This window comes from Diadema antillarum, unplaced genomic scaffold (assembly GCF_040938485.1).
Source record: "Diadema antillarum isolate AM-2024a unplaced genomic scaffold, OU_Dant_1.0 seq00001089_RagTag, whole genome shotgun sequence".
In the NCBI taxonomy this organism is placed as follows: Eukaryota; Metazoa; Echinodermata; class Echinoidea; order Diadematoida; family Diadematidae; genus Diadema; species Diadema antillarum.
In genome coordinates this window covers 360,264-477,896 of record NW_027271908.1, presented here as the reverse complement: position 1 = coordinate 477,896, position 117,633 = coordinate 360,264, and the positions used below count along the sequence as shown (strand labels likewise).

The 117,633-nt window shown below is 36.6% G+C and overlaps 2 protein-coding genes across 2 annotated transcripts; one reads left to right on the top strand and one right to left on the bottom strand.

The window, feature by feature from the left end:
- Positions 1 to 8,383: 8,383 nt before the first annotated feature.
- On the top strand, positions 8,384 to 78,353 carry LOC139743502 (uncharacterized). The gene is made up of 27 exons (XM_071653983.1): positions 8,384 to 8,480; positions 21,086 to 21,400; positions 24,602 to 24,889; positions 27,205 to 27,342; positions 33,038 to 33,190; positions 35,209 to 35,346; positions 36,677 to 36,712; positions 37,923 to 38,219; positions 38,665 to 38,979; positions 40,370 to 40,443; positions 41,378 to 41,621; positions 45,515 to 45,597; positions 46,859 to 46,946; positions 51,536 to 51,612; positions 52,934 to 52,970; positions 54,398 to 54,495; positions 57,599 to 57,724; positions 63,576 to 63,748; positions 65,361 to 65,496; positions 66,170 to 66,337; positions 67,127 to 67,238; positions 67,903 to 67,973; positions 71,479 to 71,613; positions 72,681 to 72,812; positions 75,451 to 75,599; positions 76,725 to 76,860; positions 78,276 to 78,353. The coding sequence occupies exons 1-27, from the start codon at positions 8,384 to 8,386 to the stop codon at positions 78,351 to 78,353; spliced, it is 3,894 nt and encodes a 1,297-aa protein (XP_071510084.1).
- Positions 78,354 to 101,562: 23,209 nt separating this feature from the next.
- LOC139743501 (tyrosine kinase receptor Cad96Ca-like) lies at positions 101,563 to 114,743 on the bottom strand. Its single transcript, XM_071653982.1, has 9 exons — positions 114,709 to 114,743; positions 113,995 to 114,165; positions 113,744 to 113,839; positions 109,315 to 109,496; positions 106,025 to 106,129; positions 105,275 to 105,380; positions 103,613 to 103,709; positions 102,859 to 102,958; positions 101,563 to 101,628 (listed from the first exon to the last, which is right to left on the bottom strand). The coding sequence occupies exons 1-9, from the start codon at positions 114,728 to 114,730 to the stop codon at positions 101,563 to 101,565; spliced, it is 945 nt and encodes a 314-aa protein (XP_071510083.1). The 5' UTR covers positions 114,731 to 114,743.
- Between the last annotated feature and the right edge of the window lie 2,890 nt (positions 114,744 to 117,633).

Below are 117,633 nucleotides of genomic sequence, written 5' to 3'. Positions count from 1 at the left end.
CTATTAAGGAGAATCATGCATTATGGCGGAGGCATAACAGTCGCCTTAGCGACATTTCTAGTTAGCTTTTGAACCGGTTATTCGACAGGTGTGAAAATAATTGTGATTATTTTTTGTCATCTTCAAGTGATTTATTTACAATTAAATAAATGAAACAGTGATTTCATAAAGAAAATGGCATTTTCCTATTGGAAACTCATTTTTGCTGCAGTGTTCATGTTAACGTGTGACTTTATGTATGAGATTGTCATATCGATATGTTAATCTATATTTATTATGCTTTTTATGTTTATGTGGAAAATATGTGATGAAGAAGAGAAGCTTGTTCCGCTAATGGAGAGTTACTTTATAGTCGACTCAGAATTAATGTAGGCCCTACATATTTTGTTGCTTCAGTTGTCAATTGTGTATTGATAGGTTGACATTGTATATCTGCGATATACTTTAATATGTTTGTTGCCATATTCGTTCTGCAGGTTTTTCACCTGTATACATTTAAAATTCTTTATCCCAAAATGCGCCTAAACTGAGTGAACGCATGACATGTTAGACATTTACAGGCGATGGCTAGTAACTGATCAGTGGGAATCAGTGGGAATACTGGTGGATGATTGTTGCTATCCTTGTGGAATTCATTTAAGAGTACTTTATATATCTATTGTTGTGTGGAAATTATTTGCTTCAGATTGGTCTCATATTCACGTAATGTGCAGTTCAATGTTTCCAGGTTAGCATGACTGTACAGTGTCGGGCCGTCAACGATTCAATGCATAATACATAAGGGCTACAGCTTGAAGGGATGGTACACTATTGGTGGAGATGAGAATTGGGCTTTTAACTTTTGCGAGATACCAAGAAAACACTTATGATATAGTACAAAGCATACCATTTTAAGAGAAATACAAAGTTTATTTGATGCAAATCGGTTTTGGAATGACTGAAACATAAAAAACAAAGTAAAACAAAGCAACCGCTCTTTTTTTGATATCTCATCAATTTCAAAACCAATTTTTATCAAATAAATGTTGAATTCCTTTCAAATTTTCATATTTCATAGCAGGTTTCCCATTATCTCTCACACACACACACACACACACACAAATGTTGGAAACCTGAAATTAGGTCTCAACCAAAACTATACGATCAAGCATTGCTTGATTTGCATGCAACCCTCGTACATAATACGTAGCATATAGGAAAATAGGAGGGAGGGGTGACTTGCATAGAGATAGGATAGGAGAAGGGAGGAAGGAGGGGAGAGGTCTGTCTGCTTTCGGTAAAGGTCTACACAAAGTTAGATCACCTGGATCACTCAATAGTAAAGCATGGCAAAGTATTTTCTCACCGAGGTACAGGTGAACAGTTACAGATCATTGTCGGTTACATAACACTACGCAATAAATTCAGAACGGCGATATTTTTAGGAGGGAATTTCATATACAATACAATTACAATGAAATTATAAGATCACTGATATCCAGAGAGCACCACTGTCTTTACAGCTTTCTTTTAAAGAGTACCGGTACAAAGACTTTAAAGTTGGAATGTCAGAAGGAAGAGAGTTCCAAATATCGGGTCCAGTGTGTCTGACAGATTTCAGAGCCATCACTGTTTTAGGATTTTGTAAATGAAATTTATCAGATTGCCTTGTGGGATAAGAATGTATGTCCTTGTTTGACTGAAAAAAAAAATGTGAAAAAGAAGATGGCAACTGACCGTTATACAAACGAAACATAAAGAGTGAATTTTGCCCCCCCCCCAAAAAAAAAAAAAAAATCATTTACCTTAAGTGTTTTTAATTCAAGAAACAAAGGATATGAATGGTCCCGATAACCTGAATTGGTGCATAATACGTATAGCTTTCTTTTGTAGAAGCATAATACTGTCAAAGTGACTTTTTGCAGTGGCCCAAACAATGTCACAATATGAGATGTTCGATAATATCAACGAATTATAAATCATAAATAAAATATAACTGCACAATTGATTCGTGTCATCTATGAATCGATGAGATTATTTAAGGCTGTACAAGTAATACAGATTCTGCAAAACGGATTCATGTTTAAGTATACGAATATCAAAGCTGTTTTTGTGTACACTATTATGCTGCTTCTTCATTGCAGAAATTTCAGAATAACCGGATGAAACATCCACTGTGTTATGAATAAAATGTCTGGTGGCTTTATAGGGGAAAATCTATATGCAACATGATGAACACTTGTATCAGTAAAGAAAAAAAAATCAAACGTAAGCCTAATGCTCATCGGAAATAAAGGTTTGGACTGATATAGATCCTTCCCCCGATTAGACTGCAATGTGTACAACTATCACGTGTGTACAAACTCTGACCATGGTCCGAGTGCCTGGATACAGCCACTTCAACATGCAATATCCACTGTACAGTAACATTGCGATTCCCCTTCCAACAGAGCTTCTGGAAACTCGTTTGGGCAATCTTGTCCACCCTGTTTGTCAGGGCGGGCTGTTGCTCCACGCCAAATATTTTCAAGACGTTGTCACGGTAACCTTTGCCAAAGTCGTTCCTATAGGCCCATACCCTCAGGGTATTTACTCCGATATTGCCACAACAACATCCGGACATGCCGTGATACGGGCATTTCATTTTGGTGTTACTGAATATTTGGCAGGAAACTTAGTTTGGCGTTCTTTTCAAGTAATGGCAGCCCTGCAGGTATAGGTTCCTGCACTAGAACAAATATTTTCAGTTAATCAAAGGTAAATGTATTTGTTCTTCTTTTCAAATCAAATACAGATAGGCCTACATACATACGTACATGCATACATACATACATCCATACATTATTCATCACCAACAATTTTACAAGCGGTACATTAGGGACTGGAAATCAATATCACTGGAACCAAAAAAAAAATCTATAAAAAAGTGTTATTTCCTCAATATCCACTCACGAAAGGTTATAAAGATTTATGCAATACAAGTGCATGTCAACTTGTGTTGATAAAATGCATTATTTACCAATTGCAGATTAAACAAAAACCCAGCTTTAGTGCTGCAAACTAGTTCTTAAATGTGAGAAACAACCAACGTAAAAAATTATATCTGTATAGCCCATATCAAGTATTGTTAAATATGCAAAATGTGAACAAACGTTATAAATTAATGTTTCTAGAATAAACCGTCTACAGTTATGGTTTACTGAGAAAAATAATGATACCTCCTTATATTTTAGGCTTCATTGCAAAATGTTTATATGTGAGATATTTTTTGATCTAACTAACCTACACATAAGCATCAGTGCTCCCAATGGTAAACAATACTTTTTACATGGTACACGGTGTACATTGATCATCACCTACTTGGCAAACAGAACATATAAATATGTTCCATATTTAGAATATTTTTTTTTGCTATTTTCTGCACACACACACACACACACACACACACAGAAATCAAACAAAGATTTTATAGATGACAGTGTCAAGCACTCCTTGTTTCTATTGTGTCTTTGTTAATCGCTTTGGTAACATATGGATACAGGCAAGTTATGCTCAATTTAAAGGTTTGTGCATTCCATAATCTTTTGTAAATCAAATTAGTAATGTAGCACTTATTGAGAAATTATGTATACGAAAGAATCTCGGTTTGGATTTTTTTTTTTTGTGGGCGCATCCTTGTGCTCTAAAGATAGAAGCTGAAACATTATTATACAATCTGTGGGGTATATATTTTCTCTGTGCCACAGAAGTGACGATCAGGGAACTATGGATCAACACAGTTGAATTTAATATGCATCGCACAAGTCCTTTAACTGAAAGTTGATAACATGCATCCTTCTCATCAAGTGTTTTTTCCCCTGAAAACACTTTAAAAGGATATTGTATTCCTCCAAGCAAAATTACTATTTACTTCCAGTTAGGTATCTACAAAACAAAAATATTCCACGCTTAAATGAAGCTATACATCAAAATATTAAAGCAAAAGTTAGTCATCGTTGTGAAATAATAAGGGGAATAGCATCATAAAATATCAATGAAAAGATCCAAAATCAAGTCTAACCTTGTCTTATACATGAACAACAACTTTAATAGCGGTAAAACAGGGGATGGAAATCAAGAAAGTATTTTCATTGTCGGTAAAAAAAAAACATCTGAAAAGTGTAATTTCCTCAATAGTATCAAATCACGGAAAGTTAACAGAGCGTTATCATCTAAATGCTTTCCTGATACATGTTAAAAGGTTATTGTCCTTCTCTATGATGGGCAAAATATCAATGAAAAGATAAAAATGAAATCAAGCCTTGTCGTCATGATCAACAACTCCACCTATAGCAGTAAAACACGGGCAAGAAATCAAGAAAGTGTATTCACTGGAAAAATCTATGAAAAATGTCATTTCCTTAATAGTATCCAATCACGGAAAATTTACAAAGCCTAAGCAGCTAAAGTTGTTTGTCCTGAAAACGGAAGAACGAAGTACTATTTCTATTTCTCGATTCAGCATTGTCATCTATTTCCAGTTATATCAACTATATGTTTTACAAGAAAAAAAAAACCAAAAGTAAATAAAGCTAAAGATAATCGTGAAGTTATGAGGGATATAGCAACGTGAAATATCAGCGCAGAAGAGATGCAAAATCAATTTCAGATACGAGATAAATATATATATACGCAACATCACAGGCAGTACAATAGGAGCTGGATATCAGACCATCTTTTACTGGAAAAAAATAATGAATATATGAAAAGTGTCAAAAAAGAGGGAAAGCAACGTATCAAAGAAATCAATTCCCATCCTTTAGCTATTCATCATTCTAAAAAAAAAAAAACGGTATCTTGTTCACATCAAACATTATTAAACAAAAGTGATTACATGTGATAAGATGGCAATTTGAGAATGGTTCTGCATGCCGAATCATATCAAGCCCCTAGGTACACATGAAGTACTCTGAGCCAAGTTACAAAGAGTCTAGGTTTTACTCGAAATAATGCCGAGACTCGTATCTAAAAATGAAAATACATAAAAACAAAGTTATGATCATGATTCATTTCGGTACAATATACTAGTAGTTATGGTGCCATTACAGAGAGAATAACAAAGTGATATATCAATCAAAATATTCAAAATCAACTTCAATTTGATAGTGTCGAACTTGTGGGCGAATTTGTGGACCCGATGGTTCGTATACGAACCATTGGATGCACGCCATGAGTTCCATACCCACGAGTTACAAAGCCCATGACCTCGACAATAGGCAAATAGGGCCCATGAGTCAGACACTAGGCAAACAAGGCCCACAAGTTCGACACTATTAAATTAAACAAAAAGACCCACGAGACCGACACATTAAGCCCAGTGATGTAGGCTAAAAACTGTAGACATTCTTGATAACATGCAAATGTATAAAACTGAAACGTTCTGAGGAAAAAAAGAGAAAATACCGGAAGTTAAATTTGTGCGCCAATTACTGTACAGTGTTAGTAAATTGTTCATGAAACTGTAGCGTACTATAAACGTCAATCTTGCACTCATTTGATTTTTTTTTTGCATGGGGGGGGGGGGGGTGATATAGAGACAAATTTTGTAGTAAATGTTTATTGTTTTCTCATAATAGAAATCTCGACATTTGGATTGCGCACGAGAATAACCATACTGTTTGACAAAATAAGGAGGCTAGTCACATAATTGCTATCAATATTTTATTGAATCTGACGGCGAAAATCTAATGCGGGTTTTTGAGACTAATATTGCAATATAAACAAAAGTATTATGATGAAAAAGACTGATGTCTGTCCCTGTCTCACTTTCGAACAAGAGACCTACGCCTCTTACGCTTACTTGGATGAGCAGAGCACTTGCATGACGCTCCAGTTGAGACAAGTCAATGAAAAAATCAAAGAACTAAACAAAACAAAACATCTTGAAACAATGGAATTCCTGCATGCGGCCCCCTGCAGAAATATACTCTCTCACTTTTTGGATATTTGGAGCCCACCCTACCAGTCCCTATGGACACCATTACTGTTTGTATATATTATTTTAGAATTCCCATCTCTCCCTCCCATATTTACGATTTCTTTTAGGTGGGCAAAATCCAGCCACTAGTTTTCGAGAAGAGAAATTTTAAAATTCATGAAAACAAACAAAGTCTGCATAATAAGATCCAAGGTTATACAGCAAACCAACTGTTAATTCGCTTCTTCAATTGATGACTGCTGCGAATTTTGGTTAGTGGCATCAGTTCAGGAAAATAAATTTGGTGTGAAAATGATTTCTTCCTCCGCAAAGTATTTGACTATTAACATTGATTAAAGTCACTCTTGAATTGTACAGACATGTAAAATAAGCAAGTCAGACATTAAAAAAGGGAATCTTGCTTTCTAGCCTTCCGAACCAATAGGGAGCTGTATATTTTCGCGACGGGGAAGTTCGGAGGAAAAAAAAATGTTCTGAGCATGCGCAAAATCGCTTATCAAACTTAATCGATTTATTGCTTGCGTCGTCTCAGTTTTCGCTACGCGTTCTGGGTTATTTTTACGTCCATTCAATCTTGAACCTATTATACATGGACTGTTCACTGCAGCAGTCTTTCTTTGATGTAATGATCGTCGCCGGCACCTGATTATGTGCATCTTAATGAGTGCATTCAGGTGTCTGGACAATAACGATTTTGTGATCACGTATCGTCACTAACAAAAGAATCTTTTCCCTCATTTCAGTCTTGTTTCGCCGATGTGCCTTTTTTCAGACGGAAATGTCTTTGAACAAATACAGATGATGAGGAGCAGCAACCTGAGATCATTACAAATTTTGTGTCAAAAGATGGGTAACTGCTGATTCGCACATTTTCGCACACATGTAAGACCTTGCCTAATGGCAAGATATATCTGTTCTCTACAATTACTTTCCCGTTTTGCTCTGGAATAAGCTGCATGGAGAGAAGTGAAATATTGAGATTACAAATGACAATCATTCTGCCGAGATGTTAGCTTTCTTTTTAAAACTGCCTGCTTCTCATAAGCGAAATTGTTTGAGGAATGATTTCCTAACATACACCACAATTGCACATTCACTATAAATATTCATCGCGATCTAATTATAACAAAGATTTCAACAACAAGGACTAATTATTGTAAGCGAATGATTTCTTATAGAGGGAGCTTTCACTTTAATGTGATTCCTTTTAATGTAAAAAAGGCAATAACTTTTAATACATTCCAAAGGCATATTAAAGAGCACATTCATTCGTCAATGGGTCTTACTGGCTAATCGATTTGAATTGTGTTATATTTATTACATTATATATGTTACAGAGTAAAAAGGTAACAGAGTATAAAGTACACGGCGTATAAAAGGTGACAGATTATAGACAGGTAACAGATTATAGACAGGTATAATGCTATATGCAGTGTTTGAGCTTGATTAAAGTTGATTATGCAGGGGCTTTTATATTAGGATAGGGGGGGGGGGGGGCGTTTTTGATTTGTTCGTGTGTAATAAGTAGTTTTATGCAGTAAATGATTTATAAATGTAACTGGACCCTCCTGAAAAACAGAAAGCCATGATGGCAATATTTACTGAGTGAGGCTTATCCAGCCGCTTTCAACATTGTTTTATTTTGATATTTGTATATGTTTGACTAATTGTGACGGGAATAAATAAACAACAAACAACACTTTACTTGATTTTTGTAAGTTATTTTCTTCTGTGCATATAGTTTTAGATTTCTCGAATCTCCGTCTTGTTCTTCTCTCGGCTTGCTGGCGGTGACGATCATGGGATCAAAGCAGTGAAGCATGCTAAAATGTCCATGTGTATTAGGTCCGTGGTTCAGTTCACGACGCAGAGAGCTACTTTTGATGCACCGATCATGGCGGCGCCATTTTATTTTTTATTGGTTGCGACCTAGCGTAATCTAAAGTTACTTTTCAGTAAGACGCAGGGAAAGAGGAGAGCGTCCAGCGCAAATCTAAAGCTCCATGATGATGTGAGGTTGACGAGTCATGTGACTCTTTTTTTTTTCGCTTCCTCATCTTTTGGCGGGAAAAAAAAGTAAAGGAAGAAATTAATGTTACATTCTATAAGTTTGCGCGTAGCGTGATATGTATAGTTCCTGTTGATTTGTTCATCATTGATTCTGAGTGAGAGTGCCATACCAAAGCTTCGGACGTCAGACAAAGTTGTCAGAGTCTATTTGCAAATGCGCATTCTTTATTCACGCTGAAATATTTGTACTTTATTGCCGTACCTCTTGGTAAAATTATATCAGTATGATGTCCACTTATAGGAGAACAGGATTTTAAGACAAAAGACATTAGATTTCTGATGCACCACTGGCACTGTGACAAAAACCCTCGTCAGACTGGAAGAACTTCAAATTCTTGCTTCAAAATTTGCACAGCAATGTCGCATCGAAACATCCCAGACTTCACTGCCAAGGCTTTGGCATCACACGCGATAGTTGCGACGCTTACAGTCTTGTGTGTATCTTTGGTACAAGGTAAGAAGATCAACCCTATTTGTGTTGCTCAAATTTGTGGTCAATTCTTATGGTGCTATAACACTGAAGTGTGCGTGGTTGCTCTGGCATAGACGTGGTGAAAGACCAATGATGGTGATGACGATGGTGAAAGAATAAACGACATGATTATGGATTATTGTTTGGTGATCGAATGATTTTGATGTTGCTAAAGAAAGATTGTAATGATGACAATGACAATATGAATGAAAGAAATGATCGAAGATAATCATTGTAATAATTAACAAATCATAGTAGGGGAATTAGTTGTCTTGATGAACATAAAATCATGGTGATGTCGCTTTTAATAAAAAAAAGTAATGATACTAATTGTGATAAATGATGAGTGCTGATGATAAACGTTATTGGTGATTGCGATCTTCTTCTTTGCATGTCACAATATACCTGGCATTAAATCATTAGATCTGGCAATACAATTAATAATACGATCGCTTACATGATAACAGTCAGATCAGGAAGGTGAAACTTGTGGGATCCAGGACAACTCGCCCTCGAGACAGGTCGCCCCGGAGACAGCTCACCCTCGATTTTCGAGGGCGAGTTGTCTCAAGTGGCGAAGGAATATACCCCGAATGTTTGATTTAATTTCAGACAAAATAAAAGCTGCTTAAAAATGTTTTTGCATTTATCTGCCTAAATTAAATTTCAGAATGCACACAGTTTCTTTTTTCTCTGATTAAAATCATTTTTAAAATGAAAATTATGGCATTTTGTTATCGCATTTTCCCAGCCCTGAGATCGCTAGAATTGCCGAATCGTCCATGCCAAGTTTGTGCTCGCCCCCTGATTCTTCTCGGCAAACTGCAGTAAATTTTTAGACTTTAAATGCACCTCTTAGACTTCATTTATGATTCAGGTTTGTATTATTGATTAATGATGCTAGATAGTAGGTTAATATTTCACTGTCTTCGTTTATTCAGCAAAAGAAGAAGAAGATACGATCTCGCCCTCGCCTCTTTTTCTCCCGCTGGCGCGGCATGCATTGTAGCCTGCATTGTGTTTCTGTTAACTTACACCCATAATTTTCATTTTAAAAATGATTTTAATCGGAGAAAATTAAAACTGTGTGTATTCTGATATTTAACTTAGGCAGATAAATGCAAAATTATTTTGAAGCAGCTTTTATTTTGTCTGGGATTAAATCAATCATTCGGGGTATATTCCTTCGCCACTTAAGACAACTCGCCCTCGGACCCAAGACATCTCGCCCTCGAAAAACGAGGGCGAGTTGTCTGGCCCCCAAACTTGTTCGTTGGGGCACTGATCCCTTATAATCCCATGTTGAGTGATAGGGAAAATCCTCAGGGCTGAGTGCCCACTCCTTTTCCTCTCACCTCCCTGGTCAGATGCAGTAACCGCATGTTCTATGTCATCTCGTTCATTGGGTTCATGTGAAGTGCTGTACTGTTTGTACAAACGTATTTCTGTCCAATGAAGACTGGATATGTAGCAAATGCATTTTCGGGGAATTACCTTTCATGAATGCACATGATCTTACCAATTTTGATGTTTACCAATCAAATAATCAACATGTGATGACGCCAGAAATAGTGGTAACCTTCCAATGTCCTACACAAATTTTAATGATGCATGTAAATTACTCTCGAGCCAATCTGGAATTTCATGTTACTCACCTAAATGTATAAATGCATTGATGAGATAAGATACATATTCCCGAAATCACCACTTCACATTATTTCTTTCAGTGAAAGTATGCTAAACGAAAGTATCCCAGACGTAGCTGTAGAAATTGATGGTTATATTACAATAAGAAAAGACAGGAATAAGAATGGCGGATGAATATTGTTTTATGTTAAAAGGGTATTTGTTGTGAAGTCAGGCATGACTTGATGGATGGCGATTTGGAACTGCTTGTTATACAAATTGATAGAATCAAGCAGAAGCATTTTCTGATGTGTCTTTGGTATAGACCACCAAATTCTAAAATATCTTTGTTTGGAAAGTTAGATAATATATTCCAAAAAATCGAAATATTAGGTTTTGATGTTATGTTGTTGGGTGATCTGATCTGTAATGCTCTAACTCAGCGTAAAAGTTCGTCCACCCAGCGATTATTGACATTTGCTTAGGATTATCATTTAACACAATTGATTGATAAGCCAACAAGAATTACCCCCTCCTCCTCGACAGTTATTGATCTCATGTTGACGTCTGCCCCTGAGAAAGTTACTCAATGCGATGTTATACCAATGTGTCTCAGTGATCACTACATGGTGACAGCAACTTGGGGTCGAGTTAAACATAAAACTCAACACCATAAGTATGTAATGATACGTGCATTTGAGAGAATGAATGTTGACAATTTTTAAAGAGATTTGTCTAATGAATTGTGGGAGGATGTCACAGAAGAAAAAGATGTTGAGGAGGCTTACCTGAAGTGGATAACGAAGTATAAAAAAGTCATTGATAAACATGCACCACTTAGGAAAAGAAGAGTAAAACAAAATAAATGTACCCTGGATAACCGCTGAAGTAAAAGATATGATGCATAAGAGAGATAGAGCTGAAAAGAAAGCTAGAAAGACTATTAAATAGTAGTAGAGATTGGAATCATTATAGAAAGTTGAAAAATGAAGTAACATTGATTATGAGAAAATTGAAGCAGAATTATGCACTAAATGGTATTAATGAAAATCAAAGAAATAGTAAAAAGGTGTGGAAAGTTATACGAAAGGTATTACCCACTAAAGCTAAAAATAGAGATGTGTGTTATGTTGAAATAGATAATAGGGAAATTACTGATTCTTTGGAATTGGCAAATGTGTTAAACAATTATTTTTCGAACATAGTACATCAGATAAAACAAGATACAATGTTTCAATGAGATTTTGGACAGTATATGAAGATGGAGTCTGATTCAACTTTTGTATTTACTAAAGTGACTGAAAGTGATGTTCGTAATGTATTTGATAATATGTCTTTAGATAAAGCTACAGGTTTGGACGGAATACCTGCGAGATTCGTTAAACTGTCAACGCCATGTATTCTTTTGCCACTTACTCACATAGTTAATTTATCCCTTTTCAGCGGGGTCATCCCGCGTGAATGGAAATGTGCTAAAGTCGTTCCTTTATTCACAGGCGGCAAGGAAACAGAGTTAGCAAACTATCGACCTATTTCCATTCTACCGGTTTTGTCTAAGGTCATTGAAAGAATTGTTAATTCTCAAGTCACCAAATACCTATCTGAATACTCTATTTTGTCTACTAATCAGTCAGGGTTTCGACACGGTCACTCCACTACCACAGCTTTATTGAAATAATGTTACCGAAAATTTACTGTCCAGTATGGATAAAGGTCTGGTTTCTGGGCTTGTAACATTAGATTTGAAAAAGGCCTTTGATATGGTCGACCACACAATAATGGTTGAAAAGTTAAGACTATATGGGTTTGACCACACCAGCCTGTTGTGGTTTATGAATTATTCAAACGGAAGAATGCAAAGAACAGAAGTGAATGGTGCCATGTCTACCCTGCTCCTGTTGTGTATGGGGTGCCACAAGGCTCGATACTGGGGCCGGTATTATTTTTACTTTTTATAACCGATATTACTCATACGGTCAAACATTGTGATTTATCTCTTTACGCAGATAAATACATACATGATGTATGTATTTTTCCTCCAATAATCCTGTTGAAATGACAAGATGTATAAATCAAGATTTGAAAGAGATTTCTACGTGGTTGATGGCTAATAACCTGGTTTTGAATGCTGATAAATCAGAATATATGATTTGGGGTTCCAGGAAGAAGTTGAAGTATTTTCATGATTCTGGTATTATTCTTCAAATAAATGGTATACGATTGAAAGAAGTATATAAATGCAAAATTTTAGGAGTTGTATTTGATCCAAACCTTACATGGAAACTTCACGTGGATTACATAAGAGGGAAAATTTTGAGAAATTTGTTCTTACTGAGGAAATCCGGTTTTGTGTGAATTTTAAAGTTGCAAAAATGTTGTATTTTTCTATTATTCAATCTCATCTGGATTATTGCTCACCAGTATGGAGTAATGCTGCAAAGTCCACTTTGAATAGGCTGTTTGTTTTACAGAAAAGAGCTTTACGTATTGTTTTAAAGGTAGATAATTTAGAAAGAACCTCGATATTGTTTAGTAAATCAGGTAATTATTCAATATATGTTCGTTGGAAAAGAGTAAATGTGATTTTGTTGCATAAATGTTTGTACGGTTTTGCACCACAACATCTTTCGTCAAGAATACATTTCAAAGAACACAGTTATAAACTCCGTAATTCTCAGGTTCAAATTTGGTTACCCAAACCTAAAACAAATTTTATAAAAAGAAGTTTTTTATATACGCAAGTTCAGGTTTATTCAATTCATTGTCATTGGTCACCCGAAACACAAAAGATATACATTGTTTTTGTAAGAAGATGAAAAATGAGATCCAGACTTCTTAAGGTGTAATGTGATATATTTATATTCATATTCTCAATATTTTTTTCTTATCAAGTATTGCTTTATTTATCATTTGGTCACCGGTTCCAAGCTTCCGGTTTTAGATATCCCCTTCTTCATAATGTATACACACATACACTCAAATACATTTTTGTTGTCGTTGATTAGTATTTTGGTTATGTATTTAGTTGTGTTAAGTTTAGTTCTCTGAGTATATCTCTCTTGTTTTTGTCCGGCTATTTCTATTACTGCCATTATTTTAATATGTGATATTAAGATGTCGACTGTGAGTCATTTTGTGTATAATTTGTTTCTATTTGCTACTGAAATAATTTTGATGAATTTATTAATTTGTCGACTGTAAGTCATCTTTTTAATTCTTTTAACAATGATTTCATACCCATGTTGTACAAGTTTAAATGTGTATTCATCGCTGTTTTTTATATGAATGTTATATGTAAGTCAAGTGGACCCCTTTGAAAATCAGCTGTGCTGAAAGGGCTATCCACCCTACTGCTGGAAATAAATGAATATGAAATAAATAAATAAATAAATAAATGAATAAATAAATAAATAAATGAATAAATGAATAAATAAATTTCACAAAGGCTGGATGTCCGAAATATGATACTTGATGCACACCTGAATGATTCTCGATATGCTGATGATTAATTATCGATGGACAGATGAATAATCCACTCAATGTGCACAGGTAATCCAACATATGTCAAGCGAGTAGAGTTGACCAGATCTTCAACATGTTCAATGTAGCACTGTCCTTAAGCGCGTACATAAAAATGGAGTAATGTACACAAAATGTAAGCGGTTCAACTCTCCACAGGGGCAGTATGTCTTCCAGGCCTTATCTCCACAAAATGTATAACAGGTCAGCAGGAAATGTAGGACTGACTACCAGGTACCATCTTATTTGTGAACTTTTTAACTGGCGATATTCAGGTGAGCGTTAGACACCGCGGGAAAGGTTGTCTAAGTTTGAACAGAAATACTGTCCAGACCAAATCACCTTTGCCAAGTTTTTCAGACATATTGTGATCGCGTCTGAAGCCAGATAGGCTTACCGCTTGTCCGCTACCGGCGGTTTCACGCTGTTGCGATTTCCAGGCAGACTGACTTTCAAAGTGATGTGCTTCTGTGTTTATGTGACGCAGCGAATCGGCTTGACACTTGGATAGTTTGCCTGTTTGATGTCTACATTTTGATGAAAGTTTGGACCTTTTGTTGAGCGCGTTTTTGTTTCGAATGATAATGACCTTCTCATCGAGGCAGAGATTGCACAGGCCACTCTTTCTTAGGGTTAAGTTGACTATTTTTTGATGTCTCACGTTAACGTGAAATTTGCATGTTTATCTTTCAGGCTGCAGATGCACTTTGAGAGCTGGGTTTCATTTTTTCTTTTTCGTGCTTGATTAAACATAATTTAACATGTTTCCTCGTCTGACGGTTGCTTTTTACACAAAAGCCGTTTTTATGCATCTTTCTCTCAGCGGGCATTGATCTTTTTGATTTTTTGGGGGTCTTTTTCCGTGTTCCTATAATATATCATATATATATGTATACACTGTACATATATATATATATATATACACACACACACACACACATATATATATATATATATATATATATATATGTATATATATCATATATATATATATATATATATATATAGATATAGATATAGATATATGAGTATCTGAATGTAAGAACGACCCAAGTCCATGGAAGGTCGTTTCGAGTAAACTTAAAAAAATTTCATATCTTTTTTATTTGGCCAATATTATTCTATTCAATTGTGATGGGAAGGTAACATTGTATAAATAAATGGGCACATAAATTATTGTCACAAGTAAAATTTACATTAATTGTGGAGAGGCAATTTTGTGTGATGGACTTGGGTCGTTCTTTGAATCATGGAAATGGACTTGGGTCGTTCTTTGAATCACATACAGGATAGGCTGCTATATTAATTGTATGGTAAAAGCAATAGAGAAGACAGGTTTGATACTTTTTCCAGCTTTTAGTACGTATGGCAAATGGCCTACAAATATGTTGTTGTCCACCATAGTATAATGTCCCTCATCACTAATTCATCATGTGTGTGTATCTGTGTATGTGCACGTCTGTGTGTATACATGGAGCTTCCATGTGCATGTATGTAAATGCGTGGAAATGTTTTCCATCTGTCTCTTATAAGCAATAATATGTGGACGATATAACTAAGGAACTGCTAGAGGTACCCAGCTGAAACTTTGCACATGCATAAATAAGTGGATAAAGCTGTTGCATCAACTCATGCTTGCACATACAGTTGTACCTAAGGTCAAGGGTCAAAGGTTATTGGCCAAGCTTAAATTGCAAAATGTCACAGTTTTCCCCGTTTCTCTGCAGCATATACGGGAAAGTATATATTCATAAACTTATACACATTATATTATACTAGACATCAATTCTCTGAATCTGTTTGGCCATTTGTTCAAAGGTAAGGTAAAAATGCTGTCATTTCACTACTCTCTCCATCTTCTAAATTGGTTTGATTGCTTGATTTCTACCAAATTTCTCCACATGATTTCCCAATAATATTGTGCTATTCAAATGACAGGAACTTGGTTCTTTGGCAATTTTTGTGCCTTTCCCGCACTGCTCTAAAGACTTTTGCTCATATTTTGCGTCCATTCCTTCGTTTTTTCCCAACCTTACTCCTCACGACTGTCTAGCAAGTCATGTTCATTTTGTGGTACATACATGAATAGGCCTGCACATCAACAAGGAGAGACGAGAGAGGGCGCTTTATTATGAATGCAAAAATTACCCAAGTCTGAACTTGGGTCATTCTTACATTCATATAAAATTCCACTCATTCATTTAAGGCACTTCCGGGGTGATTAGGGTCTATCATTTATACACAAGATGAGTCCATGCATTAGCTACAATTTCCCATGTCAAACTGAATTTGGCCAAAAATTGGACTTGGGTCGTTCTTATATTCAGGTCTTCATATATATAAGTGAGCTACAGCTGCATGAAAAACATGGATGTAGTCATGAAATCCCACAACCAAAGAGTTATCTGTCAATTCAAGTTACATGACAAGGAACCAAAGCCCAAATGAAACCAAAAAGACCAATGCTCGCTGAGAGGAAGATGCATGGAAACGGCTCTTTTGTGTATAGGGCAACCGCCATACATTTGTATACGCAGGACTTATGTACATTTACGTTTAAGCATGAATTACATACATTGTACTTTTTTTTTCTATAAAAAGAAGCACATGACAGAAGTGTGCATTTGATTGACTTTATTATCATTTTTATTATCATCATTATTATTATTACAATTATTTTTTTTCTACAAAGGACTACATAACATTTGTAGTGCGAAATATCTCAGCCACATGGCCGAAGGATTGATTTAGGATTCCGTTCATAATGCACAATTCAAAATGTCACGCTCATACATGTGTCACATGGTATGATGGCCAAAAAAAATAAAATCATGCATTATATAGGTCAACGATCCTTTGGGTAATATCAATCACGTTTGTTTTGAGTTCTTTATTTCACATGACATTATATTTCTATTCTCGTAAGAATTTCTCTCATACATACATAATTTACTGATATTTTGTATGACATGATTTTGTACAACTGTTTTATTCTTGAGTACTATTGTTCATAATTGATCATCATCATCAGCTCAATCGACAATGTTTACAGGGCCATTTTTAAAAACAATAACCAGAATCAATAGTGTAAATCGTCAAATAGACGGTGACATAGTACACTCTCAGATCACAGAGATGTAACTGAAATGGATAATCAGTATGGGCAGAAGTCTTTCAAGTTAATTTTCCCATGGTTGTGAAAGTAGATTTAGCCTTGCTTTCATAATTGTATATCACATTTAGTTTGCTTTTTCTTCAATGGCATTGTGCATTGCCTCACAAAAGCAAGATGATGGCAGAATAATTTTTAGAATAGCCTCCCCCACAGGAAATGGCCTACATCTTCTGCATCTCATTTAGCACTTGTGTGTGTGTGTGTGTGTGTGTGTGTGTGTGTGTGTGTGTGTGTGTGTATCTGTCTGTCTCATGCTACTTGACATGCGCTATGTGTTTTAATACCTATTTCTGACTATTCCGAAACCAATTTGGTATGTCGGAGAAATGTGTTGTTTTCTCTATCTCAACACCAGAAAGCGATGATGAGTATTATTTCAACCAATGTGATCGTTGGCCAGAAGAGAATTTGCTGTTGAACTGAGTACCTAGATTTTGTTTTCAGATGTGGATGGTAAACCTAGCGTCGCACCTTTTCTTTCTTTTTTCTTTCTTTTTTTCTCTGATATCCATTGTTTCTTGATATTTTTGAAATACATTCGCTTCCATTTCGTGCGACCTTACGTTGCACTTTTGGTGAGGGTTTGCAAGAAGAAACTGAAACTGTGAAAATTGGGCCCCAATCTGGCTACCCCCCTCCATTGGGGTAATCCGATGAGACCGACACCTACGAGTCATACGGTCCACGAGACCGACATCAAAAATAGGTCCATGAGTCATACAGCCCATGAGTTATACGGCTCACGAGTCATACAGCCCATGAGTTCGACACTACACACAAAAGGCTCACGAGACCGACACTAAGCAAAGAAAGCCCACGAGACCGACACTACACAATAAGGGCTCACGAGACCGACAGTACGCAAAAGAGGTTAACGAGACCAACACTAGGCAAGAAAGCCCACGAGACCGACACTAGGCAAAGAAGGCTCACGAGACCAACACTAGGCAAAGAAAGCTCACGAGACCGACGCTTGGCAAAGAAGGCTCACAAGACCAACACTAGGCAAAGAAAGCTCACGAGACCGACGCTTGGCAAAGAAGGCTCACAAGACCGACAGGATGAACAGCGCCATATACATGTCAATTACAAATATGTACCTGTACAGGGTGTTCCATTAAAGGGAAAATTACATACTGGCGGGTGCAATTTCGTCACGCTATCGAGCGAGAGATTGTAACTAATTGAACAGCACCATCTACATATCAACGACATTAAGTATGTATTTCTATACACGTGTGGCTTTTAGGGGGCAGTTCTGTCACTCTACTGGGAGCGACATTGTTACCAATAATCTTTTTTTTTCTTTTTAATAATATTGTCCTCTTCATGGGACCCCCCTCAAAAATAGTATGAAAAAATGATAAAGGACAAGAACGATGTATGGTTTAATCTTAGATGCCATCGTGCTATTCTTAATAGGCTTTCCTAATTTCTAGCTAGACGGTGGACAGGATCTAAGATTTTTCGCCCTCTTCTTTCTCGCTTTACAAGTTAAGTAGCCCATATAAGATATCCTATCCGCCTGCTTATGTCCGCCTGCTTAGAGTAATACAGTTGTGATTTCTCTGTAACTATAATGTATGAAATTCAAAGGATGAAACGTTTTATATTGCGGCGATTTGTGGCTTGTCTTTGTAAAAAATATTCTCAAAACGATACCTTTTTCGTGAAATAGAATATTTGTTCTCAGGGATACATTTTCTTTTTCCGAATTCTTAACGCTACCATAATAGACGATTACATTATTTTCTGTGAATTTATACTATTAAAATCAACACCTTCGCAGATGACTACCCCCCGCTCATATCATGTAAAGCAGGTGTTCACTGCAACATTGACCATTTTGTGAATAATTTTCTTGTAGTGAACTTCATTTCATTCCTGGGTATTTTTCTAGTTGGTTGATCTGAATGTCCACATCATTTTACTATTATTATTAATGATTTTTTTAGTAGGTGTATACCGGTATGGGCTTTGCGGAAAGGGAAACGAAGGTGTTTTGGCATTTTCGAAATCAATGTTGAAACATCTTATGCACTTTTAATGAATTTTGTTCATTTTTCTTCACAAACACTCACATACGCAAACACAATCAAAGATTTTGAACCGTCCAGGGGGTGAAGGAGGTCATTTGGGGGTCATCCCACGAGACCGACACCCACGAGTCATACGGTCCACGAGACCGACATCAAAAATAGGTCCATGAGTCATACAGCCCATGAGTTATACGGCTCAAGAGTAATACAGCCCATGAGTTATACGGCTCACGAGTCTTACAGCCCATGAGTTCGACACTACGCACAAAAGGCTCACGAGACCGACACTAAGCAAAGAAAGTCCACGAGACCGACACTACACAATAAAGGATCACGAGACCGACAGTACGCAAAAGAGGCTAACGAGACCGACACTGGGCAAAGAAGGGTCACGAGACCGACACTAGGCAAAGAAGGCTCACGAGACCGACAGGATGAACAGCGCTACCTACATGTCAATAACCTGTACAAGGTGTTCCATGAAGGGGAAAATTACATAATGGCGGGTGCAATTTCGTCACGCTATCGAGCGAGAGATTGTAACTATTTGAACAGCACCATCTACATATCAACGACATTAAGTAACTATAATTATATGTATTTCTACACGTGTGGCTTTTAGAGGGCAGTTCTTTCACGCTGCGGGGAGCGACATTGTTACCAATAATCTTTTTTTTTCTTTTTAATAATATTGTCCTCTTCATGGGACCCCCCTCAAAAATAGTATGAAAAAATAATAAAGGACAAGAACGATGTATGGTTTAATCTTAGATGCCATCGTGCTATTCTTAATAGGCTTTCCTAATTTCTAGCTAGACGGTGGACAGGATGTAGGTTTTTTTTTTTCTAGATATCCTATATCCTCCTGCTTCTGATGACCCGCTTGTTTAGAGTTCAGTTTGTATTTTTTTTTTCTGTAACTATATTATACAGGAACATGACATTTCAAAGGATGAAAACGTTTTTTATTGCAGCGATTCACCTCGATTTGTGGCTTGTATTTGTAAAATTATTCTCCTCAAAATGGTACATTTTTCATGAAATAGAATAGCCGTTTTCATGGATGCATCTTCTTTTTCCGAATCCTTAAAGCTACCCTAATAGACGATTATACCATTTTCTGTAAATTTGTACTTTTAAAATCAGCACCTTTGCAGATGACTACTCCCCTTCCATATCATGTAAAGCAAGTATGCACTGCAACATTGACCATTTTGTGAAATATTTTCTTGTGAACCTCATTTCACACCTGGGTATTATCCAGTTGGTTGACATGAATGTCCACATCATTTTATTTATTTTTTCCTAAGCAGGTGTATACCGGTATGTATTTCGCGGAAAGGGAAACGAGGGTGTTTTGGCATTTGCGAAATTAATTTTGAAACATCTCATGCACTTTTACTGATTTTTTTTTTTCACAAACGCTCAAATGCGCAAACACAATTAAAAATCTTGAACAGTTCAGGGGGTGAGGGAGGGCAGTTGACGGGGTAATCCCCTAGCAACTCTCCTTTTCCATCTCTCATATCTTCCTTCTGCCATTATATGGACACCCTATACAATTAATTGGTCTATAGGTGGCGCTGTTCATCCTGTTGGTCTCGTGGGCCTTCTTTGCCTAGTGTCGGTCTCGTGAGCCTGTTTTGCCTAGTGTCGGTCTCGTGAGCCTTTTAAGCGTAGTGCCGGTCTTGTGAGCTTTGTTTGCATAGTGTGGGTCTCGTGAGCCTTTTGTGCGCAGTGTCGAAATCGTGGGCTGTATGACTCGGGGGCTGTATGACTTTTGGGCTGTATGACTCGTGGGTGTCGGTCTCGTGACGTGCACCCCTTCCATTCCCCCAATTTAGCACTAAGGATGACACCCCGGATCTGCCATGAACAAACTTGAAACGTCGCTAATCAATGTTCTTATTTACAGCTGTATAATCATGCAGTACTAGAGAAGGTTTTCAAAGATTCCTTATAATTAGGTGGATCGAGGGGGTGCCGTGTACCAATTTGAACAAAATGAAATCTTATTTCCCCTGGGGACGTTACCTGCCAGGTTTAGAGAAAATCCGTCAAGGTGTTGTTAAGAAGAAACTGAAATTATGAAATGCTTATGCATGACGTGCGACGCACGATGACGGACGCCGGACAATGAATAATTGCAAACGCCTACTTGAGCCTTTGGTTCAGGTGAACTAAAAACCTAAACCCGAACTGATTTGAGTGTATTTTCCCCCATACAGCTCAGTCACCTTTCATATCAACAACCAGCCGATCCTTCACGAGTGCAGAGAGTGGAAATTCGTTCTTTGCCTGTTTTCGAAGTGCACCAGACCTTGATGCCACCGTTGCCACTGGTCGCTATGTCTACACGATGAATGGTCTACAGAGTAACCCCGATCCTCCTGCTGCACGTTCTGTTAATGACCCTACGACAGAGTATTATAACACACTACTCTCAGATACCACTAATCACAGGGCATATGGTGCATTTTATTGTTCAGCCACCAAAGATGGACAGTCCACGGTGGTGCCGACAATATTTCTGAGGTCTAATGGTAAGTGTAAAGAAGTCATCATATTCTCTCACATTGACAAAGGATTCAGCTGATATTACAATACATACAACAATAAACAACAACTTTGTGAAGCGGACTGTACTCATATTTTACAGACAGGTATGGCTGTTAGTATTCGTTTAAGACGGGCAAGATTTATTGTATAAAAATCAAGGAAAAAAAAAACAACAGCCCGAAACATGATTGAGAAGAAAATGCAATCCATCAACATTAGTTGACGTCACAGTCAGATAAATGAAATATATTTTATATCTTCACCCGGAAAGTATAATAAAGAGTTGGGAAAGAGAGAGAGAGAGAGAGAGAGAGAGAGAGAGAGGGAGAGAGAATCGATGTTTTCATTTGCTATCTAGCATTGCTACAGCTCATATGTCATGATTACTTCAACTTGCTTGATACTTCGTAGGTTTTTGTTACCACGTAAGTACAGGAATGATCAAGGGAAAACTTCAGATTTTCAGACTTTTGCATTTGAAAATCCATAATCAGTTACGCTGGGTACACGGTTACAGAATTTATAGCGATTGGGATAAGTAATGACAATAATTTCAAAATTTGTAACAAATCACAGTGAACAAGGATGATGACATAGCAGCTTCATTTTAGGAATGTAGGATTGGGTGCTCAAGAAAGCAGAACAAAAGAAGAAAGCATACATGAAGTCTACACAGGATGATAGGTGAAGTTGTTAAGCAAGTGGTATTGTAATGGAATCACATTGCTAAATTACTGGAATATGTGAGTCTTCTACAGACCAATTCGGTTTGGGTACTGGTTTCATGGTAATTCATAACTCGGGGGCTTCAAGTATGCCTAACAAAAGATAATTTATGCACTGACATTTATGCATAACCAACTGACAGTGCTTTCGTTCTTCTTTGGAAGCCTCCCAGTTATGGCCGACATAAGTTACAGTGCTCTGAAATCGGATTCATCTATAGTATGTCCTCATCCTTGTTCAGTGTGAGGGTAATTTGTTTTCGGTTTTTCAGAGTATTGGTTTATCTGCCCAAGGACCACAATAACTTTCACAAATCTATGCACAGCAATATTGATTTATGTACTTCATGATATGAAGTATATCGGCTGGAATTCCCCTTTAAGGAAAGATGTTGCATCCAGTTGACATTCTGTCTTGTTTACCTAGGTCTTTATTATCACAATTCAGTGGAATTATATATATATATATATATATATATATATATATATATATACATATATATGTATGTATATATATATATATATATATATATATATATATATATATAATACAATATATAGTAGGATGGAAGGCGTTGCTTTATTAGTGACATAGCTGGACAGTCTGTTTCGGCCGAACCCTCGTCAGCAACTAAATCAGTTTCTTGTTAAAGTACAGTGTAAGACATATGTCTTACACTGTCAGCACTGTCAGCCATATTGCAGTTCACACTCTACGTACGAATATATATATATATATATATATATATATATATATATATATATATAACTTATATATACATATATGTATATATACATACAAATGAGTACCTGAATATAAGAACGACCCAAGTCCATTAGAGAAAATTTAGGAAAAATAGAAATGAATAAATAACTTCTTACTGCTTTTAGTGTTTTCAGTTATTGGGATGTTATTCATACAAATTTGAATCTAAAACAGTCACTTGAATGATTATCTGTATTTGCATGACTTCGTAAATGGTTTACAAAGACGATAGCCAAATTTGGACTTGGGTCGTTCTTATATTCAGGTACTCAAATATCAGTTTTGAGAAAATTCCTCTCAGCCACAACCAGTCAGAGTGGAAGGTTAACAAAATTTGGCTAAAAATTGCATTTCAGTTTCAACTCCAATTATCAGTAACTTTAGCTAACAAGAATCTACATGTGTCGCTTTTTAGTAAATCGCCCCATCTCCATCCCTTAGATTATTCTGCACTAAATGTTTTACTCTTTCAATTCTTACCTATAGTACAGTGTACCCTTCTTTTTGGTAGTACTTATGGCAGTATGTATGTTTGGATCTCTTTCCTTTCATTCATGTTGTATGTATGTGCTATTGATTATGTTTGAAATGGAGTAAAAGTAAACGAACTTTCGCTTTAACGTAAATTGCATGGGAATCTATAATACAATTAGAAGGGAAGAGTGAATATAGATAGGTAGACAAGAAATTAATTGCAGGTCGTTTGAACGGATAGAATCAAAACTATGATTTGCATAAACATGTTTATCGTCCTAGACATAGTTCATCGTTGATGGTCTCTGTACAATGGTTAAAATTCAGTGTTCACCCCAAAGTTACGATATATAGAAATGGGCCTATGGTTATACAGTGACTTACTACATAACTTATGGACATTTCTATCGTAAGTATATATAGAAATAAATGCACTAGACACCTAAATATGGCAAGGATGTTAATGGTCAAGGCCAAAGGTCATCCAGCCGAATACTCTTATTCGTTGAAATGGATACAAATAAATCCATGCAGTTCCTTTGTACAGAGAGGTTAACAGTTTAACCGTTAACGTCAATGGTCAACTGAAGTTAAATGAACTTAATCAAAGTATTGTTAATGAAAGGCCTTTTACAACCATGAGGAAATTGAATTGATATTACCTGTCCTCCTTAGACTCTATCTGTTACTCTTTCCACGCAGATTATTCTCTTTTCTTTGTCTCTCTCTTTCTGCTTTTTAAGAGAGCTGCCTCGTGTTTGTTTGTTTGTATGTATTTTGTGTGTGTGTGTACGTTCTTCTTTTTCCCCTTTTTGAATAAAAGTACAAATTATATGCAACTTATATTGCGCCAAATCCACTCTGTAAAGTGCTCACGGCGCAAATTGTCTTAGTTTCATTAGTCCAGTTCAGTAATTAATTATTGTCCACAAGGAGACTGCATTTCCAACCATTTCTGTTTCAATTCAGTATTCAGAAAGGGTACAGTATTTATTGTCAATTCACAGTATTTTTCTTTGTTACAACATCTTAATGATTTTTTGCTTGTATGTGAATGTAAATGTTTTGTGCTGTTTTTGAAATGAAATTAAATAAAATGAAATGAAAAGAAATGAAATGCGTGACAGTGCAGACATCCCAGTTGACTACATGGTGAAGTAGAAATTCTCGAGGTCATTATTATCAATAAATTGTCAATGCGTATGCTTGAATTATTCCAGCTAGGTTTGTTCCAACAGAAGGCAGATTTACAAAGACTGTGAATGCCGGAGATGTGAATGTGATAGTGGACTTCTCACCAGTGGGGCCTATCAGTGATGAAAAGGAGAGAAATTGGAGACATAATGGAACGTACGATATCGATGACGTCCTCTCAAAATACACTGGAGCATCGTCGAGTTATACCATTGCGGGAGAAGTCACACCAGCAAATGGAGGGGTGTATGAACTCCATCTGGCAGGCGAGAGAGTTTCGGCTCGAGCTGGCTTGTTGCGACTCATTGTGAGAGGTAGGGTGATCATAGCTGCAATACCTGATTGCATAAGCATCGGCTGATCAACCCCTTCGCTTATAAGTTAGAGAACCAACAAATTGAGACCATATTATCATACAATATTAGCAGGAGTGGGTGTAAGAGGAAGCACGTACATACAAAACAATGTAAAACGTAGAATATGAGATGTGAAAAAAAAATTCGCGGTTCAATTTTCAAGAGTGTTATGGAGAGTACAGTAGCGTTGCTGAAAAAGCAAATAGCGTAATGAAAGTGGGGAACGTGCTGGAAAGCGTCGTAAGAGCAGCCTGCATTCCTCATTCATGTCATTAATATTGGGCGGAAGTCGGCCTTTGATCAGGATAGAGCGCCACAGCAACGGGACATCACCATTGTCTATATATTTTACATCCCTGATGCCGCTATTACAAACTTGTAAATGTATGTAGGGCTACTCTGCTTGGTGTAGTACAGCCCCCGTTCCACTATCACGACCTGGAAACCTATGTATCCCGATCAATCGGATTGGGGATGATTATTAAAAAAAAACAACAACATAGACGCATAGGTTCAAATCGAAAGCATCCAACGAGTGAAATCGGGTGTTTTTTAGATCGGCAAGAAATAAGATTTTGAAAATGCTCAAAACTTCTTGCCGATCATCCTAATCAGATTCTCTCCACTTTCAATAGTAAGGCGATCGGGAAGACGCAATGACAACTTAATTAAGCGCTCCATCCAAAATTGAAATGGAGGCCGATTCTTACAACGCTCTCAGCATGTTGCGTTAAGCTCTCATTATACGCTGTCTCCTTGTCAGCTATACGCTACATGACTTATTTGCTCACGAATCCCGCTCTCGCCGCATAAAACGGATGCAGGCGATATGGGACCAAACATGTTGCCCAAAAAGAGGTCCAAGAGAGGCAAACGCTACTTGGGAGGATGAAGAAACCAAAGCAGATATCCAACGAAGCCACAAAATATAGAGACTATCCAACGTATGAATTAACTGACGAAAAAACCTTGTTTTCGATCAAATGAAATAAATTTTATCAACAAAAAGAAAACATAGTGGGCTTTTTGCAAAAACAAGGATATCAAGAAAATCCATGACAATTCAAAGTCTGTCAAAGACATTTGACATATCCGTTTAAGAAAAAAAGTTTTGTTACATTCACCTGCAACAGATATGGCCGTCTTTTGTTGAGATTGGCAGTCATTAATCGGGATATTTCTAACACATCGGTCAGTTTTCTGCTCTCAGGACACAGCGTGACTACATCGCAGAGGAAGCTTAGAGCGTTAATACAGCGTATGACTTAACTAACAGTGAAATTTCATATCAGTTTCTAACTGGTATGATTGGCGTTGTTCTAAAATGCTCATTCTACACAGGCATGTTGGTTCGACAGTGGCATCTGATTGAAGAAATTCAATCATCTAACCCAAACCGTGATTTGATCGCCTTGCAGGTCAAATATGGAGATGGAGGGCGTTAATGCTACGATTTGTGATTTTATTCACAGATCGATGTGGTCGCTATGATCGCCTTCCTAGTGAGATGATGCAAGGTATTGGAACAATGTGACTACTCTGAGTGCGATGTATCCGATGCTATCCGATCTATGCACGCCGCATTTTACGCTCTGAACGATCTAATTATATCAAATTATCACGCTGCTCCCCAGTCCAGAAGACTCAAAATTCCCCGATGTGTCTAGAAATACCCCGATACAACTGCGATTCTCAATCATTTATATTGTTAGCAGAACACCTCGGAGAGTCTCCTCAGCTGACGGGTCTTCTGCAGCAATTCATTTTTTACCAAAAATGTGCTGACCATTCCAAAGATTTGTCTTGTTGTCCTTGCTTTTATTGTCAGTCTTTTTCTTGTTGTAGATGATTTTATTTATTCTTAAAAATTATACCATTCCCACTTCCCTGGTTAGCCACTCTATACTGAACAGACATGTCTTCCCACGACATGTAAGAGAACCCCCGAAATTGCCATAGGCATATCGTGTCGCTGTTAAGTTTAGAATTCCATCGAAAATTTTGACTTTCGATACATAAAAACTGATGAACTACGGCATGAAACACATCACTTACATTTATTTTTCTTCAGTTGCACAAAATACACAGCAAAAGAATCGTCCAAATCACATTATCGTTTACAGTAATAGATGGCACTAAAAATGGATTAGTCTTAGGTTGAATATGATACTAAGGTATAATCAAAAGATTTTCATTGCATTGAATTGACAAGCAAAACGTTTTTCAACGTGGAAACTAAGTGATAACATTGGTATGTGCTTTAACTTCAATAGATTGTCCAGCTGGTCGCCACGATGTACTCGGCCGATGCCTTCAAGCCTGTCAGTCATGCTACAATGGAGGCATCTGTCACAGTAAGACGGGAGAGTGTGTTTGTCCCCCTGGATTTATGGGAGATCAGTGTGAAAAATGTCAGTAAAGCTGCTAATATGTACTTTTTAAACAATTATTTGGCTCATTTCATCTTTCTGCTGTCGCAAATGATTTGCTTATATGAACTCATATCATGTGGTTTGGTCTGGGGTTCAAGTGATGGACAAGGATTTGGACATCGCGGTCTTGATAATTCAATCATTCATAGGATATTGCACTGTCATGTGGGTTTATGTGTATATTAGCACTATTGAATAGAATGTTTCCTAACTGTTTTTTTTTTAATTCACTTATTTCGATTTTGTTATCCGATTGAGGTATGCTGTAATGGTGAATTGCAAGGGTACAATTAGAAACTTGTGACAAAAATATTTGGTATTTCGTAACTTTGTAATAGCCCATTATTAGATCACCTTGGTTATCACTGCAAAGTCATCACACTGTGGAATAATGAAATGTTCAGGACAAAATTTCTTTCTGTTTGATTAATCTTCAAGAATCATGATGGCTGCTACCATGTTTACATGCAACTTTAAGAACCTGTTACCTCCGTGACAGCATGTGTCCGTAGGATGTATTTATTGTTTTGTTTGTTGGTTCTGTATCGTTTCTGAAAGTCGACTAGGGTATATGGAGTAGCTTTTATCTGTTAGTAACCATAGAGCATTTCCGTGTGTGATAGGTATTTCAAGCTCTATTGAGATTTTACTCACAATATGCTATGCAATTATATTACAGTAAATCAATACAAAGATATGATTCATAACTTCTCTGAGGATACGTTTGATTTGTTACACTAATTAAATATAAGGAGTTTGAATAAACATTTTGATAATTTAAAGTACTTATTAGAATCTGATAAAAGTCAGTCTTTATCGGTTATCGGATTAAAGTGAAACATGGTTAACTTCCAATGCAGAAAATTCTTTTGCAATTGATGGTTACGATTTATTTGTTAATAATAGGCCTGATAAGAATAGTGGGGGTGTTGCACTGTACATATCATGTTCCTTTGAAACTATTGTCCATCAAGATATTTCTAGAATGGACGATACGGTTGAATCTTTGTTTATAGAAATTCTCATCCCAAGATGTAGAAATCTTATGTTAGGCATTGTATACAGACATCCTTACTCAAACGCTAATGATTTTTTATTTTATTATTCAGATTTGGCAAATTCACACGTTTTTCAAAATAAGGATTGTTTTTTACTCGGCGATTTCAATACTGATTTGCTGAAGTCTGAGCATGATAATATATCTAGTGATTTACTTCACACAATTTTATCCTCATCTTTTCTTCCGCTCATTTCCAAACCCACACGTATTACAGATCGTTCTGCCACCCTCATTGATATTTTTTTTTGGTAATATTCTACCACTCCCCGATTCTTTCATAATTCTTTCAGATATGACTGATCATTTTCCAATAATGACTTATTTTACTCTTAAAACATCATCTAATATTAAACCTCTTTCATTTCCTTTGTTTAGTCGTAGAGTTTCACCCGAAAAGTTAGCTGGTTTTGATATGGCTCTCGAGAATGCTGACTGATCAGGAGTGTTTGGCAGCGATGATATCTTTACATAATTTTATGGAAATATTCAATCATCATTTAGATGATGTAATTCCAAAAAAAAAACGGATTACAAAAAAAAAAAATAATAATAATACCCAGGTTACCTTGGATCTCAAAATCAATCCTTCCTTCAATTAGTAGGAAAAATCGTTTGTATTATAAATATAAGTTGGAAAAAAGTGAGCGATCGAAGAATAGATATACATCATACAAAAATACTCTGACAATGATTTTACGTTCTGAAAAGAAAAGATATTATTTCAAGCAATTCTCGAGATATAGGTTTGATATGAAAAATACTTGGAAAGTTTTAAAACAGGCCATGAATGTTCCGAGTAAAAACTCTGACATTTACAAAATTAAAATGAATGATGAATTGATTAATGATTCTCTTCATATTGCAAATATCTTTGATTCCTATTTTTCAAAATTTGGTGAAAATTATACTCAAACTATTCTTGCCACAGAAACTCATTTTACTGAATTTTTAGGTCAGCGTAACTCTGATTCAATATTTTTTACACCAACTAATAGATTTGAAGTTATTGATATAGTTTCCTCTTTTGAGAACAAACGAAATTCTGGTTATGATGAGATAGACAATTTTATACTTTAGGGTGTTATTTCCTCGATTGCTGATCCACTTGTTCACATATTTAATTTGTCAATCCTTAACGGTGTGTTTCCCGATAAAATGAAATTGGCTAAAGTAATACCAATATTTAAGAAAGGCGATAAACTTGTAGTCAGTAATTATCACCCAATTTCATTGTTGTCCTCACTGTTTAAGGTTTAGAAAAACTTATTCATCTAAAGAGAATGATCATTTTTTTTGAAGGTACATGAAGTTTTTACGAACTCTCAGTTTGGATTTCGTGAGAAACATAGTACTTCGCATGCTCTTTTACATTTCGCTGATAGAGTAGTTCATGCCAGTGATAATCATTCTCATTTAGTTAGTCTTTTCTTGGACTTCTTCAAGGCCTTCGACACCATCAATCATGACATTTTACTTCATAAATTATCGCATTATGGAGTACGTGGGAAGACCTTGGAGTGGTTCAAGAGTTATTTAGTCGATAGAAAACAATTTGTTACAATTAAAAATAATGATTCAGTTATCAGAGAAGTTAAATGTGGCGTCCCACAGGGAAGTCTTTTAGGGCCGTTATTGTTTATTATTTATATACATGATTTTTGTCGCGTATCTGATGATCTCTCTTTTATTCATTTCGCAGATGATACAAATGTATTTTTGGCCATAATGATACTGATTTTCCGTTCACAAAATCAATATTGAATTGAATAAAGTGACAAATTGGGTCAGAGCTAATAAGTTATCACTCAACGCTCAAAAAACGAAATATATGATTTTCAGCAATACTGTTGATAGTTTAAACACAAATATAATTTTAGGTGATTCTCGTCTACAAAGAGTATCAAATATTAAATTCCTGGGGGTCATTGTAGACGATAAAATTTCCTGGAAATCACATGTTGATAATATTTATAACATAATATCGCGTAATATAGGTGTTATAAATAGATTAAAATTTCATATTCCACAAAAAATATTACTTATGTTATATTCGTCGTTAATATTGCCCCATTTGAATTATGGAGTTTTAGTTTGGGGCAACACGCATCAGAATTTACTTGAAAGTGTGTCCCTCTTGCAAAAGAAAGCCCTCGGCGTTATCTGCCATTCCCCTGTACGTTCTCATACAAACACGTTGTTTGCCTCCAACAAGCTCTTAAAAATTAAAGATCTGTTTTTGTATAATTTAGGGCAATTTATGTACAAGTATTGCAACAATTTGCTTCCATCTATTTTTGATTCTATGTTCCTCAAAAACCAATCATTTCATGAATATCCCACTAGGCGTTCAAATGAATTTCATTTACCCCTTTTACGCACGATCCTTGCTAAAAATACACTTATTTATATAGACCCAAATTATTGGAATTCTTTGAATTATGATATGGAAAACGCCCCATCCATATATTCTTTCAAGAGGAGACTGAAGTCCTTTCTATTGCAATCGTATGACTCTACAGTACTGAACAAGCCATTTGGTCTTCTTTCTCACATACTGACTTACTCACCTTTGCTCCTCTTTGAAGAATAAATTGTAATCTTTTGGATGTCTGTTGCCATCTACGCCATCGCCCAAAGCGTCAAAGACTTGAATTTCTGTCTTACTCCTGTTCATATACGTCCCTTCAATTCCTTGCTTTTCTCATCTCAGGTGTTACAATATCACTTTTTTTCTCCACAACTATCATCTGTTTCTCTTGACATGCTTCTGTCGAAGATCGCTGTCTCTGTTGTGAATTTTCGTTTGCTATTTTGTCTTCTGTTTGTCAGTCTTGTCCATTCCGTTTTGTCCCGTACAGCCTTTTCTTCAGTAGTTTTTTTTTGTTGTCTAGTCTTGTTTCATGTTTGTTCGCGTCTGTTAGTCTTGTCCATCCCGTTTTGTCCCGTACAGCCTTTTCTCCAGCAGATGTTTTGTAATCTAGTCTTGTTCTATGTTTGTTCGCGTCTATGAAAGTAAGTATTTTATCTCTGAATCTAATTCTCAGTGGGGTTCCAGACTTCTTCCTCTTCTTTTTTCTTTTTTTTCCTTTTGTATTTATAATGCTTCAATTAATCTTCCCATTGATATTATTTTTTCCAGAGGGGCCCACATTCTACAAGCTCTGTGTTTTTAGTGGGTCTCTCCATTTTTCGCACTTTAAGCAAAGTTATACATGTACTTCATTTCGACCACTTCTGTTTCTTTTTTTACTACAATGTTTAATTACTATAAGGTCCTCAATTATTGTTGTACATTCTTTTCAATACATAATGTTCTGTTTACCTTATTCTCTGTTGTCAAAAAAAGTGTAACTTATATGTTTTGTCGAAAAATGAAATAAACTTTGAATTGAAGGCTCATGTTAGCTGTAGAGGAAATCTTTAAAGATCATCTATTAAACCAGAAAAAAATAGTAAAGGTTTGGCAATTGTGGCCTTGTTAAAGGACAAGTTAACCTTCACATAAGTGAAGATTGAGGGAATGCAGCAATATTGGTAGAACATACCTGTGAAAGTTTGAGGAAAATCAAACAATTCGTTCAAAAGTTATGAATTTTTAAGTTTCTGCACAGTCACTGCTTGATGAGAAGACTACAACAATCGAGATGTCACATTCAATTCAATTCAAATTCAATTCAAATTCAAATGAATATATTGGGATTTTTTTTTGCATTTAATATACATATTACAATGAAATACAGTCATTTCTTTTTATTTTCATGGTAAGAAAACATATAGTGTGTACATCCGAACATGACTGAGATATATATGTACGTGTACCGATTGAAGAAAAGAATAAGAGAACACGTCAATTGGGAACCACTCATGAATCAACTCGTGAAAGTGAATCAAATGATCTGACTGAATTATGGCGAATGTATTGGGAGTGTCGATGCAGAAGACTGTCGTCAATTAAGCATATAGAGGATTGATAAAGATGTAAATCATTTACTTTTAATATTTTCAGTTGTTTAAATAAGAGGATCGGTATGGGCTAAATAAGGTGAATGTGTACAAATTTGGACGGCTTTTTTTTTCTGCAATGAAATAACAAATCAATTTTGGATCTATTACAGTTGCCCCATACAATATTACAATAATTCATATGCGGTTAAACAAATGAATGGTACAAAATTAATGAACGTTCTTTGTCAAAATTGGTTTCAACCTGAAAAGTATACCAATCGCCTTTGAAATCGTAGAACGATATAAAGAAAATATAAAGGGAATTCCACCAAATGTAATTTTTGAGAGAGAGAAAAAAAAAACACATTCCCTCGACATATCACTGACGTATGTTAAAGGTAATATTATTCCCCCTTTCTTCTGAAGTAGACAAGTGAAGTACTCTTTTATTATGCAAGAAAAATTAAGTTGTTGAAGTTTCTGCGTAATTTCTCGCCACATGTGACATTACAAGCTGTAGCAGTTTTCTCATCCGGCGATTAAACTTCAAAAATTCATAACTTTTGATCGGATTGTCCGATTTTCCTCAAGCTCTCACTGATGTGTTCTACTAATATTGCTGCATTCCCTCCATCCACATGTGAGGTGAACTTGTCCTTTGATATACAGTGTGTGGAGGTAATCGCTTTGGGCGTAATTGTGAGTATCGCTGCAACTACATAACCGATAACCAGACAGCATGCAGAGGTCTACAGCTGTGTGTTCCAGACCCCTATGGGTGCTCTTGTACGCCTGGATACAAAGGCATTGACTGTACACAAGGTGAGGCTAATTCTAACTACACGAAATGAGTGGCTTTGCAGATGTCAGCAATGATTTCTCACACATAGGTCAAGCGACTGTAGTCAACCGAAGCCTTTGAAAAAATTGGTGGTGATAATCCGTATTTGTACTGCTTAGAACATATAGCTCTTAAAAACATTTGTTCCACGTTGCTTTCATTCCTAAACCACAACAGAATGTTTTTCGATTGGTCCATGTGAATATTTTCCAGATTCGCATGACATTAAGCGTGTTAAGAGGAAGCTAAAATTCAATCAACATGAATTCAATACAGCCGTCGTCTGACTTTAGAGAGACAGGACCTATATCTCTTCCACACTGTTAGGCAACAAAGCTTAGTAGTTTGTACGCAGTCTCATGTGCACAAAGAATATCATGACATGTTCAGAGTATATGAAATTAAAAAAAGTCTTTCCAGGAAGAAATGAAAACATATACAAAAACTACCATTAACATCCTACCACTGCCGTTTGGTGTAGTTCAAAATAACAATCACACTGAATATCATAGTACTAAAATGTGAACAAATGCACATAAACTTTTCTTTTAAGAAACTGGTATATTTTCACCTGGTCATGATGATTCGGTACTATGAATGATGACTTATTTCCCTGCTTCAAATTGAATGGATGTGATGGATTTCCAATGCTCTACACTGGCAGCGCAAGAGGTTTAATTGGGAGAGCTATATTTCTTCGCGGAGTTATCACGTGATTGTTTTGTGGAGTAAAGAAGCTGATTCTTCATTTTTACATCCTGTCTTTTCATAACTTCAATTATTTGTTTGATATCACAATTAAGAACCGTACACTGATACAAAGATATACAGATTTTTGTAGTTTACCTCTGAGGAAGGAATATTAATCACGAAAGGAGTTAAATTCAATGCCCTGCATTATACGTAAAGCATGTCATTGGAAGCAGTTGCGGGGATGCTTGAAGATAACATAAGTTTAAATGTGTACAGTTAAACTCGCATAAGTCGATCTTCTCGGGACTGAGCAAAACACATCGACTTAGGCGAGTTTCGACTTGTGCGTAAGTCGAAAAAATATCGACTTAACAACAGTCACACCACACGTACATTATGTATAAAATGTGCATGTATGTTGTCTACTCTGGGGCCGAGAGCTGGAGAGGTGTGCCGCAGCACGGGTCGCCCGGCAGGGCCGCGGCTAACTTTGCATGGACAGTGCATTAGCATTGGCACAGGTCCGATTACTTTACACCCTTGTTAAACCTTGGGGAAGTGAATATGAACGATATTTGAGCAGTGATTGATTCCAGTTTACCATACCGTGGCTTGAAATGCGTGTAGAGGCGTACTTCTGATTTACCCGTGCCCGTAACTTTCCCCCTACTTTCCGCTTTGAAAACTCAGCAGCTTCATCCATCCACTGCACAGCGCAGACTGCAAACATACACAGACTATACAGCCCAGTCGCTGTACGCGCAACTATACACAGCCCAGTCGCTGTACGTACGTAGCGCTAGCGTGACAGGGCTGTACCAGCGGAACTCCACACACGAAGAGAGTTCAACAATCGCATGCGATCGCTTTGAATTTTGATACTTTAGATCATTTTTTTTTCACCTGTCTGGTCGGGCTAGTTCTTATGTAAACAAAAAATGGCGTCTCGTACTTTTGACAGTGATTTATTGCACAATAAAATCTCATTCGACTTAGGCACAGTGGATTTAATGGTTTTTCCATGAAAGTGTTCTTGGAATTTCATCGACTTAGGCGAGTATTCGACTTACAAAATTCGACTTGTGAGTGAATTATTACACGTAAGTCAATGGGGAAAAATCGGGACTTTTTAAAATCATCGACTTGCGCGATTATTCGACATATGCGATGTCGACTTAGGCGAGTTTAACTGTATTTTCTACAAATGTATGTGTGGCATGATATCGACACATGGTTAAGGGGTGTGATGTAAAATATCTCTTTGATAATTATCCTTTGAACTGGGTGCACCTTGTCGTAAAATTAGAGTGTGGTACCAATGAGTTTGGAGCCAGCTGTACCCAAACCTGTCACTGCGTGTCGGGCGAATGTGATCCATATACTGGAGCTTGCACAGGGAGTTCAACTGAGTGTCGGCCAGGCTGGACAGGCTCAAACTGTCAGGGTGAGGATTGCTGTTTATGTAGAAGTCCATTTCCTAAACAGGATATCAGGATATGATGCCTTGTAGTAATGGGTGATCGACTTACCATCATGAAATATAATTGCTCCCTCTCAAAAGAAGACATCCAGGTTAATGTACGATATCAGTAGTTTACTGACGGAAGAGTTGATTGCATAAACACACCCTTTACTCAGTAATATGATGTTTAATGTCCATGTGTGCCAGTGTAAGACCTAATTTAGTATCAAAGGTACTCTTACGTTAGTTTTAGGTATGTGCCCTACCCATTTTTTAAATGTTCCTATTTTTTTTTTTGGGGGGGGGGAGGGAGGAGAGCAAGAATTGTGACACCAACAATGCCCCTAAATTTGTGTCATTCTTACACAGCCATAACTTCTGTTTCATTTAGTTAATGATGAAATTAATTTTGATATGCGTCACATAAAACAAGGCTTTACTTATGTGTTGCTTGAAGTTTTGCATGGTGAGGTAAATGAGACAGAAAGGTTTGCGATGACATCATGTGTATAGAGTCCTAGAAAGAGGAGAATTGAAGAGGGAAGCGACATATGGGGGGTTGTAAGGAGGGCAAAAAGTGAAGAGTGGGGGACAATAATGGGCTGGAAGTTGAAGGTGCACTCTTGAAGACGGTAGAGAAGGGAACAGGGAGAGTGGTAAGGAAGAGTAGAGTGAGAATCAAGTAAGATGTTCGGACATCGTTTAGGAGGAGAAAATGAATAAATGTGAAGTAGAAGGGAAGAGGAAGAGGGAGGAGTTGAAGATTGGAATATCATGGAGATATGAGAGAGAAGTGAAGATTCATTACCACTCTCTCTGTTCCCTTCTCTAGCGTCTCCACTAGTGCAACTTCAACTTCCAGCCCACTACTGTCCTCAACACTTTACTTTTCGCCCTCCTTAGAACCCCCATTGTATATCGCCTCCCTCTTCAATTCTCCTCTTTCTAGGCTCTTCTTCTGCGAAGCAACGATCTGGTTTATAAGGACTACATACACATGGTGTCAAACTTTTCTGCCCTTAGACTTTACTTATAACAGAATATTTAATACGTAAGACACTACCAAGGACCCACCGGTATAAATGCATACAAATATGTATATACATAAATATGTTTATTCATCTATTTATTTTTAATTTATATATCTACTTATCTATTCATCTATCTATCTATCTATCTATCTATCTATTATAGCTAAATGATTATAGCTAGTATTGAGCATAGCTTGTATGTTTCCTAACCAATCTACCTCCTTCCGTTCTTTTTTAACTCCTGATTTTTCCCATTGTTTCTCTTCTTCACCAACATGAAGAATGCATCGTGGGAAAATACGGCACGTACTGTGCAGGTAGACTGTTACATTGTGCATTTTCCTTCATGAATTTTCCATCTGCTTTCTACTCAAATAATGACTGATTACAGAAGCTTTATGACTCATTCCAAGCAACGTGTAGGCATTGCTATAATTGCTAAGTTTAAAGAACTAGAAGACAAGGATATTGATAGATTTAAGACGGTTTACTATTCACCATGTCTTTTCATAGTCCATTTTCTTCTCCTGTACAAAGGATTTTTCAATTGACTATTTTCCAGTTTATTGTGTCAAAGAGTAAGAATAACTACTGACAGCTGAGTAAAGTTAAAGGTATAATAGCCTGAAAAAGGCCTCCCGTGGATATTGGCAATGAAATCATGATTGGGCATTCTCATTGAGTTGAATCGTTGTTGACAATAAAACTAGATTTGAACTCGTTCCAAATTTGAGACAGCATTGTGCGAATCTGTTGCTTTTCAGCTACATCCATTGAATAGTGAGCCATGTTTACCAGTTGACACCACGGCTCGTTTAACCATCCGTGTGTGATAGGTATTTCAAGCTCTATTGAGATAAAGGCCCGTATGTTAGCTGAAGAGGAAATCTTTAAAAATCATCTAGCAAACGTACGTTGAAGTTTGTTACTTGTAGAACTGGGGATAGTAACCTTGGTACCAATAAAAGAAAGTATAAAGTGCACATTTCCGCTTTCATGTTTCTAAAAACGCGCGGAAATTTTCACCAAATTTAGCAAGTGATAGAATGACAAATTGTCATGGACACCATGCCCACAATGGATGTCTCCGGAAACCACATAAAGCCCAACATTTTCTGAAGTTTCTAAAACACTAAAAGAATACGCTTTAAAAAATCTTTCTGTAGAACCAGAAATGACAGTCAATTCTTTGAGTAAATGCATTTGTAGGTATACCTTCAATTTTATGGTAGAACCCGTAGTGCCCCCATTGAGGCTAGGAGCAAATTGGGCTGAGTTTTCAAATGTTAATCTTAGTTTTTGAAAACGCATGGTCACATATTCTACAGACTTGGCAGGTATTTCTCCAGTGTGATAACAAGATGCTTCATTTGTTCAGTTTATTTACTTGTTTTTCTTGTTGGATGAATACATACACATTGCAGTCTGCAAGGGGCAGAGATGACCCACTGAGTCTATTGTTTTAAAGAGGAAATATACACAGTAGGACCTAATGATTCTTGCCCTTCGCTGCCACTTTTTCTTCAGGGACTGTAACAGTCAACTACAAGAAGCCGAATCAAGGGCAGCCAGCAAGTGTGACCTGTTCCTTATCTGGAAGCGAGTTTCTGTCATTAGCAGACCCCATTGTTAAGCTACAGAGAAAGCACAGTAATGAGTCTTTCCACGAGAGAGACATCGAGCTGGCGGACCGTGCAAGACTTTACTCAGATGGGTACAATGCAGCCTTTATCGTGTCAGATGTCCAAGATGGGGAAAAATTCCGATGTATGATGTCAGACGTCAACACTTTCATGAGCCAAGAAGTCACAGATGGATTCTATGGTTTGTATTCCGAATGTATGAATGTTTTTTAAGTAGATGAATACTGATTTAAGTAGATGAAAACTTCTGAATTTGAAGATGATAATGGTATGGAAGATGATGGTAATATATGCCATCTTATTAAAGTAATTCATGTTTATTAGCACTATCTTAGAATCTTGACATGCATATCATGCATAATTATGGTTGCTCTGTATTTCAGTCAAAAAAAGACCATTTATTTTCAGATCGAGTTTCATTTTCACAACGGCAATGAAGGTATCAAATAACCAGATTTATATTTCTCACAGAACTTCTGTCTTCTTTAGCTTTATTCATAGGTCTTTGTTCTGCAACGTTTATTGTGTTAAAATCTCATAATTTTGCGTCGAAAGTGAAGGAATTTTACTAATAAAGGTAAAGGTGGAAATATCTTGATGTCTTTACATTTATGTCATCCCGCAAGTTTTACCACAACTGCCGAGTCCCCCCATCGTGGATGTGGCAACTAACAACTCGGTAACCCTCGCCTGGGATGCCTGGAATGAAGAGACAGATGTTGGTGATCCTCCACTGTCTGGATACCAGGTGTGCTACAAAGAGAAGAGCAACCCTGGGGACTTCATTCGGCTTGAGATGAGAACAGATAGGCTGGCGCCCTCAGAAACTGTCACAAATTTGACACCGGACACAGACTTCATTTTCGCTGTCTCAGCTGAGAGACCAGGTGTCGGTGGCATCGGCGATAAGATGGAGGTAGAAGGCAGGACACTTTGCTCCCGTGAGTCTCTAAGACAGGATATATGGACCATATTGTGTTTTTCTTCACCAAATTGTCATATCTTGTGGTGTGCATAAAATGACATGTCCCTTGATTGAAAATCCATGAATAGGCGTATAATCGCGTAAATCCCTGAAATATTCACAACGTGCCTTTCGCTGAAACCCACTTATAAAGTCAACATCTCAGCATGCGGGTTTGTAATACATATCATGCGTACATCATATTCACGCTATTCAAAGAAAACTGTTTTATTTTTTCTTGTAGTGATTATTCACTCTTGTAATGTACGGATAACAAAGTTCTGATTTCCCTCCACATTTCCCTTTCTTATGTCGTGATAATATATGTTTTCTTTCAAACCTGATTCTTGCATACATGTATTTTCTATTCAGTTTCATTATATTGTCTATATCATTGTATGTATAACACTTAGTCTACAATGTCTACAATGCCTATCATACAATGGCATTTGTTCATAGTACACTATTCTAGTTGTATGTACACGTTAATATCAGATGATTTTATTCTGAATAGGTGAATGTTTTCTCCTGTGAATGTACATCAAAGCTTATGCATACCTGACTTTGTGAGTTATCGATTTTATAATCATACTAGGGGCATATAGTCAACAATACATGTTGCCTCATAACACTCAAAATGCTCCATAGTTCTACACCTCCTCATAGCACCCGAACTACTCTGTAGTATAAAAAGCGCCTCATTGTAATAACCTATAATAGGGCTATAAGTTTACCCTCAGTTGGTATGTCGGCAGGGCGTATGTTACACGTGTAATGTCAACGCTTGACTTCCACGGCGCGAGAGGTAACTGTAATCCTTATAATGCAATCACGATTGAAATGACAGGGCCTAATACGTTAATTGGCTTATGGGATCATGATCGACCAAGATAATTTTCAATTGATATTACATTGTATTCGGTATTGAAAAACAGACATATTCTGATCTAAACTTCACGCAATGGCCCTCCGAGTAAGCTCCTTGAGTCATTGCGTTGAGGTGTCTCGGGTAGGGCAGTATTAGCAAAAGTTTCTGCTTACAAGCAACTGAATATAAATACATGCGCACAACCAAGAAAATAAAATGAAATAAAACAAAAGATGTTGCTTTTTTCACCGGTCCAGAATGTATTGAAGGGCCTACATTTCCATTCCTACGACAACAACAAATACAACAACAACAACAACAACAACAAAGAAGTTAATTATAAGAATACACGGCAAGATTTAGTAGGATATCCTTGTGTTATCTTGATTTTGTAAAAACATGTTTGGGATGACACTACAGAAGCATAATCTGATAATCTGTTAACATTTTCCCCACCTTCATCAAAAACAAAATGTCGTATATATTTGATTTTTTCCAGCCCCATCAAAAGGGCCTTCTTCAGTGGAAGCTACGAATGGAAGTAGGGAAGGACAGATAAAAGTCACATGGCAGGTGAGAACAAATTGGATGTTTAGATACATGACTCATTATACCATGTCAACCTGATAGAATCACAGATATTAGAATGTCATTAGACGACCAAGTATAACTGCTTTGTTTAGAAAATGACATGAAAAATGGGGTTTCATATTGTACATATCCCGTCCAAATGTAACAAAATTGATATGTTTTGTTGAGATCTACTTTCGTATACGTAACTGAGGTATTTGAATGGACCTTTTCTGTTCGCATTCCTAAGCACCTTCGTGTGTGACTGAATTCTAACGTTAGAGCTGGTTTTCTCAACACTGCTATTTGTGAGGGCTGGCTGTTTTTTCTGAAATACACTGGGACAAATTATAAATCAATTTTAAAGTTAGAGTTTTGAAAACGTAAAAATACCACAGTAAAGACATGCACAACTTTCAAGAGTTTTTGCAGTAACTATACTTACCCATTCATACAGGCACTAATTCCTACACACTTAAACTTACATATGCAAACACTTCTTTCACTTCCATATTCAGTGCACTACATGGAACCTTTTGTGGTATCATTAGATATATTTTAATTCTTTTAAAATACTAAACTACGACCAAGCACAGAATTATAATGAATTGTCATATCATTATGTCATATACAACTAAGACTGAATATTTGATATTTTTTTTACATCGAACCTTTTGTAAATGAAAAATTAAAAACCAAAGTGTTAAATTTACCTCTTCATTTTTTAGGGTCTATACATGCAAAAGATGAAGTAAATCCACAATTTTGAATGTTAGATTTAACACTTACACAAAGTTCGAGGAGTGACAACATTTAAAATGTTTGATTTAACATTTCATTTTAGAGAATATGTATCTCACTGTGAAATCAGCACATGATACAAGCGAAGAGAAGTTCTAATTTGCAACTTTCTTGTGAAAACTTGACATTTGTGTAGAATCCAAGAAATGGATCAAACTGTCGAAGTGGGTTCACTGGAATAAGGATTTACTATGCCATCGCTGGTATGGCGTCGGCCGATATGCCTGAGATGTACGAAGATGTCCCATTTGAGTCTCCCTCCAACCACACCCTCACTGGCCTCAAGTCATCCTCACAGTACACCATCAACGTGGTGGCACGGAACCAGGATTCAGAGAGTTCAAGGGGTCAAAGTGTGGTTGCTTTCACCCCGGAACAAGGTGAGTGTGTAATTTTTATGTCTAATCTTAGTTATTTCTCTATCGAGTGTATGATGTACTATAGTATAGGAAGGTTACTTCTGCATTAGAGGAATGATGAAAGTTTGATTGCAGAAAAAAAAAATTCACGTTCATCCAGGATTACTCCAAAGCCAAGTTATAAGTTATATCTATAAATAACGTCACCCCTCACAACATATATTTTAAGGTCCATCGACCTGATTTGTCTAATTTTGAAGATACATTAAGAATATTTGTTGGTTTGGTTTGGTTTGGTTTTATTTCCCGTCAAAAAAGCATACAATGAAATAACTTTACAAATATACAGAGTTTACAGAAATGCAATGTTATACAAACTATACAAACAAAAGAAAATTAACATCATTAAACAGTACGAGTGAGAGTTTACAAACACAGAACCTACGCAATAATAACAAAGACAAAGTGATAGATGAGATAGTGGAAAACGGCTGGAAAACCCATATTCAGAGACACTGTTGTAGAGTCACTGGTCTTCCATGGGGACCAGAAGAAGAAGAAAAAGAAGAAGAAGAAGAAGAAGAAGAAAAAAAGAAGAAGAAAAAAAATATAGAAAAAAAAGTGGGAGGAAACGGGGTAATATCGTCTTGTAATAACAATAATGATATTCAATATTATCTTCTTATTCAAATTAAAAATCGATAATTATACAGATTGATACATAAACATCATACATGAAAAATCTTTGAATTGTTCATAAAATAGACACCATTGTTAAGAACAATGTAATTTTCATTGTCCATCTATTATGCCCTTTAAACCCCTTTGCTTGCGTGGCCTTCAAATAATAACGGTAATTGCTGGACGTGTTTGAAACTAAGAAGTTTCAGCAGAGTATATAGTGAAAACAGTTATTCTATTTTACATCTTGAACGTTTAGCATGAGGAATTTCTTTGACGGTCCTATTGTACAAACTATACTCTCCCAGGTGGTACATTAACTTTGTCTAATAGAGTTAGCTCCCGTTATTTTTTTATTACAATCTGAAATAAGAAAGGTTAACATAGTAAAATTGTAACACATTTCCTATTGATGTGTGCTGGAAAGCTTGTGGCTGATCCCGAGTAACTGATATAAATTTTCTTCTTTTCAAGAATTTCCCCCTTCAGATCCTGCTTTTGGTACATCAGTCGTGGCTGTGATTACAGGGAGCCTTATTGCCACAACTGTCCTTATAATCGTTTCTCTCGCATTCAGCATTGCACGGTAAGGAATAAACAATTGAATTATATTTTGCCATCTTAATTTCTTGAGCCCATTTCTTCGTATAATACAGACCTACCGACAAAAATATTATTGCTTTTAATTGTCACTAGAAACACATAGCGTGTTATTAATTGACTGATTATGATGGAGCTGCTACCAATGTAAATGCAACCACTGTGTAAAAAAAAAAAAGATGTAATTTTGATAAAGTGTTTCATGGTGCAGGGCGAATATTTCTGGTTTTAAAAATGTTGGTGGGAGATTCATATTCCCGATGTTATTAAGATAACACAAACACATCCTGACAGTGTCGGACATGTCAAAGGATACTATATTTATTTTTGTATAATAACAGTTCAATATTTTTTTTAATAGGTCTTAAGTGTTTTTTGTACCATACTGGAGCTTTGCATTATCATACTTCATCCAGTTCTGCCTAACATAGTATATACCTCAACAGTTTTATGTAAGGCACCTATTTACATATAAAAGCTCTCCTTCTTTTGGTTTGGTATGGCCGAAACTACACTTGAGCTTTGCATAATCATACAGCCAATACTGAACTTAAAACATACGTGAAGGCCCTAATGTCAAACAGTATGGTGCAACATTCTAATGCTAACGCATCACATATCCAGAACTCTTATATTGATTTTGGTTGTAACCCCAACTAGGCCAAAGTATCAATAAAACCCTGAATAGCTGGCATATATGTCCATGAATATGGTTGCATAAAGATCGATTCAAGATCACTTTGCATCATCGTGGAAATTATGTTGCAATTGCATGAACTGTAGGCGCTACATAAGAATGTGCTGACATAACAACATAACATAATGAAGCCGAAGTTTGTTCTATTTATCAGACTATGACTATAAAGATACGTGATATACTTGGTCATGTTCGGTAGGTTTTTTTTTTCTTTTTATCTATTCCACTTGAAACAGGAAGAGAAAAAAATACAGGTTTCAAAGAGGTTGTGCTTATAATGTGGGGAGTGAATCAACTACCAACAGTCCACCGCATGCCAGCAGATCAGGTGGGTAACAAATTAGGTAAACCGATCTTGATTGACAGTACTGCGTTTTTATCAAAAAGTCCACTGTAAATACTGATCGGTGATTGGTTACAATGTAATCACGTGACTAATGCAGCGAGGATGGATATCATTTGTTATTGCGAGGAGTGATGTCATGTCAGATTACATATGAATATATGAAGAGTTTGTTCGCAAAAACCGATAAGTCCATTTTTGAAGATTTTGAAGTGCGGTCTCTATCATAAAGTACAAAATAATACCTTTTAAATTTTATATTGGTCACTACATATCAAGGAACATTTTTGAAGTTATGGTCAAAAGGAGCAAAAATTTTCTTATTATTCTCTTTATTTTTCTTGACCTTTAATCGCAAATATCTCTATTTGGCAAATATGGACTTATCGGTTTTTGCGAACAAACTCTTCATATATATACAGACTATGACTAGTAGCGTACGGAGTTAGACTGAAATTGCGTGTTCTCATGTAGATCGTGGTATCTGAATTAGTAAATATCTTGTCTATTGCAGTAATATAATACGTGGCAGTCCCTTGGAAGTTATTTTGCCCTCCAGACAAAGCACTCCCTCAGCGGTTACCTTTACAGGAGAATAGAAATATGAAGGGAGGGGTATAATTCGTGGAAGGCTGTAAAGTGTGATATTGCACATCCGAATTGGCAATATCTCTGTGATATTGTTGAATGCCCCATCAGATTGGATTTTCCAGCTTAACTTAATGGCTTAACAGCTATGCAAGTCTTTTTCCACGGGTTTACACACTCATAACCATATAGACGTATGTATGTATGTATGTGTGTGTGTGTGTGTGTGTGTGTGTGTGTGAGTACACGCGAGTTTACATATCACTTCCCTTTTTACCAATGTCCCAAACAATCCGTTGCAGTCCGGGCAATCAGTGCGGTATTTTCCAAACAATTGAACTATTGCCGCTCAAGCACACACAGTCGAAAGTCATAGCTTTTTAGTCATGATGTTTTTGCCAACAGTTATGATTGAAACCTTACGATCATCCTCTAGTGATGAGAATGTATGTGTATCGGTAATGCCACGTAATTTAATGAGCTAAATCTATAAGCATGCAGTCTTAATAAGAATGCCGTATATACTCTCTGTTCATTAGGCTAGAGTATTATCTTTACCCGATTGCACCAGTATGATTCATTGTTATTCTAAGACATTCTCTCATAGTACACAATCTTTTTTCGCTGAACTTTGGGAGGGCATAAGACAAGGTCAGCTTGTGAAAGGGATTGAGTTGCCAAACACGTAAGGCCCCATCTCAATGTAATCCAATTCAAATCAAATCAAATCAAATCAAATCAAATCAAATCAAATCAAATCAAATTCTTTTTCCAGTATCCATTTTTGCTTTTGGTACAATTTCAAGGAAAAACAAACAATGTAATTCAACATTTAAATTCTACCAAACTCTCCCTTATACGAACACAGCATGATGCCCCATCTCATCGAGTTAGATAAAATACTCCATACCTTCTTCCCCCCCCCCCCATCACATGTCCGATGATCATTCTAACTACTCCACTCTGCTAAAATATCGCGTATGGAAATACTTATATTTCTTGCAGGACCTATCGCTGCAGAAAGCCTAGAGGAGTATGTACGGCGTAAAAAAGCGATGCAGAAAGATGGCTTTTTGTTCGATTTTCGGGTATGTTTGATCTTGAGATATTTTCTCTAACGTATTTCCTTTCCTAGTTTTGCACCTGACGAATGCAGGAACACCCCATAGGCCTACCGTGTTTGCGTAGGCCAGGTCATGAATGTAGTAACTAGAAGATGTAAATCGAATTCAGGATAGTTTCACATGCAAACAACTTTACAAAATAATGTACAGGCCTATAACAAAGTATTTCACTTTCATAAAAGTGAAAAGACGATTAAAAAGTCACGCATGTCAGGGAATCGATATTCTCTAATTTGGCCTATCGAGGTCAATTTCCCACAAGATTTACAGTTAGATTTTAAGTAGATAATAGTCCCGCTTAAAGAACTATCTAGTGCTCTCACAAAGTAGGCCTTTGTTTCGCGAAATTTTACATTATAATAATTACATGTACCAAATCTCTAATGAGTTTCTTATAAAGTGTGTGTGTGTGTGGGGGGGGGGGTCTCAATCGCAAGGCTATTCCTTAAGTTAGAGGTTAAATACCATTTTTTCTTAAAAAATAAACAATCAAGCTTACAAGCTGTTAACGATAATAAAAAATGATTAATTGAATGAATACTTTGTATTATTACTACTTTTTAGATTGTTGGTTGGAAATAATGCACAATTGTATTGAATGCATACTACGCAGCATTTACCGGAAGACAATAAGACCTCAATAAAGAAAATGATGACCTTATTCACGCTGAATTTATTTAAGGCTATACGGATACCCATATTGATTTCCACAGAAAAAAAACACAAGTGAATGTTCATGTATGTATATATATATATATATATATATATATATATTTATATTCAAATTAAAATCAAAATTCAAATTCAAATTTATTCCGTTTCTCGACAGCAAAAAAAATAACATAACATACATCACTCTTTCTTCAGTGATAAGAATCGTATAAAAAAACAAACGAACAAAGTGAGTTTAACAGAGTAAAACAGTACTTATATATATATATATATATATATATATATATATATATACATACATATATATTGACTATTGACACCCAAAAGTGTTAATTTTCTTTAACAGGTTCTAGCTAAACCCCGTGTTAATCAATTCATCTTGGGACATTCCTTGTCTTTTCTCAAACTGTGTAGCATTTTGTAATCTACAAATAGCCTTCCTCAAGCTTCATTGTTGTCACAAATATATATACTGTAACTTGAACAGAGTTTATAATCGACGTGTCCTTCTGTTTATGAGGTATACTTATTGGAAATGACATCATGATTTCAGCTGCTGCCTGTGGATGAGCCGATTCCACAGACTGTTTCGTCAAAGCCTGAGAATAAGACTAAAAATCGCTTCAAGAACATTTTGGCCTGTGAGTGAGCCATAAATCTTTTTTTTTTGAAACTAGAATTCAGGGTTATTAATTAAAATCATGCAGTTTTTTTTTCCTTTTAGGGCTCTGGTGGAGAGTAGTTAGTGGTAGAAATGAATTTAGACCAAGAGACACAGAAAATAGTTACAAAGGAAAAGAAGTTTATTTGTTAAAAGCTTACAATTCTTTTTTTTTCAATACTAGATTTTGATAAGCAATAACTTTAATAAGTCATATATCACATTAAAGGTAGTTTGATTTATCTTTCAACTGTTTCGGTGAATACAGGACACATATGTACATCAGTGAACAAAGTCATACAAGTGCATGTTCCAATGTGCAAAAGAGAAAGAGAAAATGAAAAATTGCTCTCTGAAAGTCAAATTCATTGAAATTCAGTCATTTTGCACATATTTCATGCAAACTACTTAGATCCATTTCAGATTTGGGCTCAGTAGGAGCTCAAAACTATCGCTCCTCCATCCCTTTTTGGGAAACAGAGACAGAATGAACACTCAATTGCACGATTTAATTCACCTGATTCTGTTTCTCATTCAAAGACAAAGCCATTGTGAAAAATGATATTTTGTTTCCATTGTTTGAGGTAGGGCATTTACTCATCAGAACATTATTGTCATTTTTTTTTTTGTTGCAATTTCAAGTTTTGCACCTTCGAAGATAAATTCGTGTGTGATCATTCGCGCTTAGAATTTAACTTTGCATTACCCTACGCACATGAAAGAGAATAAACTGTACTTATATTCGACACATACAGTGCGTATCAAAAAAAAAAAGAAAGGTAATTCAGTTTCGGAGGGCTACTATTTTACAATTGTCAACGATGGAGAACGCAATGTTAGTTGAGAGGAAAGAAGAACTCTTTCTTTTTCCATTGGTATCTCATTATGTTGACAAATGTTATACATGACTGAGCACATGAACTTTAAAGACAACAATGCCATATTGCACTTTTCCAAGTTTGTATGTTATTGTAAAGGAACAATGCATCTCTCACTGCATCGATGAGATCTGTCAATGAAAGTGATCAATCATCAGGCTAGCGATGCTTGACTGCAGGTTCGTGTTTCAGGTTTTTTTCTAACCTTTTATGGTTCATAACCTTCAACATGGCCACGTTGTCGATAACTTAACCTGGTTCCTCCCATAAAGGCCAAGCCATTAACCATTTTCTCTCTTCACATTCAAGACATGGTTTGTCGCTGCGAGCTTTAATGTGTTGAATATGCACAGAGAAAAATGTACTGTGTGGGTTCGCTTCTGGTGGAGTGACCAAGTTATCGGACAGGTGGCCATGTTAAAAGTTATGGACCATGAAATGTTAGAAGCACTAATAACCGGGGGCTAAAAACTAAAAACAGAGGTCGAGTTGCACTCTCTCTACAAACTTAGTAGACCATGCTCATTTTCAAGTTTTCATTGTAACAAACAACATTCCACTGGTCTACCTCAAAAAATTTGTTGCGAAACCCTCCAAATCCAAGATGGCGTCCAAGATGGCCGCCATATTTACTGAATTTGTTATTTAAATGATAGAATTCGATAGAAGCATTAGATTTCAACAAATGTGATGTCATATAAAAAACATTCTTATCAGATCTATTTAGTATATCTAACAGTATTTAGCATTAATTATACTGATTTAAGTTTGTACATTAGTTGTTCTATCCCTAAGTCACAGTTTAGAACTAGTTTGAGGCATTATAAGTAAAGCTGGGTTTTTGTTTTACGTGCACTAATGGTAAATAATGTCTTGAACGACAACCTTGATTAATTACCGCCATCTTGAATTTTGTGTGGATACTATTTTTATCGCTAAATATCACACATTGGCAAAGTTTGTGCCAAATTCCAAGCTCCTATCTCTTTTTGGAAAATACTTTCTGTTCAATCTTATCTGCCTCAGAACAATCTACTATGATGAAATGCTACAGTATAGCGACACCTATATACCACTTGGCATGAAAAGTTAGTTTGCAGGTACTTGCAAGTCACTAAATCATAACAATATTGCATGTGACCATGTAAACACGTATGCAAAATTTATAATGCATAAATATAATTTTTTCAAGTTTTAGATGTTAACTTGTCAACAGTGTATGATATTGCCTATAATTCCAGAAATATGAATTATGTCTCAATCTCAGTAAATCTCAATCTCAATCGCAGGTTTCAAAACAATTCTCTAGTTCTTCTTTGATAAATATTAAATCATGCATTTTTATATTTCTTCCCTTTTTCAAAACAATATAAAAATATGTATTCCCTCCCCCCCCCCCAAAAAAAAGAGAGAAGCAAACAACCCCCCTCCCAATTTATCACAATACACAGCTAAAGTGGTATCAACTTTTATGAAGTTTTGCTCTCCTTCATATGACATCAAATTTGTTACAATCCAATGTCTCTATCAAATTTTGTGTTTGAAATATTAAATTCAATAAAAATGGCGGCCCTATTGGACCGCATCTGTACTTTGGAGGTTTTTGCAACAAATCTACTGAGGTGTACTTACGGAACATTGCTTAGTATACTTAATATTATGTATGGTCTTGTTTATAGAGAGAGTGGAACTCGAAAAGTAAGCACGATCTTGGATTTGACCCTCTGTGACGTCTTTGGGAACAGATGCGTGCAAATATATATTATGTAAAATTGGATTTCAAGTTTGAGACATTATAACTCCTGAACCAAATACAATACTGACCCCTAATTTTCTCCAAATATTGATTATATTATGGGGAAGATGTTAATTTCTGCATGGTTTTCATAAACATTTTTAATTTTATTTTTTTAAATACTTTTTAGAGAAATATTCATGGTGCATTCTGAAAAATGTCTCCATAAAAACCTAAGATGGTTTGAAATACCATTAAAATGTTCAGAATATATAAAAACCATATAAATAGACAGCAAAACAGACAAAATTGTATCAAAATCAAAATGATACATTTACTTTGGCGCAATACACTATGTCAGCTCTGATGGCCTGCAATCTTGAATTTTTGAGTGATTGATCCAAATTTTGTTTTAAACTTTCTATAGCAAGGTTAGTGTTTCAAGCTTCTACCTCTATTTGAAAAATATTTTTTGCTTCATCTCATCTGCTTCAGAACAATCTACTTTGAAATAATAGCAATCAGCGTCACCTGAGCTACCACTTGGTATGAAAAGTTAGTTTGCAGGCACAAACCCTTGTTTGTCAAGAAAAAGTCTGCATTTGCCAAGACTACTACACGAACCACTGGCACTGCTACAAGCGCCAGTGCCAGTGGTGCGTGTAGTAGTCTTGGCGTGCGCAGGCTTTTTTCACGACCAACAAGGTCTTGGTCACAACTAAAGTGGCCATTTTTACGTAGTGAGTTTTCAAGTTTGAGACACTATTACTCCTGAACCAAAGATGGTACTGACCCCTAATTTTCTCCAAATATTAATTATATGTCAAACAAAACTTTTGAAACGTTTTAAGATAATCCTTCAGTCTTTCTTTGATTTATGCTGAATCAAGCATTTTCATGATTTTCCCCTTTTTTCAGAAAAATATCAAAAAATGAGTGTTTTTTCCTTAAAATCTCAATCCAATTATCACAATAACCCACAAAAATGGTATCAACTTTTAGCTAATTTTATTTTCTTTCATATGACATCAAATTTGTTGAAGTCTGATGTTTCAATCAAATTATATATTGCAAATACCATATTCAGTAAATATGTAGATGGCCGCCATCTTGGAACAACAAATTTTTTGAGGTAGACCAGTGGAATGTTGTTTGTAACAATAAAAACTTGAAAATAAGCATGGTCTACTTAGTTTGTAGAGAGAGTGCAACTCACTCGTTAAGTAAGCGACTTTTTGGGGTTTGGCCCTCCGGTTATAAGCACAAACCCTAAACACAAACCTGCATTTGTACAGGCTGGCCTATTTGGCCACATTCATTGACAGATATCATCCATGCAATGAGACATGCATCGTTCCTCCACAATAACAAATAAACATGGGAACATTTGTGACCATTATTAGGTACCATTGGAAAGAGGAAGAATTCTTCTTTCCTCACAGCCAACATTGCGCTTTCCATAGCTGAAAGTATAAAATAGTAGCCCCCCAAAGTTGGACTACCCTTTTTTATACGCACTGTATTTTATTCGATTCTATTGCAGTCTTGTGAACTTGAATAAGTGTTTACTTTCTTCTTCTTTTTTGCCGAGTGTAAATGGATAACACTGTCTGCGCATGTAATACAGGCGGCAGTGATGCTGAGAGAGCAAAAGATCAATAAACGTATTTCAATTCAATTCAACTTTATTTTCATTTTCACTAACATAAACAGGAAAAATTATATACAATGTAATAGCACAACAAATTTGAAATAATTTCCAAACCCCCCCCCGTAAATCAACAAAATACATGTGATCATGAATAATAACAACATAATTGTACTTTTAAGGTATATACATAGATGTGAGTAAAAATCAAATTATGATGGGAATGGAAATAGAGGGTTTTGTGAAGATTTAGGAAGAGATTTATGTTTCTACCCCTTTTCTTTCCACTCTATCTGTGACTGCATCAGATGATCACTCTCGGGTCGTCCTAGAAACCCTGCAGGATGATCCTCACTCAGATTATTACAACGCCAATTTCATACGTGTAAGAACTTTCTTACGTGACATCAACCTTTCTATTTATTTTTTTTTTTGGGGGGGGGGGTATCATAATGCAATACACGTCACATTTAGATTGATTGATTGATTGATTGTTCTCGTAATGCCATTTGCGTTGGTAAATCAGGTTTTGAGATTTAAAAGTAATAGCTGGCTTCCTGTTTCACGAGTTTCGTGCAAAGAGAAGACTCATTTCTTTTTATTTCAAAGCTACAAAAGATTCCCTGTAAAAAAAAAACAACATAAAATGTACTAACATAATATCCATCTTTAAAGCAGTCACTGAGGAAAACATCACTAAATTACTCTATTTATATGGCCATAGATATCATAAAAGTCAGGAAAACGGCAAGTAGACTGATGTGGCCCCCAAGAATAAAGAGTTTTTATATTTGTTCTGAATATCAGCATCTGGTTTTCTTAATCATTTTTTTCAGTGCTTCATTGTCTGTCATGCTCTGAAGTTCGAAACTTTGGAGACTTTTATGGACTACACATTGCTATGTTGCTTTGAACTGACCTATTGTGTTTAGAATGTTTGATTCCTGCAAATTTGTACAATGAAATGGAAGAAAGTTGGCGTATACTTATGAGAAACTTTTTGTAACTGCCTGATGCTTTGGTGGTAATATATAAAATATGTCATTAATGCATTTAGGCCCTACTTATAGTTGACAGCAACAATCTTACATTGACTACTTAGCATGAAGCCAGATTTTATCAGTGTATGAAAGAAAATTCTGGTTTCCTGGAAAAATGGTTTCAAAACTGCTGGAAAGTAGAATACATTGGAAACTCAAGTGATTTTTATTGTTATTATTATCAGTATTATAATTCTAATTATTATTATTGTAATTATTATTATTATTATTATTATTATCATTATTATTGTTATTATTATCACTACCATTCATGAGCAATGGTATGAACATTTTAATCCTACGATTGATTATAATTATTCTCATGTCATGCCATACAATTTTCAAAAATGCCAACTTTTATTCGTTTGTGCAGTATTTTGTTCTGCCAGAAATACTGCAGGTTTCATTAAAAAAAAAATGTTCAAATTGTATTAGTATGCACATGTCTATTGCAGAAATGTAGAAATATTTTGTTTTCAGACTCAAATATGCCTTTTTAGCCTTCATTTCAGCTTTTCTTGACCTGACGCGTGATAAAGGGTAAAATGTCAAAGAGAAATAGCGTTAATGTTTATTGGATCATAGAAAAGACTACATGTTTTCCAAAAAGTAACAAAGTCGATCTCAATACTTATTATATTGTGTCAATTATATTTGTCATATCAGAACCACAAAGGAGAAATGATGTTCATTGCCTCACAAGGTAAGCAGGTTCAAGCACTCAATAAAGGTCCTGTTTACCTTTGGGAGCAGTGTTTTTTAAAAATGTTCAAGATATCACATTGATGCATATGTGTAGGTCTGTTGTATCACAAAACATCCTACCGCAAGAAATTTTCACATTAAAGCCTAAAATATGAGGAGATATCAGTATTTTTCTCAATAAACCATAACTATAGACGGTTTAGTCTGGAAACATTTTATTTATTAAAGTTGTTCACATTTTGTTTTTTAGCAATACTTAATATTGAATATACGTATTCAAATTTTTACTGTGGTTGTTTCTTTCCCTAACTCACATTTTAGGACTATTTTAAAGCACTATTACTGGGTTTTTGTTTCATCTGCAAATGATAAATTATGACTTTAATTTAGGGTGTGAATGTGCTTGACTCTGATAACATGTTTGAGCGTGTGAGTGTTTGTTTATTCGCTGGCGGGCATGCCTACTTTAGTATGGGCAGCGTGAGACACCTTGATTGATAGACGTAGGAACTGGATAAGTCAACCAAAGATATGCAAAAATCAGAACAGTCAGGACCACTTGTCGAAAACGGCAAGCGGCAGATCTTGCCGAGAGTGGCAAGAATTTCGCACTGCGATATCACTCTAGCGATACCACTCTCACGCCTCTGTGTAGTTTGTCTATGGAGAAATGTCTTCTCGGAGGGTCCTCTATCAATCGTTGTTCACTTCTCTCAAGGTTACACAGTATTCTTTTTTCAATTTCTACACACAATAAGTTGGATGAATAAGCTGCTGCCTCATGTATTTTTGAGATAAACTATCCGGGATTTTCGGTGTAATCATTGTGAAAGCATGGTCATTCTCAGATAATTTTTCGAAAAAGAAACGGTCATTCGTCACCCGCAGCAGATAAAGGCTCCATCTAAAATGACACATTCAAAAGTACTTGTGGTGATCTGATATCAGCATAGTCAGCCATAAGTCTGAAGTTTCTTGATTCGATCAATAATTTATCCATGGTTTCATGGAGACTTAAAACACATTGTATGTTGCTCGTTATTTTCCTGTATAGGCCTACATAGAGACAGTTGCTCATTGTGTATGCAGATTTCATTATTCTTAATAAGCGATTCAATGATTTTGCATCGGTTTAATTCAGAAAATGTGGAATATCTACCACTTATGTTTGTGTAAAAGTATATAAACCAATCAATGATGTTCAATTCAAATAGAACGAAGATTATTGTATCTCTATTCTCTAGACGTCAATAATGCATTTGTATTACATGTATCACTATGACGGTCTTTAATATGGTCCATCTATTGAATTTGGAATTTGAGAATGAATGCTAAAGAAATATGATGGAACCTACTTAGGCAAGCTTTTTGAGCGTACGTCCCATGCTCTGACTTACGACTCTGTCTCTCTTTTTGTTTCTCCAGCCCCCAATAGTGCTAGCATTCAAGACTTCTGGCGCATGATCTGGCAATATAGAGTGAACATTGTCGTAATGATTAACAACATAATCGAGGCTGGGAAGGTAATAACTAATTTTACATTTACACTTACATACATTACATTACATTGTTGCAACTGTATGTTAATAAAGTTACACATCAAGATAAGTGTCACCTGCAATTAAAGAACGCCAAAAAGAATAATTACACTTCAAAACTAAAAAAGAATACAATAAAACAAGTTGACAGAGATTTAGATGTTCATTAATATATTCAATCTCAATGACATGTAAGTTATTATTAATTCATACCAGTACTAGATATGGAGTGTTAGAACAAACTTGCTGAAACAAGCACTCACAATTTTGAATGTTTCTATCACATGTCTGTGGTGATGGTAATGCGTCAAATGAGTGTCAATGTATCGTGCATGCACGGCGGATCATAATGATACCATACAATTCAATACGATACCATATTACACAACACGATACAATTACAATTATCATTATTATTATGATATTATTTGAAGTGCGCTCTTCAAGCTTGAAGTTTCTTGGCAGCGCTTTAGGTCACATCTTCATCTACAGAGTGAAAAAACAAAATTACACTCAGAAAAAAAGCAATTTGTTTTAAACACCAGACATGAACGAAAGGGCATCATACTCGTTTTGAAAGAATGTTCTATCCTTAATCATTTGATATTTCTTTCTTTTTTTTTTTGCTCAGTATGTCTTTACGAATTGATGAGCAGGAAGCATTGTTTGCAAGATTGCAAAAATATACTCAAGCAAAAATATGAAGTGAGAACTGGGGCCTGTTTCTTAAGGAGTTGCGATTGATCTTACACTCGATTTATCGAGCGTAACTCGAATCAAGCGTAAGTTCAATATTGAGCTTAAGTCGTTTTTCATAAAGACACGCCTGATTTCAAAGAAAATCAAGCGTACCTTTCAGGAGATTGAGCGCTACTTGCGATCAATCGCAAAGTCGTTTATGAAACGCAATTTGCAGTTGATCGCAACTTGTCCACAATCTTTATGAAAGAGGCCCCAGAATTGAATTAAAAATCAGCTTGCTTTGAGTATTGTTCGATGTCTTCTCTCTGTATGGCGCATTTGTTTAAATTAGGACAATTTATGTATAATTCCAATAAAAGTAATCTTCCAAATATATACTGGACAGCAAAAGAAAGTACCCACTTCTGTCAAATAAAAATTCACTCCATAGAAATGAACAATTTATGTGCACAGGTATGCTGCAATATCCATTAGTATACCCAATAGCAAGTGTTTACAAAGAAAAAAATGACATGCACAGCATCTTGGTCACTGAATCAAAAAATTATTGCTAGGGGTGAATTTTTGTGCGCAGGCTTTGACAGAAGTGGGTATTTTTTTTTTTTTTTTTGCTGTCCATTTTATTTGTAACAATGTTTCGAATTAGAAATCAATTCCTTCACAATTATCCAACAAGGCGTCGAATGAATTCCATTTGCCCTTTTTGAGAATTTTACTGGCTCAGAACACCTTCATTTACGAAGGGCCAAGGTATTGGAACTCCCTTCATAATAATATAATAACAGCTACAACTTTGAATTCTTTTAAGAATACATTAAAGTTATTTCTGTTGAAATCTTATAATATACAACTGAATTGAGTTCGTTTCATCCTCTCAATCAGGTCATCATTTCTTTAAACTTAAAAAAAAAATACACATAGATCATTTTTTTTTTTTACAAAAATAGTCTGTCAAACACAAGTCCTCCTCAGATGCTCTTGTTATTGCACCGTATTATTGTGTCTATTCTCTAATTCTTTTATGTCCGCTCTTCTGCATCATTTCTGGTATGTGTATACAATTCTTTGCAGTATAGTCAATCCAGGCTGCATTTTTATCATTATTCTAACCTTGAGGTTCAAGAGAAAGAGTTACAACAGTGTTATTTCCCTTGATCCCATGTTTGATGCCGCCACTAAGAAATTATATATTTAAGTAGGTGCTTGCATCATGACTCGTCACTCTCAATGGAAGATATGTCTTTATGATGATAATTACTTTTCGCCATCCCTTCTTATAAAACATGAGCGGTACATATAGGTACAGACACGGGGACGTGCGAATAGAAACTGCGCAAAAATTAATGAAATAGAAATCAAAATCAAAATCGCTGTCCTTATGAAACATGAGCGGTACGTAAAGGTACAGACAAAGGGATGTGCAAATAATTCCACACTAATTGATGAACTAAAATTACCCGACTTGACATGGGTTTTTTTTTCACACTAATTTAGTATATAAATTGATAAAAAACTACACTTGAAGATTAAACCATATCAGTTTCATTTGTCGGAAGTGATCGGAAAGATGATAAAATCGACTTTTCGGTATGGGTGCAATTCAAATATTTTCACAACGTATGCACTGGTATGACTCAGATTTACACATTTTGACATTATCCTGGACAGAAGTAACTTTCTTTGTCATATGCCTTATCTTTAGCTGAAATTCAATTTCCTTTAACACAAAAACAAACAAACAAACAAACAATTTATAGCCGACATTACGTTAGCGTTCCAAATGAATCATCTCTTTGCTCGGAAAGACGGCGGCGTCAAACCCCGATCATCAAAGTCACAAATGCACCTGTGGAATTCTTTTGTACGTCAAAAGAAAACTGACAGCTGTTTGAATGTTTACAGCCAGGTGGAACTCCATTTCTCGAACCTCCTTGCTCCAACATTACGGAATCCAGTTTGCTTGTGTCCACGGAGACACGTGTTGTAGTTTCATTTTTTTTTCTTTTTCCCTTTTTTTCCTTCCTAATTTGATCTTATATCAGTTGACATTTGTTCCTTTTGATTTTGTTTTACATCTGTTTATAGTTCGTTTTCTTACATTTTCCGAAGGTCCCATATCGGTCTACCTTTGCTTTAGAGTAGGACCCTCCATTTCCATTCCCATCCTTACGCATGCATATGTACATAGTTAAAAAATACAGTTTTGCTTTCTTCATTTTGTTACTCATTATCACATGTATTTTTGCAATTATTACAAATATATTCTGCTTTATAGACACTGTATATGATTTTCTCTGTTTATTTGATGGAAAAGAAAATACATCTGAACTTGAGAACTTTGAACTTCGTTTAAACGTATTGCTTTGCGGGGAATTCACACTTGTAGGATCGCTGCACAGTGTACTGGCCAGAAGAGATGAGTAGCAGTGTCCAGTTTGGACAGATGGTTGTGACTCTCAGGACGATTGTGGAGAGATCTGATTCCGTTCACAGGGTCATGGATGTACAGCAGGTACGTTATAACATAAGGGTAGGCTTGCCAGGGCAGGTAATAGTGTGATTGCAAACATTTTTGTGGGGATCTACAAATTTAACGTGAAGCCACAAAAACGCAAATTCGACACATTTGGAGACTTTACTGACGATATTACTACCATTAATTGAAGAAGCTGTTGTGTACACAGAATACAGTGTAGTGCCAAAAACAGAAAAGTTGGCATCTTAATTTTTTTTTCACCAGAAGTAAGTCATGTGAACTGCTTGAAACATGACACTTTTACAGTGATCGGAAGACTGATCGTTGAGAAATGAGGTTGCAAGAAAAAACATTAAAACTCAGATCTTCATTCAGAACTTGTGTTCCGCTTGGTCCTTCCCATTTATGACGTCATCCAGTAGGCTTACTGTTCCCTCCATGTTGTAGTGGATTGCGGTCATGTATGGAATGCCATTACGGAAACAATACAAAATTTATTTCACTCCTGCCAATATTCATTTCACTCTAAACAAATACATTTCACTCACCAAAATTTATTTCACTTTTTACAAAAATACATTTCACTTTTAAATAAAGATTCATTTCACTTTTCACAAAAATACATTTCACTTTTAATAGAAATTCATTTCACTTTTCACAAAAATACATTTCACTTTTAAATAAAAATTCATTTCACTTTTCACAAAAATACTTTTCACTTTTAAATAAAAATTCATTTCACTTTTCACAAAAATACATTTCATTTTTACATAAAAATTCATTTCACTCTTTAACCAAAAACATTTGACTTTTCCCCAAAAGTCATTTCACTTTTCAAGAAAAAACAAAATCTTTTCATTTTTCCGTTAAAAAAAGTCGTTTCACTTTGGCGTACCATATCACTCTGACGAAACCATTTCACTGCGCTAAAAGCATTTCACTCTGATAAAACCATTTCACTCTGATAAAAAAAAAGATACGTTCCTCTTTTTTCCCGGCCAAAAAGGTGGCGCCAGTCTGAGAAGAGTCACAGTGCCATGGCACTCTGTTAGCACTGAGCTGAGGTGAGTGGCCGGCCGGCTGGCTGGCTATGCAGTACCTAGATTTAGCGCGCTACGCCGGCGCGGCAGCGACGCGAGGCGAGCTAGCAGTCGACGGCCCTCGCCTCGGCATGTCACATGCACGCTCGTGCCGTTATATGCATACTACATCGAGAATTGAATCTACGCCCGACTTGCTGAATAATGCATGCATCTTGGACTGGAATAGAGGGTTCGATTTATCGCAATACTCATTTTCAAAGGTGGGAACCCCCCCCCCCCCCCCCCCCCGCTAGCGAGCAGGATCCGCTTGAACACACACACAAAAAGTGAAAACTTCTTTTCGGGCAAAGCTCCAAATACGACAGAAGAATGATTTTTAAAGATAAAACAACAACAACAACAACAACAACCAAAATAAAACTAAAACAAAAACAAAAAGCCAGCATGACCCAATCTCAACTAACGTCTCTTGCGCTTCTCCATATGCACTACCACAAAGTGATCAACCTGGAAGAGGTTGATATCTTCAGCAACACAAATCGAAGAAGGATGATGCTGAACTTGGTATAGATAATATAGGTAGAACAAGGGCGCCGGAAGCGGGGGAGGGGGAGGGGTTGCAGGGGTGGCGCTTGCCCGCCCCCCCCCCCAAAAAAAAATAATAGTAATAATTTTTTTTTTTTTTTGGGGGGGGGCAAAACGGTTCCACCGAAGTGCTCCCTGTAACAAATAATTAATCAATTATTTAAAGAACAATATGAACAATAAAGGCACTTTTTTGTCTAAAAGGTGTCAATTTCATAGAAAACTAAACATGCAAAATTTTCACCCCTAACGGGGCGAAAATCATAATTCATTATCAATATACATTATAATACCTATACACTATAACATTTACTTATAAGTAAATTTAGTGTATAGATGGTAGCCTCGCATCCTCGGGTGTGCCCCGGAAACATACCTTTAGTAAACCTTACATTTTCCCTTTCTTTGATTTGATTTGATTTATTTCTGCTTAATTCGGGTTACATCAGATATGATTATGTACACGTCATCTATAACAAATAGTGTTCCCTTTCTTCTATGCTTTTTAGCAATATAAGAATAATATTTATTGCTCAAACAATGCGATCACGTTTAAGCTTTTAATGAATACATTTCAGACGAATGGCAAAGTGAAAGTGGCTCGCTCGCTCTGCCCGTACATAGTAAAATGAACAGTTTTCATAAGTTATATGATGATAGTCCTTCGCAGTGATGTTTGTTTTATGAAAACTGTTCATTTTACTACATTTATGTACGGGCAGAGCAAGCGAGCCACTTTCACTTTGCCATTCGTCTGAAATGTATTCATTAAAAGCTTAAACGTGATCGCATTGTTCGAGCAATAAAAATTATTCTTATATTGCTAAAAAGCATAGAAGAAAGGGAAAATGTAAGGTTTACTAAAGGTATGTTTCAGGGGGCACACTCGAGGATGCGAGGCTACCATCTATATTTACTCATAAGTAAATATGTATAGGTATAATGTTATACTAATGATGCACAGGATAGAGTGTGTTAGTGAAGGTGCGGCGCGCTCGAGAGTATTGACAATGGTGCGACATGCACGAGGCGCAGCCGAGTGCATGTTTGCAACCGTTGTCAATACTCGAGAGTGAGCCGCACCTTCACTAACGCCACGAAATAATCCTGTGCATCATTAGTTTTATAAAATGGGTCGAAAACTAACAGCATTATTCACGTACCTTTGTGGGTCAATGCAGTCAGCTACATGTAGCACTCGCTCAAAAGTCAAGATGTCCGAAGATGTTCGTCCCAAACATTTACGCACGTCGCACTCGGAAATCCCGCACACTATAAGTACTGTACGTACGTATAAGAGTATACGTACGCCACGTACTGTTATGCACAAGAAAGGCCGCCGGCTGTTGTGGCAGCCCGCGGCCCGAACTAGAAGTTGTTTACAGGATTGACAGCGCGTATAGTAGCGCGTGACGCACTTGTAACAACTGATTGAGTGCGCACTGCTAGTGTAAAACATTGTGACGTACGTCAGGCCAGGGAGGTGGAAGAGAGACTCTTCTTAGTGCTTACCTGAAGAAAATAATGCACGCACACGTGACTCATTTCAGCGCTTCCTATTGGCTACATTCTTGAACCCATTTTATAAATATTGATAATGAATTATGATTTTCGCCCCGTTAGGGGCGAAAATTTAGCCTTTTCAGTTATGAAATTGACATCTTTTAGACAAGAAAAATGCCTTTACTGTTCATATTGGTCTTTAAATAATTTATTAATTATTTGTTACAGGGAGCACTTTTTTTTTTGGGGGGGGGGGGTCAAGTGCCACCCCTGCAACCCCTCCCCCATTTTCCGGCGCCCTTGTTCTTATACCTATATTATCTATACCAAGTTCAGCATCATCTGTTGCTGAAGATATCAACCACCTCTTCCAGGTTGATCACTTTGTGGTAGTGAATATGGAGAAGCGCAAGAGACGTTAGTTGAGTTTGGGTCATGCTGGCTTTTTGTTTGTTTTGTTTTGTTTTGTTTTGTTTTGGTTGTTGTTGTTGTTTTATCTTTAAAAATCATTCTTCTGTCGTATTTGGAGCTTTGCCCGGGAAGAAGTTTTCATTTTTTTTTTGTTCAAGCGGACCCTGCTCGCTAGAAGGGGGGGGGGGGGGGGGTTCGTTCGAACCCCCACGGGCCTGAAACGTAACCATACCGTACGGTACCCACCTTTGAAAATGAGTAATGCGATAAATCGAACCCTCTATTCCAGTCCAAGATGCATGCATTACTTCAGCAAGTCAGGCGTAGATTCAATTCTCGATGTAGTACTTAGTATGCATGTAAAGGCACGAGCGTGCATGTGAGTGAGGCCGAGGCGAGGGCCGTCGACTGCTAGCTCGCCTCGCGTCGCTGCCGCGCCGGCGTAGCGCGCTAAATCTAGGTACTGCATAGCCAGCCGGCCGGCCGGCCGGCCACTCACCTCAGCTCAGTGCTAACAGAGTGCCATGGCACTGTGACTCTTCTCAGACTGGCGCCACCTTTTGGCCGGGAAAAAAGAGGAACGTATTTTTTTTTTGATCATAGTGAAATGGTTTTATCAGAGTGAAATGGTTTTAGCGCAGTGAATGGTTTCGTCAGATTGATATGGTACGCCAAAGTGAAATGATTTTTTTTTACGGAAAAATGAAATGATTTTGTTTTTTCTTGAAAAGAGAAATGACTTTTGGGGAAAAGTCAAATGTTTTTGGTTAAAAAGTGAAAAACATTTTGTGAAGAGTGAAATGAATTTTTATGTAAAAGTGAAATGTATTTTTGTGAAAAGTGAAATGAATTTTTATTTAAAAGTGAAATGTATTTTTGTGAAAAGTGAAATGAATTTTTATTTAAAAGAGAAATGTATTTTTGTGAAAAGTGAAACGAATTTTTATTCAAAAGTGAAATGTATTTTTATAAAAAGTAAAATAAATGTTGGTGAGTGAAATGTATTTGTTAAAAGTGAAATGAATATTGGCTGGAGTGAAATGAATTTTGTATCGTTTCCCTAATGGCGTTCCATAGTCATGAGTTCGCCTTGTAGACTCCTAAGCCGTATACCAGCATGCGCTGGTACTCCTAGACACCTTACATGAAGTGGCTGAAACTTAAGATGACATTGGATTTTGTCATCGTTCATCCGGTGGTACTTGTATAAATAGCTTCATATTTAATCCCCCCCCCCAAAAAAAAAAAAGTATTGAATGGTAGAACAATATGACGCCAGAAAAAAAATACTTTACCTATAAGAGAATCTTGAAACTTGTGATACATGTATAATTAAGCAAGAGGGTAACTGCTTTCTTGGCTAACATGTGTAAATAAACAGACCTGCATGCTGATAACAATGATTGTTTGAAAGCATGCATTTCCTTCTGTAAAGACTCAGCGTATTGATGTCTGAAATAGGCTACTTCACATGAAAGGGCAGGGTGCTACAGACGTAAACGTATTAAGGATCATTCGAATGATCGGCATCGTAAAATCAAGGAAACCTTATTTGGCAATAGTAACACAACTAGTATGTTGTACTAACCAGTGTTGCCAGATGGTGATTTCGGTAACCAAAAAGGGTGAAATTTGGTGACTTTTGAACTTGTTTGGGGACAGAAGTTTAGCCTGGTAACCAAATCAAACTTTTTTTGGGTGATTTTGAGACCAATGAAAAATAATCACACTAACTGATAACGAAAATGCATTTTTTACCCAAAGTTTTCACCTTATGTCCTGTAGAAATACTACATGTGCCCCGTTTTTGTCACTCAACACACACAAACACGCATAATTGCATCTTACACATTTTGCATTGCAAGTGTGTGACTACGGCGCGCCGAGACTCGCGCAGTGTTTGATAAAGATTTATCAGTTTATTGACATAATTTTGTCTTGAAATTGAAGCCTTCGATAACTACGCTTTTCCAAATCAGGTGATTTTTAATGTTTTTTGGTGATTTTTCACATGCCTTTTAGTGATTTTGCTCTGTTGGGAGCTGACAACGCTGGTATAAACCATTCATTCTGTCTCTTGCAATAAAAGAAATACAAGATTGAAATTACGCTCAAGATTATTTTATATATTCACCAAGGCATTGACAAGAAACACATTAATGTAATATTTACACAGGAAAGCGTAGGAAATGCTTTGAATTATGCGCGTAATTATGGCAATTTTGATTATAATACAGCGTGAATTTCAATTGGGCACATGCTACTTGAAATTTTGTGCCAGCTGTGATCTGCTTCTCTTGAAATAACCAAACTTTTGATTGTCATGATTTTCATGCCACCCATAGGTAGACCAGAATGAAGCCTTTAAGGTTCACCAGTTTCACTTTCTGGCTTGGGAAAATCTGAAATCCCCCGAGCACCCCACCACTCTCCTAAGTTTCACCCGTGCTGTCAAGAAAGTTCACCAGAAATACGAGGGAGACCAAGGGGGATCAGCACCGATCCTTGTGCACTGCAGGTTAGTGAGACAATCATCCAAAGCCTTATGAAGCGCCGACTTCTGATGATAACAAGAAAAAAATGCATGCATTGCATCTTGCAAATATCTTTGTATTGCAGTTTATGCAATGATCTGGTGAACACATTTGGTGGAATGTTTGAACTTTTTTTTTGCCCCAAAAGTTAGACGGTACATTTCTGATCTATTTCAATTGTAAAAACAAATAAACCAGCATGATTCTAATGTTTCATGATTAATTTCTCTTCCTTTAATCATATCATTTTAAAACCTTACCAGTGGCGGATCCAGAGGGGGGCGCAACCGGCACACGCCCCCCTTTATTTTTCTTTAAAAAAAAGAAATAAAAAGAAAAAAATGAAATGAAACCCGGAAGTGGCACCAGAAATATTAGTCACGCCCCCCCCCCCTTTACAGAATTCCTGGATCCGCCCCTGCTTACATTTAGCGACACAGCACGGAGAGGAAGGCGGTGGGAGAGGGACACGAGGGAGGTTTATCCATTTTTAGAATCGAAATTCAGCAATGTGAGGCATACTTACAAGGGTGAAATATCATAAAACATTTCAGTCGAAATAGTAAGACGACGTGGTGGTTATTTACGTCAGTCCCAAAGAATGTTAAAAGATGTCAAGCGGTGCCTACACACCAACGGGATTAAGCCCTGAACAGCCCATTCCGTGTCAATTTCTCGTATTGTACAATTTCACTGAAATGAAATCTAAATGATCCATAGTATGAAATAAAAAGACAGGGTGTAGATGTTCATTATGAAAAGAGCTAATGAATTATGATAAGCTAGAGTGCTAGAGTCACATGAGATGAGAGAATACATTCCAAAAAGGTTAATTTCTCCCACGTACGAATTCATTCAAGCCCACAAAGTACACAAGATTTCAGCTAATTCAAATATACGAATCAAGGTTTCAGAGTCAACAATATCGGATAAGGTGAGAGGAAAACCAGTCCCTTTCTCTTGAAGCACATGATGATTTTTTTAGCATGTTTAAGAGTGGTCCTGTCTTCCCGTAAATGTCACGTAGCAAATTTCTAACCAATATCCATGATCAAGCGCCACATATACAGCTCCAACACATTCTCCTTGCTCCAGCACTTGGACAAGTCTGAATGTGACCAATCAGCAGGCCCGGCTAAAACAAAGCAGTGTGGGTGTGCAATAAATGTCTGTTCATATGCTAGAAAATGTTTAAAGAATGAATGATCTACATAGATAAACCCACTAGCGTAACAGTTGGTGTAGGCTTACGTTCAACGTTTTTTATCTGCTGGGCAGCCAGTCGTTTCCAAGAAATTTCCAAGAATGAAAATCATTGCAGATATGAGTGAAAATGGACACGTAATACTGGTAACTGGCTCTGGCTACATGACGTGCAATATTCCAAACAATTGCGATCCCTGAGGTACCTTTAAAAAAGTGTGATAGTCTTGTGACCATTCATCTTTCGCATTGCATATCCTCAGTTAGTTTGTGAACAAAGAGAGCTCAATCACTTTATTAAATCCGTGTGAAACGGAAGCTTCCTATCTTTGAAGATGGTATTGTAATCATTACATTTGATATTTCTAATTGCTTGCAATGTCCATTGTGTAGTGCTGGAGTTGGTAGGACAGGGACATTCATCACCCTTTACTGCATGCTGGACCAGCTCCAAGAGGAAGGAAGAGTCAACATATCTGATTTCATCAAACAGATGAGGAAGGATCGACCAAAGATGGTTCAAACTGCTGTGAGTATTCTAGGCGCTCTCCACATATCTTGAACACACAATTTCCCGAAATTTCATAAATAACTGCCTTTACAGAGTATATGAACTTTCAGGGTTCAAAGGAAATTGTTTAAAAAATCACGTGATTATGGCGAATGGCAGTCATTGATTACCATTTATCTGCCAGGCACTTACGTTACCTTATTATACTTGCTAAGCTTACCCATTAGCATTCAGTATTTCATCTAACTTGACCTGTAAAAGTTGTAAATTTGTAATAGCAAGCCCACATCACAGCTGAAGCGATGCCTTTCAGTCCTGAAGACAGCCGTGGTGACACAAAAGGAACTACAAGGGTTAGGTCATCTGTTTCTTGACATCGCGATAGTTTGTAGACATCTGTTCCAATCAGCGAAAAGGTACTCCAGGGTGTGTGTTATCCTGTTGGTCAACAATAGAACGGAGCACAATAAGGATTTAATACGAGTGTACACAGTAAACATAAAGTGCCTATTATAGGTGCAGTATGCATGTCTGTGCAGTTTATCTTTTGTTGTTGTTTTTTATTATTTTGAAGATGCGTAAAATCAGTGATAAACAGATAAATGAAGGGAACAAGTACAGGAATTCTTCTAGGCACATAGTTAGGAGTGAACATTTTGACTCTATTCTAATCTCATGTCACCTGCTGCAGGACCAGTACATATTCCTCCACACCGCCCTTGTCGAAGCCTACCTGAGTGGGAACACTGAGATCCCCGTCAGACAGTATCGGGACCATTTGATGTGGCTCCATCAAAGGGATGCACAGACAAACAAACTCAACATTGAACTGGAGTATGAGGTATTACACTTACAATTTGCATCCATTATCATAAAAAAAAAAGAAAGATGAGGAGGAATCCTAGTTATTCTTCTGCAGTTGCTATTATTGCCCAGAGGGACACAATTCTATATTCTTAAAACAAATAAACTTTATGAGCAAGTTTTTTTTTTCAAAAAGCTAAAAATGTTAGCATTCATAATGCTACCATATGCGTCACTGTGTTTATAGAATGTAATTGATTTCTCATAAAATAACGTAAATATAGTAACATGATGGAAATATAATGAATTAAAGGTTGCAGTAAAATCCATTATTTAACTGCGAAGAGCAGGTTGTATAACACGGTGAAGTGGTCCGCTCCAAGTTCATGCAACTAGACCCCAATGGAAGATCAGCTAGTGCAGCGGACTAAAAGTTAACCAGCGATCTTGTAAGACGGAAAATGAAAGCAAGTTGACGTCTTTAATAAACAGATAAGTCATTAATTGATGTACTGAAAAAAAGTCTGAATGTTCATGTACTTAACTTTTACCATGCTCTGCTGCTATACATGTATAATGTATAAATTTTAGATAGAGAAGCATTTTATCATTCTCTCTTCTTTTCTAATGTTTCCCAATTTTTATTTTACTGCCTTGTCTAAAAAAACTAATCATTATCACAGGGGCATTTCCTGGAATTCCTTGAAGGGGGCAGGGGAACCCCTTTGCGAAATTAAAGGCGCCCCCTCCATTTACTTCTTTTAATTCTTTTGTTTAGCAAAAAAGGGGACGCCACTGTTATCATGTTGCATAATTGTGATCTTTTGCCATCCCTAATGTCCAGAGGCTGATCAAAATCATCCAAAAGTCCATCAATCACGATCAAAAGAATTTGAAGTCTCCGATGGAAGACTGCAACAGCGATGTGCTATCGGGAGCTGTTCGTTATTCCCAAGGTTCGTTATTCTGAAGGTTCATTATTCCCAGGCGTCAATCGAATTCATGAACCGTTCAAGGAAATAAAATGCTTATATATACAGGAAATATTTCATGAAGTAAATTGTAGGTGATACAAAACTTGAAGACATAAATTGTGAACTTTTTACAAAGGACATATATCAATTTTCTTTTCTCCCTCTTCATCTCTACCTCTCTCTCTCTTTCCCTTCTCTTCATTGCATATATGACGTGAGCACACGCATGTTTCTGTATACGTGCGTGCATGGAATATGTGTGCTAAAAACTTCTTTTGAGGGATCTTCCCCCACACGTATTTACTCTCTGTGGGTTCCCCCATGACATCACTTTTTTTTTTACATTTTCCAATATGATATTCTAGTCTAATCTTAATGCATTAGTAATTTAGAATATTATCCATGTTCATCCTTGTATACACAGAATTTTTTTTTTTGTTATTGCTCATTGATCTGTATGTATTTTACAAGTAATGTACATTGTGTGGAAAATTGATAAATGAAATAAAATGAAATGAGACAAAATGTGAACATCTTCATTAGATACACATGTCCTGGAAAGTTGCAAGCTAGCAAGGCTTGACTTCTCACCCATCTTTAATAATGTCCAGTGACATACAAAATTTATCTGATCTGAAATCCGCAGTGGAGAGGAACAGTCTTGAGACAATGGAGTATGCTGAAATAGAAGACTGCATCAAAGCAACATTCCTTGATGTAGGTATTCACATCATCAGGTTAAATGGTTATTTCTAGAACAGAAAACCTCTTCATGTGAACTGTTTCATGTAAACTCACGGGCTTCTCACTCTGGGAATCTATACAAGCAATATAACCATACAAGCAATGTGTTTATATACATTCCCCATATATTTCACATATTTAAAGGAGACCTCCGGATGATTTTCAGATTTTTATACATTTGAACAACTATAAATTAGTTCTACTGAGGACAGAGTTTCAGAATTTGTGATAATTGGGATGAAGAATAAGAATATTTTCAAAATTTAGAACCAATTGCAATGAGCAAGGAAGATGACATGGCAGAGTCACCATAAGAATGCATGAGTTGGGGCTCAAGGAAGCAAAATAAAAGAAGAAGGCATGCATAGATTATACACAGGTGAACTTGCAATCAAGCGGTACTGTAATGAAATTACACTGCCACATTTCTGAAATATGTGAACCTCCTATGTCATCATCCTTGTTCAGTGTAATTTGTTTAAGGTTTTCAAAGTATTGTTTTTCTGCTCAAGAATCACAATAAATTCCATAAATCTATACATGGAGTTGTCGATTTATTTACTACATGATGTTAAATCATGAAAATCGTCTGGAATGTCCTTTTAATTGTCTTAAATGCTGTATTTAATAATTCACCCACGCATTTTGTTTTTGTTATGTTTGTGGTGTATTTGTTTAAACGTGGGATATGGAACAATAAAACAAAAAAAAATCTTCTCTCTGTCTTCTTGAAACGCTTTTAATACGCCATATATTAACTGCGATATCTGATTTTTTTTTTGTTCCATGAATTATTTGAAAGGGAGCATACCTATAAGAATGACTCAGAAAATATTTGATTACCAGTTCACGCCAACATATTTTATTCTAGCATAATGAAAAAAAAGTACTCGACTTGCCTTTTTCGTAAGTAAGAATTAGAAATACCTTACCCTTAACATTATGTCAGTATCAAGAGGAAGAAATGCGTACCAACACTGGTACCTTTCATACACGGTGAAATTTTGTGGATTTTTTTTCTGTATTCTTTTTCTTTTCATTGTTTCTATGCGTCACTTCAGTTATTATTGTAGACTATTCAACCTAAGATGGCGGCACTAAAAAATTATTTTTCAGGGATATTGCCTCATTTACTAAATTCATATTCATATTTTACTTTCAGTTACCATTGAATTGCTAGGACAGCATCAGGGTTCAGATTGATAATGTTTATATTCCAAAGATACATATGGCAGCCTGTTAGATATTCAAATGAATTGTAATTACTTAACGATCTATGAGAAGGCCAAATATGAAGTGAATCAATCAAGGTATACAAATCATATTGTTGTTATACTTTTCCTATGATGTAGCTGATATAGTGTCTGCTTTACTCTTTGTGAAGAGTTAGCAGTTTGGCATCTGTAATAGATTGTGTTTCTCTTGTATGTAGTTTATTTCCATGTTTCATGTCCTGGTATGCAGTTGTTACCCTTCTCTCTTCCAGCTGTAGATTACATTGTAATGCTTAATTTTTGTACTATGATTTCTTCATACAGTGAGAACTATTTCTTTTGATTTGTAACAAAAGATATATTATTTTTTCCATTGTTTTTGTGCTTGGAATTTCCAGTTAGGTTCCTTCTTGATGATACGATACAATGATTGTTGATAATCCTTGTGGTTTGATGTGAAAATGTCAGTCGTAAAGATATCAGAGGTAAACGGCAGAGGTATGAATATCAGAGGTGAAAACATCAGCGGTAATAATGTCAAGGGTAAACAAAAAATTGAGGTAAAAATGCATATTCATCATTGCATGATTCATTATACCTTCAATATACGTCACAGTATAGTACATTGTTACAATCACTCCGTTCTTATCTTTATTTTTATTTTCCAAACATATTATATGAATATTGCAAACGTTAAAATATTAGTGTGTTTAGTATCACATAGAAACACATATTGTTTTATTAAAGGCTGGTAAATAAAAATGCAGGAGCTGCGTAGAAATGAGAATTTGTGATAATGCAGAGAACAAAACCGAAATACAATACAAAAATAAAAACAATCATAGAATTTGTGATGAGACACCGGATTGACTTTAGAAAGATTGTAATAGTAAAAATTCGTTGATTAAACAGTTAAATGTTTCCATTCTATGAATATCTTTTATTTCAAATCCATTACCTATACTTGAGTTTTGATGAAGATTCTTTACCTATGTTTATCTATAGAATTGTTAATCAATGTTCAAGTATGGCGCATATCATTTTAAGTAAAGTCAAGTTTTTTAAACTATCATAATTCTTTATCTCTGAACGTAATATCTAAGCTATGGTAGGTATTTCATAGGCTGTATACTTTTTGTGTGGTTGTTCTATTTGTTTACCCTTAAAAACATAACAATAAAATATAGTTGTTGTTTTTGCGATTAACTGAACGCAATGACTTCGAAACCCACGGGAGATTTGCATTTCGCTTGCAATTATGCGGGTTTACTCTGCCTAATGAAACATAAATATCTGACAAATTTACAATTTTATTGTGACGAATATCAGTATATGCTTGAGACCCAACAATTCTCATCACGAACTCTTAAAACTGGACCTTGTTTGGGGGTGTGAACTTACGCTTTCCTTCATGATTTGTTTTTTCTTTTTTTTTTTTGAAAAAAAGAACACAAATTATTGAATGATTATGGTATATGTTACTGAATAAGGTATATCCTTAATTACAATATCACGGTCATTTAAGGGGCAGAGCGTTGTGTAACACGAGTCCGTATTTAAAATCAATGGCGAGAAATATGCAGAAAGAGCAATATCAGGAAATTCGCGAGTGTTCATTACATATTTGAATCAATACTAAAATCAGCAGTTTGTCTTTAACATTGACATCATAGCAACATTATGTGTAGTCACATGATGCTGTGTAAACCAATTATTGAGCAGGACTTCATTAATTAAGGATATTATTTGTGATATTTTCTCATCTTTTTGTCTGTAGTTTGCAATGTCCTGTCTCTTTCATATCTGTAGTTGGTAGTGACATATCACCTTCTTGCCTGAAGTTGTATCCTCTTCTTTAGCTATTCATAGTTAACTACTAGTAATGTCATGTATTTGTTGTCTGTAAAGCTCGTAAATTCATCTCTCTCTGTCTTTTTTTAAGTTTATTCTTTCTCTATCTGTCTTTCTCTCTGTCTTAGCAATATACTCTTCATTTTGTAATGTTACGTCTTTTTTTAAAGTTTGTTATGCAATGGTTCTTCGATTCTTTCTTGACATGATTTTTGCTCCTGCTACAATTGTTCCCATTAAATATCTGCGCGCTCATCCCAACACAAATTCTACCCACAAACATAAACTTAACCCTAATCTTCATCCTCACTTCAAAGTAAGCCAATAACCATACACGACCCTAACCCTATACATAGAGAAACAATAAGATTGAAGCAAGTTTGCAACATCGCATCTGTCACCCTCTCCATCAGACATTCATGAGGAAAGATGTCTTCGTGGCAACACAGATGCCTCTCCCGCACGCGACAGGAGAATTCTGGAGGTTCGTCTACGAAAGGAAGTGTCCCGTCATTATCATGCTCAATCAGATGGATGAGAATGACGAGGTATGTTATTTTGTCCCAAATAAAATGAAATCCATTGATAGAATGATGAAAAGAATGTGACAAGACTGAATTGACACACTTAAAACTATTTGTAGTTCAAATTTAATATAAGATAAAAAGATAACCAATTTTGTAAGCACTATTACACAGAGTTAGGTATGCAAGAGAAGAACGTTTGAAAGTTTGAATGTCGTAAGTTTATCATACTCTACAACCCATAGTTCAGTTATACAAACAGAGTTACGAATTGCTTCACAAAATATACGGAATAACCATAATAAAGTAAACAAGAATGTAGCACGAAAAGAAAAGAAAAATGAAGGAAACCGAAAAATGGGGGAAATATGACGAAAGAGACAGGGGAGATAATCTGAACAATTCAATTCATTTATTTTCATGCGTCTAATTTATAAATATTTCATCAGAAATATTATACAAGTTCTTTAACCTTGTTAACAATGTGCAAAAACAAACAATATACGTGGTAATAACAAAGCAATTGTAATGATAACTGGTCGAAATGGAAATGGGATTGAACAAAGAGAAGTTTGACGGGACCTACATGAAAGCAAGCTTGTTTGGCTGTATAGGTTCCGAGTAATCAGTGTTTGTGAAAAAGAAACGGAGAACGGATAGAAGATTAGACCAGCTGATATATGGAGGAGAAGAGTGAATAGTCAGGACGACGCACAAAACTGGTTAAAAAGTACTTACAAATTAAGAGTAATACAAGAAATGCGAGTGACATATAATTGGGGAAAAAATGAAAAATGGGGGAAAAACGCAAACCTGTACAGAAATATATCCATACGATAATTGAACAGAGAGGAGGAGAAATGGAGAGGAAGGGGGAGGGGAGGGAGAAAGCGGGATTCACTGATGCGTGTATTTTCAATTCTAAAATGGCTCCCTTTACCATTCGAAAAACCCACTTCATTATGCTCTATAGTTGTTTGTAAAGCAAAAACAGTATATACTTTGAGGACAAAACGAAGTAGCTGTAATGGTGAACTTGGTAATACACTGTATCACCACACAGACTTTGTGGTTTCCTTTCACTCAACCAGTCTTGTGTCCAGTACTGGCCCGATCAGGATTCTGCAAACTTTGATCCCCTCTGCGTCACCATTACCTCAGCCGAGGTCAGCCGACAAGACTACGCGGTCAGAGAGTTTCATGTGAAAGGAGATGAGGAGGAGGTGAGTTGGGGGTTTGGTATACATCAGGTAGTGTCATAATATGGAAAATAACTCATTAGCTTGATTCTGACATGCCAATCAATTCAAATCAATTGCTGTGCTTGTCTGAAAGGGAGAGGTAAATCATCTTTAATGATCCCTAAATATGTCCACAGAATTTTCAGCCAGTGCCAATTAGGTTATAATGTTAAAGTGTCAGTTGAATTTAGACTCAAGATGGGTAGCAGTTGTACAATGAGATATCAAACATGCAATCAACTAAAATTGAGGATGTTTGGGTATTTCAGCACTGAAATAAGTCGTGAAAATCGGTCAAGATCAACACGGATAGAGAAAAACTTCATTGAGTTACAACTGAAATGAAGTTATCAAAAACACGAACATAAAGCAGCCATTGTCAAATCCACGCTGCTATGCAATTTTATCGTGCATGAGTAGACTACACAGAATATCTGCCAACACTAGCATTGACTAAACAAAGATTTAGGGGTAATTATTTTGCTTCTTATGCAGTGAAAAGCTGTCTCGTTCGAATTAACACTATATAAGAGTCACAATGTCAATCTTTAAAGTGTAAGCATGTCCCTCGGATAGGAGATAAAATGGACGTCCCGTGCTTGAGAGTAGAACCCACGCACGCATAATTCAAAATACCATTTCATTAATTCGGTCACCCAAAGAGCATGGTGCATAACCCGGTGAAGTGGTCCCCCAAGAACTTACAACAGTAAGCACCTGAATCCGGACTATCGTGTCATTTTGTCCGAATAAAAATGAAAACAACAAACATTAACCTTCGTATATGATAGGCACTAGTAGGCTTCACTGTACTCTCACAAAATGCACGTTATATACATTGTTTCATCTTCAGGGATCATTATTGCATGCGATTCTCTGCTCTGTTTTTGTCATGTTTCATCTCATGAAAACTGTCAGCATCATACAGGTGTCTCATAAGTAGTGTCGACATGGTATTTTTATCAGCAATGTAAATATTGTAGCTTTGTACTTTCAATATTGGACCTTTATTTTAAGTTTTTGTCTCGCCTACGAAGTGGGCGAGAGAAAAAAAGAAGAGAGTACATCAAATCGTCGTTGGCGTCAAGAAATGAGAGTACATCAAATCGTTGTCGGCGTAATCGATTTGATGTACCGGTGCTCTCTTTAACTTTCGACATCATTGAGCTATGGCCACCAAACTGGAACCACAGGTATATGACCTACTAAATTCCGGTGAGGTTCAAATATGGGTGAAATCCAACAAGGTCAGAGGTTTAATGGTCAATGAACTTGCTTCCGATAGGTACCTAGGCATTGAGCTCAGAGTATTGTGGTGTACTCAATATCTTTCCACAGATTTGAGCTATGGCCACCAATTCACACCGCATAATAATATATCACCTAATAATGCTGGTCAGGTTTGAGTACTGGGAAAGTCTAACACGTTAAAATGTCAGAAGGTCGCTGACTTAGGCCTAATTGAAAAACACAATACTCACAAACCTCAATATGCATACGATGCATTGCTTGGTGTTTGCCTTGTATGATCACATTATGCATTACAGATGGAAATTTTGAGGTATATTTACTCAATTTTCATGAGGTGCATCGATCGCCCTGCAATATGAGTCGTGAATGCATTGGGCTCGAATATTGCACGAGGCGCGAAATAAGCCACTGTGGGTGGGGGCAATCTCGCGCTGCGTGGGATATTATGTGCCCCAATGCGTGAACAAAATCACAAAATTTTCGTTTTATGCGACACCTTTACGTCATTATCAAATGACTTGTTTCCAAATGATCGATTGGCAACACGGCAAGGCCAAAAAATGAATGTAACAATTAGGCCCAGAATAAGCACCCAGTGTATTCAAACGCTCGCCATGATTCGACCACACAGGAATCAATTGCTTCTGTATGAAACTCTAGAACGTTCTAGACGTTGAACGATCAGAAATGTTAATAGATCTAGACTAGATCTAATTACCAATCAGATCTCGATCACGTTAGAGACTATCAGAGGACCAGACTACGCCTGTTTTCTACTATGAGTTTGTGTAAAAACACAGAAAAGAAAACAAATTACAATATCTTATCTTGACGTCTTGATTTGAAATCACAGGAGTCCACGTAGCAGATCAGTCAAAAGCAAAGAGTTTAGAAGCTAGCGCTCGCTAGCTTCTATTTTGGTCAAAAGTAAAAGCACAGCCGTAGTAGGCCTACAATCAGAGGTCATGCCATAAAGTGTATAAGATCTTTGATACAATGTCATGCATGCTGTCTCAGATAACGCACAAAATGTGGGGCAGCTAGCTGCGAGCTGCGCGCACACTGTAATATTTAGATACCAGTACCGCGCCGCGCCTGTATTGCTAAAGCCAGAACTTCCCTGAGGCGCTGTGCACGTCAAGAGCGGCCGTACAATGTACTTGCGTTATGCGGGAGTGGTCCATTAGGACCATGATGGAGGCCTAGTGCACAGCTGTCTCTGTCAAGGGATAGGGATTTTCTATCAAATGTCATGTGACATGTTCTTGGCCAATCACAATTCGATATTATTCTTAGGTGTTGTATAATAGACTAGGTTGTGTACCACAGCTGGTAAATGAAATATAATTTCTGTTTCCCTCAACAACAGGTGTTGGTAGTGAAACAATACCAGGTCTTAGGATGGTTAGCAAGGCAGGCAAGACCTTTCTTCATCAAACCACTTCTAGCTGTGATGGATGCTGCAAAAGAATCAGTGGAGAAATCACGTTCCTCCGGACCAATTCTTTTGCACTACATGTAAGTCAACACATTATATGCAATGACAATTATACCAGTATGTATATATAATGCGAGTTGTCTTCAGACAGGACTCTTTTATCATTATAGTTTGCAGACAAGGTTTACGTGACAAAGTTAAGTGATCCTCTTTCATTCCATGTCATGAACATGTCTAACAAAAACTTTAAAGACTCAAGAGTAACATGATTAAATAACAATTCTAAAGGATAACATTTAATGTAATGTCCTTGCATCAATTACATGAAGCTGAATAACCCTGCTCTCTCTTTGACTGATCAATATTATTGTCCTACAGTCAACAACCTGATTTCATTCTATAAAATCTCATCCGTTTTAATTTACACACCTATTTCATTTGTATTCGTTTCTTTCTATTATATCAAACATTCAGCATCCTTCCACTGAGTACGCACTGGTTCTGATAGTATGATTATTTCTCACTTGAACGATTTTCTCTTCGAGAACTGCACTTTCTTTTCTGAATAAATAACAAGGACTATGAGTAAATAACAAGGACTACCAAAAACGTGACATGTATTGGGTTTGATGTAAGTGTGTAATACAAGAACTGTATTCCTTTTCTCCATAGCCACTATTTAACTGGGGTCATTGTTTTCTCTATGTCTGTATGGCTACCATAATAACAAACCTAGTGACTAAACGGATATTCATAAAATGCCAGACCACTCACATTAATACAGACTTAGTAATTTGCCAAGTTTGTGATGTAATGCTTTGCCTACAGATGGTTCTCCTCACATGACACATGGCACTTGACAGTCCTGTTCACATACATATCATGCAATGCAGTATGAGCTTACAAGTAGAAGGACTACTTGTATCAGATGTGTGTAAAATTCATTCAAAAAGAGTATTGCAAAGTTTTATTCATGCCAAGTAGTAACTGAATGACAAGTTAACTAAGTTTAATCCTTCTACAATAAAAGTACCGATTTTGTAGATGACATGATCACGATAATGGTGTCTGTAACTTTCAAGTTCTTAGGAAAAGGGATTATATAACGTCTGCCAATATATACCTTGTTAATGACATTTTAAGATGATGGTTTTGTGAGCGTCTGAGAATTAATCAAGCACTCTATTTCTCCCATTGGCTATCAGGAATGGCAGCGGATGTTGTGGTGTGTTTGCAAGTGTCTACTCCGCAGCAGAGAAAATGATTTCTGATGGTACGATTGACGTCTTCCAGGCAGTGATGATGCTGGGAGAAAACAGAGCCAACATGGTGGAAAGCCTTGTAAGTACTTGATGTCAGTTGATATCGTGTCTATATTACCATACCATCTTCCAGACGGTATTGTATGACTAGCAGCCTACTCACTGGTCAATGATAAGTGAATGACTAGTCAAACCAAGGAAGTAGTAGTACCTCCTTGGTCAAACTCGACTGGTTGATCTCCACTGAATATTTAGTTGATTTCCATTGGTCACTTAGTCAATCTCCTCTGCCCCCTCGTAATCCCATTTATACTTAAACTCCCCTAATTATGTGGTCAATCTGTGTTGAGCACCTGGTTGGTCAACTCTGACCACCTGGGGGGGGGGGGGCGTTTCATGAAGGAACTTGTCGGATAATATATCTGACAAGTCAATTATATCCGATAAGTTTTGAGAAATTCTTTAGTCTGATTGGCTGATTTCTCTGAACTTGTCGGATATAATTGACTTGTCGGACATTTTATCCGACAAGTTCCTTCATGAAACGCCCCCCAGGTGTGCAATCCTGTTGATCATCTGATCAACCGTTTTCCTCTGACACATGGTTTATTCCCACACACTATTGGTCCCTCTTTGTCTTCATTGTGAGTCATTCTATCCTAACACAGATGTTTCCCTTTGTACTGAATTCATGGATGTGACTATCAGGACAAAATCATTTTCCTGTCTATGTTAACTCATACTCTCAGATACACTTATCTTGTTCACATAACGTTTAGTTCAGATATAATTGTCTCAGATATTGCTAAGTTATCTTTACAGCAGAGATAACTTGGTATTTTCATCCCTGACGAAGGGGGAGGTAACGTAAAATTTGGAATTTTAATAAATACCAAATGACAATAATGCATTTCTCTATCGCGTCATTCATTCTATGATATAAGCAGCAATAGGCTTAAACTCCTAAACATGGTGGGATGGTGTAAGGTGACTTATTTATGTTTTGGAAATAGATCTATGTTGTTAAAAATGTATATGTATATATATATATATATATATATATATATATATTCATATCATATTCACGTGTATGTACATATTTATTTTCATACGTATATATTTATATATACATACATACATACATACGTGTGTGTGTTTATCTGCACTACATGCGTAGACCCACAAATACTTCGGTGTTTTTTTTTCAAATCGGGTATCAACTAACTCTCTATCGCAAAAATGTTTGACGTCAAGCGAGATGAACGATAAGGAATTCAAAGCATTGCAACATTTGTTTTGACAATACTATTCAAATTAATACTGAAGATGTAATATAGTATGGATTATGTCCTGATTGAAAAGAAAAAATGTGTGAACATGATACATGCCATCATTCTCATCAAATTAGGTTACTAAATGTATATGCAGCTGAAGATGATATAATTTCTATACTGTTCAATATGACAGAATGAATTAAAACCTTGCTATTAACAGGAGCAATATATGCTGTGCTATGACGCCTTGGCTGAACACTTGAAGAAGTTTGAAAAATATTTCAATCTGGACCTCTGAATGGATGCAAGGATCTCATCCAACAGAACAATGAAATAATTTGAATTTCTGAAGTTTCTGAATCCAGTGAAGAGTATCCTTCAAGAATGAATGACGATACAAGTTTGGAAGGAATCTCTATCATAAATCTCGCAGTGGAAAAAGAATAACAATGTGGCGAGTGTGAAAAGCAAAAGTTGTTTGAACGAAGTCTAGTCGTTTTGTAACTTGCAGAATATCTTATGAAATGAGTATAATGGTAGTGTATTGTAGTTGTAATTTAGATTTTGGTTCAAAATACATGTATGATTGTGAAGGCTTCAAAATGATATTTGACAATACTAGTAGTAGATAATGAGTTATACAAACTTCAAATTGAACGAATGTATGTTTAATATTTAAAAAAAACACAGCAAAGTATAGACAAAAATAGCAAGTACATGTAAATAGATTCTGTGTTTTCCGTAAAATTTAAAAAGATGTACATGTATTATCCTATGTTCCTGAAACTCGATGAACTCATTGTGAACACAGAGAGGAGCTGAAAATTTCCAGACAACACTGAAGGCTTGTAACAATTTCCTTCTCTTTACAAAAGTTTAAAAAGAGCAAGTCATCCCGTGTCAATTATAGCTGATGTTCGCCCTTCTATAGACATTGATATGTGTGTATATGAAATCACCTTTTTCACATGGTTTGAACTTGATTTATTTTAGTTATGAATACCCCGATATGAACCCCGAAGAGGTAAATCTGGCCATTATTGCACTAACTTATTTTCTTTCTGCCATGCCCTGTGTACGTAGCAGATTATGAGAGCTGTAATCACATGGTAATGAAAAAGTGTGAACTGATGAGATGATAACTTGTTGATATTCAATTCAGGTTAAATCTGTTCTCATTTTGCGACCAAAACATACATATCAATTTCTTTTGTAACAGAGAATAAGATAAACAAGAAAATGTGAAATCGACAGAGTAAGAAAAAATAGTGAAACCTTTTAGTAATGATATACAAATGATGCACAGGATAGAGTGCGTTAGTGTAGGCGTAGTGCACTCGAGGGTATTTACAATTGTGAAACATGCACTACATTGTAAATACCCGAGAGTGAGCTACGCCTACACTAACGCCACGAAATAATCCTGTGCATCATTTGTTTTATAAAATGGGTCGAAAATTCGAAAACTAACATCATTTTTCAGCGTTTTTCACGTACCTTTGTGGGTCAAGACGTCCGAAGATGTTCGTCCCAAACTTTTACGCACGTCGCACTCGCGGAAGTCCCGCACATACAGTATAAGTATAATGGGGGGTTGGGTTTCCGGACACCCGCATGAAAACTTACTTATTTTACATAGAATATACACCCTTTACCTTAAAGACTTGATATAGACTCCTCATATAGGCCTACTAGACAACATACTCTGAAAACGGCGTGAGAATTAACCTGCTAAATCGTTGGATTTGCTCTTCAAAGTGACTCCATGTACGCGTCCGGTCCCATAACGCTTGGTCTACTGTACTGTACAAAGTGTACGTATAGTACAGTATACGTACGTACGCCACATATGTTATGCACAAGGGAAGACAGGCCGGCCGGCCGGCAGCCCGAACTAGAAGTTGTTTACAGGATTGACAGCGCGTACGCGTATGCATGCAATTCATCAAAGGAGCCGCCGCGCGCACAGACGATCGGCAATCTACCATAGGATTACAGGCAGTGCAGTTGTACTGTTAAAGTAAAGGAAGGAGGTGTGTCTCATTTCAGCGCTTCCTATTGGCTACATTCTTGAACCCATTTTATAATACATTTTAATGAATGCTGATATGATCAAAGAGAAGTAAACAATATGCAATGAAAGAAAAATGGAGTGACCCACTGAAAAGACTAATATGCTTATGTTGGAAAAAGCCTAGCCATGTCAAGCTTAAGGTAAACATTTGGTAGGTTCACATCAATTGTTTGGATTATTTGTTCATTTGAACAACAATTTGTATATGAATTCATTATAGTTTATTATATGTATACTATAATATGTTGCAATATCGTTTCATAACACCAATTGATTGAAGTACGAAAAAGAATACTGATTGTACAGGTATTATAATTATATATATTGCCAATATCATATACAGTGTAGTATGGTAGTCGACTACAAAAGTGTATCTTATACCCAACGAGTGCTTGCATTATATGACTTCACGTTGTTTTCCCAATGCAGTGATGCTGACGTTCAAATATATTCACTTATTTAAGCGTCAAATTGACTCTTACGTTAATGAAACTCAGTGAATTGTGAACGCGGAGGGGAGCTGAGAATTTTTAGACATTACTTAAAGCTTCGCTTCTCTTTTCAAAAGTTTGAGAGAAGGAAGTCATCCCATTTCAATAGTTCATGTACACCCTTCTACGCACATAGACATGTATGTACTTATAAATCACCCCTTTTCACATGGTTCGAAATATTTTAATTTTAGCTATGAATATCTCTATCTGTACCCTGAAGAGGTAAATGGGGCCGTTAGTGCAATGGTTTATTTTTGTTCTGCCATGCCCTGTGCACGAAGGAGCAAAAGTTAAGCTGTAGATTATTGAGATATCAGCTTGTATATAAGCTGTAGATTATTGAGATATCAGATTGTATATATGTAGGCCTATATGCAGAAAAAAAGGCGTAGCCATGTCAAACTTTAGCTAAACATTTTGTAGGTTATCAATTTTTTTGTTTTTTTTTCATTTCAACAGTTGGTTGAATACATACTTCTAAAATTTGTATCGTTTCTATTGAAATGATTATCATTTCATTGTTGTAATCTATTGAAATAAGAAATGAATACTATTAAAACGTATAGGTGAAGTCATTATATATGTTGCCAATATTCTGTTGTATGATAGTCGACCACACAGGTGTACCAGTACCCCAGCAGTCTTTTGACACACACGTGTATTTTATGTAACATGTGGATGTTTGATCAATACACATAGTTTTCTTCTCTTATTCCGAATCACACGATTTCATTGGTCTAACCAGTTTCTATTCCCTGACGTCCCGGTGCCCACTCCATTTCATACTTCATTGTCAGCGAGAGATTTCAAGGTATAACGTAAAGTACAATCCTTGACCCCTGGTCATGTGCAAAATCACCTACTTCTTGCAAAATATCTGGTGCGTATATTTGCATTAGAATGAAATGGATTTGCGTAAGAAAATCTCTTTACATTGTCCTGGTAACAAAAAAATAATAATTGCCTATAGGTATCTTGTTATGTCAACCTTTAATTGAGGGAAGCAATTGCGTTCTCAGAATTTTACACGGTTTTCTGATATTGTGTGTTTAAGTAGACTAAAGAGTGCATATTGGTTGCGTAGAGGGATGATATGAATATGAATAGGCAAAGATACATATCCATTTCTACAAATTAATGTCACCCATCACACCATTAAAGTTCATCACACATAAACAATAGTTCACAAACATATATGCAAAGGTGGCTGCAAGTGGTTCAGGAGCTATTGGTGTGAAACATCAACTAACTGCAGCGAAATGCAGCTGAACAACACCTTTGACACTGACAGGCTGTTACAGTGAGACTTGCTGTCATATTGCCATAATGATTACACAGCCTTGTGGCCTCTTCATTGACATTTGTATGCAGGATTGAACCAAGCGTTGTGAATAACATTATACATCTTCTTTAGCTAGTTGTAGTGTATGTGTTGTAGTGTATTATACCAGCCACAAAAATTGAATTTTTAAATGCACATATGGCAGCATATTTTTGCAATATCTCGCTAGTTCATCTTTGTAACGATGTTTCCTATAACTGTATTGTGTATTTTCACGTAGTATGATGTTTGTTGTTGCTGCAGGGCGCCTATGGAAAGCAGTTTATGAAAACTGAACGTGCCAACCCTGCAGTATGAAATAAATAAAACAAAAGAAATATGAATAACTAAATTCTACAAATGACACAAGAATAGCTTTTCTTTCTCAGTTGGCTACGCATGCGTGGAGTCGAGAAGTGTTCAAGATCAAGTATCTTGATTATGATTTTATTTAAGCAATAATAAATTGCCTATAGGAAATTGAATTTAAGTACGTGTACTGGGGAATGTGCGTAGATTATCTGTCGCTAGTTTCCGACAATAGGAGGTTCTTGTTTGTGATTTGTATGTTTGTTTTGTTTTGAGGGAGGACTCTTTCTATAACAGCTGCTGCTGTTATTGACAGCGGTAACAACAAAACAATAAAAAAGATAATAGAAGTAATGACAATAGATATAATGATTTGAACAAAATGATATCGATGACTATTAAAGTCGCTAGTATTTAATAACAATAATTGTAATGATGATTCATTTCATATGCTAATTACCATTACTGTTATTATTTTACTATCATTGTGTGGGATTTTATTTCTAATCGTTTACATGGAACGGTGTATGTGTTCATGCCTGTATTTACCTAAAAGTGTGTGTTTGTCTATGCGTGTGCGTGTGTGTTAAGTCATCTGTGTGTGTGTGTGTGTATGTTTGTGATTGTGTGTCTGTGTGACTTAGAGAGAATGACTTCAATATATATATATATATATATATATATATATATATATAGAAGTATTGCAACAAGTTCACTCGGTTGACATCAGGTACATCCTTATTTTGCCTGATGATTGCCCCTAAATGAAGGTGGCATGAAACTCCGAGTAGCAATAAAATACGGATGTACCTGATGTCAACCGAGTGAACTTGTTGCAATACTTCTGTCTAAAGCTCTTCCTTTGAGGATATCGAGCACTCTTCATAGAAGGATAGAATCACCAAGTGTATATATATATATATATATATATACATATATACAATATATGTATGTACATATATATATATACATATATACAATATATGTATGTACATATATATATATATATATATATATACATATATACAATAATACTTACTATGTATGTACATATATATGTACATATATACATAGATATATATGGGTGAAAACGTTGAACGATGTACAATTGGGTAAACCAGGGGTCAAAATTAAAACATGTGACTCACTGATTTAAATATATCCCTGTGATATGTCATTGATGTCAGCTTTCTTGCACACCCGATTATACTGGGTTATCTCCAAGGGTGTTGTTTTTATTCAAGGTTAAATAGAACTGTGACATATTGGCGAACGTCTCTGACTAAAATAATTCTTGTTATAGTGAAAATTCAATGAAAATTGGAAAGACACTCCAATGAAGATATTTTCATCTGGTTTATCTGTTCGAAGACTGTGTTAATTTGTTCCTAAAATATTGTTTACCTCCTGTGAAGTTTACAAAAGCTAATACAGAGTTTTTTGTCGTTTAAGCAGAGATTTTCATATTCTTATCTTCACTTTCATCTCATTTGAACAAAACATATAGGAGGGGTCTCATTTGTTTAAATATTAATGTTCAGTTGATAATAATGATTTTAGTGCATTTCGTTTGATCAAACCACAATAAAAGCCCTTTATATGATGATGAAAGGAAGCCATGTTTTGATCAGAGACGTTCAGGTTTCACTCATAGACGTTCCTCAGACAAAGGCAATAAAAACGATGTCCTTTGATCCATAATTAAGAGTTTTGTGAACAAACAACATTATTCTTTTATTAAACACATGTTAATCTTTTGAAAACAGTTCAGAATGGTAATTTCAACTTAAATAATTTTTCATACTAACCGATTGTAACTACAAACCTCTAAATTGTAAGAGGAATTTCGATTTCTACACCAAAAATCAAGCACAAACCTGTTCTTGTTATATTATTCAGATCTTATAACACTTTTGAATGACAGACAACAAAATTACATAAAATATTTGCAATTTCGACCACTTTATCTAATCACTCGTTTATATCAGAGACATTTTCTTTTCCATCAGGGACGTTACGGCTGTAAGTTATCACTAGAATTGAACATCAAACTCTCTATTTTAAAAGATGCTCCTATTAAACATAACATTCAGCATTCATTGAGGAATCATTTACAGGTACCTAGGCATATGTGTCCAGAATTGTTTTTTGTTTATGATGACCACCACTTCGTATTTCACCTTCTGGTTTATACGCAGGTGTGCGCACACGCTATCAATATTACGTTTGCTTTTAAATGTATTCCAAATCTATAACAAAGGTAAACATGAATTTGTTTAAAAAAATACTAATTTGATTTGACCACTATGCATAAAATATGATTGTATGTGTATGTCAGGCCAATTCTGATTTTTATTAGGGACCGTACCTAGGCCACTGTTATGTCGTCTCAGAAAGCTGTACTTAACTTTTACTCATCCTAGAAGCATGAAATGCGCTTTTTTTGTATACTATGACAGATATAAATTGTAAACAATGTAATGCAATTGCCACAACACCAACGGTGTGGTATAGCAACTATTTGTTGACCAAAAGTTAAGTGAAAACCTCTTTCAAGAGGTTGACAATGATAACATTAAGATATCACATTTTACCTGTCACATCGGTATGGGATTATTAAGCTTTCTTCCTTCAAATAAAATAGGTAGTGTTGTAGAGGAAACTAAGTATGGGACATTTATAATAGACATTTTTTTGTGTGTTTCATTACAGACGTTCGTACTTTTCCTTTTCTAGTGTATTTGGCTTACAAGCCTAAAAAATATCACTAGAATATCTTGCCTTACTTCTAAAGGAAAAAGCTTCATCAAAGGGGAAATTCAGCCCAAATATAAGTTAGTCGCTGACAAGAAAGAATACAATTTTACGGGCTCAACAAAAATTAAGTTATGACATTATGAAGTTTGCTAATTTTTCAGGAAACAGGTTTTAGCAGTCATTATGAAATCTGCAAATGGCAAAGTGAGCATGTCATCCCCTCATAAATTGCCATAACGTATGTACATAAACATTTTGAAATTTCAAGTTTGTCATTCAAACATAATTAGGCCCTAGGCTTAAATCCGGGTATATCTATACTGATCACTATTCTGAAGGTAATCAACCAGGAATAGCATCATGTTTCAGAATTCAAAGACAGAAACATTGAATTTTCATTATTATTATTTTTTTTTTTGGGGGGGGGGGGGAAACGATCAATGGAAAATTGAGGGTTATGACATGGTTAGCTCACTCATTTGAATATTCTCTTCCACTGTACGAGAACTTGTTTCAGAAATTAGCAAAACTGCAAAAAGGCAGTTTATTATTAAGGGTGCAACTAAGCACAATTAAGGATGCAAGTGTGCACCGCAGGTGTGCTGTTATTGTTTCAAATTGGGTGCAAATTTGAACCTTTATTTCTTAGTGTGTAAACCTGAAATTTTGCAGGCTCAAAAGCAAATGTAGTATGTGCATTAAAAACAGAGTCCGCATTATAACATTGAACTGAATTTTTCCTCCACTTGGTATTCAACGTCCTCAATCGGTGCATGGTAGTGACTGTGTCGCTTGCTACCTGGAACCAGGGTTGGGATAATCATTATTTTGTAAACAGATGGCACCTCGAAGATGTCCGCCAAGTCTTGCCAGTACCATGGGCGTGGTCTGGAACTTATAGGCTCCATGAACATGACTGAACCTAAAGATCCTGAACAGGAAGAAATTCTAACATTTGGAGCGTTTAAAGTCCATCCGGTCTACCCATCTTGCTGTAAGAAAAAAAAATAGAGTTAAAAGGATATCTAAATTAAGTTGCCATGCGCTGAAAGAACAATGTTCGCACAAATGAACGTCTCTGATCAAAATTATAAAATCAACATTGCTTTTAGATTGCGCAAATTATCTAGAACAATGTATGTACACGAGGGCCATCTACTGTGGAATAATGAAAGATCTACTCCTAATTGTACTAGTTGAAAATATGTAAAACGTCTCGTGTAACGTCTCTGACGTAAACATCTTTCCTTATCAGTATTCAATGGGTTTGATTTTTATAAGATATTGGCATAATATTTGGATTGAGGGACGTATGTGCTACAAAAATAGGCACCAGTTCGCCACGATGGGTCATTGATATTGGTTTGAGCACGGATCCTATTTGTTCAGAGAACGTCCCTGACCTAAACCTGTTTTTCTTACATTTCTGTTTCTCTCACAAAAAATATGTGAACCCAATTAACTACTACATTATAATCATAGTCTATTGACCTATTACTAGTCATAAAACATAGTTTCTGTTCTGGCAAAGTGTTTACACTTGCCCAATCAACAGAAAACCTTAAATTTGAAATTTTTCTTCATATTTTCAACATCTTTCAGAAAGCTTCAATTTTCTTAATATTATGACACGCCTGTGTAAACTTTGTTCTACTTGTTCCTGTTATACTAACCGTAACCATCTAGAGCTAATTTTACTTTAATGTTCTCATAATTTGTATAGTGGATGCCTTTATTTCATGAAACAGTAATTGTCAGAGACGTTTTCCATTTTGCTCAGAGACGTGCGATCTTTGATATTTGTGCAGATTCTTACATATCTACTGTCTATCCTTTTTTAATTTACCTCTAATCCAAAGATTAAAATACATAATTTCACAATTGATACTGATTGGCATATCTGCGGAATAATAGCTCTTATAAATCGGCACAAACACCAGGAAAGATTTTGTTATTACTCACATTTTCAGGATTTGTGGGCATTTCCGTCATTGAACTGTGCTGACTCTATTCCAGGATGGCACGTCAGTGCGTAGAATAAGCACGCAAATAAAGTATCATGCAGTGCGTAAGTGTCAGATGAGGGAATGTCCCTTTAGAGATTTTCAGTCAGGGACATTCGTTTTGATCAGAGACATTCGCCTATTTAGGTTTTCAGCCAGAACTCATTTGTGTGGACAGTATGCTACTGAAGTTGCCAATCATCATAGTCGCCTGGATCACACTGACATACTGATCACCAGTCTTTATCTCAAGCATAATCCACTTTCATTAATGACACCATTAACCAATTGAACATCTCTGATGGTTATTCAGTATAATTTTCTTTCATGAGCCACCACTCGATTACTTCATACAGCTCACTCACAAATTTCGATGGAATGGTAGTATGGATAAGACGCTAACTAAATATGACCTTGCATGTTTTCATATTAATCCTGAATTTTTTGCGTTAATGAAAAGACAATTCAGTCAGAGACGTTCTTTTTCAGACATTACTGAATTTGACATTTCCTGATAAAATAAATAATACGCACGTTCATGGCAGAAGTGTTTGATTTAATAGTTTAAGTGTGTGGGCTTACTCACAAGGAAAGACAAAGCTCTAGAACTGGGTTAGAACAAAAATTGCGATGTGTGATTTTGGGATTTTTTCGTAAAAAATGCATTTTTGGCAAATTTTTCAACTTTAAGGCATTATATTTTCTGGAAATGCTGTAACAACAGTACAAAGTATATATTTTCTAAAAGGCACAACCTTCCCCTACCAAATGATACCTAAAACTATGAAAAACTCCCCCAGGTGACAATTTTACAGGGGTTTGAAAATCGCAAAACCCGAAAATGGCCAATTGTACATCGTTCAACGTTTTCACCCATATAATATAGATGAAGAGTTCCTCTCCAATCCATTCTTCATCCAATTGGATTTTTTTGACAGAAATGTGCTAATTTTAGTAGTCCGACACAGTAATCTTTTCAAAGACCTGACATTCTTGAGCGAAATTTATTGAACTGAATTGATTTTAGAGAGTTGCCAGCCAATGGTGAACGCCCTCTCCCCTTATACTGCAAGATATACCAACTTGATAATTATGTGTGATCTTGGGGAAGCTATCTCATAGGTGATTTAGCAGACGAGTCATTACAAATGTTAATCTCCAGGGAAAACAAAAATAAAGCAGAAACAGTCTATTGAGCTTGACACTTTATGTAATAGTTGCAATTTATCAATATTGTGAAAATGAAGGATTGTACTACGACTTCTGATGCGAGCATCTTTCCCGAAAGATATACATAGTAAGAAAGTTACAAAGAAGCATACATTATTTAGTCCTTATGCCGTGCCGTGAATAATATGAGAACTGTTATAACAAGAACAACCGTGATGACAAAAAAGGCTCATGCGGTAGCAGCCATGATTACCCAACAGCAAGCGGTATCTGAGGAAAGAAAATGAAGAAGACTATCAGAGCTACCAAGTCTCACGCATTCTGCGTGAGACTCAAGCATTTAGGGGCTGTCTCACGATCTCACGCATGGCACCCATTTTTCTCACGTATCAGGTGAAGTCTGCAGCTTGGGCCTATAATAATGAGTATAGCTCAAAGGATTAAAATGATAGTTGTAATTGTAGGTATATTTCCCTTTTGTCTTTCAAAATACGTAAAAAATAGTCACTGAAGTATGCACCAGATCGCACCAGTAAGAGCTCAAAATTGAAAAAGCTCCCTACCGTGAGAGGGAGGAAAAGTAAAAACCCCTCCCACTCCCTCGCTCTTGTGCACATTCGCGCCCCGGGATGCCGAGTAATGAAAATCTCACTCATAATTTTTTTTCTTTTTTAACTTGGCATCCCTGGACTATCCATGCCGTCTGTGAGCTTTCCTCCATACATGATAAAGAAAGGTATAAACTGCCATCATTTCCAGAGTGTAACACAAAATCATTCTGAGCTAGCTATACATGTAAAAAGACAAATACATCAGTGGGAGAGTATTGTTTGCACAACAAGGCATTTGACTGTTCAAAGGAAAACTACTCGACATATACTAACAAAACAAGGCATATATAACCACAGTTGTAATTAGTCTGCAGACCAACCTTAACCCGTTTGGGACGGTTTGCTTTGCCGGGCGAACACCCACAGCCGGACAGGTTTTCCAAAATCGAGCCGAACTCAGTGTTGCTAAGGGGGTGTGACTTACCGTCCCGCCATATACCCAATGATCAAATTGCCGTGTATGAAGTGTAGAAATTCGCTTTCTGATTGGGTGAATAACGACGGCTCATGAATAATAGCTTCACTTCCCCTCGACCTGGGTTCGCGCGGGCGGTTTGAACTTCATACGTCAACCCATGGTGACGCCGGGCTCAACGTGCAAATCGAAAAGTGCCTATTGTACGATCGTCAACTTACGTTCCCTCGTCAACTCAGAACAGTCAATAGCGCCTTTTATTACTGGACAGCACGCTATAGCAAAGGTGTCGCAAATTTTAACTACATTATTGTCTTGAATTTACTAATGCACGGAGGCAATGTTTTATGGAAACTGTAATCCAATGACTACAAGCCTTCAAAGTCTTTCGATGAAAATCGATTGTATACAGCCGTATTTCCATCTACACGACTATAAGACACGGTGAGTAAATATCGTATTGTAGCGATATCAATAGCACATGAACCCACTCTTGACTTCCTCTATATTGTTTACAAAATTCCTCACCATAGGTAGTCAAGGAATTTTGGAAACAGTAGGAACTTTATTGATTGAATACAAGATACAATGTATGAAAAGTTGTAACGCCTGGCTTGTCCCCGATACTTGTATCCAAGTACAAAGCTGGCGAACCTGCAACAGAAATACGTGGCTTCATTTCAATTTATCCACATTAAAAAAAAAACGGTGAAAACCTTCTTTGGCACGCCAGAATTTACTGGTGGCGAGAATATCTCTGTCTACAACCATTATGATTTATACATCAAATATGCATACGTTGTTGCTGCTGTACACGCTATATTCATCTCATAGTAAATTGACATCTTTTCAAATCATGATGCACAACGTATGAGGTTTTATTTCCGTTTGTGGGTTGGGTTTACAAAACTGTAGAGTTAAGCATGTTGAGATGGGAGATTGTCGATATCACCAACACCCCAAAACGACGACAAAGTCGCCATTTATCAAGTCTGCTGCTACCAATGCTACTGCGTATCTAAAGTTGGTTGATATGTAATTCTTTCGACGTAGAGTGTATGTAACCAGATTCATGCCTTGAATGAAACAGCAGTACCATTTTCTCCTGTTATACTTTAATATTTGTATGTGCCTAATCGTGCTTAACTTGTGCCAGTTACAATACGAAAGGTATCAAAGTCACACATGTTCATGACGTTCTATCATTAAAGTTTGTACTAAAAATTCACAAGCCATATTCATTTGAGTTCATTTCACATTTGCAACTCTGTGTGTCACCACTGATAATACATTCTCTGCATGTGAGGTGTCATGATTAAGTTTATTCAAACTTGCTCTGAAAACAACTATTATCGTTCATTGTTTAATCGTCCTTAGATTTACGTCTGTGCGGAGCTTTGTAGCCTCTAAAGACTTGTACGAGTGTTACGACAGATTTCCTAAATTATCCAAACGGAGTATGATTAAATTCCTATCAGTAATTACGAAGTATAAGTAGAAGAGGATCCTACCCAGCATCACATAGGCCTACTTAATACGCTATAATTCTGAACCTTCCCTTTCTTACACTCTACAAAAGTCAAACCTACGACTCTATGTTGATGTTCTGGCAGATTGTTTTACATGATGAGATGTCTGAAGGTTGCTCCGCATCATGCTGAACAGCAATGATTGTGTGCGCAATATTGCTTGTTTAGGATGATCGGAATAACGAGAGGATGTCTGTCTGCATTTGCATCCAATATTTGTCTTCGAGGCCCATTTGGAGCCTTTCCTCTTTGAAAAGATGGTGTATGTTTGCTTGCTTTTTTAACCAGCTGGCACTGCTCGGAATTTCATCCTTCTTTGAATTTTGATTTCACTGCCTTAAACACGTTGGAAAAGCACATCTTGTATACTGGATCAAAGAGACGCGACACCGTTCACTACTCAAATCTCGTCATTTTTTGCAGGGACAATGGCATTATTAAATTTACAATAATGCATACAAATGCATCGGTATATATTATATATAATTATATATATATATATATATATATATATATATATGTATATAATTATATATAACACTATTTCCAACCATTTAGGGAAAATGTTGAATATTATATATATATAAATAAATGAATATATATATATATATATATATATATATATAGCACTAATAGTGTCACAATAGAGGAATGCATAAGATGCCAATTGCCTTGATTTTAATTCAAAATCCGAATTTTCGGGGGCTTCCCCCTTCGTCAGGGATGACAGAAACTCTGAGTCGTGACAGTGCGAAACACACTGTCATCCTTGACGAAGGGGGAGGCCCCCGAAAAATTCGGATTTTGAATTAAAATCCAGGCAATCGGCATCTAATGCATTCCTCTATTGTGACATTATTATTGCTATTTTTAGTACTGCCAATACGCGGAGCAACTACAATATATATATATATATATATATATATATATTTATATATGTATATATATGTATATATATATTTATTTATATATGTATATATATATATATATATGTATATGTATATATGACCGTGCATCACAAAAGGAACAAAAAGTCGCACCCCTTGATTTTACTGGAGGATTCAAAAAAGGTGAAAAGGTCAGTAAAATCAAACTTGAGGTTTTCATGTTATCTGAAAGAGCTATTCATCTTCTACATCATCCTTACGTTTGGGATCTTGGAAAGTGTGTTTTTAGCAGTTTTTCTACAACCCATTTTTGTACAGTAGTGTGATCAGGTATGTCTCACAGAAGTCCTTTTTCATACCCTTTGCTCACTCTTCACTTTCAACTCTAATAACTACTAAAAGGATAATACTACTGCTTTGAAAATTGGCGTTAATCATGGGCAGAATGTGTTGATACAGCATGCTTAATTTCATCTTAATCTAATAATCTCTTCATTGTTGTTGCTCCGGTGGTTAATATCCCGTTTTCTGTCCCATTCATACCACAGCTAATACAGCTAGGTAAAGATTAAGCGCTTGAATACAACCTGTACTTCAGAGCCTCTTTTCTCAGTTCACACTTTCCATTGTGTGCTTTCTTTCCATTATTTAGATTGGTTAAGAGAGTCCATTTGTATTGAGTTATACATCATTTTAAAGCTTAGAGTCTGCTCCTTTAGAATCAGCTCTAAGTAAAAAATTTTGTCCGGCGACTTTTTGTTGGTTTTGTGGTGCATGGTTACATATGTATGTATGTATGTATATATATATATATATATATATATATATATATGATACATATACAACTTCTGCCATGATGACGCGACACCAATAAAGTAAATCAAGTAGGTCTATTATATCTATGTTAATGACAATTGTGATGTATACCTCTTCAACTGAGGATCAATTTAAAGTAAACTGAGATCCGACTTTTTAAAAGTTTTCATCCTGCACCATACACATTTGAAGTAAACGATAATTATACAGATGAACAGGGGTTTTTTTTCAACCTCGAAAGATAAGATCCTTTTGTCTGAATTGTGAACAGGCAGTCAACATTTTACGCCCCCAGTCTGGTGATGTAGGACCTTAACACTATTCTTTGCTAACAGTTTGTTGATTTTTTTTTTTGGCAGATTTTTTAATAACCGACACTGTTGGCATTAAAGTCTGTCAGGGTAACTCAAAATAATTATGAATGTAATCCTGTATAATATGTCGCCATCCAGATCAGTGTCCAAATTATTCACTGCTACATGTCTGTCCTTTGAAACTGTGCACCTCATCCAGTTTTAATCATATGCCACCAGAAGCACAAGCAATTAATCAAACGAACAACAACAAGCAACAAAAGAGCAAAAATTGAATGTAACACACACTTGAATCACTTTACACGGTATGTCTATATGAGACACATTGAGATTATTGGAAAACTGTTTATTTATTCAATACAGAACCTACATCAAAGTCAGAAAACAGTTCAACAGTGGCTAATAAAGTCATATTGAGTAAATATGCTAGAGAGTTCACCTACATATTAATACCTATATAGAATGGGATTGTAAGTACGTGTAAAACAAATAATGCTATCATAATTTTCATCACTTACGAACAAGATTTTGTGTTTTTCATCACAAGAGTAGGCCTAATAATTGTCATACCAATCGTTAATTTCACTGATACTAAGTAACTTCTTCTTTCTTTCTTTCACTCTCTCTCTCTCTAAATTATTTGTTTGTGTTTAATAATGTACATGATCTTCATACAACTTACACACTGACTAAGGTGTTTTGCACTTTGATGCATAATAAGTAATTCCGCCACATGCACTTATAGTTGGTACTCTACTGATCGATCTCAGTGCCCCTTATGAAAGGACCGCAGTTTCCGCAATAAATAAAAAGTTATATCTCGCTTTTCCCTCCTACACATGTTTTAAAATCAATCAGTACTGTACAAACTATTTGATATCTATTACCTATTATGTGGGATCTATTGCATCGTATATCCTTCGATACGATTACAAAACAAGGCAAGTGCCAAAATGTGTTTCGCCCATTCGCGTAGACGAAGTATATTGTTTTTTTAACTCCCGGAAGTTCATCGACCCCGCCTATGACCTTTGACCTTGTGGTGACCTTCAACTCCCCAAGGGACATTTACCAGCCAAGTTTGGCCACAAACGGACATATGGAGCAAAAGTTATAAGCCATAATCAGAACACGCAGTACAAACTTAACATTGGGCCCTAAAAGTTCGTTGACCCCTGCATGTGACAATTGACCTTGTGGTGACCTCCAACTCCCCAAGGGACATCTACCATCCAAGTTTAGCCACAAACAGACATATACATCAAAATGTTACGAGCCATAATCAAAACGCGCCGTAAAAACTTAACATTGGGCTCTAAACTTCATTGAAAACCCTGCCTGTGACTTTTCACCTTGACGTGACCTTCATGTTTATCAAAAAGTGTGACTTTGCATAACCACTCTTCCCTCCAAGTTTCATTGAAATTGAAGTCCTCAGTAGAGAGTTATTCCAAGTTTTTGTAGCGTTACGGACGGACGACAGACGGACGGACAGACGCCGCAGGTGATCCCTGAGTCTCCCCGCATCTCCGGTGTGCTCGACAAAAAGGAGAAAAAAAAAAAACCTATGAAATTTGTTCTAATGGACATCTGATGTAAAAAATATTAATAGTAATACAAATGACAGTGACTACACTAATACGCCATGGAATAATGCCTTTCTATGGAAAACCCGGAACTGAAGACTTCCGTTGTAAGCTCCCGAAACATATTACCAATGATAGCATATACACTGTGTTACATCATCTCCTGAAACATGACATTGGGGATGCAGCTCTGGAAGAGGAGCAGATAGAGTATCTAACTGGAGAACTGAAAATGATATATGCAAATCTAAACGTGGAAATAGCTAGACATTACAGCAGTATTGCCATCCAAAATGGCCGCCACCATTTCAGCAGGGTCACTTCCAATGGAATTCTTTTCGACAATACGCTATTAGATACATCTATTCAGGGCGACCCGTCAACCTCCCCAAATCGGATCAGCAATACTGCCACACCTGCTAGCCCTATTGTCATGTCTGACAGTCCCAACGCCCATGACAATGACCATAGCCCCGTGGATTCTTCAATGTGTCTCCAGAATTTATCACTCCAAGTCAAACACCTCTCGAAAGAAGTGAATGATCTTCGGGTGCTCGTCAATGCACTAACTCCACAAAACAATGAAAGTGACCGGCATGTAACCGAGAGAATCAATGGCCTTACCACTTCAACGGGGGAGCATCAAACATCTGCCCAATATCCTAGTGCTGACGAACAACTGAGAGCTTACCGTGACAAACACAAAGTACAACATGCCTCGCTAATCACACCCCAATCTGTGACTTCAGAAGGAGCCTCTCTTCTAATCATTGGTGACTCAATGACAAAAAAGATAGTACCTTCGAGATTATCAAAGCGACGACGAGTTGCTAGCAAATCCCTCCCTGGTGCGCGGATAGAGGATGCATTTGAGGCAACATGTGCAGCGGCCAATCAACATCAGCCTGATGAAATACTCCTCCATCTGGGGACGAATAATCTACCCCATGACGATGACAACGAGGTGATTGTCAAATTAGCATCTCTGGCTGACCAGATAGTCGAGGAAACTAGTGCTTCTGCCATCACACTCTCATCGATCATACATCGCGCAAATGAAACAACAAAGGAATTCAGCAAAGTGGAAGATGTAAACAGAGGTCTCAAACTTCTAGCCAATAAGCACGGCTGGTCATTCATCGACAACAGCAACATCGACCCTCGCTCACACCTGTCGGTAGATGGCGTACATCTAAATGGCTTCGGCATTCGTGCTCTCGCTATAAACTACATAGCACACATTCGCGGAAACACAACGCGTATCACCGATGAGTCATCGCCGAGTTTTTGGCAGCACCATCATCAGAAATTCCGTCGGAGACCGAAAGGGAGGGTATTCCCTCGCGATTGGATGGACTGTCTGGAGACCGCCAAAAGGCTGCTGAACCCCAACCACTGAACTCTGATGGACAAGTATATGAACACCTAGTAGATGGTCACATTCCAAATACAGATTTATGTGGGCTGCAAATACGTCACCCCAATGTCAACTCGCTCCCCAGTATAAGTCGTGAGATTAAAGCAAATTATTTGATTAGTACTCAACTGGAAAATTTTACCGGATTGAAAGTAGCACATATTAATGTCTGTAGCCTCCTGCCTAAAATAGATGAAATTCGGTATATTTTGATTACATTTAATTTTGATATTTTGTGCATTTCTGAAACGTGGCTCCATGAACAAATTGGAGATCATGAGATTCTGATAGAGGGTTATGATATTATAAGAAAGGATCGTGTGTGTAAAAGAGGAGGAGGTGTTTGTTTATATGTGAGAAGTTCTTTAACTACAACCGATAAAAGTAATTTTATTGAGGAATATGATATTGAGTCAGTATTAATTGAACTGAAATGTAAGAAAATGAATTTATTGGTAAGTTGTATATACCGTCCCCCTAATGCTGGAAATGAGTTTTTGAGATATGTACCAGTATGTTTGAGAAATTATTAATGGATAACAAGGAATTTATTATTCTGGGTGATTTTAATGTTGATTATAGTGGTGGAAATAACTCACCAATTCATGCATTAGAATGTCTTTTCTCTTTACATCAGCTTGTCCACAAGCCAACACGCGTTACCGCCTCCTCTTCTACGTGTATTGACCTTATACTTACTACAATACCCGAGAGCCATATTATAACTGTAGCACAGATCTCGCTAAGTGATCATTACATGATTTTCACGTGTGTTAAGTGTTCGGCTAGAAACTCAGGCCATAAATTGGCCCGTTTCAGAGATTACAGTGAATTTAACTGTGATGATTTTGTCAATGATATATGTAACTGTGATGTTTTGACAAATCATCAAGGTTTCTCATCTCAAATTATTTGTGATGATATTTGGCAAAATTGGATAAATGCATTTCTGAAAATATGTGATAAACATGCAACAATTAAACATATTCGAATAAAGAATAGATATAATCCATGGATAACATCAGAAATTATAGGTATGATGTATAAGAGAGATTACCTTAAACGCAAGGCTACATGTGCTACTTCTTTGAATGAATATCGGAAACAAAGAAACATTGTCACTGATGCAATTCGTAAATCAAAGAAAGTGTATTTAGCATCAGTTTCTGAAAAGTATAAAAACAACCCTAAGAAACTTTGGAAGGAATTACATAGAGCCACGGGTAATTCGAAGTATCTTAATAGTGTTCATAATGAAATAAGTCCTGATAAATTGAATGATTTTTTTTGTAAATGTTGGGCAGAAAATTTTTAATTCTTTTGATAATGCATCATTATGTTGGAAAAACCCGAAATGTCTTTACGAATTTAGATTCTCTGATATACAAGAGGATGATGTACTAAAGATTTTACGTGAACTGCCCAAAGACAGTAATTTAGATATTTTAGATATAGATAGTAAACTTTTGAATATTGCCGCATTATATATATCTAAAACTTTGACTGGTATTTTCAATGGTTCGTTAAAGACTGGACTTGTATTTGAAGATTGGAAATTCTCCCGTGTCACCCCTATCTACAAAGGGAATGGAGATAAAGAAGTTTTGTCAAATTACAGACCGATTTCGGTTGTCTCTCACGTTGCAAAAATTCTTGAAAAATTTGTCCAAAAGCAGTTCATTTCTTATTTACTTCATCATGAATTGATTACTGTTGAACAGTCAGCATTCTTACAATATCATTCAACTGTTACGTGCTTGCACAGAGTAATTGATGACTGGCTTGAAGCTCTAAATGCCCGTGAAGTAGTGGCAGTGTGTTTCCTAGATATATCCAAATGTTTTGATGCAATTTCACATGAATTATTACTTTTGAAATTGCAATATCATGGAATTTATGGCACTGAATTATGCTGGTTTGAGAGTTACCTGAAAGGAAGGAAACAAGCAGTATGTTTGAATGGAAAGCTATCAAAGCCAAACAAAGTAACAATAGGAATCCCTCAAGGTGGAGTTCTTGGACCCATACTCTTTTTGCTCTTTATCAATGATATCACTCAGAGTGTTAATTCAGGTATCTGTAATATATACGCTGATGACGTTGCAATCTACAGCTATGGGCAAAATGTGAATGATGTTGAAATAAAGCTTCAAGCCTGCATTGATGAAATATATAGCTGGTATAGAAATAACAAATTGAAAATTAATGCTGATAAAACAAATGTAATGGTTGTATCCTCACGTTTTAAACCTAATTTGAAGGATTTGAATGTGAATCTTAATGGAATCAGACTTAAACAAGTCGATTGTGTAAAATATTTGGGTGTTAACATAGACAGTCATTTGACTTGGGATAATCATGTAAAACAGCTGTGTAAAAGCTTAGCATATAAAGTGTTTTCTTTACGACGACTTAGTAGCACCCTTGACACTCGGTTACTTAACATCCTATACAAGTCTACCATTCAACCATGTTTTGACTATGCTTGTTCTGTGTGGGGAAACTGCTCCGCAAAAAATCGCGAATCTATACGACGCATTCAAAAAAGAGCTGCCCGTGTAGTTTCCAAACAATTTGGATATGGTGATAATAGCGTGACTGAATTGTTTAACCAATTGAAATGGCAGAGCCTAGAAACCCGACGTGACTATTTTCTTTGTATGCTCATGTATCAATGCATTCACGGTACAGCACCAGTCAGGCTTTGCAATGAAGTAGAAATGTATTTTGATAGACATGGCCTAAACACAAGAAATGCAAATTCGTTGAATGTAGTATTACCGAAGCCAAACAATGAAATGTTTAAACAATCTTTCAGATACTCGGGCTCCATTGCCTGGAATTCTCTTCCCACTGAATTGCAAAATGCACCAACTCTTTTGACTTTTAAAAGGTTTTACAAACGTACCTTTTTTAAGACATATATTGTGAAATAGCAGTTCTTAGTTATTCAATGCCTTGAAATCTATGTATACAGCCGTCACTACATTTTTATTTTGCCTAATGTCGTGTATTTGTATATCCAATGCTGATTGTAAACTTTTTTTTCCTTTATTTGAATTTTGTGAGCTTTTCCTGCACGGGGATTCCTCGGATATTTCATTAAGTATGATTTTATATTTTCAATGATTGATTGATTAATTGTTATAATGGTTATTTTGAACTGCCGGGCTGTCACTTTTTACCAGTCACCTACCACACATTTTCATCTCTGTATTTCAGTAGGCCTATACATAGAAATGGAGGTTGTTGTATCGCATTTTTTTTTATTGACACGTTTATGTACATGTATAATGCCATCGCCAGTGTCGTATTAATGTACTGTATATTACGTTGTGTTTCTAGAATGTGTATTGTATGTGTGCATTGTTTGTGTGAGTATTTGCCTGTGATATGTCATCTTGTGTTGTATCACTGCATGTGGTGCGAGTGTGTGCTCGAGTGAGTTTTGTGTGTGGTGTGTCTGTTGATGGTGTGCGTGTGTAATTGTGTGTGTGTGTATGTGTGTGTGTGCGCATGTGTGTGTGCGCGTGTGTAAGTGAGTGTGCCGTGTGTGAACTGTAGGCTTGACCGAGTGTCTGGTGTTGTATAAATGGGGTTGCTGAAAACTGCGTGTTTCAGTCTTGTGTGTATTGATTCTGTTTGGTGTGAATAGTGGGCAGAATATACTCCAAACTTAGCATTTTTCATATTTTTTTTTAACGAATTGTGCATTTGTATCCCAGTCCGGCAGTCCTTTTTGTTCTAAATCTGTTGAAAATGATTTTTTTTTTCTCTTCGCTTTTTGATGGTCTCTCTTTTATAGTATATACATGTATCCCCTGTGCAGGAAAATGCATTGTTTTTACACAGGACTTCGATGTAAAACAGCTTTTAGCTGATCGTTTTTATCCTGTATAAATATGTTTCAATAAATAAATAAATAAATAAATAAATAAAAATGCTTCCAAAAAAAAAAGAAAAAAATGAAGAACCTCGGAAAATACAGTATGCGTTTACACAGGACTTCGATGTAAAACAGCTTTTAGCTGATCGTTTTTATCCTGTATAAATATGTTTCAATAAATAAATAAATAAATAAATAAATAAAAATGCTTCCAAAAAAAAGAAAAAAATGAAGAACCTCGGAAAATACAGTATGCGTTGAATTTTTTGAGATGCTACTTTCCTGAAAATGGTATTCTCATTTTTCCAAGTTTCGATTGAACAATAGTGATTTCTATATTTATCACTTGAGCGAAAACTCAAACCTCACATTTAGAGTTGCTTACTGATCCAACCTTTGAAATTAGGTTTACTCACAATAACTGTACATGGTGCAATACACTACAATTTAATGCTGTACGGTAATTATAATGAAAAACACCGGTAACGACAGCCAGTGACAATAAAATACTAATTAACTTTGAAATAATGCCCATAACAATAACAGGACTCTCATAACCCATATACTTGTGACAACAAGGCATCAAGAAACCATTTCACGAGAGTGTAAGTCTCATTATCTTGTGATAGATTTACTATGTTATATAGGACTATATTTACTCAATCCACATTTACTTTTGTTGGACCAAAATTTTTGAATAACCTTAGTGATAATTCAAAAACGACCCCAAGTTTGAATTCTTTTAAAGTCAAGTTAAAGAAACTATTTTTAGATGTTTATAAAAATTCATTTGAACGTCATCAAATATATACATATATACATATATATATATATATATATGTATATATACTCAAACTTGTTAATTTCTCGATGAATGTAGAAATACTGTAATATTCACTTTCATTTTATGCGTATGGCTTAGCGGCTCCGTTCCCTCATTACTTTTCGTCTCCACAATCGACATTGCTTTTCTTTCTATTTTCCAACCATGTTATCACTTCTTTTTCATCTTTCTGTCTTTCTTTTCCTGTTCTATTTTCTGCATGACAGCGACTTCCACGTTTGTGGACTTGTCTGGGTGTTTGTTTAAGGCCAGTTAGGTTTTTATTTGTAGTTTGTGTAATTCTTTTTGTAAATTTTTTGTTTCATGTGCTAAGTAGAAGATCAAAGATATAAGATGTTAAACTGTTTTACTATATGTTTTGGGGGGAATGCACCCTACAAGCTTTGCTTCTTCAGCATTCCTCCCCATCTCCTGCATTTTCTCAACTTCAGAATATTTTTGTGTTTTTTTCCTTTTTACCCTATCATTTTATATCCATAAATCCATTTATCATATTTTGTAATATTGACACATATATGTACTTATATTTTATGTTGAAAGAAAAATGTATTTACAAGTTCTGGTGGAGATCGAAAAAATAAATGAAATGAAATGAAATGAAATGATAGATTAATTTCTACGATTAAACATGTAAAATTACCTTCGAAATAATCTCCATTAAAAACCTGTGGGTATCATGTCAATTCTCGAATAGGAAGAAATTTCATTACGTAAGATACATTCAACATAGCACGTAAACAATCTTTTGTCATCAGATGACACATTGCATATACACAAGCAACGTAGTAATACTATTTATAAGTGCTTGGAAATCGTTTTTCCTGCGTTGAACATTGATAATGACATACAAACCCTCAGGACAATAACGACACTGCAGCATGAAAATTTACAATAAGTAATATTCTGTTTCGTTTTATTACGCTTGAGTTTAAAAGATGTAAGTGCTACTCTATTGTCCATCTTTAGCTCAATGGTACTTAAAAAAATCTGAAGCCATCTGAAACCAAAAGAAGCCACAAAAAAAAAAAATGTTACGAAATTCATGAAAAGTGGCATTTTAATGGTGATGGACTTCTAGACTGTTATATCCGCCACATCGTCATATAATGTCTCGTCCAAGTTCAGGAGTGACAGATAGTCCTGGAAAGAGAAAAGTAAGCACAGGTGAGTGGAAATAATATCATCTTAGTCCTAAATTATTTTTCGGTGATCTATTAACCTCTGATCTATGATCATATTAAAATGAATTAAGAAATAAAGTGTACAATGCTTTAATTATGATAACGACATCAATATTTTATTACAAAAAGTCCTTTTTGAAGTAGGGTTCATTTAACACCATTTCATTGTGTATAATCAATACGTGATGTTAACTTATATAATTTTTACACTTGATATTTATTTTTAATCAAAACAATATTTCATAACATAACATTAGAAGCAGTGTACGGGTTTAACCCAGTTTGCATTCACAAAATTACACAATATTGAAGTGTTTGACAGTATTTTTCTAAGACAAATCACTGAAAAGACGCAATGGCAGAATCATGCATGGTTCACTTGCTTGGGTACAGGTGTAAATGTTTGTCTGGATTTGACAAGGTATCCCATTTGTTGTATGTTCTAATGACGTCAGTGTTCTTTGTCGTGTTCTCGTGCGCTGATTTTAACTGTTTTTTTTTTGCCTTTTCCTTCATTTTGTTCAGTCACGTGGCAAAAAAAAAACAAATCAATTGAACCGGAGTAATTATGTTTTATGTTTTAACAAGATTTAACTGCAGTTAACTGTTGGATTGACGCTAGAATCATCATTACGTTTGCCCTCCCATCAACAAATTACGTAAAAAAATGAAATAATATTGCTATGAACATGATAAGTAGTACCTTTCCTTCTGATAGTAAAAGAAAAAAATATAAGTGAATCCAGTATTTAATTCAATTTTATTTGGATCATTTATTTTCATTTTTCTTTTTCCAACAAAACAAAACACAGAATAATTCAGGAATCATATCATAAACATAAACATTCGACTTCGCAAGGATAAATGATAGAGATAAACATAAGAATGCATACCTGTCTGGCAAAATACAAAGTTATGCTTGAGTTGAGAAAAAAAAAAAGGAATTGAGAAGTCCACTGAAAAGCAAGATTTTATAATGGGAACCAACAAAAAAAAATATGAAATACTTATTTGCAAATACTTATCACAAATATAATTTAAGACAGGACGGAGAAAAGATAGGAAAAATGCAACAACACGACACGACTTGACAGAATAGATAGAAAGAATGGAAGGAAAGAAAGGGAAAAAAAAGAATGCCTACACGCGGTACAAGGAAAGTGGAACAGGGAATAGAGGATGTGCTTACTTGATACACTTCCATTGTTGGTTCAAGTTTCCTCTGAATGACGTTATAAGAGCATCTCTTTTCCGGCTCCATTTCCCAGCAGCTGGTCATTATAGAGTATCTAGGCAAGGGAAAGATTGAAGTAAACAAGGATAGGCTCATAACCCATACTTGGTTTCCGCACTGATCTGTCTTTAAATTACGTAAGTGTGCAATCTCAAAAGTGTCAAATCTAGACAGATTCGGCACAGGACACCTGAAATCTACGAGAATTCTAGTCAACGAACACAGACAAACACACGCACACACACACACACACACACACACACACACACGCACCTATTAAGCACAAGCACATGAACGCTCAAAAACTCACTAACAGACATACAAACACGCACACATCCACAAAGAAATAGACACACACATTATTGAAAGGGTTCAGAATCCACACAGAAAATAAGTAGATTTCAAACAGGATATAAATGGGCAAGATCGCACAAATAAACCCTTTATTCATTGCTCCGATTCCAAAACCACAGCTTGTGCCCAGCCATTAGTGAGACAGTCCTATCCACCTGAGCGGCTTCCTTCCGTACATCAGCCATCATATATACATGGGCAGCATACAAACATGTGATAACATAGAGTGATAAAAAGTACAGTACATCGCACTACTGCATAATTGTAACCTACTACCGTCCTGTCTAAACAAGCAAGCCCTTACATTGTAATGCATTCACCTGACGGCAAACTGTAAGTGGAGGTAAATACTCACAATTCTTGACCACAGTGAGAAGGGCGTGGCATCTTGTAGCCCTTGGTAACCTGCTGCTTCACCATGTCCATCGTCATTTTGGGATAGGGTCTTGCTCCTTAAAGAGAGGCAGAGAAGACGGCAGAGAAAAGGGACATACACGAGCATAATATAATATCATGTACGTAACAGTTTCTGTTTTCTATGTATTTAGTTGGTATATAATTTGGCATGTACTCTTTCCTCTAATTGCGCTGGCTCTTTCACAGACATTATAAATCACGTGTCTCAAGGGTATGCCCACTAATTTGATAATCTCAATGACTTTGGAAACTAAGTAAACTATATGCGTCATTATAAATATCGTGTATGTATACATATACATATCTATACGAATTACCATGTAAAATTACTTATTATCGTTTTATTTAGTGTAGATCGAATTTTATGAATGTTGTGGTGGTAAAGGCCGTGTCACACCTTTCCGGGCAAGCTACTCGGGCTTGTTGCGAGGAGGGATTTTCCAGCACGCAGGAGAATTTCCCCGGGCGGACAAGAATGTTTGCGAGTTTCGCACTTGTTTCTTACCTACACAGACGCGTGCTACTTTATCTTCTACTTGCGTGTATTCCGTGTCACCTGCCTGAGAGCTTTGAAACCGACCCGTTTTCTGTTACGAGCGACTTACAGGTACTGAGAAGTACCTGCGTTAGAGTTGCCTGAGAGGTGCTGCCGGTAAGGGTCTCCTACTGGTGTTCTGCGTGTACCTCTGCAAGCGAACCCCCACGACTCACTCGGAACAAGTTTTGAGCATGCCCAAGGCCTTGTCATACCGTATCTGGGGAAATCTTGCGGCTTGACTTGCGGGAAAACAAATTTGCTACCCGGAGCTCTCCGCAGTTGGTCCGCATCTGACAGTACCTAGCGCGTATCTCGCCTGTAGTTGCCTGGGGATGAGTCGCGGGGATGCCCGGAGAGGTCGACGCAAATCTCCAGTAGGAGGCTCTTAGCGGCAGCACCTCGCAGGCAACTTCCACGCGTGTACTTCGCAGTCCCCGTATGCAGCCAAGATAATGACATTCTGTGAGACTTCTGCCATTCCTTCAGAGGAATTCCTCACTGAGTTGTCAGCCCCCACGCAACTGGTACACATGTCACACAGTATACCCGTATTGAAGTAGAACGCGACCAAGTAAGCAGAACGCGCCCTCAGAAATTGTCCGGTATGCTGGAAAATCCACACACACAAAAAGCCCGCTTAGCATGCCCGGAAAGGTGTGACAGGGTCTAAACATGGTTGCGGGTAAAAAGATTTGCGTGCGCACCTCCGGGCGACTACGGGTGAGATACGTGCTAGGTACTGTCAATTGCGGGTCATCTGCGGGGACCTACGGGTAGTAAAAATTGTTCTTCACAAGTCGCACGCAAGGCTTGCCCGGAAAGGTGTGACACGGCATTAAACAAAGAAGTATATGCTTGCCATACTCAGGTCCTATACAGTCTCTTATCTGGGGGGGGGGGGGGGGCGCAACTGGCGCGCGCCCCCTTTATTTTTGGTTAAAACAAAAGAAATTAGAAAAAGAAATGGGAGTTGGTGCGTGGACCCCTTTAATTTTGCAAAAGCGCCTCCCCTTTACAGATTTCCTGGATCCGCCCCTGCTATGTGATATTATTATGTCGTACCAAGAGTGACGATTTCCCAAAGAAGGATTCCGTAAGACCAAACATCACCCTTTAGCGACCATTTTTTATTCTGCATTCCTTCCGGCGACATCCAGCGCGTTGGTTTCTGCACAGAATGATTGAAAAATAAAAACAAACAAAACAAAAATGAGTGGAATCCCGCATATATTATTGCAGTTACAAAACCCACCTTCCTTTTTTAATACTACGTAAATGAATAAAGCAAATACAGATTATAGTATGTTGTCTGTGAGTAACAATTTCTCGAACTTACCGTTTTATGATTAAAGAGAGAATGGAGTAGGACTATTTCTGATTGTTGTTTTTTCACACAAGCTTGCTTTTTTGGGTGTATTGAGACATTCGAGGATTCGAACAGTAAATTTAGTTGCAGGAAAAATTATTTTTCATAGGCGTGTGTATATCATATAGGCAGGGGCGGATCCAGGAATTCCATAAAGGGAGGGGGGGGGGCGTAAAAGTATTTCTGGTCTCACTTCCAGTTTTAATTAGCTAAGAGGTAACATTTTTATTTTCATTTCTTATACTTCAAACACAATTTTAAAGCGGGGGGCCTGGGGGAGGGGGGAGCCCGGTGCACCTCCCGCTTGATCCGCCACTAACAAAGGTATATTTATAATCTTTTCAGAAAAAAAAAGAAATACTATAATGTCGTTGTTAAGTGGGGTCTTTACTCCTTGTTAGTAATCATGTTCAGATGGGTAATCCGTAAGTTTGATTAATACTTACACCTCCAGAGGGTGACATGAATGACGTCATCCCGTAGTCAGAAATCTTACAAATCCTGTCTTCCGTCATCAGAATGTTGTGTGCACAGAGATTTCCATGGACAATCTAAGTATGATATAAGTCATGGATATTAGATAAGAAATATATGAATCACAAGCTTCAGAGAAAGTAGAACGTCATTAAACTATCCTCTTCGCAACGCTGGTGGAATGGACACACACACACACACACACACACACACACCCCACCCACACACACACACACACACACACACACAATGGGCTTAAGTTTCAGGTGTTTTAATTCTCATTGTATAGAAAAACAAGAGACCCGCGGGTCTAGCGCTCACCTGAGTATCGCAAGTTCACCTTTCACGCAGTCACTAATCTAAATTATTTACAGCTCCACCAAAATTTGACCAGGCATTCTCAAGTAGAAGATGAAAATGTACAATAAAGGCCCAATTTTTTTAAGATTCCTTAATTTGGGGGGATTGGGGCCCCCTGGGGCCCTCTGGGTGGGGCATGGTGCCCATTTTGATAAATTGAGATCCTGACCCCCTAGGGATGCTACGTGCCAAGTTTGACAAAAATCCATCATGAGGTTTTCAGGAAGAAGATGAAAATGTACAATTCAGGCCCCCATTTGGACCCTTCCAACCACCCCCCCCCCCACCCAAGAGGGGCACCCCTGGATCTCCTATGAACAAACTTGAAACTACAGTCATTAATGTACTCACTCATAGTATTATCTCAGCTCTATAACTTCTGATTCTAGAGAAGATTTATAAAGATTCCTTCATTTGGGGGGTTTGGGACCCCTGGGGGCCCCCTGGGTGGGGCATGGTGCCCATTTTAACAAATTGAGATCCTAACCCCCTAGGGATGCTACCTGCCAAGTTTGGTGAAAATGGGTCATGGGGTTCTCAAGACGACGATAAAAATGTACAATTTAGGCCCCATTAGGACCCCTCCTCACCCCCTCCCCTGGGTCCCAAGGGGGGCACCCCTGATTCTGCCATGAACAAACTTGAAACTACAGTCATCAATGTACTAACTCATAGTATTAACTAAGCACTATCACTTCTGGTTCTAGAGAAGAAGATTTTTGCAGAATCCTTAATTTTGGGGGGCTTGGGCCCCCTGAGGGCCCCCTGGGTGGGGCATGGTGCCCATTTTAACAAATTGAGTTCCTAACCCCCTAGGGATGCTACCTGCCAAGTTTGGTGAAAATGGGTCATGGGGTTCTCAAGAAGAAGATAAAAATGTACAATTTAGGCCCCATTAGAACCCTTCCCCACCCCCCTCCCCTGGGTCCCAAGGGGGGCACCCCTGATTCTGCCATGAACAAACTTGAAACTACAGTCATCAATGTACTAACTCATAGTATTAACTTAGCTCTATCACTTCTGGTTCTAGAGAAGAAGATTTTTACAGATTCCTTAATTTTGGGGGGTTTGGGCCCCCCTGGGGGCCCCCTGGGCGGGGCATGGTGCCCATTTTAACAAATTGAGTTCCTAACCCCCTAGGGATGCTACCTGCCAAGTTTGATGAAAATCGGTCTTGGGGTTTTCAAGAAGAAGATGAAAATGTAAAAAGTTTACGCACGACGCACGACGGACGACGCACGACGGACGACGGACGACGGACGACGCACGACGCACGACGCACGACGCACGACGGACGCCGGACGAAGGGCGATCGCAATAGCTCACTTGAGCCTTTGGCTCAGGTGAGCTAAAAAGCAAATGCGGGGGAGCCTAGGAAGCAGGTGCTTCTGGGGTTACAAATTCCAAGAAAGGAAGTCACCGGTATACATCTACATGTGTGTGTGTGTGTGTGTGTGTGTGTGTATGTGTGTGTGTGTGTGTGTGTGGTTTAAGTGTGTAGGTGTGCGTTTCCTTAAAGGTCCTGTTAACCTTTGGGAGCAGTGAATCAAAAAATTTTCAAGATATCACAATTGATGCATATGTGCAGGACTGTTGTATCACAAACATCCTACCACATAAAAATTTCGCAATAAAGCTTAAATTATAAGGAGATATCACCGTTTTTCTCAATAAACTGTAACAGTGGACGGTTTGAAATCATTATTATTATTACTATTGTTCACATTTCGTGTATTTGACAACACTTAACATCGATTTTACGATTTAAATCTTTACAGTGCTTATTTCTATTCCTAACTCACATTTTAGAACTATTTTAATGGCACTAATCCTGGGTATTAGTTTCATCTGCAAATGGTTACTTATGGCTTTTAAACCTTCTATAAGCTCGAATCAAGATTCTTATTTGATTAAGTGTTTTACTGACAGTTTCAAGTAGAGTTAATTTTGGATCCTGTGACAGAACAATAAAATGTACAGTGTTATCGGACAATAAACACAACGGTTGGATTGATGCACAGGTATACTGAAAATAAAATACGTTCATAATACAGGATCTTTTGGGCACGTCATGTCAGTGCGTTGTGACTTGGAGAAGGAAGCCTATGAATGCCAATTGAAAATAAAAAAAAATGCTCATCAAAATGGTACATGATGTTTAGTGTATTCACACTAACCCCCTGTGTGCCATGTTTATTTTCTTTCTTTAGGGAAGGTGTGTGGAGTTTGTGTTGAATGATTTTCATGGAAAGGGTCAAAAGGATCAATAAATCCGTCTCTCTTGCGTTTATAATAATGGCAAAGTTGTCATACATGTGGTCAAGCATGAATTAAATTAGGTCTACAAAGAAAAGTTTTACTAAGAATTTTATGGTATTTGTGACGGACATGTTACTATCAAGGTAATTTATCGTTAATGAAGAAATATCAATAATAACAATAATGTCCGCAAAAATATACGCTCGCTGTTCAGTACCCTCTTCCACCTCAAGCAATTTTGTTATATTAGGCCATACTTTAATTTTGCTTTGGTTCATTGCAGGTTTTTTTTCCGAGGTTGTGATGATTCTGTGTAATCATATATATTTGAATGTCATCCTGTTAGAATACTTTTGTGTTCTTGAATTGAAATAGAATTAATTGCAAAAATCAAACATGTTCACTCGTAATCCATGTAGTTCGATGTGACACGTAAATCATCAGGATTATAATATTTCCCTTGTCAATAAAAAAAAGAAAAAAAAAGAAAAGAGAGAGAGAGCTACTTTCTTCACAATGTCTTATGGCTGGGCGTACGACACCTTTAAAGTGATTACAACGCGAAACTGTTTCCTCATGACACAGTTAGCAAACAGTTTGTGCGTCTGCACAAGATCAAAATTTACTTTTCATGTTTAATTACCTTGTTGGAATCAAGGAAGTCCATCCCCTTAGCTACCTGCCAAGCATACGTAAGTAACTCAGACTCATCAAATCGGGGTCTCGCAGGCTTGATGTTGCCGTAGAAAGATTTTGAAGACTGGTTATTAAACTGGAGGAAAGTCAGCAGCGTCCCACCGGAAACGAATTTGTTTACCAAGGAACCTGCATTACCCCACAGGAATAATAAATGCACATGTTCGACATCGTTCAGCTTTTCAAGCATTAGGTTATCATACATAGGTATACACACATGATTTTCTCATTTCTACTCAACGGCACCAGATTTCATTATATCAACTGCAAACCGACATTAAATTTTGAATTTATTTCAATGCCTTTTAGAGAGAGCGAAAAAAGGGGAGCTGGACACACCACACTAGCATTGAAAGTCAATATGACGCCAATGTCAAAATAAATGGCTATGAAAGAGACAGGCATTGCATTTTGCCTCCGTACGTATTTATTCTGCATGCTTCCCAAATAAAATCAAAATAAATTACAAGGGTGTGACGAAGCATAACCAAATGACAAAGGAATATTGCAAAATTGCAGTTTACATTACATGCACACTTACATCATTGTAAAATATTTTGATATGTTTAATAATACAATAATGTACGATAATAAAATAAAAAAAAATATTTGAAATCTTTTAAGGCTTCAGTGGTGGTAGAACGTTGGGTGGTAGAAGGCTTCACGGTGCACCACGTATTCTTTTTGGAGTATGTGAGTGGCCCTGAAGGGCCACTTACATACTCCAAAAAGAATACGTGGTGCACCGTGAAGCCTTAGGGCCACTCACATACTCCAGAAAGAATACGTGGTGCCCCGTGAAGCCTTCTACCACCCAAATATATATATATATATATATATATATATATATATATATATACATGTTAGAAAGAAATATGATTGTTAAGGTTTGAGATTTTATGGTCCCGCGAGCGTTTAACACTGTGTCTCATGCACGATATAGGAAAGGGTAAAGTGGCCTTGTGTTGAGGGCCAGATTCTAGAGGTGACAAATCAGGTCCTGTCTATGACGTACCATTTGCCCAATAATTCCGAAAAAACTTAGTTTATCGCGGAAAAACTCAGTTTTTGATCGGTCGATAAACTAAATTTTTTTTTTAAGAGAAAGTCTACTTATTGAATTGATTGAATAACTGAAACTGCACTGGTCTTGCACTCGAGACACAGTGAACAGTTCCAGCACGTTTATTTTCATATTTCACTTGACATCAAAATACATCAAAAAAAGAATACAAACCAAGCAAGATACAAAATATGTTATAAGTCGGGTCATGAACAGAAAGTGTGTCAGCATACATATTGTACATAAGACAATTCTCTATAACTTGTGAAATATGATGGAACCGCAAAAGCAAAGCTTGTAAACGCAGGTTCCATGAAAAAAACCGGTGTAAATTTGCTATGCAATCAATGGAGACAGGACACAAAGTAATAATGACGAAACGGTATGAAAACTAAAATATCAAAGTACAAAGGGAAAAAGAAATAAGAGACTTTAAAAAAAAGTGAAGAAAAAAAAACAAGAACCCAAAGAATAAGAACTGAGTGAAAATATGGCATATAGATACACAAGTATATACGTGCACATTATATATAATCAACTTCATAATGAGTTCAAAATGTTAATACAAATACGGATGCAGTGATTATATAGTGGGAGCATAAACCAGAAATGTCCATTGAACGAGGATACTGCGCATATAACATATTAAAATATTCTTATCAGGCTGGTTATATTCATTTATTAACATTAATTTCAATTTTTGTTTAAATGTAAACATACTAGAACAATTGATTAAATCGGCAGGAAGATCATTCCAGAATTATCGAGCGATAAACTAAGTTTATCGATAAACTCTTTTTATCAAGCGTAAAACAGTTTATCAAACGAAAAACTAAGTTTATCGTGACAAACTTTCGCTGTTTTTATCTTATATATATATATATCTTAGTTTATCGATCATCAGAGTTATTCAAACTTTGTCAGAAGTAGGTGCTCTGAGCTTAACGTTGCCAGAGCCTATACGGCTGTGAGCGTCGCCACTGCTCGTGTGCCGTATTACCAGCTCTGGGCGTTAAACGACACTGATAGTAGGTTTGCGGCAAGTTACAACCACGTACGTCGAATAACGCAACAGACGTCATTTAAAAATCGTTTCGCCATGGCCACAGAAGAGACAAGTGGGCAGCCAGAGGAGCTACCAGATCCAGAGCTCAGAGATTTTTCACGTAGGATGTTTGCTGTCGCGACTAGTAACTGGTAATGGGTACTACAAACTGTAGTCGCAAGTCTGCGGCTAGTGCGTGCTGAGATCCACATCCTAATCATACAGCTAATTCCGTACTAGTGCCCCCTTTCGCCAAAGCTGAAATAACCATGATTACCGATAAACTTAGCTTTTCCCTTGATAAACAGAGTTCATCGTTAAACTTAGTTTTTCGTTAAACTCAGTTCATCGAAAAACTCTGTTTATCGAGCGAAAAAGCTTAGTCTATCCATCATCTCTGTTTATCAAGAGAAAACCTAGGTTTATCGAGCGAAAAAAAAATCAGTTTATCGATAAACTCTGTTTATCAAGTGCAAAACTAGGTTTATCGCGATAAACTTTTTCGGTCAAAAACTAAGTTTATCGGAATTATTGGGCAAATGGTGCGCCATACCTGTCTGTTCACGTAATTACTGGAACAAAAGATGAGACTGAAATGACATGTAATAATTTCTATTTGTTATCATATTTCATGCACACCCACTCACAAACACCCGTATATAATGTATATTCAGTCCAAATTGATTAAATTCAAATGCCAGTTTATTTCCAATGACACATTTATGTATGCATTATTTATACGTGCATTAAAATAAACACAAAAAGTCATACCTCTTGATTTTGAGTTTTCCATATATTTTGCAAAAACTATTCTACATTATTCTTGAGTTTGGGATCATAAAATGAAAGGGGAAATGGTGATTCAGAAGTTTTTCTACTCCTTTGTTTGTTTGTTTGTTGTTGTTTTTTTTGGTAGAGTGGTGTGATCAGGTATGTCTTGGAGGCCCCTTTTCATTTCTTGAAAATCCTTTAAACACTCTTCACTTCCGATAACTTTCCAATAACTTTTAAACAGATAATGCTACTGCTTTGACAGTTGGCATTGACAATGGACAAAATGTGTCAAAAGAGCATGCTCAATTTCAGCTTTATCTAATAATCCCTCCATTGTTGTTGCTACGGTGCTTTACATCCTGTTTCACTTTTTGTCCCATTCTTCGTGCATTTAGCACAGCTTGGTATTAAGACTAAGCGCTTAAATAGACCCCGTATATCAGAGCCTCTTTTGCCAGCTCAGACTTTTTCCAGAGTGTGTGATTTCTTTCCAATATATAGACAGGTTAGGAGAGTCCATTTGAATTGAGTTATACATCATGTTAAAGCTTTGGGTTTGCTATTTCAGAATCTGCCCTTGGCTAAAAATCCACGTCTGGCTACTTTTAGTTGGTTTTGTGGTGTAGGGCCGTATACAAATAGGCTCAAGTGTTAAAGAAATGATTTTACCTAATCGATGTAATCAATTACACTGAACCAACGGGTTTTTTTCTTCAGCAATCAACCCAAGTGGTAATTTAATTCTTGAGATTTGTAACATAAACATTTAGGACATCGAGTGCTCAACGACACATTAATTTTCTTATTAGGCAATATGTATTTATCTTGACTTGAATTCTCTTCCTGAGGAGTAGTCTACAAGTATAAAATAGAAAGGAAGTTACACAATGTGTTTGCATCCACACATGCACTAATGTAGACATATAAATCAATACATTGTAATGACAAACTTTAAGGGATGGTATAGTATTGGTTTAGGTGAGAATTCAGCTTTTACCTTTTTGCGACTTATTTAGAAAAAACTGTTATGAAATGCTAAGAAACCTACAATTCTAAGGGAAATTCTAAGTTTATCTGATTAAAAAAATCGGTTTTATAATGAATTGGATATTAAAAAAACAACAACAAAGTAAAACAAAGCCACCCTGATAAAAAGGTGGGTCCCACTTTTTATTAGAATTGCTTTGTTTTGGATATCTCAGTCATTTGAAAACCAATTTCATCAAATAAACTTTGAAGTCTCTTTAAAAAGTGTATGCTCCATATCCCATAAGAATGTCTCTCATTATCTAAAAATATCAGCATAAAAAAAAGTTGGAAACCTCAAATCCCAACTCGACAAAAATGTATCATCCCTTTAATCTTACAAGACATTCGATGAATACAATGATCTACGAGTCAATGCCATTTGTGTCTTCATTCTTATCTCGTTGCTTGTTTTGACTATTTTTTTTTTTTGGGGGGGGGGGGTACTGAACCATTCGGAGTACTTACGATATTCAGCACAGTATCCAAGACACCTCACAATGTTTGGATGGTTTGGAAGTTTACATAGATGTGTCACCAACTGCAGAATGTCTGGAACATTTTCTGTGAGTGCACAGCAAAGATACAGAGAGGTGAAATATGATGATTACATTATGTTACCCAATACTTCGTTGAAGACTGAAACAAATTCATGTTACCTCAAAGACAATCAGGAAAAATAATATTGTATCTAACATAACAGCAGATGAAGTGATAACCTGTGATCTGTCTGAGGGCCACCGGAGTTAGTCCATGTTCTGTGAGTAGTTTACCCTTCCACACGTCGCCAAACTTCCCCAGGCCGATGGAGCCAAGCCGAGAAAAGAACGTCAAGCTTTCTGCTTCAATAGCAGCGGTGATTGGTGTGAGTGGCTGATATACAGCATTGTCTGCCAATTGTTAAAAATGTTGGTTTTTACTAATATATGTATACGCTAGTGTGTTGCTTAATCCAGACATTTAAAACAAAGGAGAGAACAATCTCGAATGACACGTTTTGGCCGATAACAGTAAGGATGTCGTAAGCTGTAGGCCCTATAGCAGCGAGTATTGAAATTTACCTTGTTTTGACAGAAATGCTGATTAAGCAAAATCGTTGTTTGACGTCAAACTAACTGTTTCAAAAGTCCTTTTAGTATAAAAATGCATTTCTATTTCTTATCTACTTTCAAGATAGGTAATCTCAACCAGCTGCACATACACACAAAATTAATAATAAAACATTATTTTTAGTTATATATTATTATACTATAACAGAAACAATTAAAGACAACGGAATACACTGACTTGTGTTTTTGTAAAATGAAATCTCCAGTGTATACTTTGATCACAAATAAAAAAACAACAGTCGTTTATGCGCATGATAAAAAATGTGCCATCAAAATACCAAGAAAACAAAAAAATATATAAAATGTGAAAATGCGACGACCTACCTTCGATTCGTCGTTCAATCATCTCATAAGTGCTGTTTTCGTCGCTTCCCGATAAGACTTTCCTAAGTAAAAATGAGGCCAGAATAAATGAAGCTTGAATTGAATTACTTTTAACTTCATATTTTGGGTTAAAGAAATTTACAGAAAACGCATAAAGTATAGAAACACGTATTACTGGTGCACTGTCAGCAAAACATTGGGGTATTTATGGGGAAACTGTAATTAATGTAAAGAGGAAGTGATTTTTTTTGTTTTTTTTTCTTACCTTACGTTTTCTGCACTGTTATTTGGCACTAAAAGAGAAAGGAAAAAGAGAAACAAATGCTATGTTTTATTTTACGTTATATACTTGATGAATTCATCAGTTTAATTGGCCTTCGCCAATGTCAGTTTCTATATGAATATATTGCGATGATCATAAATTGTAATTTGTGATAGAATATATTCGTAGTCTATATTTCTTTACTGCCGTGATTTATTTTTGTTTTTACCATAACGGCCCATTTGTGTGTGAGAGTGTGTGTATATATGTGTGTGTGTGTGTGTGCGTGTATTTCTGCAGATCAGGACAAGCGGGACTGTCATTATACCACCTATATATCCTAACATTGCCATAATAAATTGTACGTTTAAAAACCATGTAGCAACACATTCCTACAAACCTTTGCAGGATGATGTGCTGTCTTTGTAGAGCAGCATACTAATTACTGTTATAGAAACAGCAAGCAGTATTCCCATGATTGACAGTGCGGCAACGTAACCAGTAGACACATTAGAGGGACACGTACACGGACACACGGCAACTAGAATGCATTATAACAGCAAAAGAAAAAAAATAAGTACTTGTATGATCTTTACACGTTGACTACCGTCTTAGGAAGTGACAACTTAAGTCGGTTTAAAGGGATGGCATGACACACAAATGAATTTGTCGTTCACACCAGATGCACTTGCTTAGCAGCAAAGCATTACTCACATGGAAGCATGTTTCAATTAGGCAGGACCTACGTGAGTGGATGCAAAGCAAACTCATGCTAAAAGTCAGTAAGACTGAAATGTCATTGATTGGCACATCCAATCGAATATCTAAACTTTCTTTTGATGGGATATCAGTTGGAAGTACTGTTTTAAAGTCATCTTCCAATGTTAGGAATCTTGGAGTGTGTTTTGACACACATCTGAACATGAAGCACACATCACAAATGTGTGTAAATCATCATACCATATGATTTACAATCTTAGACGTATTAGGAACTATTTCGATGAGAATAGTTTGAAAATGAATGTCCACGCATGTATTGTTAGTAAACTGGACCTTTGCAATGGGTTATTACATGGACTCCTCTTCTGAAAGACCTCACTCGCTTCCGATTCGTAAACGAATATTGTTTGAGATTTTGTTGATTGTATTTAAGTCACTCATCAGTCAAGCCCCCCACCCCACCCCCCGATACATATCTGAATTATTAGTGCTTATACCTCACAAATACCATCATAACTTGCGCAGTTTCAAGGACACTCTTCTGTTACAAATTTCAACACGTACAACAAAAGGAATATTGGGAGGCAGAGCATTTGCCTGTGCAGCTCCCAAACTCTGCAATGACCTACCATTAGAAGTCAGGAGATCCCCAGCTGTAGCAGTCTTTAAAACATGACTCAAAACCCATCTTTTGATTTAATGCAGCTGTCATTTGTATGACGCACCTCTTGACCCCCGGGATAGGTGCGTCAAAGTACCAATGTGCGTCATACCTTTTAGGTACCATGACGTACCCTCCGTCACAAAAAGTGACACACCTTTATGAGACATTGACGCATTAACCATGAAAAATGGTGACGCACCTCTTCGTGAAAATGACTGACCCTTGACGCACATGTTATTCGCGGTACGTACCAGACTGGAAAAGTGTGCGCTCACGCGATTCGCTGCCTGCGAACTGTGTGCACCGAACGGAAATTCGCGCGCGTGAATCCCTGTCGCCTACGGACCCTCGGATGTTTACATGGATCGCCGTGGTATCCCCATGTGTGGGCGGCTGGGGAGCGTGAGTATAGTAGCTTAGCTGCACACACCCAGCTAGCTGCCACTACACTACAGTCCCCTATTTCGTTTTGAGTCGGGGTAGAAGCGTTCCGTTGTGCAATGTCTGCTTGTATTTCTCTTCTTCTCCATCCGCTTGTCCCTTTCCTCTCAAGTACGAAATGATTTTTAGAGTGTTGTGTGTGTTTTTTGTAACGTTATAGCATCATTTTTCTGCAAGGAAGAGGTGAGTTTCTGTTCGTGTATTGCGATGTGCACTGCAGTATGTGCAGATGAAAAGCGTTCGAACTTTCTTTCCCGAGGCCGAGTATCGTGGAAATTCGATGTAGGCCTATTTCTAGGCCTATCAAAAGAGATCTCATGTAACAGAATACTTATAACAAACTATTTTCCGGTCAAAATGAATTGATTTCCTTTGTTTTGTATCGTTTATTGACTTGATCCTAAGGATCTCGTCGCAATACCGAGTTTCCAATGTCTATATTTATTTTCGCGTAGCTTTCGGTGCTGCCAACTTTTGCTAGGGCCTAATTAAATTTACTACACTAAACTTACCGTTCTCCACTGTCGTTTCTCACACCTTGTTTGGTACGATTTCTTCCATTGTATATCACTTTATCCGTTCCCTTTGTACTTTGAAGTATTTTACGTAATTCTTTCAAGTGTCTCGCACTGCTATTTTCGTAACGGCGATTTTTCCGCTTGCTGCAATCACTTTTTCGAACCGAAGCGACGAAGTTTGATACCAGCCGCTTTAGTGTGCTGTGGGTTGTCTTTCTAAATACATGTACCGGTATTTGTGTTGTTGGGAGGTGTTGATACTTTGTATTTGTTATTTTATTTTCCTAGGTGTTTGTCTCGAGGGACTACATTGTATGCGT

Bases quoted from the DNA above. Each gene is read 5' to 3' on its own strand.
- LOC139743502 (XM_071653983.1), top strand. From the start codon at position 8,384: ATGTCGCATCGAAACATCCCAGACTTCACTGCCAAGGCTTTGGCATCA. The intron at 38,980-40,369 runs GTGAGTCTCTAA...GATTTTTTCCAG, and splicing joins AGGCAGGACACTTTGCTCCC to CCCCATCAAAAGGGCCTTCT. The intron at 71,614-72,680 runs GTATGTTATTTT...TCACTCAACCAG, and splicing joins AGATGGATGAGAATGACGAG to TCTTGTGTCCAGTACTGGCC.
- LOC139743501 (XM_071653982.1), bottom strand. From the start codon at position 114,730: ATGATTGAACGACGAATCGAAG. The intron at 109,497-113,743 runs GTAAGTACTCCG...GGGGTAATGCAG, and splicing joins TGGATACTGTGCTGAATATC to GTTCCTTGGTAAACAAATTC. The intron at 101,629-102,858 runs GTAAGCACATCC...TTCTCTTTCCAG, and splicing joins CAACAATGGAAGTGTATCAA to GACTATCTGTCACTCCTGAA.